General features: G+C 40.8%; 1 protein-coding gene across 2 annotated transcripts; it reads left to right on the top strand.

Moving 5' to 3' along the window:
• Window positions 1-2,742: 2,742 nt before the first annotated feature.
• HTR7 (5-hydroxytryptamine receptor 7) lies at window positions 2,743-120,966 on the top strand. Of its 2 annotated transcripts, XM_055353834.2 has the most exons (4): window positions 2,743-3,684; window positions 111,965-112,720; window positions 118,093-118,190; window positions 119,256-120,966. In XM_055353834.2, the coding sequence occupies exons 1-4, from the start codon at window positions 3,146-3,148 to the stop codon at window positions 119,339-119,341; spliced, it is 1,479 nt and encodes a 492-aa protein (XP_055209809.1). In that variant the 5' UTR covers window positions 2,743-3,145; the 3' UTR covers window positions 119,342-120,966. The 2 variants fall into 2 exon arrangements, with proteins under 2 accessions (XP_055209809.1, XP_018890791.3); XM_019035246.4 differs by lacking the exon at window positions 118,093-118,190 and having other exon boundaries at window positions 2,744-3,684.
• The last annotated feature ends 1,387 nt before the right edge of the window (window positions 120,967-122,353 follow it).

The raw sequence follows: 122,353 nt of genomic DNA, 5'->3' as shown, positions 1-122,353 counted from the left end.
CGTGAGGGCAGAACCCTCCTGAATGGGATTAGTACCCTCATAAAAGGGACCCCAGGCCAGGCTTGGTGGCTCATGCCTGTAATCTCATCACTTTGGGAGGCTGAGGCAGGCGGATCACTTGAGGTTAAGAGTTTGAGGCCAGCCTGGCCAACATGGTGAAACCGGGTCCCTACTAAAAACAACACAAAAATTAGGCAGGTGTGGTGGCATGTGCCTGTAATCCCAGCTACCTGGGAAGCTGAGGCAGAAGAATCGCTTGAACCTGGGAGGTTGAGGTTGCAGTGAGCTGAGATCATGCCACTGCACTCCAGCCTGGGTGACAGAGCAAGACCCTGTCTCAAAAAAAAAAAAAAAAAAAAAAAAAGAGACCCAGAGAGCTCTCCTACCTCCTTTGCCAGGTGAGGACACAGGAAGATGGCTAAATTTACTGTTGCCTTGTTCTTGGTAAATGTCTGTTGTTAAGCCACCCAGGCTATGATATTTTTGTTATGGCATCCCAAAGGGACTAAAACAAGACAAAAGCAAAAACTAGAAGCTGTTGTGAAATATAAATGGGCTACGTGAGGGCTGTAAGAGTGTAGGTGGTAAATCATATCGACTAGAGGTTTAAATACAAATAAAACGATTAATTTTCAAAATCTGTGTGTAATTACTCTGGAATATTATTTGACAGAGCCAAGACAGAATATATAAGCTGAACTGATTAGGGTATTCAAGGGGAAGACTACAAAAGTCAAAATAAGTTAAAATGAGTTGAAAAGTTAAAATGAAAAAAATATCAAAAGTATCTTGGGGAATATACTACATGAAGGAATTTTTAAAAGACCTTAAGACAATTCCAAACCTCAAAATAAAAAATGGAGACATTTCAATGCAGTCACATATGATCTTAGATAAGTTATAAAATTTCTCCCAGCCTCTATTTCCTCCTCTGCACTGAAGGGTGAACAAATGGTTTCTTAGATGCATTCCAGCAACAAACTATTTGTCTTTTGTCTGAGATTTCCTCAGGGGATATCTCCCAAGATCCCCAGTGGATGCCTAAAACCCCGGATAGTACCCAATCGTATATATACTATGTTTTTTTTTCGATCTGGTAAGAGAGAGGGCTACTAAGTGACTAATAGTGGGTGGCATATACAGTGTGGATATGTTGGACAAGGGATGATTCATATCCTGGGTAAGATAGAGATTTCATCACGCTACTCAGAATAGTGTGCAATTGACAACTTACACATTGTTTATTTCTGAAAATTTCCATTTAATATTTTCGGACCGTGGTTCACCACAGATAACAAACCAAGAAAAGCGAAACAGAGAATAACTAACATAAGTAAGGTTGAAGAAATTTCCTCATCCATCTTAACTGTTAGGTAATATTGCTTTGTGGCCTAGGTATTATATTCCACTCTTCCTCTGACTCAATAGATTGGTTTGCTTATCCTAGGCAGAGAGGAGCCTCTGAAATGTTGATCACAGCAAAAGAGCTGTGAACATTGGCCCACCATTAGGGCTTTTTTTTTTCATTAAAACTTTTTTTGAATGTGTACAGGGAAGAATATGGGCATAGTAATCAGATAAACTTGGGTTTGAAACATAACTATTCCTTACCAGCTGATTGCAAGAGCTAACAACCTTCCTTATCTGGAAAAACAGAGCTAATACCCACCTTGAAGAACGAAAGTACTATTCAGCACTCTGATCAATTTACTTTGAGGTTTTTATTCCTTTTCTTCTTATTTATAATCCGCTAGGGCCTAACAAGAAAAAACAGATTTGATTATTTTTAGTCTTAAACTAAAGAAATCACTGCTGGCTTCCAATGAAACCTTCAAACAAAATGGAATGAAGCAAGTCTCACAAATAATAAAAATCAGCCGCTCTGACAGGGTTTGGATACCAAGGGGAATTTTAGCCAATAGGTATTAAATCAACATACACCTCCAGGATTCCTTTATAGAAGAGTATAACCGGTCATTTCTTTGCTTATGTGTAAGACTTCCAGAATGCTACGGGAAAATTAACTCTCTTTTCAATATATTAGGCTTTGAAGTCTAAATATAAAGGCAATCAGGGTCTATTTTCAGAGCGGAGAGGACTGTTTCTAGACATCCAGGAAGGATTAGTCCAAATGGGTGTAACCCCCTTGGAGGCCTTGTCCCCAGAGCATCCTCATCTCCTGGGTGCCAGGGGCTTAAGGAATCCCCCTCACTCCTTTTTTTCTTTCTTCCTCTTCTCGGAGCTCCCACCCTCACCCCATTCGGCTGCTTCTTTTCCATCTTCGCTTCTTCCCATAAGCGGTCAAAATAGAAAACGGAAGTACCTATTTGTTGCTTAGTGTAGTGCTCAGAGAGGTTTTTTTGGTTGTTGTTTAATTAAGAAAAATAAAATCCCCCTCTAGGTTCTTCATTTCGCAATGAGCCCAAACATCCGCTGGCTCATTAGGCCTCTTAACAAAAGAAAAATGCCCCCACTGAACTGTGGCTGACTACTGTGCGGAGGCTGGGGTCGGCTGGAGGGGTTCTGAGTATCTATCACGCGGCAAGGACAGCTTCCCGGGCGAGGGGACCCGTGATCCCGGGAGGCGCGTGCAGCGCCGCCCCCTCACAGTAGGGAGGCGCGGGAGAGGCGGCCATGCCTGCCCAGTCCGGGTATCCCGTCCCAGGAGCGCGAGGGAGCGGGCAGCGGCCGGAGGCGGCGGCGGCGGCGGGGACGCGGCGCGGCTGCCGCAGGGGAGCGGCGGCGGCGGCGGCGGCGGCGGGCGCGAGGGGCGGGGCGCACTCCGCAACTTCTGCCGCTGCCGCCCGGGCGCTCTCGGCGCAGCCGAGCTGCTGCTGCGAACTGTGGAGCTGCCAGCGGAGCCCAGCCCGAGCTCCCTCGACTCCGCGCGTCCCAGGCGTCCGTCGGGGGCCGAGGCGCCTCCCTCAGGGAGTCCCCTTGAGGCCGCGCTGCCGCGTTACCCGCAGCGGCCGGGGGTCCGGGGAGTGCGGGGCTCCGAGACAGAGCCAGGCGCCCCCCAGCGGTCGGCGCGGGCCCCATGGCTGGGCCGGGCGGAGCGGAACCGGTGAGGTGAAGCCCTGGGGCCGGCAGCCGGAGGCGCGTGGCCGGGGCGCCGGCTCCATGGGCAGCGGCACACGGCGGCGCGATGATGGACGTTAACAGCAGCGGCCGCTCGGACCTCTACGGGCACCTCCGCTCTTTCCTTCTGCCAGAAGTGGGGCGCGGACTGCCCGACTTGAGCCCCGACGGTGGCGCCGACCCGGTCGCGGGCTCCTGGGCGCCGCACCTGCTGAGCGAGGTGACAGCCAGCCCGGCGCCCACCTGGGACGCGCCCCCGGACAATGCCTCCGGCTGTGGGGAACAGATCAACTATGGCAGAGTCGAGAAAGTTGTGATCGGCTCCATCCTGACGCTCATCACGCTGCTGACGATCGCGGGCAACTGCCTGGTGGTGATCTCCGTGTGCTTCGTCAAGAAGCTCCGCCAGCCCTCCAACTACCTGATCGTGTCCCTGGCGCTGGCCGACCTCTCGGTGGCTGTGGCGGTCATGCCCTTCGTCAGCGTCACCGACCTCATCGGGGGCAAGTGGATCTTTGGCCACTTTTTCTGTAATGTCTTCATCGCCATGGACGTCATGTGCTGCACGGCCTCGATCATGACCCTGTGCGTGATCAGCATTGACAGGTAAGGGCCGGACCGCCCCGTCCCAGGCTCCGGCTGGGGACCGGCTGGCAGCTCAGCCCCGCGCTCGGCTTTCCTGGGAGGATCAAGCCAGACTTCAAGGCGGGATGAAGGGCTGCGCTTAAAACACCGCTCTCCCCCAATCCACCCTACACCAACCAAACTTCGGTTACGGCATAGCCTATGTACATCTTTAAAAGAAAAACCCGAAATGTTCTGGTTAACTGTAGTGACGAATTTAAGACCAAAGTTAAGAGTATTTTAAGCCTTAGCATTTCCACCAGGGGGTCCCTTGCCTTGGTTTTTGGAAGGAAGGGATTTGGTGCTCCCTGACTTGATCAAGCCTTGCTGTGAGCCTTAAAGAGTCATTAAAAAAAATAATAATAAGTCGGAGAAAAGCCACCTTGCTTCCCCCATTGTGGGAGCTACTCCCTAGGCCAGTAAAAGGACCTTGGATGGTTCTAGAATTGGGGTCTGCATGTCTTACACATTGCATCTTTATGATGGTCAGTTCGGAATCGCATTGTTGCTTGTGGAAGTCTGGTTTTAATGTTTGGTAATGCTGTCTGTATCTTGCGAGCTTACTGACTGGAGCCTTCCTCCAGGTCTGAATGGCTGGTTCTAGCCTTTCATCATAGCCCTTGGGAACCTTCTCTTGAGAACTCCCCCACTGGAGTAATTGAAACAGAGGCTGACCATCTGTCAGGGATGCTAGGGGAAAAATTCCTGCCTTGGGTGTCATATTGAACTAGGAGACCCACAGGGTTTCTTCAGGCTGTAAGGTTACAGGCTTTTGAAATGGAGCTAGTCTTTGACCCTTGAAATATTATGCAGTTGACAACTTGAAGTATGGTCTCAATCCTCTTTGGCCTAAAACAACTCTATTTCACTTGAAACTGAAATATGAGACCTTAATATTCACACTCAGAATTTTGCCGGTGTTTCAAGACTAGTATCCTGTTGTGTTTAATGATACAGAGAAATGGTTGCTTATTTTCTTAGTGGATCTATAGAACCTTTATATGTGTAGATCTTTCAGCCTAGGGGAAATAATTGATGCCTCCACACTTAAAATGACAGTGCCTCAAAGGATGGTTTAGCATGAAACTGAGATTTTCCTTTTTTTCTTCTTGAAAACACTGCTGTTTGTGGTTTGCTGGTACTTAAAATGTTCTGCTGTATATATTTTTTGCTTGACCAGGGTTTATAATTACTAAATAAAGGAAATAATAGAAAAGGGAATATTTTCAAGAAGAAAAACACATTGTAGCTCCATTTAGCTAACAATTTAGGTTATTTTTCTTTAAATTGATTCTACCATTTTATATATCATGGTAGAAGCTGCTGACAGCAAACAAGGAATTACTTAAGAGCAGAGCATGAACTGCATATGTGAGAATATTAGCACCAAATTTGGCAGCTGAAGTTCTGAATTACAGTAGTTAAGAATGACAAAACATATGTATTTACAGTCTGACTGTGGCAACTGGAATTAGGAGAGTGCACTCAATACACATAGTAAGTATATACATGAATTATAAGCACAGAAATCTGACTGCTCAGCCAACCAAAACAGAGCATCCTGCATGAATGGAGTCCTTTTAAATGGAACTTAGTGTAATAAAACAAATAACGGTTTATGCTGCAAGTACTGTATTTATAACCATTTTTTAAAATTTCACAGTTGATAAATGATACATAAATAGTACCTTGTGCTAATTTGTCTCCCAAGACAGCCAGTGTTTCTCTTCTTCTGGGCTACATTGAGGTTTGGCTGAGATCACCTTGTGATTCGTATACATGAGCTAAAGGCATTCTTCACTCAGCGTGCATGTGTGACTTAGCATCGGCAGGCATGTCCTGAATACTGAGAAGAGATTAATCCTTCTTGGCAAGAGCTTAAGATTTTGTTGTTAACTGTATTCTTACGATTGTCACAAATTGTGGTAACATAGGCATATAGATTCTCCTTTTACCTATGAGAATTGCCCCATTGGTGAATTCTGCTTAAAAATTATTTTAGAAGATCAGCATATCATTTCTTTAGAGAAAATGAAGAATTGATAAAATTGGAAGACACAGACTGATTTTCTTCCAAGAACACTGAGAACTAAAAATGAGAAAAAAGGAAAATATATTATTTCTGAAAAGCATGTTTTCTGCAATTCCGTTGTAGAATATGACAGATGATATTAAATGTGCTGTGAAAATATGTAAAAAAAAATATCTTCATTCCCTTGTTCATTCCCTCTTGAGTACCTAATATAGGTTACACTGTGCTTTGTGCAGCATAATCAGAGATTAATTACAATATTGTTGCTTTTGTGCTCATTACAGGCTTTTGTGTATTTGGAGAGTTTGGATATCTATTGGGCATTTAGCCTGTCTAAAATGGAACCTTTCATTTGTCTTAACCACTCCCCATCACACCGGGATGCTTTTCTAATGTAATGCCATACTGTTTTTCACAGGCTTCAGAGCTCCCATCCCCTGTCTTTTTCAGAAAATGACTTGTATTCATTGAAAAAGTAGCAGCCATCAGATGAGAACTTTTATCTTTCCCCCACCAAACAATCTGTCCTGCATATGTACCCTTCTTTTTACTTCTTTCCAGTTAAAAAGCAAAAAGACATTGTGAGCCAGCAAATACCAAACTACTTGGACTTTATATTCCATCTCCCCACCTTCTCAAGGACTTTGTTCCTTTATTGTTTCTTCATGGATGGTCTTTTTTGTTGTTGTTGTTTTGTTATTTTTTTGGGGGGAGTGAGGTGGGGGGGGACAGAATCTCACTCTGTTACCCAGGCTGGAGTGCAGTGGTGCCATCTCTGCTCACTGCACCCTCAGCCTCCTGGGTTCAGGTGATTCTCGTGCCTGAGCCCCTGCAAATACCTAGGATTACAGGTGCATGCCACCACACCTGGCTAATTTTTGAATTTTAGTAGACACGGGGTTTTGCCATGTTGGCAAACTCGTGACATCAACTGATCCGCCCACCTCGGCCTCCCAAAATGCTGGGATTACAGGCGTGAGCCACCAGGCCCAGCTTATTGATGGTCTTTCTTCAGCTTTTCCTTTCTACTGTGTCAAGTTTGGTTTTCTATCTTTTAAAACCCTTCTTTGGCCTCTGGCCTCACTTCTTCCTCCAGCCACTGCTCTGCTTCACAGTTAAGCTGCTCAAAAAATTGTATCCATAAGTTGTCTTTTCTTCCTTGCGCTTTAGATAGATGACTTTGATGCTCATCAGGTTTACTGCAATATTCTAATTGGCTTTCCTGGTTCCACTTCTGTCCAGCCCCGAGCTATTCCCTAAGAAGAAGCAAGAATGGTCTATTTAGAAACTTTTTAAAGTGAGATAATTTACATATAATGACATGCACAGATCTTAAATATTCAATTTGTATGTTGACAAATATATATACCTATGTGACCAATGTTCTAATCAAGATATAGAATATCTTGTCGTCCAAGAAAGTTCCCTTGTGCTAATTTAAGAATGATCTTTTAAAAACAGAAATCAAATTACCAGCCAGATGTGGTGACTGACAACTGTAATCCCAGCACTTTGGGAGGCTGAGGCTGGAGGATTGCTGGAGCCCTGGAGTTCAAGACCAGCCTGGGCAACACAGGGAGACTCCCATCTCTACGGAAAAAAAAAAAAAAAAGAAAAAAAAAAAAAGAAAAGAAACAGAAAAGCCAGGCGTGGTGGCAAATGCCTGTGTTCTCAATTACTTGGGAAGCTGAGGTGGGAGGATCACTTTGGCCTAGGAGTTTGAGGCTGCAGTGAGCCATGATTACACCACTGCACTCTAGCCTGGGCAATAGAGTGAGGCACTGTCTTAAAAAAAAAAAAAAGAAAAAAAAAAAGAAATCAAATTACTTTTTATGTATAGTTTTAAAACATGAAAAATAGTTTTACGTATCATTTAGGGAAGCTTGTAGAAAGAGTAAAAGTATAAAATAGTGCAAGGGAGTGGTTGACACCAAATTCAGGACAGTGGTTTATCTCTGGTGGGGTGGGTGGAGGTGTAATCAGTGGTATATATATCACCTATATTGGTAATGTTTTGTTTCTTAATCTCGGTGGTGGATATAGACTTATTATCCTTTGTATAACTTTTTGTATGACTGAAATATTTGTTAAAACTTTTTGAAATTCATATAGAAAAGTATATGTATGTGCACAATTCTAAGTATGAAGCTTGATGAATTTCCACATCCATGTAAACAACTATATTAAGAAATAGAACACTGGCAACCTCCCAGAGGTCCCCTCCTCTCCTTTTCTAGTTTCTATTGCTTGCAAAGAGAACCATTGTCCTGACATTAGCATCATGCATTGGGGTTTTGCTTGGCTAGAACTTCATATAAATGGAATTGTATAGTATGTACTCTTTTGAATCTGGCTTCTATTTCTCAACATAATGTCTGTGAGAGTCATCTGTAGTTTTTAGCCTATCAGTGGTTCATTCATTTTTATTGATAAGTAGTATTCCGTTGTATAAATATACAATAATTTGCTTATCCATTCACCGTAGATGGACATTTGAGTTTTTTTCTAGTTTCTGGCTATCTCTAATAGTGCTGCTCTGAACATTTACTTATGTGCAAGTCATGTGTGGATATATTTAAATTTATTTTGGGGAAATACAATCCTAGGTAATAAGATACTTTGGAACATTTTAATTTTATCTATCCCCTCACACCTTTTGTGTTATTATTGTCATTCATTTTAGGTCTACAGATTATTAAAACCCATTAGATATTATTTTTATTGTTGTAACAGTCCATATTCATTCTTCTTTGCTTACATGTTTATCTTTTCCATTGTTCTTTGTTTTGTTCTGCATTACTACATTTTCATCTGAGATCATTTTCTTCTGCCCAGTTAGATGCCTGTTAGCATTATTTTTTTTTAAATTAAAAACTATTTTTTTTTTTTTTTTTACTTCACATAAAGAGACAGAGTCTCGCTATGTTGCCCAGGCTGGTCTTGAACTCCCGGCCTCAAGTAATTCTCCCACCCTGGCCTCCCAAAGTGCTGAGATTACAGACATGAGCCATCATGCCCGGCCCAGCATTATTTTTTTACTGAATGTATTAGTCTGTTCTCATGCTGCTAATAAAGACATACCCAAGACTGGGTAATTTATAAAGGAAAGAGGTTTAATTAACTCACAGTTCCACATGGCTGGAGAGGCCTCACAATCATGGTGGAAGGTGAAGGGGAAGCAAGACATGTCTTTCATGGCAGCAGGCAAGAGCTTGTGCACGGGAACTCCCATTTATAAAACCATCAGATCTTGTGAGACTTATTCACTACCAGGAGAACGGTATGGGGGAAACCACCCCCATGATTCAGTTATCTCCACCTGGCTCTGCCCTTGACATGTGGGGATTATTACAATTCAAGGTGAGATTTGGTTGGGGACACAGCCAAACCATATTACTGAGGGTTTGCTAGTGACAAATCCTCTCAATTCTTACTTGTCTGAAAATGTCTTTGTTTCAGCTTCCTTCTTTTTCTTTTTTTTTTGAGACGGAGTCTCACTCTGTTGCCCAGGCTGGAGTGCAGTGGTGTGATCTCAGCTCACTGCAAGCTCCGCCTCCTGGACTCACAGTATTCTCCTGCCTTAGCCTCCAGAGTAGCTGGGAGTACAGGTGTCTGCCCATGCCCTGCTAATTTTTGTATTTTTAGTAGAGATGTGGTTTCACCTTGTTAGCCAGGATGGTCTTGATCTCCTGACCTCATGATCCGCCCGCCTTGGCCTCCCAAAGTGCTGGGATTGCAGGTGTGAGCCAACGCACCCAGCCTCAGCTTCATTTTTGAATGATACTTTCACTGAGTATGGAATTTTATATTTCTAGTTTTTTCCCCCAGAACTTTAAAACATTGTTGCATTGTCTTCTGACTGCCATCATTTCTGTTGAAAAATCAGCCATTAGCCAACATTATTATGACTCCATGGAGGGTAATGTGTCTTTTTTACCCTGACTTTTAGGGTTTTGTCTTTGTCTTTAATTTTTATCAGTTTTTCTGTGATGTCTCTAGGTCTGGATTTATTGATTTTTTTGTTGTTATTGTCGTTTATTTACTGTTAACCCTGTTTGGGGTTCCTAATGATTTTTAAAATTTGTGTATTGATATCTTTAATCAGTTTGCTGTTATCTCGTCAAACACGACTACTGTTCCATTCTTTACTTCTCTATGTCTTCAAACATATGTATTGTAGACCTTTTTACTCTGTCACACATATTTCTTACTCTTTTCTATATTTTCCATTTTATGTTTTACGTCTGTGCTTGAGTTTTGAAAAAATTTTGACCAGCCTTCCAATTTGTTAATTGTCTCTTCTACTATGTCTAATCTGTTGTTCAACCTTATCTATTGAGTTAATTTCCATAATAGTATTTTACAATTCTAGAAATTCCATTTAAGCTTTTTAAACTGATTCTGATTTTTTTGGTGAAATTCTCTACCTTTTCATCTAATTTCTTCATCTTGTTATATTTTTTAGTGTATTAATCATAGTTTGACTCTTTGTTTCCTGACTCCAATATCTGAGTCACTTGTGGTTTCTTTGTGTGATCTGTTTTTTTCTCTGGGTTTTTGGTCTGTGTCTTGGCATGCCTAGCAAATGTTGATTGTATATTCATCATATTGCATGAAAAATTGTAGATGCTGTAGATGATGTTATTTTGTTCCAGAGAAAATGCTAGGCAGGCATATTGGACAACTGATTATTTTAATCCAATTAGGGACTGAGCTGAACATAGGCTGTATTTTAGTTCTGTTAGAGCTCTGCCACTGGCAGATGCCTCTTTCTAGGATGTAGCCTTCTTAGGATTTCAGCCCAATGACTTCCACCCCTGGCTAGTTCAGAACTTTAAATGTTCTTTCCTCAAAACCGTGAGACTATCAAGCATGGCTTCTTAGCCTCCTGCCTTATGCAGTCTCAGAATTCAGCAAATGTTTTGAGGGAACTAACAGGTGCTGGGCTTAGGTTTTACTGGCATCTTTGCCTTTTAGGCCTCTGACTTTTGCCTCTCTATCTCCAAGAGACTGCCAAGTGCTCTTCTGGTGTTTTTGCCCCTTATTAGCAACTCTCTGCTGAGGCTCTTTACCTGGATCCTTAGCCCCTTACCCTTCACCCAATTTTGGCAAGTGCCCCAAGGGAAAGAGCAGCTGCACAATATTGGCTTGCCTCCCTGTGCTTCTGTCTTCTCTAGGATTTTGTTCCCTGAAGTCCTGGTTGTCTCAACAACTGCTTGATGCTTTCGGGCATCATAGCATGCAGGCGTGTGTGAGTGTGTATGTATTTGTGCTTTATCCAGCTTTTAAAGTGGCTTTCAGCAGAAGCATTGGTCTGAAGTATCAAACAACCCCATCATGGCTAGAAGTGGCTATGTGCCTGAAATATTTTAAATGTATGCTAATATAGAAATATAATTATGTAAATTTCCTGCTTAAAATTTTTAATTTTCTTTTCATTTCACTTGGAATAAAATTCACTCTTTAGCACATGTAGGAGGTCCTTGGTTTGTCCCTGCCTCACTCCTCAACATCTTGAACTGCATTCTGTCTTGTTCGCCACATTCCAGTCACATTGACCTTTCTCAGTTTCTCTATTGTACCAGATTCTTTCCTGCATCGGGTTTACTCCATGAAAACTTACCAACTAATATATTTGTGAAACTGATTTTACATCTGAAGTTCTGTTCTCTAATATGTGTTTTTTTTTAATTCTAAGTTGGAAAGTTTAAGTGTTTAACCCTCTAGATTGACAACAATTAAAATGTCAAAAAACTACCAAGTGTTGGGGAGGATATAGAGCAAAGGGAATTTACATACATTACTAGTGGGATTATAAATTGGTGAACTACACTGCACATAGTTTAGTGTTATCATGTAATGTTAAAAATACATACACCCTAAGACCCTGTTATTTTATCACCAGGTACATATCAGAAAGATGCTTGTCCACCAAAAGTCTTCTACAAGAATATTTATAGAATCCACAAACTTGAAACCTTAAAACTTGAAATAATACACCTGTGTGTCAGTAGTAGAATGAATAAATAAATTGTGGTATATTCATACAACAGAATGCTATTTAGGAGTGTTTATCAGACTTGAATGTGCATCAGAACTACCTGGAGAGCTTATTAAAACACAGATTGTTGGGCCTAACCCCAGACCTTACCAAATCAGAAACCTTACCCCAAGAGTTTCTGATTTCAAAAGTCTGGGGTTGGGCTAAGAATTTACAGTTCACATAAATTCCCAGGTGATTCTGATGCTTCTGGTCTTGGGATCTTACTTAGAGAAGTATTGCTATACAGCAATGAAAATGAACAAATTCTAACTACACACAGCAACCAAGTGAATCTCATGAAGTAATTTAAATGATTTTTTGTTATATAAATTTTGAAACATATTTTAAAGTCAAGTATACTATAATGAGTCTGATGTATCCATCATCCATCTTCAACAGTGATCAACTTATGGTCAATTTATTCAAAATATACTTTGCAACTCTTCCTTCATCCAATTATTTTAAATCAGATTTCAGATGTCATATCATTTCACTGACAAATATTTTATGGTTACAAATGTAAGGCTGAGCAGAAGCAGCAAAGTATAAAGTATATACATATGTGATTCCATTCAAATAAAAATTTTAAATAGATAAAAATATTTTTAGGGATGTACATACGTGGTAATATTATAAAGAAAAGGAAGGAAATATATATCATAAGAACAAAGAGGCCAGGCACAGTGGCTTACACCTATAATGCCAGCACTTTGGAAGGCTGAGGCGGGCAGATCACCTGAGGTCTGGAGTTCGAGACCAGCCTGACCAACATGGAGAAACCCCGTCTCTACTAAAAATACAAAATTAGCTGGGTATGGTGGCGCATGCCTGTAATCCCAGTTACTCGGGAGGCAGGAGAATCGCTTGAACCCGGGAGGCCGAGGTTGCGGTGAGCCAAGATCGCGCCATTGCACTCCAGCTTGGGCAACAAGAGCAAACCCTGCCAAAAAAAAAAAAAAAAAAAAGAACAAAGAGAGAGTGATTGCTTTTAGATGGGATGGAGAAAACTGAGATCAGAGCGGCATGCTTCTAAGGTGGTGTAGTGTTTTCTTTCTTGACTGGAGTGGTAATTACACAAGGGTTAACTTAATTATTGTTAAAGTGTCCATGTATATTTTAGGCACTTTCCTGTATATGTATTTTATTTTATAATGAAAGGGGCAAAAGTATGTATCTGATACATCTCTTGAGGTATATTTGGATTAAGTCAGATATATGATTAATCTGAGCAGATACAGTTATTGTTTTAATGCTGTCAGCAACCATTAGTTTTTAGCTTTGTGTATGAGGGCAGGGGCCACCTTTGGGTTGTTCATGGTTACAGGAACTCATCTGCCTTATTTGCAAGAGCTGTAATATTTAGCTCTGATTGGTGTCTGGCTGAAGCCTTGCTTCCTCGCCAGGTACAATGACTCATTCCCTCTGATGATCTGAGTTCTGCTTTTGGCTTTAATTCTGCTTCAATCAGCAGGGCAGGGTGCATTCTGGCTTCTCCAGACTCTTCACTTCAAAGGAAGTTATCCTTGCTCATCTCTAAAATTAATTTTCTGCTTGTAGATACATTTTAAGAATTGATGGAATCCTCTTCTGGCTTTGCTATGGGAAAGTGAGAAGGAGATGAAATGGGTCTTGTGCCCTGTTCTTTTGTGTAGTAACACTTAGCCACCAACTGCTTTTTTTTTTTTTCCTCTCATGTTAACTAACAGGAAGTAATGCTTCAGGGTAGAAATGATAATAGCTAATAGATGTTTAATGATTTATTGCTTACAGATCACTCCCAAATACAGAAATCTCCACTGATCCCCTCTACAACATTGTGAGGTGGGCATCAGTATCCCCACTTGATGTAGGAGGAACTTGAGGCTCAGAGGGTAGAAGTGACTTGACAAGGACATACAGTTTGTATGGATGGAACTTGTGTTCAAAGTTTGTTCAAATATTGTGTATTTATATCTATGTGTGTAAATATATCTAAGGAAAATAATAAAAGTGGAGACATGGAACATTCCAGTCAAAGGAGCAGCAGATGCCAGGAACACAGAGGCAGTGAATCAGTGTTTGAATGAACTCACAGAGAGGGAGCAGGAAGGCATTCTGAGTGAGGGAATAGCATAGGAGAAGCACAAGTCAATAACCCTTCACCCCTTGCAGTAGATACTGCTGGTTGCCTACCCTGATCTCCATCCTCCCCTTCCCCCTTTAGTTATGGGAATTCCTGCTTTGACCTGGGAATATGGCTGCCCAGAATAAAGGGTGCATTTCTTAGCCTCCCTTACAGCTAGATGTGGCCATGTTACTAAATTTGGGCTTGAGAGATGTTAGTAGAAGTATTATGTTTCAGCTTCCCAGAAACTGCCTTCAAGAAAATTGGTGTGTGCCGTCTTCCTCTTTTCTGTCCTTTCCTCCATCTTCTTGCCTGGAATATGAAGATGGTGGCTAGAGCTCTGGCCATCTTAGTCAAGATGGACAAAAATGGCCATGCTTGTTAAAGAGGAACAGTATGCTGGAAGGGTAGCCTGGATCGTGGAGGACTGTCAACTCCACAGAATTGCTGGAACCTTGACTTCTTACTAACTGATGAACTAATACCATTATGTTGTTTATCAGATGCAGCTGAACTTAATCTCAACTGCTAAACCTAGTACAAATTGGGCATCCCTGATCTGAAAGTCTGAAACCCAAAACGCTCCAAGATTAGAATCTTTGAGTACTGACATGGTGCCACAGGTAGAAAATTTCACACCTGACCTCATGTGATGGGCACATAAAATTATTTAGAATATTATATAAGATTACTGTCATATCATTTCACTGATAAATATTTTGATTTTTGGGTACAAGGTAAATATAGAACATAAATGAATTTTGTGTTTAGACTTAGGTCCCATCCTCAAGATATTTTATTATGTATATGCACATATTTCAAAATATAAAAAAGATTCTAAGCATTTTGGATCAGGGATACTCAACCTGTACACATTTCTTCTCCCTGTCACCCATCCTTCCCACAGATGTTCATATACACTTTTTTTTTCCACCTTGGCATATGATTCTATTTTGAGAACAGGCAAAAGAGAACAATGTGTCTGAAGTGCTGGTCAGCCACAGCATCTTGGGTGGCATTGGAACAGAGGGTGAGGTACCATGGAAACAAAATTCTTGGGCAGAAGATCACGGAGTGAAGGGTCTAGGGGGAAAGCTCATGGCTTCTGGGCACCAAGGGTGGCCATCCCATGCAGGCGGTGGTCTTCTTGGAGGCCAGCCATCATGTGCGATGCCAGGAAGTCTCCAGATGCAGGGCGGTGACACTGGGGCACCACCTACACTTTCTAAAACTTCATTGTGAGAGTGTCACTGGGTCATGCTTCTTTGAAAACCCTTCAGGGATAACACTACCATTTTATGAATGCATTTTGTGCTACTTAAGTTTCTAGACACTTGATACATGGTATCTCATCGAATCTTTACAATATCCTTGTGAGGGTGTTTTTCGAGTGTCTGTCGTTGAGTGACTCTGCTGGTCAAAGATGAACAAGACATATATGAACACTTTTAATGCCATTCTATAGGTGAGGAAGCTGAGGAAGCTCACATACATTGTATGTGACTGGAACATTGTCTGAATCCAAAGGTCATACGTATTTCACTACGTCATTGTAGCCATGCCTGCTATATGAGGAGGATATTGTTAGGATAGCATTCAAGGCTCTTTATCATTTGATTGCAGTCCCTTACAGCTTTATTCTGGCCAACTCTCCGAAGACACCCTCCTTTTCAACACTACATCAGAACAGAAATAGTGCTCTTACTTCCGTACCTTGTTCCTCGTCCAAGTTTCCCATCCCAAAAAGTGCCATCAGTTTGCACCCAGTTGATCTGCTAGACATTTGAGTATCGTTTTTGAAACTTTCCACTTCAGCTTTCCACTGTCACTTACTGATCACCAAGTCCTCCTGATTGTGCCTACACAGCCCCCTACCCCCAACAACTCAACTTCAGCCCCTATCATCTTTCAGTTGGGCACTCACAGTAGCCTCTTGGGGGTCTCTGGGTCTTCATCCTTGGCCCCTGTTAATGCAGGGTGCACAACCCTGGCTGCATGTTAGAATCACCTGGGCAACTTTATACCAATGCTTGGGGAGACCCCCTATAGATTCTTATTTAATTGATGCCAGATGGGCCTGGGTGTCACATCAGTATATTTGAAAATATCCTCCAGATGATCCCAATGTGCAGCCAGAGTGAGAACCCCTGAGCCAGACTGATTTTTTTTTTATTTTTTTTGAGACGGAGTCTCGTTCTGTCACCCAGGCTGGAGTGCAGTGGCGCAATCTCGGCTCACTGCAAGCTACGCTTCCCGGGTTCATGCCATTCTCCTGCCTCAGCCTCCCAAGTAGCTGGGACTACAGGCTCCCACCACCACGCCTGGCTAATTTTTTTTGTATTTTTAGTAGAGGCGGGGTTTCACCCTGTTAGCCAGGATGGTCTCCATCTCCTGACCTCATGATCCGCCTGCCTCTGCCTCCCAAATTGCTGGGATTCCAGGCATGAGCCACAGCACCCGGCCAGACTGATCTTTAAAACATAAAAATGTGATTATATCCATGGTTCCCAAACTCATCTGCATATCAGAGTCACCTAGGAATCCCCTCAAAATTCCAAAGTACTGGCCATACCAAGACTAATTAATTCATAATATCTGGAAGTGGGACTCATGCATCCATATTTTTTGAAGCTCCCTAGTCTAATGTGCAGATAGGTTTGGGCACTACTGGGTCATGCTGTTCTCCTGTTCAAACTATTCATTGGGTTCTCCTGGTCTTGGGATAAGATAGTAAATCTTTAACGTGACCTAAAATATTATATGATCTGGCCTCTGCCAGTCTCACTTAATCAGGGGTTGGCAAACACTTTTTTTCTGTAAAGGTATAGACAGTAAATATTTTAAGCTTGTGGACTGTAAGGTCTCTGTTGCAACTCCTCAACTCTGCCACTGTAGCATGAAAGCAGCCATAGATAATATGTAAATGTGTGGGTGTGGCTGTGTTCCAATAAAGCTTTATTTATGGATACAGAAAATTGAATTTGATATAATTTTAACATATCATAAAATAGCATTCTTCTCTTTGATTTTTTTCAACTACTTAAAAATACAAAGACCATTCTTAGCTGGGGGCCATACAAAAACAGACTGGGACCAGATTTGGTCTTAACTGGAGCTTGCCAGCTTCTGCTCCAGATTTGATTTGGTCCCATTTAATTCTTTCCCTCCTTTCCTTCTTTCCCCCTTTCTTTTCTCCCACCTTTCCTTCCTTTCTTCCTACCTACCACCAACTAACCAGTCATGTACCGTACTGCCTCTCCTCCCCGTATTTTGGCAATTCTGGTCTTCTTTCAGTTCCTTGACACTGGGTCTTCACACGTCTATTCATGTCTCCCCTGGAATACTCTTCTAGCTCTTTAGCTGGGTAATTTTTATCACTCTTCAGGCACGTCCTTGATTAGATATTACTAGGTCATGACACATTTCTAGAATCTCCTGACTATCTTAAACAGTCTTTTAACACCTTGCACTTTTTCTTCCTAATTCTCACCTCAATTTGTAATTAATGGTTTGTAAAATTAACTGTAATAAAGTCATGATTTATGGGATCATCTATACACTCTGCATAGCATGACCCAGGCTTATCTTGAAGACTGTATTGCCAGCCCGTTGGTATAGTACTTTGTACTTGATAGGTGTTCAGTTAATCTTTGTGGATTGACTGCGGAAGGAAGGGAGGGAGGGAAGGAAGAAGGAACAAAAGAAAAAAAAAGGAGGGAAGGAAGTAGGAAGGAAGGAAAAAAAGGAGGGAAGGAGGGAAGAAAGGGAAGAAAAAAGGGAATGGTGCCTCTGATTCTCAAATCCACACATCTGGCCTTGACTTCTTATTCTGCAGCTTCCTATAAGACATTCCTCTTGGTGGCAGTGGAGAAGTTTACTTGAGAAACCAAGTTAGGATCAGGAGATGTCTGGTGAAAACAGAAGCAGTGTAGAGGCAGTGGGACAGTCCCAAGGGATGGCCTCATGAGAACATAGTAGGCTGGTGAGTTACTTCCTGTTCTGCAGAACACCGACATCAGCAAAGCTGCCAGTGATGTGAAGGTCTTAGCAGCTTAGATCCAGGAGTTAGCTTTTTAGTATCATCAGTGCTGTGCTATGGAGCAGTGTGAGAACATAGGCCAAATTAAATGAAAATCTCAGGGTCCTTTTTTTTTTTTCCACTAAATAAACACATTTTTGATGAAGGCCACACATCCCAGAAAGAAAGCCATGGGTGTCAGCCATGAAGGCAATACCCAAGTAGAGGAGCATAGGAACTGGCAGTAGCAATCCCATTGTTGGGTGCCAAGGGCTATGCATGATTCATCTCATTTAATCCCCATGACCACTCTGTGGGCACACTCACACCCCCACCCCTACTCCTGGGTGATGAGGACAGGGAGGCTGATAGAGGTTAGGAGTACACAGCAAGAAAGGAGTGGTATCAGGTTTGGCCATGAGGAATGTCTGACTCAAGATCTGTCTTACCCCTTCATGCTGCTATAAGAAAATACCCAAGACTGGGTAATTTATAAACAACAGAAATTTGTTTCTCACAGTTCTAGAGGCTGGGAAGTCCAAGATCAAGGCACAGTCAAGTTCCGTGTCTGGTAAAGACTGCTTGCAAGATGGTGCCTTGTTGCTGCATCCTCATGTGGCAAAAAGAACAGAGGGCAAAAGGGCCTAGCAAATTTACTCTAGCCCTTTTATGAGGTTGCTAATCCCATCCATGAGGGCTCTAACCTCATGACTTAATCACCTCCCAAAAGTCTGCCTCTTAATACTATCACATTGAGGTTCAAGTTCCAATATATGAATTTTTGAGGGACATATACATTCAAACCATAGCAGGATCTTTGTTGTTGTTGTTGTTGTTGTTGTTGTTGTTTTGAGACAGAGTCTTGCTCTATGCCCAGGCTGAAGTGAAGTGGCATGATCTCGGCTCACTGCAACCTCTGTCTCCTGGGTTCAAATGATTCTTCTGCCTCAGCCTTCCAAGTAGCTGGGATTACAGTCATGCACCATCACGCCTGGCTAATTTTTGTATTTTTGGTAGAGATGAGTTTTCACCATGATGGCCAGGCTGGTCTTGAGCTCCTAGCTTCAAGTGATCAGCCAACTTTGGCTTCCCGAATTTCTGAGATTACAGGTGTGAGCCATCACGCCCGGCCAGCAGGGTCTTCCAAGGCTCAAGGGGGCACTGGCTTTGTGAACATGATTTATGAACCATGTCGACCATGGACCATTTTCTCTTGCCTTTCAGAGAAGAAGATGATGTTAATAATAATTATTAGAATATAAATTTATAGTCTCATCTAAAACCCTTAGGATCAGAGGTATTTCAGAATTCAGAATTGTTTGGATTTTAGAAATGTAATTCAGCTAGTATACTGTATATTACATAGCACCACCATGGGATCTGGGGCTGCATCCTAAATCAAATGTATGAATATTTATATTTAGTGGAGAAAATTAAGACTATAGTCATATCAATTCAAGTTAGGTTTTGTTGCCAGATCTGTTTGCCACAAGTTTGACAGGGAAAATCATAGCTCCCCTAATTCCTAACTATGTCCTAATTCCTGGAACCTGTAAATGTGTTACCTTACATAGCAAATGGGGGGAATGAAGGTAGCAGGTGGAATTAAGGTTGTTAATCAGCTGACTTTAAAGTTGGAGAATTATCCTGGATTATCCAGATGTACACCATGTAATCACAAGGGTTCTTAAATGTGAAAGAATGAGGCAAGAGAGTCAGAGAAGGACATGTGACAAAGGGAGCAGAGGTTGGAGTGATGTGATGTGAGAGGGACCCAGTCCACCAATGGTGGCTTTGAAGATGGAAGGGGGCCATGAGCCAAAGAATGGGAGAAGCCTCTAAAAGACGGAAAAGGTGATGAAATGAATCCTCTCTAGAGTCTCCAGAAAGGAACACAGCCTGTAGACACCTTGATTTTAGTCCAGGGACCCACATTTGACTTCTGACCTACAGAACTGCGGGATAAAAAATTTTTGTTGTTTTAAGCCACTGAGTTTGTGGGAACTTGTTATAGTACCAATAGAAATTAATACAACCAGTTTTAAGAACAAGGTCTGATTTCAGAGCTTTTCAGGCTTTAGATTTATGGTTAAGAAATTGTGGACCTGTAAGTAGTCTTAACTGTGCATTACTCAAGATACTAAGTGTCCTATTGAAGGCACTTTTTTTTTTTTTTTTTTGAGACGGAGTCTGGCTCTGTCGCCCAGGCTGGAGTGCAGTGGCGCAATCTCAGCTCACTGCAAGCTCCGCCTCCCAGGTTCACGCCATTCTCCTGCCTCAGCCTCCCGAGTAGCTGGGACTACAGGCGCCTGCCACCACGCCCGGCTAATTTTTTGTATTTTTAGTAGAGACGGGGTTTCACCATGTTAGCCAGGATGGTCTCGATCTCCTGACCTCGTGATCCGCCCGCCTCGGCCTCCCAAAGTGTGAAGGCACTTTTATTATCGCTGTTTTACAGATGAGAAAGCTGAGGCTCCGAGAGGTTGATAAATATGCCTAAGGTTGCAGAACTAATAAGTGACCAGTCTGGGACTTCAAGCCATGGCTCTTTTTCTGTTTCATGGTCTGTGCTCTTAGACTGCTTGCTTCTAAGCAATTGTTGGTGCCTAGATTTGAGGCTTAAAGCTTTGACCAGTGTCAGGGACTGTACTTAATGCTGGGGATAAGGATGAACAAGTTAAAGATGAATACTGCCCAGGCCTTGGAGTCAACAGACCTGAGTTCAGGTCCCAAATTTGACATTTGTAGTTCTGTGGCCATGTAGACATTATTTAACTTCTTTGAGATTCAGGATAGTCATCTATGACATAGGTAATACTAATGCCTTCCTCATAGGTTTGTGATAGTTAATTGGGTTGGTGTAGGTGAAGTCTTTTGTTGCATGCCTGGCTAACACCAATTGTGCTGATAAATGTGAGCTGTTACACTTAGTAGTGTTGTTGTGTTAATATTATGCTTCTCTAGTAAGGAACATATTGTTGTGAATAGAGGAGTCAGGTCTCTAAGAAAAATTTGAACAGTTCTTAAAAGTTGAAGGAGTTGAAAGAATAAGACAAACTCCATGCCTGTGTCACACAGGATTCCCTTCTCTTGGTTGCAGTGGCTGCTGTAAGTGTTGGGTGTTGAGGACACTTGCATTGCATACTGCAGCTAAGTTTTCTGCATGTTTGGGGTGGGAGAATGAAGCAGCCTGTCTGATCACTTGGCTCTACTCCTTTCCAGTGTCATTCCAGGCACTTTTATTATCCCCATTTTACAGATGAGAAAGCTGCTGTCACTCCCTGCCATCAGTTAGATTTTGGGTTACGATGACAATTAAGGTATTATGGACTATCAGATCTAGTCCTTCACAGATTTAAGATAGAATCTAAGCAGTGAGCTCTAACAGAGAGGCCAGATGTGTGTTTGTGTGTGTGTGTGTGTGTGTGTGTGTGTGTGTGTGTATGTGAGAGAGAGAGACAGATGGAGAGACAGACAGATGGAGAGATGGAGAGGAGAGAGGAAAAGATGATTGCATGCAAACCAAGTTAGAGAAGATGGTGGTGGTGAGATTTATTTAATAAGCAAACTGTTACTGCTTGCCTACTAGATATTTAAGAACTATGAGGATACAAAAGTGGATAAAGACACATTCCCATCCTTAACATGTTATCTAGTTGAGGGTAAATTAAGACTATTTCATTCATGTCAGAAAATTTAGAGCTTTTGAAAGTTAGGTTATAGATACTGCTTTACAGTCAATTCCTGTGTGATAGGACCTTTCTTGAAAGAGATATGAGTCATTTAGCTTCTGGTTGCAAACAATTGTGTTGTTTTATTAGCACTTCTGTCAATAAAAACCCTGGTATTCTCTGGTCTGTTTTCCAACAGCCTTTTTGTGCCTGAAGACTTCTTAAGGACCCCTGCAAAATGATGGCTCCTAGATCAAACCTAAGTGCTCACTCTTCTGATGTTGTATGTTAAAGTAAATCTGGGATTGGGGACTATCTCTAGTGCGTCTGTTTGGGGAGCTTTATTTCACCCATTTATCCTGTTTGTATTATCACTTTCATCATGGCCTCTGTTCTGATTCAAATCCCTGAGTATTCTGTTTTTCTGGGCATGCTTATAACATATTCCATTCTCTAAAAGAGAGGCAGCTACATAGCTTTTTTCCTTTTAAATGGTTTTTTTTTCATCTGGAACATGAGGCAGAACCATCTACCAAAAAGGGGCTATCAATATTTATGGTCAAACATGGGGAGACTTAAAAGGCATGCTCCAATCCATCCATAATCAATCTGGTCCAGTTGCCTGAATATTTCAGAATTATATTCCGGGAAATGTATATTCTGTATGTTTGGATTGAAAAGTCTCTGCTATTTTCAGTAAAAGTCTTTGAAAATTCTTTCATACTGATGAAAGGATTGTCTTACAATTTTTCATTTGATAGTTTTCTGAGTTCCACAGGCCCCTACTAATTGAGCTTCTTTTCTGGGCCACAAAGGTGATAGCCCTTTATTAGCAACTCCTTAGCATAATAAAATTGCCTTTTCTTATTATGTGAGTTATACGGGATTTATCTTTTTGCTTTTTTAATATTTATTGACTACCTAATCTATGTTGGTTACTCTTCCTAAGTCATAAGCAAGGCAAATAACACCTTTGCTCTCTAGGATCTTATATTCTAGTAAGAATAAACAGATAAGAAACAGATAAGTTAAAATACACACACACACATTAATTTGTTAGTAATAAGTATCACGCACAATTAAAATAGGGCAATGTGTAAGAGTGGGTGATCATGGAGGGCCTTTCTGAGGAGGTGACATGTAACTGAGATGTAAATGACATGAAGGAGCCAGCTTTGTGAAGATCAGGAAAAAGAACTTTCTAGGCAAAGGCAGCAGCTGGCAGAAAGGCCCTGGGCCAGTGTGATTGGAGTAGAGAGACAAAAGGAAAACCTGGAAGGAGATGAGATTAGAGAAGTGTTGCAAATTATATTGGGATTCAGACCAGGTAAAGAGTTTGGACTTTATTCTAAGTGCGGCAGAACCACTGGAGACTTTGAAACATAGGGTGAAATGGTCTGGCTTTTAATTTTAATGGTTCATTGTGGTTACTTTGTGGAGAATGAAATGGAGGAGGGTGAGAATGAAAACTTAGAGACCAATGGGAAGGCTTCTACGTTAGTCAAGGCAAGAGGTAATCGTAGCTTGGACTGGGTTGGAGTAGTGGAGACAGAGACAACTGGAGAAATTCCGGATCTGTCTTGGAGGTGTATCGGCAGGCCTTGCTGATGGACTGGATGTAGGCGCTGAGGGAGACAGGCATGAAGGATGACTCTTGTGCTTTTGGCTCAAGCAATTCAGTAGATGGTGATACTGTTTACCAAGACATGATGGTAGTAGAATTGGTGGTAAAAATCAAGAGTTCTATTTTGATTGATAAATTTTATATCAATAGACATTTGAATATGAGTCTAGAATTCCAGAGAGAAGTCAGGACTAGGGGTAAAAAATTGGTTGTGATTGTAAATGATATTTCAGGCAATGGTGTGGGAGAGAGCAGATAGGAAAAGGGGTTTCAACACCAAGCTTTGAGGGATAAAATGTTTGGAGGTTAAGAGAAGGACCCAGCAATGCTTAAAAAGGGATGGTTAGTCAGTGCGATATGAGGAACACCTGTCATGGAAATTAAGGGGAAAGTGTTTTGACAAAGATGGAATATAATCACATTGGTGACCTTGAAGTCATTGGTGATCTTGAGTAGTTTCAGTGAAGCAGTCAGATGGAAGCCAGCAAGAGTTAGGTAAAGAGAAAATGAGAGGAAAGGAGAGATGGCAGCTAGAAGCAACTCTTCCAAGAAGTTTTGCTGATAGGCACTCACCTGGAAGTCAAAGGACCTGGATTCCAGCCCAGATGTGCCACACTGTACTCTGATGATAATTGTTTGTGTTAGTCATTTTCTGTTGTTATAACAGAATACCACAGATTGGGTAGCTTATGAAGAAAATAATTTTATTTAGCACAGTGTTATGGAAGCTGGGAAGTTCAAGAGCTTAGTGCCAACATCTGGTGACAGCCTTCTCGCTGCATCATAGCATGTTGAGAGGGCAAGAGCCAGAGAGCTAGAGAGAGAGTTCACTTTATAACAAAGCCACTCTGGAGATAACGAGCCCACTCCCATGGTAGTGACATTAATCCATTCATGAAGGCAGAGGGATTAAGTTTCCAACACATGAAATTTTAGGCAACACATTCAACCATATCATTGTTTATGTAAGTGTGGTATATTCCATTAGGATGCACAAAAACTTTGAGGTCCTTATTCACTTCAACTTCCTAATACTTAAAAAGTTCTTGGCACATGGTAAATACTTAAACACATTTTAGTTGAATGAATGGATGGATAAATTAATGAATATTCTACTAGAGTAGAAACACTTTAGGCTCAAGACCATGTCTGATTAATCTTCTACAGGCCGTGCAAACTAGTCAGGATGCAAAAATATTTCTAAATGAATAAATGACTCTAATGAACTGAGGGGTGTAGTAGGGAAGCTGGGGCCAGGAAAGTCCAGAGATGGGAGCTGTTTAGACCAAGGTTCTCATAGGACTGGGTAAGACCTGGGACTGAGGTTTAAGGGTATAGAAAGCTATTGAAGTAGAAGACAGGGGATAGGATATAGGTTCTTCTGGATTTGTCTCTGACTCCCTAACTATAACCTTACGTAAGTTGTTATGTCTTATCTCTAAACCGTATTCCTCATGATGATAGAAATATCTCTGTAGAGTTAATGTGAGGATTTAATGAGATTACATTCACAGCTGAACATGGTGGCTCATGCCTGTGATCCCAGCACTTTGGGAAGCCAAGGTGGGAGAATTAGTCGAGCTCAGGAGTTCAAGACCGGCCTGGGCAATATAGCAAGACACCATCTCTACAAAAAAAAAAAAAAAAAAATTCTGGTGTGGTGGTACACGCCTGTAAGTCCTAGCCACTCAGGAGGCTGAGGTGAAAGGATTGCTTGGGCCCCAGAGGTCGAGGCTACAGTGAGGTGTGTCATACCACTGTACTCCAGTGTGAGCAACAGAGCAAGACCCTGTCTCAAATTAAAAAAAAATTTTAATTAACAATATATATTCACAAAGAGTTTAGTCAATGGCTTGACTCATATAAACACCCACTGACAGGCAGCATTGTTATTAATACTATTGGTAATATTGTTCGATACTGACCTGTACCAGGGACTTAGGTTATACCACCAGTCAGGGCAGCTTTCTGGGATTAAGGAGTTATTTGAATGGGAGGGCTTGCTGATGTTCTTTCTGACTCTCCGTTTTCATCCTAAAAGGAATAAATAAATCAAGTTTACCTTTGGGAAAAACCTGTATTGGGGCTTGATGAGGCTTCAGGGAATGCCATCCTGCCCTCCAAAGCACCCTATGTGTTTATTGATGTCAGCAATGGGAGCCAAAGTGTATCCAATAATCGAGTTCAGATGCTGCTCAAGGTAAGTCAGTGGCTTGAATTCATTCATGCTGGGGTGGGATCAGTAGGTCAGTTGGGAAGGATACATAATTTGTGTCTTATATAATGTTTTAGCGAATGGCGAGGGCTTGGGTGCATCATCACACCTCAGATAGCATCCAAGTTGTTCTTGCCCTTTCCTTGTGTACTTCCTGTCATATGTTCTCCTATGCTTCCATACCCCAGTACAAGTTGTTTCCTCTGCTTGGAGTGCTCTACCCTTGTCTGCCTATTTCCTAAACATTCTTTGAGATTCAGCTAAAGTGCCACAGCCTTTGGAAAGCTGTCTCTGACACTGAGGTCTGGGTTAGGTGTCCCTCTCAAGCTCTCCCTTAGTCCCCTGAGCTTCCTTCTCTACTCTCATCATGCTGAATTGTAATTGTTTATATTTCTGGGTCCCTTGCACACCAAATGCTGAGGTCCTTCGGGACAGGGCATCTTATTTATCTGTGTTTTCTTCCAGCTCCTATTGGTATGTGGAAGGTGCTCAATAAATGTTTGGTGGATTAGTGGTTGAGTGAATGAATGAATGAAACAAGAAAACAAGCAATAGTTGACTGTTTAATCAGGTCTTGGTATAAAACAGGTAGGCAGAGGAATATGAAAGAGAGACATAGAAGCTGCACCACTGATGACCCAGTTCTGCCTTGGTGGGTTGTGTTTTTTTTCTTCCCTGAGTGGAGACCTCATCATAGCTGCCAGGACCATTTGTTCTGTGACTTTGAAGGCTTAGCCCTGCTTTATGTGATTTATGAGGACACTGCCAATTTCATTCCCAGGATGTTCTGTCATTAAGGTCTTCCTGTAAGGGTGGTCAGTACAATGGGATTTTACCTGCATAGCTCATTATATGAACATCTCCAGCATGGGGATGGTTTAGCTTATTGGGTTACTTTCCAAGCCCTAGAGGCAAGACTGGACACTAGAAATAGTATGATAGCTATAGTGATTTCAAATATACCTATACAGAATTGGAAATCATAAGATGAACTCTAACCTTATCTCCAGAACCTCCCAAAACATACACATTACTACATCTTGGGTGAGTCAGAAGCATTTTTACATTTCCACAGTGGTTCTTGTCTTGATTCTTCTTCCAGGGAATAGCAAATTTTTCCTGGAAAATTCCTAGGAGACTATAACATTCCCTGTCCCAAGATATCACTTGTATGCAGCCTTGTGATAGACTGTAAAAACTGCCCCCAATTCTTCCTGTTCCTACATGCACACCCCTCTGAAGGGTGACTTTGCACCCCTTCCTGCACAGAATTTAGAATTGGCCTTATAACTTGCTTTACCTAATGGGATCTTAGCAAACATGACACAAGCAGAGACGTGAAAAGGGGTGTTCATTGGAGTTGGCCTTCTTTTGCTTCTTTTGGGGACCCTGTGACTGCTAGCTACCATGTGAAGAAGGCCTCATTGGACAATGAGAGACCCATGGCCTACTCATTCTATTTCCTTGGCTGCCAGTCGCCAGTCAAGTGAATGAATGAAGTTATTATAGATTGTCCAGACATGAGCAGATCTATCACCTGGCCACAGACACAGAGAAAACCCAACTGAGATGATCTGAACCTGCCTGGACTGGAACAGCCCAGCTGACTCACAGAAGAGCAAGCTGAATAAAAGGCTGTGCTTTAAGCCGCAAGGTTTTGCAGTAGTTTGTTATACAGAAAAAGCTAACTGATGTAGCAGGCCTTTAGTGATTTCCCCCTACCCCCCGAATTTATGTTCCCATATTTGTGTATTCAGATTATAACACAATGTTCATCTCCATCATGTTCTTTGGATGGTTGTTCATGAGTCTGCCTCCCCAGTAGACTTTGGATACTCCAAGGGTAGGAGCACTATCTGGAGGACTAGTAGGATTTGCACACCTAAGGCCTAGCCCAGTGCCAGGGACTAAGAATGTGCTCTGGAAACGTGGATGGACTCCATGAATGTGTGTGTGCAGCTCAACTTTTGAATCTTGGCTTCTGTGTCACCAGTAGCTCCTTTATTTATTTCCCTCCTACTCCTCAGCTGGGTATATAAAACCTGATGTTTGCTATATTCTTGAAATTTTCTATTTTCACATTCTCTTTTGCAGTAAGCATGCCTTTTACCTATCCTTGTAATTTCTTACTGTACCTATAGATAGACAACAGCAAAGTGCCCCCAAGTTTTTTCAAAATAGGATTATGTAGTCATAAAAGACACTAGCCAAAATAAAGCCTTTTGATAATAATCCAAGTTTCCTTTTTCTAAATTACATCTTTCAAATAGCATTATGTGATGATTGATTTTTATTTCATTTAGATTTAATTTTATTTTCAATGTGTAAGTTTCATATTTTCAAAATGAACAGTCTTCCCAATGAAAGCTATTAATTTCATCTTGTCTAAGGTGATAAATCATTTACTGTGTCTCTTCACTAAAATCCCTGATTATTACTGGCATTTTGGGAACCCCAGGAAGTCATGTGAAGGAGGCCTCCAGACACAAAATGAAGGAAAAGGAAGGTAACTCAGATAAAAGCCATTAACAACTCCCCAAGAAATTTTTGTCAAATAAATCCTCAATGTAAGATTAACAATAAATCTTACTATTTATTAGTCAGACCCTGTGTTACATGCTGAATATCTCTTTTAATCTTTACAACAACCCCATGCGGTACGTTCTATTACCCTCCTTTTACAAATAAGGAAAGGCTTAGATAATTTAATCAGTTACCTAGAGTCAGAACCTGGAATCGAATGAGTATGGGTCTGCTTTCAGAGCTGGTGCCTTAACTCTTAAGCTTCACAGACAAGGGAATGTAAAGTATGGTCTATTCATGGTAAATCATATATCCTATTTTAAAAAGATAAAAATCAAATAACATATCTAGAGCTTGGAAGGTCCCCTAGAGGCATGATCTTGACACTCTGGAATATTCTCTACAGTGGTGGAGTAGGGGCTGACCTTGGTGTGTACTTTGGTTCATACCCATTTCTAATGGCCTAGGAGTTTCAGGCTTGGCATGCCCAAGGTCAGTTGAGGTCGAGCTATCCTCACAACTACCAGAGAATGTTAAAACTGGAAGGGACCTGTGCTAGTTCATGTCTCCAAGTCTACTCCACCCTCCTCCACCCCATCCTCTTCCCTGGGAAACTGACGTGCTGTTTGGCTTCAATGGGTTCAGCCAGTGGAGAGTCCAGGGAAGGATATCAGAGGGAGTGGGAAGGTGGAGAGTAGACTCCCTGCTTGTAGGCCCACCTTGCACTGGCTGTGCCCTTGTCTGAAAGTCACTGGTCTTTTTTAGAGGGCCTTTGCTGCGTGACTCCTTCCTTCTGGACCATGTTTTGTCCTCTTCCCTCCTCCCTGTGGGCCTGGGATGGCGAATGTTCTGTTGCTGAACTCTTATGGTTTTCCTACTGAGAGATGACAGCATGCTGGCAGCCCTCGCAGCCCTCGCTCACTCTCGGTGCCTCCTGGGCCTCGGTGCCCATTCTGGCCATGCTTGAGGAGCCCTTCAGCCCGCCGCTGCACTGTGGGAGCCCTTCTCTGGGCTGGCTGAGGCCGGAGCCGGCTCCCTCAGCTTGCGGGAAGGTGTGGAGAGAGAGGCACGAGCAGGAACCGGGGCTGCGCGCGGAGCTTGCGGGCCAGCTGGAGTTCCGGGTGTGCGTGGGCTTGGCGGGCCTGCACTCGGAGCGGCCGGCTGGCCCTGCCGCCCCGAGCAGTGAGGGGCTTAGCACCTGGGTCAGCAGCTGCAGAGGGTGTGCCGGGTCCCCCAGCAGTGCTGGCCCACCTGTGCTGTGCTCGATTTCTAGCCGGGCCTTAGCTGCCTCCCCTCGGGGCAGGGCTTGGGACCTGCATCCCGCCATGCCTGGGTCTCCCCTACACCCACCGTGGCCTCCTGCACTGCCTGAGCCTCCCTGACGAGCACCACCCCCTGCTCCACGGCGCCCGGTCCCATCCACCACCCAAGGGCTGAGGAGTGCGCCCGCATGGCGCGGGACTGGCAGGCAGCTCCACCTGCAGCCCCAGTGCCGGATCCACTGTGTGAAGCCAGCTGGGCTCCTGAGTCTGGTGGGGACTTGGAGAATCTTTATGTCTAGCTAAGGGATTGTAAATACACCAATCAACACTCGGTATCTAGCTCAAGGTTTGTAAACACACCAATCAGCACCCTATGTCTAGCTCAGGGTTTGTGTATGCGCCAATCGGCACTCTGTATGTAGTTAATCTGGTGGGGACTCGCAGAACCTTTATGTCTAGCTAAGGGATTGTGAATGCACCAAACAACACTCTGTACCTAACTCAAGGGATTGTAAATACACCAGTCAGCACTCTGTGCGTAGCTCAGGGTTTGTAAATACAGCAATCGACACTCTGTATCTAGCTAATCTAGTGGGGACGTGGAGAACTTTTGTGTCTAGCTCAGGGATTGTAAACGCACCAATCAGCACCCTGTCAAAACGGACCAATCAACTCTCTGTAAAACAGACCAATCGGCTGTCTGTAAAATGGACCAATCAGCAGGTTGTGGGTGGGGCCAGATAAGAGAATAAAAGTAGGCTGCCCGAGCCAGCAGTGGCAACCCACTGGGGTCCCTTTCCACAGTGTGGAAGCATTGTCTTTCGCTTTTTGCAATAGATCTTGCTACGCTCACTCTTTGGGTCCACACTACTTTTATGAGCTGTAACACTCACAGCGAAGATCTGCAGCTTCACTCCTGAAGTCAGCGAGACCATGAACCCACCGGGAGGAACGAACAATTCCAGACGTGCCAGCTTAAGAGCTGTAACATTAACCCCCAAGGTCTGCAGCTTCACTCCTGAGTCAGCGAGACCATAAACCCACCAGAAGGAAGAGACTCCGAACACATCCGAACATCAGAAGGAACAAACTCCGGACACGCTGCCTTTAAGAACTGTAACACTCACGGCGAGGGTCCGCGGCTTCATTCTTGAAGTCAGTGAGACCAAGAGCCTACCAATTCCGGACCCACTACTTCCAGCCCATGGCTCTGCAAATAGTCTTAATGAACTACCGTAATTGGAATGTGCAATCTATTTCTTGCTGAGACCCTGATTGATACAGAATTTTAGAGATTATGTAGTACAACCTTCACATTTTATGAAGAGAAAACCACAGTGTAGAGAGTAAGTGCCTGCTTGAAGCAACTGCTAAGTGGCAGAGCCTGAACTCTAAAGGTGCACCGGACTGACCTCTTGTCTGGAGATCCTCCAACATAACCCCAGTGTGGAAAGACCAGTGAGTGGCACAACATTAGTTGGAGTAGGCGTTTATTTTATTTTTAACTTTTTTTGTGGAGCATCGTAACTGGGCCAAAGGTTGTTTGCTTGCTTTTTTTTTTTTTTTTTTTTTTTTTCCGAGACAGGGTCTCACTTTGTCACCCAGGCTGGAGTGCAGTGACGCCATCTTGGCTTACTGCTGCCTCCATCTCCCGGGCTTAAGCGATCCTCCCACTTCAGCCCTCCAAGTACCTGGGACTACAGGCACGCACCACCACACCTGGTAAATATTTTTGTATTTTTTGTAGAGATGGGGTTTCATCATGTTGCTCAGGCTGGTCTCAAACTCCTGGGCACAAGCTATCTGCCTACATCGGCCTCCCAAAGTGCTGGAATTACAGGCGTGAGCCACTGCGCCTGGCTGGCCAAATCTTTCTATAGTGACTTTTGCCCACGTTATTGCTCAGCTGTACTTAGGCAACTTTTCAGCTATGACTTTTGCCTTTTCTTAGGTGTTCCAGAGTAAAAAATTCCATGAATGGGCTTCTGTGTTTTATCTGGTTACAAATTTAGAAGCTGTGTAAGCAAGTGGTTTGTGTGTGAGTGTAATTAATGCCTTCAGGTAAATGGTTTTTGTTCTTTAATAATTGCAGAGTATTCATCAGTTTAATAACACCCATGAACCAAAATGGCAGTGAATCAGGATCTTCTTCAAAGGAAGACTGTTGTTATAGTTTATTGGTAACAATTATTGAGTGGTATTCAAGTTTGGATTACTGAGGTTCGCTGTTGGTGGGTATACTGGCACAAGATAAACAGTCAATAAATATTTGTCAAATTTTAGGATTGTTTTCTCTATTACTGTGAGAAATGTCATTGGTGTTTTGATATGGATTGCATTGAATCTGTAGATTGCTTTGGTTAATATGGACATTTTAACAATATTGATTCTTCCAATCCATGAACATGAAACATTTTTCCTTTTTTTGTATGTGTTCTCTTCAATTTCTTTCACTTCTTTGGTTAATTCCTAGGTATTTAATTTTATTTGTAGCTATTGTAAATGGGATTACTTGATTTCTTTTTCAGGTTGTTTGCTGTTGGCATATAGAAATGCTACTGATTTCTGTATATTGATTTTGTATGTTGAAACATTACTGAGTTTATCAGTTCCGATAGTTTTTTGTTTTGCGTGTGGAGTTTTCAGGTTTTTCCAAATGTAAGTTCATATAATCTGCAAACAAGGACAGTTTGACTTCTTTCCAATTTGAATGCCTCTTATATCTTTCTCTTGTCTGATTGCTCTAGCTAGGACTTCCAGTACTGTGTTGAATAAAGTGGCAAAAAGTGGGGATCCTTCACAGGGAGGGGAACATCACACACCAGGGCCTGTCGGGGTGGGGGGCTAGGGGAGGGATAGCATTAGGAGACTAATGTAGGTGACAGGTTGAAGGGTGCAGCAAACCACCATGGCACGTGTATACCTATGTAACAAAACTGCATGTTTTTCACATGTATCCCAGAACTTAAAGTATAAAATAAAATGATTTGACAACCCCAAAAAAAGAAAAGTGGGGATCCTTATCGTGTTCTAGATCTTAGAGAAAAGGTTTTCACTTGTTCCCCATTCGGTATCATACTAGCTGTGGGTCTGTCGTATATTGTTTTTATTATATTTAGGAATGTTCCTTCTACACTCAGTTTTTTGAGGGTTTTTATCATGCTGAGGGATCCTGAATTTTATCAGATGTCTTTTTCAACATCAGCTGAAATGATATATGGGTTTTGTCCTTCATTCTGCTAATATAATGTATCACATTGGTTGATTTACATATGTTGAACTATGCTTGCATACCTGGGATAAATCCCACTTGGTCATGATGAATGATCTTTTTAGTATGTTGTTGAATTTGGTTTGCAAGATTTTTTTGAGGATTTTTGCTTCAATATTCATCGGGGATATTAGCCTGTACTTTTTTTTTCTTTCTTTCTGTTTTTTTTTAATTTTCAACCCCCTGAGACTTCTACATCCTATCTAGTTTTCTTATTTTTTGGATGCGTTTTCATCTGGTGTTGGCATCAGGGTAATACTGTCCTCATAAAATGAGTTTAGAAGTATTCTATTTTTCAGAATAGTTTTAGTAGGATTGATTTTTTAAAAAATGTTTTGTGAAATGAAGCAGTGAAGCCATTGGGTCCTGGGCTTTTCTTTGCTGGGAGATTCTTTATTACAGCTTCTATCTCATTACTTGTTATCGGTATGTTCAAATTTTGGATTTCTTTATGGTTCAATCTTGGTAAGTTGTATGTGTCTAAGAATTTATCCATTTCTTCTAGGTTTTCCAATTTAGTGGCATATTAAGCCTCTCATAATCCTTCGAGTGTCTGCAGTATCAGTTATAATGCCTTTCTTTTTCATCTCTGACTTTATTTATTTGGGTCTTCTCTATTTTTCCTTAGTTTGGCTAAAGGTTTGTCAAGTTTGTTTATGTTTTCAGAAAACCAAGATTTCATTTTGTTGGTCTTTTGCATGGTTTTCTTCATTTCAATTTCATTTATTTCTGCTCTGATATTTATTATTTGTCTACTGATTTTAGGTTCTGTTTGCTCTTGATTTTCCAGTTCTTTAAGATGTATTGTTAGGTTGATTACTTGATGTCTTTCTAGTTTTTTATGTAGGCACTTATAACTATAAACTTCTCTCTTATTACTGCTTTCACTATATCCCACAGGTTTTGATATGTTGTGTTTCCATTATCATTTGTTTCGATAAATTTTTTGATTCGCTTCTTAATTTCTTCATTGACAACTGGTCATTCAGGAGTGTATTATTTAATTTCCGTGTGTTTGTGTGGTTTCCAAGATTTCGCTTGTTGTTCATTTCTTGTTTTATTCCATTGTGGTCAGATAAGATACTTATTATTTCAGTTTTTTTGAATGTGTTAAGACTTGTTTTGTGTCCTAATATATGGTCTATCCTTGAGAATGATCCATGTGCTGAGAAGATTGTGTTCTCCAGCCATTGGATGAAATATTCTGTAAATATCTATTAGATCAATTTGGTCCATGGTGCAGATTAAGTTCTTTGTTGATTTTCTTTCTGGGTGATCTGTCCAATGCTGAAAGTGGGGTGTTGAGGTCTCCTGCTATCATTGTATTGGGGTTTATCTCTCTCTTTAGCTCTAACATTTTCTTTATATATCTGGGTACTCCGGTGTTGGGTAGATATGTATTTACAATTGTTATATCCTCTTGCAGAATTGACCCTTTTATCATTATACAATGACCTTGTCTCTTTCTATGATTTTTGTCTTGAATTCTATTTTGTCTGATAAAAGTATAGCTACTCATCCTCTTTTTGGTTTTCACTTGCTTAGAAAGTCTTTTTCCATTCTTTTTTTTCAGTTTATGTGTGTCTTTATAGGTGAAGTATGTTAGTGTGTTTTTAGTAGGCAACAGAACACTGGGTCTGTTTTTTAAAAATCCATTCAGCCACTCTGTCTTTTTTGACTAATTTTTGGTTTAATTTTTATTTTTAGTAGAGACATGGTCTCACTTTGTTGCCCAGGCTGGTCTCAAATTCCTGTGCTCTAGCAATCCTCCGCCCTTGGCCTCCCAAAGTGCTGAGATTACAAGTGTGAGCCAACATACCCAGCCTACTCTGTGTCTTTTCATTGGAGAGTTTAGTCCATTTACATTTATTGTTGTTATTAATAAGTAAGGACTTACTTCAGCCATTTTTTATTTATTTTCTGGTTGTTTTGTGTTCTTCTCTTCCTTCTTTCCTTCCTTTCTGTCTTCCTTTTAGTAAAGGTTATTTTCTCTAGTGGTATCGTTGAATTTCTTTCTTTTTATTTTTTGTGTATTTGTGGTATGTTTTGTTTTGTTTTGTTTTGTTTTGCAGTTACTATGAGGCTTGCAAATAATTTATAGCCCAGTATTTTATTCATTTATTTATTTTATTATTATTATTATTTTTATTTTTTGAGATGGAGTCTCGCTGTGTCACCCAGGCTGGAGTGCAGTGGCATGATCTTGGCTCACTGCAAGCTCCGCCTCCTGGGTTCATGCCATTCTCCTGCCTCAGCCTCCCGAGCAGCTGGGACCACAGGCGCCCGCCACCACACCCGGCTAATTTTTTGTATTTTTAGTAGAGATGGGGTTTCACCATGTTAGCCAGGATGGTCTCGATCTCCTGAGCTCGTGATCTGCCTGCCTCAGCCTCCCAAAGTGCTGGGATTACCCCAGTATTTTAAATTTATGACAACTTAACACTGATTGCATAAACAAGCAATAAGTAATAAAAACTCTACACTTCACCTTCATCCTCTTGCTTTTAAACTTTTTGTTGTTTCTATTTATATCTTATAGTACTGTCTGTGCCTTAAAAAGTTGTTATTTTTATCAGTTCATCTTTTAGTCTTTCCACTGAAGAGGTGAGTAGTTAACATACCACAATTACAGTGTTATTATATTCTATGTTTTTCTGTTTACTTATTATTATCAGTGAGTTTTATACCTTCAGATGATTTCTTATTGCTCATTTACTTCCTTTACTTTCAGACTGAAAAAATTCCATTTACTTGAAGGACAGGTCTGCTGTTGATAAAATACCTCAGCTTTTGTTTGTCTGGGCAAGTCTTTATTTCTCCTTCATGTTTGAAGGATATTTTCACCAGATATATTATTCTAGGGTAAAAGTTTTTTTTTCTTTAGTATTTTAAATATGTATGCCACTCTTTCCTGGCCTGTAAGGTTTCCACTGAAAAGTCTGCTGCCAGACATATTAGAGCTCATAGTATGTTGTTTCTTTTCTCTTGCTACTTTCAGGATCTTTTCTTTATCTTCGACCTTTGGGAGTTTATTAAATGCTTTGATGTAGTCTTCCTTGGGTTAAATCTGCTTGGCATTCTTTAATCTTCTTTTACTTGGATATTGATAGCTTTCTCTAGGTTTGTCAAGTTCTCTGTTATCCCTTTGAATAAACTTTCAATCCCTATCTCTCTCTCCACTTCCTCTTTAAGGCCAGTGACTCTTAAACTTGCCCCTTTCATGCTATTTTCTAGTCTTGTAGGTGTGCTTCATTTTTTAAATTCTTTTTTCATTTTGTCTTCTCTGACTGTGTATTTCCAAATAGCCTGTCTTCAAGCTCACTAATTCTTTCTGATACTTGGTCAGTTCTGCTATTAAGAGACTTTGATGCATTCTTCAGTATGTCAATTTCATTTTTCAACTCTAGAATTTGTTTGATTTTTTTCAAATTATGAATTCCTTTGTTATATTTATCTGATAAGATCCCAAATTCCTTCTCTGTGTTATCTTAAATTTCATTGAGTTTTCTCAAAACTGCTATTTTGAATTCTCTGTCTGAAAGGTCACATATCTCCATCTCTCTGGGATTGGCTCCTGGTGACTTATTTAGTTCATTTTTGAGATCATATTTTCCTGGGTGATCTTGATGCTTGTGGATATTTGTTGGTGTTTGTGCATTGAAGAGTTAGGTATTTATTGTAGTCTTCTCAGGCTGGGCTTGTTTGTACCCATCCTTCTTAGGAAGGTTTTTCAGGTAATTGGAGGGACTTGGATGTTGTGATCTAAGTTTTTGGTCACTGCCGCCATGTCTGCATTAGGTGGCAGCCTTATAGAGGTATAAGCCTGCAGACTCATACAGGTACTGCCTTGGTGGCTGTGGATGAGATCCTGAAGAATTCTCTGGATTGCCAGGCAGAGACTGTCATATTCTTGCCTTACTTTCTCCTAAACAAATGGAGCTTCTCTGTCTGTATTGAGTTGCCTGGAGCTGGGAAAGGGGTTATATAAGTACCCCTGTATTCACCACCACTGGGACTGCCCTGGGTCAAAACACTGAGTCTTGCCCAAGGCCCACTGTAACCACTACATGGCTACTGCCTGTATTCACTCAAGGCCCTAGGGCTCTACAGCCAGCAGGTGGTAAAGCCAGCCAGCCTTCCCCTTCAGGGAGTGGAGTTCCCCTGGGCCCCAGATGGGCCCAGAAAAGCCACCTAGGAGCCAGGACCTGAAGTCAGAAACCAAAGAAATCTGTGCTGGTGCCACAAGGCAATGTCTTTCCCGATAGTCCCTCCCCCTTCCACAAGAAGAGGGGTCTCTCCCCATAGCCACCATTACCCCAGGCCCATGGGGAATACTGCCAGGCTACCACTGATGTTCACTTAAGGCTCAGGAGCTTTTCAGTTAGCTTGTGGTGAATGTTTCCAGGATTGGGACTCACCCTTCAGGGAAATATGTTCCCCTCTGGCCCAGGACAGGTCCAGAAATCCAAGAGCCAAGGCCTGGAATTAGGGAACACCAAGGGCCTGCTTGGTGCTCTACCCAGCTGTGGCCAAACTGGTATCTAAGCTGCAAGACTAAGTCTCCTTTACTCTTTTTTCTGCTTTTCCCAAGAAGGAATCCCTCCCCTTGGCTACCACAGCTGGGAATGTGCTGGGTCACACCTGAAGCCAGTACATCTCAGAGTCTCATCCAAGGCTCACAGTGTGTACTACCTAGATACCACTGCTGATTATTCAGGGCTCAAAGGCTCTTTAGTCAGGAGGTTATTAATCCTGCAAGGACTACATCCTTTCCTTCAAGACAGTGTTTTCCCTTCTGACCCAATGTGTGTCTGGAAATGTCATCTGGGCACTAGGAAATGGAATGGGGACCTCAGAACTCTGTTTGGTATCCTATCCTGTTGTGGCTCAGCTGATATCCAAATTGCAAGACAACTCTTTGCTCTTCGCTCTCCTCTCCTTAAGTGGAAGGAAGGAATCTTGTTCAGAGCTGCAAGCTGCACTGCCTGGGATTGGGGGATGGTTAGTACAAGCCCTCCTGTGTTACTCTGTGATCACACTGCTATAAGGAACTACCTGAGACTCAGTAATTTATGAAGAAAAGGGGTTTAATTGACTCACAGTTCTGAAGGCTCTACAGGAGGCATGGCTTGGGAGACCTCAGGAAACTTAAAATCATGGCAGAAGACAAAGGGGAAGCAAGCACGTCTTCCCCATGGCCAGCAGGAAAAAGAGAGTGAAAGGGGAGGTGCTACACACTTTCAAACAACTGGATCTCATGAGAACTCTATCACAAGAACAGCAAGGGGGAATTTCACCCCCATAATTGAATCAACTCCCACCAGGCTTCTCTTCCAGCATTGAAGATTATAGGTCATTATGAGATTTGGGTGGGGACACAGAGCCAAACTCTATCATTCCGCTCCTGGCCCCTCCCAAATCTCATGTCCTTCTCACATTTCAAAACAATCATGCCTTCCCAACAGTCCCCCAGAGTCTTAACTCATTCCAGCATTAACTCAAAAGTCCAAGTCCAAAGTCTCATGTGAAACAAGGCAAGTCCCTTCCACTATGAGCCTGTAAAATTAAAAACAAATTAGTTACTTCTAAGATACTGTGATAGTACAGACAATGGGTAAATGCTCCCATTCCAAGCGGGAGAAATCAGCCGAAACAAATAGGCTCTATGCAAGTCTGAAACCCAGCAGGGCAGTCATTACATCTTAAAGCTCCAAAATAATATTCTTTGACTCCATGTCTCATTTGTAGGCCATACTGACACAAGGGATGGGCTCCCAAGGCCTTGGGCAGCTCCACCCCTTTGTATCTGCAGGGTATAGCCCCCTCGGCTGCTTTTATGGGCTGGTGTTGAGAGCCTGCGGCTTTTCCAGGTGCATGGTGCAAGGTGTTGGTAGATTCTGGGGTCTGGAGGACAGTGGCCCTCTTCTAATAGCTCCACGAGGCAGTGCCCCAGTGGGGATTCTGTGTAGGTACTCTAACTCCACATTTCCCCATACACACTGCCCTAGAAGGGGTTCTCCATGAGGGCTTTGCCCCTGCAGTAGACTTCTGCCTGCACATCCAGGCATTTCCATACATCATCTGAGATCTAGGTGGAGGCTCCCAAGCCTCATCTCTTACCTTCTGTGTACCCACAGGCTTAATACCACATGGAAGCCTTGGTGGCTTCTGGCTTGCACCCTCTGGAACAGTGGCCTGAACTGTACCTTGGCCTCTTTTAGATGTGGCTCCATGGCTGGAGCAGAGTAGCTAGGACACCGGGTGACATGTCTCGAGGCTGCACAGAGCAGCAGGTTCCTGGTCCTGGCCCATGAAACCATTCTTCCCTCCCAGCCTCCAGGCCTCTGATGGGAGGGGCTGCTGTTAAAGTCTCTGAAATGCCCTAGGGGCATATTCCCCATTTTCTTGGCTATTAACATCAGGCTCTTCTTTAGTTATGCAAATTGCTGCAACCAACTCAAATTCCTTCCCTGAAAATGGGCTTTTCTTTTCTGCCATATGGCCAGACTACAGATTTTCCAAACTTTTATGCTCTGCTTCCCTTTTAAACATAAGTTCCAGTTTCAGATCATCTCTTTGCTTATGAATACAAGCATATGCTGTTAGAAGCAGCCAGGCCATGTCTTGAATGCTTTGCTGCTTAGAAATTTCTTCTGCCAGATACCCTCAACCATCTTTCTAAAGCTCAAAGTTCCACAGATCTCTAGGGCAGGGGTAGGCACAATGCTGCCAGTCTCTTTTCTAAAGCATGGCAAGTGTGACCTTTACTTCAGTTCCTAATAAGTTCCTCATCTCCATCTGAGACCACTTCAGCCTGGACTTTATTGTTTATATCACTTTCAGCATTTTGGTCACAACAATTTAACAAGTCTCTAGGAAGTTCCAAACTTTCCTACCATCTTTCTGTCTTCTTCTGATCCCTTCAAACTGTTCTAAACTCTGCCTACTACCCAGTTCCAAAGCTGCTTCCACATTTTCAGGTATATTTATAGCAATGCCCCACTCCTGGTACCAATTTTATGTATTAGTTTGTGATTACACTGCTATAAAGAACTACCTGAGACTCGGTAATTTATGCAGAAAAGAGGTTTAATTGACTCACAGTTCCAAAGGCTGTACAGGAGGCATGGCTGGGGAGGCCTCAGGAAACTTAAAATCATGGCAGAAAGTAAAGGGAATCAAGCATGTCTTTCCCATTGCCAGCAGGAGAGAGAGAGAGAGTGAAGGGGGAGGTGCTATATACTTTCAAACAACCAGATCTCATGAGAACCCCACCACAAGAATAGCAATGGGGAAGTCCACCCTCATGATTCAGTCACCTCCCACCAGGCCCTTTCTCCAACACTGAAGATTACAATTCAACATGAGATTTGGGTGGGGACACCTAACATCAAACCATGTCAATTCCCTTGGCTGTACTGGTTAGTGTCTCACTAGGTCATGTGTACCCGAAGTCCACTGGCCTTGAACCCAGCACAGCACTAGGAGTTGCCTTGGAATTGCAGTCCTTGTGACCTAGACTGCCTTTCTAGTTTGTTTAAGACCCCAGAGCACCTTAGCCTGCAGTGGCAAGGCTTGCTGGAACTCAAGTTCTAACTGCTGGCAGGGACAATTCCCCTTTGGCTAGGGTTGGTTTAAATGCTCCCTCCATTTATTTCAGCTGAGTTCTGGCCAGGGTTGCTTTTCGCTGTGACAGACAGCACTGAGTTCCAATGCGAAGTCCCACAATCACTGTGCTCTTTCTCCCCCAAGTGCACGGATTCTCTATGCTTTGGGGCTGCTGCTGGGGGTTGGGGAAGGGATGGCATCAGCAATTCAAGATTGTCTTTCCTACCCTCTTCAGTGCCTCTTTCAGTGATATGAAGTTAAAATCAGGCACTGTGATTACTCACTTAATGTTTGGTTCTTATGAAGGTGCTTGTGTGTGTGTGTGTGTGTGCATGTGTGTGTGTGTTTGTGTGAGTGTGTAGATAGCTGTTAAACTTGATATTTCTTCAGGGAGGATGATTGGTGAAAGCTTGTATTCATCCATTTTGTTCCACCTCCTACTACTCTGTGACTTTCTTATGAGATATAACACATAATTTTATTCACATGAGCCTCAATTTCCACATTGTAAAACTGGGTTGATAATACCTTCCTCATAGGGTTTTTTGATGGTTAAGTTTTTAAAAATGTATATGCTAGAGAGCTTTTTAAAAATAAGTTGTAAAGAGATTATAGACAGTCCCCAACTTAGGATGGTTCCACTTACTATTTTTCAACTTTTTAGTGGTTCAAAAGCAATATACATTTAGTACCTCCTCATCTTATGATGGGGTTCTGTATGGGTAAATGCTTTGTAAGCCCATCATAAGCCAAGGAACATCTGTATTGCCTTTACTGTAGTGCTAGGATGTTACAATTGTCCTTTCAATTGACAGACTCAGTGGGACTGTCTTGTAGGACCTATGTTGAAATTTTGTTCTGTGTACAGTACTAGTTCAGCTGCTTGGGATCTTCTTCTGTATGTATAAAACTCATTTTTAGTTCTTTTGATTCCAAAGGGTTAACTCAAGAAAATTACTAGAAGGCACATTTCTTACAGCAGGTATCCCCCTTTGTAAGTCAGGATGTCTGGGAGTGTCCAGATCTTTGCACTAAGCACTAATGGTGGTCTGAAGTTATGTTCAACAACTCTTCCCATGAAAACTTTTCTCCCCAAAACTTTTGAACACTGTGTTCAGATTCTTCTTTCTCGTCCCTACTCCCCTGCCAACAACAACTAAATAAAAAGAAAATCAAAAAGCCATCACTCCTTTAAATTACCAGGGGACCACCTAAAAATCTTTATTATTTCATTATGCAGAACAGTTTATCTCTTTTCAGCCTGACTCACCCGTCAGACTAGCCTAGAGCCATCCCTTTCACAGCCTAAAGACTGTGCCATCCCAAACAAAAGACTGACTTATTCCCCCAGGGGTGAATTCTGTGCTTCCCCAGAATGCAGAAGCAGCTTGTGCAAGAATTTCTTTCTTTTCTTAAATAGATTTTCCTTCCTGATAAATGTAGATATGGTTATGATTAATAAAATGCAAATTTACTTAAGAGCATTTAAGCTATTATAGTAGCTTTTTGTCATTCTGTATTTTTTCAATCAACTGATACTAAAAGTAAAATCACTACTAAATGTGGGTTAAAAAAATGTTTTGACATTTAAAAGATGTTCTTTTTTTTTTTTTTTAAGACGGGAGTCTCTGGAATAAGCCTTTTAGTTTGTGAAACACTTCTTAAACTCCACCCTTCCTCAAAGCTAGTGGGAAGCTAGCTAATGCCAATCTGAATGATTCCTGGTCTGGGGTCTGTGATGGTATTTGGGTTTCTTATTGCAAGGTTTTGTACTACGGAATGAGGCTGAACTAAATCCAGTGTCAGAGAAAAAGTGATCTCAGAAACCAAGAGGACAATTAGAAGTGGGTTGGCCCCAGAAATAGAAACCAACTATCAGGCAAAGCCTTCGTGAGGCAATCTGGGGTTGTAACACTACATTACCTACAAACCAATGGATATTTTAGGAGAAATTAAAAAGGGATGACGTACTCTGTTCAAACAAAAGGTTTGAAACCCAGCAGATTCCTGTGGGCTTTGCATCCCCAGCCCTAGGCATCTCTGTTTAAAGAGGCAGCTTAGTGGTAAGGGAGGAGGAGAGAATTTCTAAGAAGGGGTAGAAGTGTAGACTTATATTTATATATTTTTTAAAAAAGTTTTTATTGTTTAGCAGCTTCAGTAAGGTATAATTTCAAGATCATAAAATTACCCAGGGTAAGCGGGTATAGATAAGTATATAGGTCGTTTATTTTGAGTGAATTTTTAGAGTTTTGTATCTATCAACACAATTCAGTTTTAGAACATTTTTTAATATCTCTTACTTCATTTTGGGTTGCTGTAACAGTACCTGAGACTGGGTAATTTATATGTATTAGTCTATTCTCATACTGCTATAAAGAATTACCTGAGGCTGGGTAATTTATAAAGAAAGCAAGTTTAATTGGCTCATGGGTCCACAGGCTGTACAGGATGCATGGCTGGGGAGGCCTCAGGAAACTTTCAATCATGGTAGAAGGTGAAGTAGGCATGTCTTAACACGGCTGGAGCAGGAGGAAGAGAGAGATGGGGGAAGTGCTGCATACCTTTAAACAACCAGATCTCATGAGAATTCACTGACTATCATGAGAACAGCAAGGGAGGAAGTCTGCCCCCATGATCCAGTTACCTTCCACCAGGCCTTTTCTCCAACACTGGGGATTATAATTCGACCCGAGATTTGGGTGGGAACACAAATACAATCTATACCTTCTAAACACTAGAAGTTTATTTAGTTCATGGTTCTGGAGGCTGGGAAGTTGAAGAACATGGTGCCAGCATCTAGTGGGGGCCTTTGTGCTGAATCATTCCATGGCAGATGGTGGAAGAATAAGAGAGTGTGAGGCCGAGAGAGTGTAAGAACATGAGAGGAAGCAGGGGCCAAACTCACTTTTTTTCTTTTTTTGAGATGGAGTCTCACTGTGTTGCTCAGGCTGGAGTGCAATGGTGTGATCTCGGCTCACTGCAACCTCCACCTCCTGGGTTCAAGCAATTCTTCTGCCTCAGCTTCCCAAGCAGCTGGCATTACAGGTGTGCGCTATCATGCCCAGCTAATTTTTGTGTTTTCGGTAGAGACAGGATTTCACCATGTTGGCCAGGCTGGTCTTGAACTCCTGACCTCAGCCTCAGCATCCCAAAGTGCTGGGATTACAGGCCTGAGCCACTGCACCAGTTGCAAACTCACTTTTATATCAAGACCACTCTTGCGATAACAGTGTTACATTAATGAGTGCAGAACAATGTTACGTTAATAAAGGCAGGGCCGTCAATGACCCAAACACCTCCCATTTGGCCCCATCTCCCACCATGGTTGCATTGGGGATTAAGATTCCAACATATGAACACATTTAAACCACAGCAACCCCCAAAAGTTCCCAGTGCTCTTTTATAGTCTATACCCACTTCTGTCCTCTAGTTCCAGGCAACCATTCACTTTCTGTCTATAGATATGCCTTTTCTGGAAATGTAATATAAATAGAATCATAAAATGTGTGTTCTTTTGTGTATGTTTTCTTTCACTTGACATAGTTTTGAGGTTCATGGATATTGCAGTGTGTATCAGTAGCTCATTTTGTTTTCTGAATAGATTGTTTTATGAGTATAGCATATTTTGTTTATTCTTTCAACAGTTGAAAGACATTTTGAAATGTTTCCACTTTCTTGCTATTATGACTAGTTATATTATGAACATTTATATACCAGTTTTTCTGTGGACTGACAACCGAAATGAGTGATTAAGGCACAAGTCTCAAATCATTGAGGTTTATTGAGCCACCTTAAGGGCTTGCCCAGGAAAATCTTGAGTCAGAGAAGCACCTATGACTTTTTCCAAAGAGGTTCTCAGGAAGTTTAGTGTTTTACATTTTCCTTAAAAAGGGTGGGGGATGGGGCAGCAGTGAGACAAATGATTACATACTTATGAGAGTTTAGTTAGTGCCCAGTAAATCTACATCTTACATAAGATAAGGTGAACATTTGAAGAAAATGGGAATAGAGGAAACATATGTCTCAGGGAAGGGTGAAGGAATGATTAATCTCATCTTACCTTAGGGAGGGGTGAAAGCATGTTTAATCTTGTCTTTGTTGTGTCCCTGTGAAGATAAGCTAGTAGTCTTTTGAAAGGACTAGTTTCTTTTTAGCTCTTAGGGAGGAAAGCCTGATGGCTCCCCTGAAGGTGGGGGTATCAGGAAGTGTGTCCAACTTCCCATTTCACCATGGCTGTGAACTCAGCTTTTCAGATTTCTCTGGGGTTTCCTTGGCCAAGAGGAGGTGTGTTCAGTCTGTTGGGTGTTTAGAATTGTTTTTATTTCTCATTTTTCCCCCTTTTGGCTAAGATTGGCCAGAGGCAGCATCAGTGGCCACACTTTTATTTTGTCCCATGTTGTTGCTGAGGTGGTATGGCTATCTGCTTCAGGTCCGTCCTGTCCCTTGGTGGGGCCCTTATGGCTAAGGGACATAGAGCCAAAAAACTTAACAGCCAATTTAAGTGTTCTAGGCCAGATGGCATAGAGGGCAGGCACTCATCAATGTTTAAAACCTTTTATGCAATATAAGAGCTAAAAACCAAAGCCAAAAGGCCAGGTTATTTGTAGGGTCTGAATTAATTATATCCCTCAAAACCAGACCTAACAGTTTCATGTGCCCACTTCTTCCATGATAGTCCCTGGGCTTAGAGGGAGGGTGCTTGTATAGTTTTAACAGCAGGGGATTGGCAAGGAGAAACAGATCAGGCCCGGTGGGATTTCAAATTAGGGAGATTCATAGGCTCTTGAATCATCTGTAGTTTTCAAAACACCGCAACTTCAGTTTTCTCAGACGAAGTGAAACAACGGGGAAATAAATAACATTAATCATTTGACAAAAGAGAATTTATATGTCAGAATGGAAGAGGAACCTATTCCATGACAGAGCTAACTAAAAACATCATGAAGAAAATTATAACTAGGTTCTTTTTTAGAGACCCACTGCAGAAAAATAATAATTCAAAACAAAAGTCACAGCTGGAATCCAATAATAATTGTGTTATAGTTTTCCTTTGAAATAGAATTTCTCTCTCTCTAATCCCTCCTTTTTTACTAAAAAGAAATGATAGTATGGCCAATGTATGTGCAAAATAAGTTTCAGGAATACTCACAAATAGTTTCCAAATTTTGGAGAACTCAGAGAGGTATATTCTGCTCACAAAGGTATGCTTTACAATCAGAGTAGCAGCCTTCCAAGCAGGACATTGTCCTTTCATCTTGGAGCTACCATCCACAAACCAAGCAGCTCTTTGTCAGTCAGGTGAGAGCTATTTATTGGGTAATGTAAAATCCAGAAGCTCCTCGCATAGCTTCAGACTCAGTCCTAGGGAGAAAGTAGCTCTTTGCTCATGAGTATCTCCTCGTTGTACACTCCAGATAGCATCATCCTATATAAACCATTTCCATTTTATTAGGGAACCCTGGGCACTTCAATGGGGCACTGCTATCCCTGTTAGCATAGGGGTAGCTTCAGTTAATGTCCCTGAGCAAGGCAGTAAATGCTCCTCAAGTGGAAATTCTCTTAAAGTCTCAGTAATCATCATTGGGAAGTGCTCACAGACTTTTGTCAAAACCTGCAATAAATGCTCTACAAAGGGCTATCAAAGTACAGAATTTGTTCCCACCAGCATTCTAGCTTTTACTCTCCACTCTGTGGGCTTGGGCAATCTTACTGGTTCTCATTTAGCATGTCCATTTTTTTTTTCTTCAACTTTTAAGTTCAGGAGTACATATGCAGGATGTGCAGGTTTGTTACGTAGGTAAATGTGTGCCATGATGGCCCGTTGCACATATCATCCCATCACCCAGGTGTCAAGCCCAGCGTTCATTAGCTATTCTTCCCGATGCTCTCCCTCAGGCCCCCCACAAAAGGCCCCAGCACGTGTTGTTCTCCTCCCCGCACATGTCCATTTAATATTGCCTGAGGGGCGCATTTACATCCTTTCTGTTTTATAGTACTAGGTAGGGGAAACCTCTCCCAGTCAGATACAAGATCCATTTTTATAAACATTTAGGTAAAGAAGACACAATCACTTTAGAAAATGCCTGTTTAAACATTCCAACTTTTGCCTGTAATCCAAGCACTTTGGGAGGCTGAGGCAGGTGGATCGCCTGAGGTCAGGAGTTCAAGACCAGCCTGGCCAACACAGTGAAACCCTGTCTCTACTAAAAATACAAAAATTAGCTAGGTGAGGTGGTGGGCGCCTGTAATCCCAGCTACTCATGAGGCTGAGGCAGGAGAATTGGTTGAACCTAAGAGGCAGAGGTTGCGGTGAGCCGAGATTGCACCACCGCACTTCAGCCTGGGCAACAGAGTGAGACTACATCTCAAACAAAACAAAACAAAACAAAACAAAACAAAACAAAACAAAAATCCCACTTTTGCAATCCTGCATTTTTACATTCTGGTCCCAGAAACTTCTTTTATGACCGTTTTACCCTTTCTTTTGAAAAGGACCTGGGTTCCCAGCAGGAGGTTGAGCCAAGGGACTTAGGCCCTTTTGTCAATCCATATCTTGGTTCACCTGCCTCACTATGCCCCAGGCAATTATTGGCCAGCTTTCTCATTGTAATCTTTGTCTTTTGACTTTTTAAAAAAATTTCTCCAATCTAGGGTAAAGAGAATAAATAGGTTTGGGGCACTTTAATGCTGGGGAACTAGCAAAGTCCCTTTGGTCCATCCAGCCGTTGGTAATGTTGTACTAAGACCTTTGTTTTAACCCCGTCAGTTTCTGTTTTATTCATTTAATTTCTTAATAACCATCTAAAGACTTCTACTACCCTGATGGGATGAATCCCATGTTTCTCTCTCATTTCTTCTCTGAGTTTCATTGTTTTTCTATCATTGTTTTCTTTCTTCACCTTATTTTTTAGAATAACCATTTAAAAATTTCCACCTTCCTGGAATGAGTCCTTTGACTCTCCCTTTTGCTTTTCCCCATGCTCTTCTTAATTACTTTAATGTTTTATTAGCATCTGTAAGACCCATGAGGAGAAGCTGAAACAGCCAATTTGCTATGGCTTCTCGTGTTGTTCTGGACAACAGTAGGAGTAGCATTACATGGGGTGCCCATTTGGAAGGAGCCCCTTTAGCCCCTATAACCACAGCATTTATCATGAACTAGGTAATGGGCATATTTAGTGGGTGAATATTCCCATCATCATAAAGTGAGTCCCACATGGCTTGTATATGAAGCACATCAGCAGCTTCATCTGGCGTGCTCCACTTGGCATTTACTAAGTAGAGTTGGACGGTTCCCTTCTTAGGGCTTTTATCCAGTCCACTAGGCTGGCTATGAAACAGCACCATTATCTGGAGTAAATACCTGAGGTTTGTCATCTCATGCCAAGGAAATCAATTAGGTGGTCACAAGAAGTGGGTTTAGGAGCGGAGGTTTAATAGGCTAAAGAAAGAGAAAGGAGAACAGCTCTCTCTCTTGCGAAAGAAAGGGGCACCTGAATGGTACTTCTGGCCCACTGTGGAGTGTACCGCATTTTATAGACAGGCTTGAGGAGGCTATGACTGATTTACATAGGGCCCATAGATTGGTTGGACCAGGCGCGATGTTTACATAGCTGGTGAGGAAGCTGGTCATCCCACCCTAATCTTATTAGGCAAATGGAGTCTTTGCCTGGCCAGCGCCATGCTGTCTTTTTCTTACCGTACATGTGGTTTGGCAAAGAGAAGGGAAGATGGAGCTGCCATTTTGAACCTGCCTAGCCCCAGGTAGCCATTTCCTATTGGCACAGCTGCCGGCATTCACCCTTGCAAGCTTCTAGCTTGCGTGTCTATGTCTGCAGCTTGATTTTACAGGTTGCTCTTTGTTAGAAAAGAAATGATTTTGGGGCTGCTTTTCATTGAAAGGAAAACCTTACCAAGGACTCCCGAACCCTCACTATCTAAATAATTTATTTATTTTTTTTGACACGGAGTCTCACTCCATCACCCAGGCTGGGGTGCAGTGGCATGATCTTGGCTCACTGCAACCTCCGCCGCCCGCGTTCAAGCGACCCTGCGGCCTCAGCCTCCCCAGTAGCTGGAACTACAGGCGTGTGCTACCATGCTCGGCTAATTTTTATATTTTTAGTAGAGATGGGGTTTCACCATGTTGGCCAGGCTGGTCTTGACTTCCTGACCTCAGGTGATCGGCCCGCCTTGGCCTCCCAAAGTGCTGGTATTATAGGTTTCATGCACGTCCGTGTGAAGAGACCACCAAACAGGCTTTGTGTGAGCAATAAAGCTTTTAATCACCTGGGTGCAGGCGGCCTAAGTCTGAAAAGAGAGTCAGCAAAGGGAGATAGGGGTGGGGCCGTTTTACAAGATTTGGGTAGGTAAAGGAAAATTACAGTCAAAGGGGGTTTGTTCTCTGGCGGGCAGGAGTTGGGGTTGCAAGGTGCTCAGTGGGGGAGGTTTTTGAGCCAGGATGAGCCAGGAAAAGGAATTTCACAAGACAATGTCATCAGTTAAGGCAGGAACAGGCCATTTTCACTTCTTTTGTGGTGGAATGTCATCAGTTAAGGCGGGGCAGGGCATATTCACTTCTTTTGTGATTCTTCAGTTACTTCAGGCCATCTGGGCGAATATGTGCAAGTCACAGGGGATGCGATGGCTTGGCTTGGGCTCAGAGGCCTGACATTCCTGTCTTCTTATATTAATAAGAAAAATAAAACAAAATAGTGTTGAAGTGTTGGGGCGGCGAAAATTTTTGGGGGGTGGTATGGAGAGAGAGAATGGGCGATGTTTCTCAGGGCTGCTTCAAGCGGGATTAGGGGTGGCTTGGGAACCTAGAGTGGGAGAGATTAAGCTGAAGGAAGATTTTGTGGTAAGGGGTGATATTGTGGGGTTGTTAGAAGAAACATTTGTCATGTAGAATTATTGGTGATGGCCTGGATACGGTTTTGTATGAATTGAAAAACTAAATGGAATAAGAGAAGGAGAAAAACAGGTATAAAAGGTCTAAGAATTGGGAGGACCCAGGACATCTGATTAGAGAGTGCTTAAGGAGATTCAGCATAGTCCTGCCAGTGAAGATTATTTATTTACTTCAAGAGTTAAGAGTGGCAGTTTGGGGATAGCACCAGGAGATATCAGCTGTGATGGCTTGGAGAAACAGTGTAAACCAGCAGTGTAAACAAGAGCAGGGCATGTATGAGTAGTTGAGAACGGTGAATAGGAGTATGACTAGACAGAAGATAGTAGGGATGACAAGTTTTTTTGGGGCACAGTCTAAGTTGGTCTGGTGTCTGGAATGAGACTGGGGCCTAATAAAAAGGAGCGTCTATACAGGAGCTCAAATGGGCTGTACCCTGTAGCATTCTGAGGACAGGTCTGACTTCTGAGAAGGGAAAGTGGTAAAAGTATTGTCCAGTCCTTTTTAAGTTGGTGGCTGAGCTTGGTGAGGTGTGTTTTTAAAAGACCTTTAGTCTGTTCTACTTTTCCTGAAGACAGAGGACTGTAAGGGATGTAAAGGTTTCACTGACTACTAAGAGCCTGAAAAACTGCTTGGCTGATTTGACTAATAAAGGCTGGTCTGTTATCAGACTGTATAGAGGTGGGAAGGCTAAACTAAGGAATTACGTCTGACAGAAGGGAGGAAATGACTACAGTGGCCTTCTCAGACCCTGTAGGAAAGGCCTTTACTTATTCAGTGAAAGTGTCTACTTAGAATAAGAGGTATTTTAGTTTCCTGACTCGGGCATGTTGTGTAAAGCTAATTTGCCAGTCCTGGGTGGGGGCAAATCCCTGAACTTGATGTGTAGGGAAGAGAGGGGGCCTGAATAATCCCTGAGGAGTAGTAGCATAGCAGATGGAACACTGAGAAGTTATTTCCTCGAGGATAGATTTCCACAATGGAAAGGAAATGAGAGGTTCTAAGAGGCGGGCTAGTGGCTTGTACTATAGCATAGCCTGCCTTTGCTGGTGTGTAGCGATTAGGCCTGGTGGAACTGCCATCAATAAACTAAGTGTGATCAGGGTGAGAAACGGGAGAAGGAAATGTGGGGAAATGGGGTGAACGTCAGGTGGATCAGAGAGATGAAGGAGCCGGGGAGCAGAAAGTATATGCATCAGGTGTGAGAAAGAAAATAGATTTTGGAAATTATGAGAGCTGTAGAGAGTGAGTTGAGCATAGTTTGTGATTTTAAGGGCCTCTGAAAGTATTGGGGCGGCAGCAGCCACTGCACGGAGACATGATGGCCAGCCTAAAACAATAAGGTCAAGTTGTTTGGACAAAAAGGCTACAGGACGCGATCCCGGTCCTTGTGTAAGAATTCCAACTGCACAGCCCTGCACTTCAGCTCTGCATAATGAAAAGGGTTGGGATGAGTCAGGGAGAGCTCGGGTGGGGCAGTCTCTAAAGCTGTCTTCAAGGAACGGAAAAAGGAGTGGGGAAAGGATTTAGGATCTATGGGGTCAGCTAGGTTTCTTTTTGTGAGTTTATATAATGGTTTTGTTAGGATGGCAAAACCAGGTATCTAAAGTCGAAAGTATCTAACCATGCCTAGGATGTAGAAGGTGTTGGGGTTTGAGAGATCAGTCAGACACGATCGGCAGAGAGAGCACGTGTGTGTTTATAAGAATTACGCCGAGACAGGTAACAGATGAGGAAGAAATTTGGGCTTGACTGAAGTAATGGGGGATGTCTGTTAAGCCTTGGGGCAGTACAGCCCAGGTAATTTGCTGAGCCTGATGGGTGTCAGGGTCAGTCCAAGAGAAAGCGAAGAGAGGCTGGGATGAAGGGTGCAAAGGAATAGTAAAGAAAGCGTGTTTGAGATCTAGAACAGAATAATGGGTTGTAGAGGGAGGTATTGAGGATAGGAGAGTATATGGGTTTGGAACCATGGGGTGGATAGGCAGAACAATTTGGTTGATAAGGCACAGATCCTGAACTAACTTGTAAGGCTTGTCTGGTTTTAGGACAGGTAAAATGGGGGAATTGTAAAGAGAGTTTATAGGCTTTAAAAGGCCATGCTGTAGCAGGCGAGTGATAACAGGCTTTAATCTTTTTAAAGCATGCTGTGGGATGGGATACTGGCGTTGAGTGGGGTAAGGGTGATTAGATTTTAATGAGATGGTAAGGGGTGCATGATCGGTTGCCAAGAAGGGAGTAGAAGTATCCTATACTTGTGGGTTAAGGTGGGGGGATACAAGAGGAGGATGTGAAGGAGGCCTTGAAGTGGGAGAAAAGGTGGCAATGAGATGCGGCTGTAGCCCAGGAATAGTCAGGGAAGCAGATAATTTAGTTAAAGTGTCTCGGCCTAATAAGGTAACTGGGCAGGTGGGGATAACTAAAAAGGAGTGCTTAAACGAGTATTGTCTAAGGTGGCACAAGAGGTGGGGAGTTTTAAGAGGTTTAGAAACCTGGCCGTCAATACCCACAACAGTTATGGAGGCAAGGGAAACAGGCCCTTGAAAAGGAGGTAATGTGGAGTGGGTAGCCTCCGTATTGATTAAGAAGGGGACGGACTTACCTTCCACTGTGAAGGTTACCCGAAGCTTGGAGTCTGTGATGGTCTAGGGGGCTTCCAAGGCGATCGGGCAGTGTCAGTCTTCAGCCGCTAAGCCAAGAAGATCTGGTAAGGAGTCAGAGAGCCTTGGGCCAGAGTTCCAGGGGCTCTGGGAGTAGCTGCCAGGTGAGTTGGACAGTCCGATTTCCAGTGGGGTCCCGCACAGATGGGACGCAACTTAGGAGGAATCCTGGGCTGCAGGCATTCCTTGGCCTGGTGGCCAGATTTCTGGCACTTGTAGCAAGTTCCTGGCAGAGGAGGTTCTGGAGGAACGCCTGGCCGCTGCGGTTCAGGCATTTGGAAGTTCTTGTGTGCTGGAGTTGTGGCTGGGGTTTGTCTCACAGTGGAGGCAAGGAATTGCAACTTTTTTCTATTATTGTACACCTTGAAGGCGAGGTTAATTAATCCCATTGTGGGGTTTGAGGGCCAGAATTTAATTTTTGGAGTTTTATTTAATGTCTGGAGCAGATTGGGTAATAAAATGTATTTTGAGAATAAGACAGCCTTTTGACGTTTTAGGGTCTAGGGCTGTAAAGAGTCTCAGGGTTGCTGCCAAACGAGTCATGAACTGGGCTGGATTTTTATATTTGATGAAAAAGAGCCTAAACGCTATCTGATTTGGGATAAAGAAAAAGGAGCATTAACCTTGACTATGTCTTTAGCGCCAGCCACCTTTTTAAGAGTAAATTGCTGGGCAGGTGGCAGAGGGCTAGTCACGGAACGAAACTGTAAGCCGGACCGGGTGTCAGGAGGGGAGGTGATAAAAGGATTATATGGTGGAGAAGAGGGGGCTGAGGAAGAATTGGGACTTAGCTTGGCCTGGCGAGGAGGGGAGAGGTCAGATAGGTCTGTAGAAAAGGAAGATTAGAGACTCAGCGATGCTTGGGGTTGGACTGAGGGGACAGGCGGGAGGGAAAGAAGGAAGATTTGGGACGAGTTCCATTGGGAACAGAGACTAGGAAGGGACCGATGTGTAAAAGAATGCCTGGACGTCAGGCACCTCAGACCGTTTGCCTATTTTACGACAAGAATTATTTACATCTTGTAGGATGGAAAAATTGAAAGTGCCATTTTCTGGCTATTTGGAACCACTGTCGAGTTTGTATTGGGGTCAAGTGGCATTGCAGAAGAAAGTAAGGCATTTAGGTTTTAGGTCAGTTGTGAGTTGAAGAGGTTTTAAGTTTTTGAGAACACAGGCCAAGGGAGTAGAAGGAGGAATGGAGGGTGGAAGATTGCCCATAGTGAAGGAAGCAAGCCCAGAGAAAAGATAGAGACATGGAGGGAAGGGGTTCGGGGGTTCTTACCCTCCAGAAAAGTGGGAAAGGGGTCGGGGTGCAGAGATACGAGGTCAGGGCATGGAAATAAGGGATCAGGGCGCAGAGATATAACAGGTTGGGGCACGGAAATAAGGGATCGGAGCACAGAGATATAAGAGGTTGGGGCATGGACATAAGGGATCGGGGCGCAGAGATACGAGGTTGGGGTACTTGCCCCTCCCCCAGAAAAGCAGGACTTGCCGCTAAGGGTGAAGGAGAAGGGGTTGGGAGTTTATTGCCCCCCAGAAAGGCGGAGAAGAGGTAGAGACATGGAGAGAAGGGGTTGGGGTACTTGCCCCTCCTCTAGAAAAGCAGGACTTGCCGCTAAGAGTGAAGGAGAAGGGTTGGGGGTTTCTTGCCCCCCAGAAAGGTGGAGATGGGGTAGAGACACAGAGAGAAGGGGTTGGGGTACTTGCCCCTCCCCCAGAAAAGTGGGACTTGCCGCTAAGGGTGAAGGACCAAGGCAGGCGTCCCTGCGTGGTCTGACACCTCTGAAACGTGGGTGAATAATCAGAGAGGCATACCTGCAATTATTAAACACCAAGGGAAGGCTGCCTTCCCAGTCCGTGACCGGTGCCGGGGTTTTGGGTCCACGGATAAAACATGTCTCCTTTGTCTCTACCAGAAAATGAAAGGAATTGAAATTAAAAGAAGGGAGAGATTGAAGACTGGAACGGAGAAAGTGCTTGAGGGACAGTGAGAGAGGTTGGAGAAGAGAGTAAGAGGCCACTTACTCGATTTAAAATTGGTGAGATGTTCCTTGGGCTGGTGGGTCTGAGGACCTGAGGTCGTAGGTGGATCTTTTTCATGGAGTAAAGAACAGGAGGACAGGGGATTGATCTCCCAAGGGAGGTCCCCCGATCTGAGTCACGGCACCAAATTTCATGCGCTTCCGTGTGAAGAGAACACCAAACAGGCTTTGTGTGAGGAATCAAGGGTTCCTCATTCCCTACCCTTTTATCCTTTCTCTTTCTATCCATTTAATTTTATCTGTCTCATTTTTTCTTCATTTTGAAGAAATCTTTATGTAGCCTCCAAACTAGACAAATTTACTTTTTCTTTAGCAAAAAACCACATCCTCATGTTATTTATAACCTTTACCAAAACGCATCTTAGTTTCTTTATGAACTCTGCATGTAGAATTCTCTTATATGTAGTAGTTTTAATTATATTTATTAACAACTATTCTAACTAAGTAACCCTAATTTACAGTGAAAAACCTGGGATTACCTAATATAACATGATCTCTAGATTTTAAATTACTAAAGAAATTTTACAACTAGTTTTACTTATCAATACAGCTTTTAATCACCTGGGTGCCTGCAGGCTGAGTCCGAAAAGAGAGTCAGCAAAAGGAGATGGGGTGGGGCCATTTTATAAGATTTGGGTAGGTAAAGGAAAATTACAGTCAAAGGGGTTTTGTTCTCTGGCAGGCAGGAGTAGGGGTTGCAAGGTGCTCAGTGGGGGAGGTTTTTGAGCCAGGATGAGCCAGGAAAAGGAATTTCACAAGGCAATATCATCAGTTAAGGCAGGGACAGGCCATTTTCACTTCTTTTGTGGTGGAGTGTCATCAGTTGAGGCAGGGCAGGGCATATTCACTTCTTTTGTGATTCTTCAGTTACTTCAGGCCTTCTGGGTGTGTACATGCAAGTCACAGGGGATGCGATGGCTTGGCTTGGGCTCAGAAGCCTGACAATAGGTGTGATCCACTGTGCCCAGCCCAATAATTTCTTTCTAACTTCTATCAGCTGTTCTCTAAGAATACCCTCCTGTCAGTCTGTATCACATTTGCCCATCTGTGATTTTTCAGTAGTGAGCTGTGTGTCCTGCATCAACCTACACATCTTTTTTCCACTCTGTCGTATTTAAAATGCAAGATACTACTCCAAAATCAGTCACTGTTACAATCCGTTTTAGTAAAGGTTTTTTAGGAAGCTGATGATACTGATGTGCAAAATGGAACAGTTCCTTTACATTATGCCCTCTGGTTTCAGTAGTTAATTGGTTTTGCCCTTCCCTCACATTAGCTACCTTCTTGGTAATCACAGGTCTCAGAGGTACTTTTTGTTGCCCCAGTCTATCTTTCCCCTTTGTGGGTGGCTTTGAGGCTGGTGATCTGAGATCAGACAGTCCCTCATCTGAACTTGGTTTGGCCAAGGCCCAGCCCAGCACGCTCTTTTACTTTTGTTTTAGCTATTATAGATAACAATAACCAAGGGATTGAATGTTTCTCTTTTTCCTTATTAGTTTGCATTTCCTCATGTATCTTGTGAACCAGTTCCCCAGGAGCTGGATCCATTGCTAAACTCCACTGGTAACTTTTACCTTTAGGAACTTTTTTTTAAATTTTTTTTTTTTATTTTGTTTTTTTTTGAGATGGAGTCTCACTCTGTTGCCCAGGCTGGAGTGCAGAGGCGCGATCTCGGCTCACTACAAGCTCAGCCTCCTGGGTTCACGCCATTCTCCTGCCTCAGCCTCCCGAGTAGCTGGGACTACAGGCGCCCGCCACCACGCCCGGCTAATTTTTTGTATTTTTTAGTAGAGACGGGGTTTCACCGTGTTGGCCAGGACGGTCTCGATCTCCTGACCTTGTGATCCGCCCACCTCGGCCTCCCAAAGTGCTGGGATTACAGGCATGAGCCACCGCGCCCAGCCTACCTTTAGGAACTTACTACAGCACAGCTGGAGCTCCATACCATGGATCACCCCGTGGCCACTTAGGAATCATTCCCTACCCTTTTATCCTTTCTCTTTCTATCCATTTAATTTTATCTGTCTCATTTTTTCTTCATTTTGAAGAAATCTTTATGTAGCCTCCAAACTAGACAAATTTACTTTTTCTTTAGCAAAAAACCACATCCTCATGTTATTTATAACCTTTACCAAAACGCATCTTAGTTTCTTTATGAACTCTGCGTGTAGAATTCTCTTATATGTAGTAGTTTTAATTATATTTATTAACAACTATTCTAACTAAGTAACCCTAATTTACAGTGAAAAACCTGGGATTACCTAATATAACATGATCTCTAGATTTTAAATTACTAAAGAAATTTTACAACTAGTTTTACTTATCAAAGATTCCTAAAGTCTCATGAGCTAACAGGCATTTGGGCTAGCATGTTGTTCTGATATTTGATTTAAGCACTTAATTTTCTTTAAGCCTATTGATTAGAGTGCTTTCATAAAATTTGGTAGTGAAACATCACATACACATGACACATAGAAACATATAGACACGTAGAAGCAGATCTTACAGAGTTATAAGATTTTTCATTTGTCAGGTTTTAAAAAATTTCTCTCCCCTAATTTAGAGTATCAATCTCTTTATTACCTGTTTCATACCTTAAACAATTATTAGCTAGGCAACTCTACATTTGCATCTCCAAACACATGACTCTTAGGGGAGGGAAAGTAGAAAATGCATACCTCAAAGGCACAGAACTTAGAACAAAACAAAGGCAAGCAAGGTTTGTTATGTTAACTTTAAGACACTGTCTTCCCTGTAGTTAAACTTCCTAGTGGTTTAGGTGCAGAGACAGAGGTGCTTTTACAAATGGTGATTTCCTTTAAAGATGTAAATTTCTTTCACAAAGAGATTCAAAGACTGATTTAATTTAATAGGTGTTCTTTTTCAACTTAGCTTGTGTGTTATTTAGATAACTGGCTTCAGGGTGGAGTCCTTTAAGGAACAGGGACAATAAAGCATGTGGTTTTTAGGGCCCAAACCATGCTTTTCTCATCCAAACATGCAAAGAAATGAGTAGCCCCCTATAGTAATGACCATTTCCTGTAAATAACTGTCTTCAGCCACCCCTAACATTGTAGCTATTGCCCAACTCACCAGCCAGTGCACACACCAATGTCAAGACCTTTCATAGTACAAAGTAATATCTGGTACCCCACAAAAGCTAGAGACCAGGTAATGCAATATAAAACAGTGCAGAGTTTTAGACCTGAGAGGCATCTGTCTGCTTACAACTTTTGGGTTTTCATAAGGAAAAACAAAATTTTCCTCCCAACAGAGGAGTCTTTGTCAACTTTTATGTTTTCCCCAAAGGATCTTAGATTGTCAGAAATTCCTCCCCTTCTTTTTGGTCCCTTCTATGGCATTGGAGGTTGCAAGAGGAAGGAGGAACAAACAGGATTCAGAAAAAGTAAATAAATAAAAATCCCCAAGACAGGATCCAAAAAGAGAAACAGCATAAATCTCTTTTAAAAAAAAATTGTAATTATAGCTTAGATATCAGCTTTTAATGAAGCCAACTGCTAACCATAGAAGTCTTTAAAAGAAAAGAATTCTTTCAGATCTCTTATTACCTGGGATAAACAGCTGATATTTCTGGCCTTTGAACTCCTTTACCAAACCTGAAGGAGTGGGAAGGGGTGGTGGCTCGTTTTGCTCAGCTGCTGAGCTCAAACCTCTTGTGGGAGGGGGAGCATGCAGGTGAGCAGGTGCAGGAACTGGGGCGAGTGCCTTTAGGTGCTGGCAGGAATGAACCCGTACCAGCCCATGGCACATTCTAGCAGTTGCCCACAACCTCTGGAACCCCAGAGGGCATGTGTTACAAACAATGCTCTTTTGGTATTTGCTGTCCAAAGATGGCTAAGTGTTAACTAGCTCAGTGGGGAGAAATATACCCTGCCCTCTTGGTACCCAGGTTCTTGTCTGGTGTCCAGGAAGAATCGTGTCACACAGACTCGAAGGATGGTGAACATGGAGGTTTTGTTGAGTGATGGAGGTGGCTCTGAGCTGAAGGGGAGCTGGAAAGGGGATGGTGCGGGAAGAAGGTGATCTTTCCCTGAAGCCCAGCCATCTGTGGCTGGGCTCCTCTCTGAAGTCTTGTCTTCTGAAGTTAAGCTGCATCTTTTCCTAGTCTTTGATGCTCAGTTGCTCCTTCTCGTCTCAACATTCAGTTGCTTGTTCTCTTTTCTCCTTCTCTGCCACACTGCTCTGCTCCTCTGCCAGTGGAGCTTGGGGTTTTTATGGGTATAGGTTGGGGGCATAGCAGGCCCAGGTGGTTTTGGAAAAAGCAACACTCGGTGGGAGAAACAGGGATGTGAAGTTCTCATTTAGGGCCACAGGCACAGGCTTGCAGGTGGAACCCTTGCCAGGGACTCCGCCCTCTCCTACCCAGTATTTTCCTGCCTCCTGTTCGTACCGTTATGGCTTAGCCAAGAACACACAAAGTATCTCCAAAGCAGTGCAAAGCAGTCCTCTTAAGATCCAGAATTGTTACAGTAGGTAGGTAGTCAAACATGACCAGGGCAGGATAGGGCTCCTCTCCCCCACACCAGGAATGTCAGGCAACCATCAGATGATGGTCAGGCGGTTGTTAACTCTCTCTCCAAAATAATAATTGGTCATAGCCAGACTCAGGAAAAGGCGGTCTCCTGATAAACAGAAACACCTGAAACTGGTGATCAGCAGCTTCCTGATAAGATCTCAGGAGTGGGGCGAGTGGGTTCAACCTTGTGCATCAAATGGCAAATAGTGGAGTTTAAGTGATATTTGACCTCCTAGGGATATTCAACTAGTAAGGGAAAAGCACCTCAAGTGAGATGTGTACAACTCCAGTAAACATACTGTGCATACACCCTTCCCAAGCGCTGGCAGGCTACTGCACATGTGAATACCCCACCCCAAGGGAAAGATCAGGGGAGAAGGGACACAAGACCTTCATATGCCAACATATCAAACCCCAAGTCAAAGGTCGAATGGCACACTTGATCTCTCAAGTCACCTGCTTGGCCCTCTTCCAAGTGTACTTTACTTCCTTTTATTCCTGCTCTAAAGCTTTTAAATAAACTTTTAGTCTTACTCTAAGACTTGCTTTGGTCTCTTCTTCTCCCTTATACCCCTCAGTCAAATTCTTTCTTCTGAGGAGGCAAGAACTGAGGTTGCTTTAGGCCCATATGGATCTGCTGCTGGTAACAGAATGACACCAAAGACAGCAAAAAAAAAAAAAAAAAAAAGGCCACAAATGGGGTACAACTCATTTTTGTCTGTCTGGTCATATACTCTATGGTCTCAGTTTCTCAGCTGGTCATCTACACACAAAGGCCCAAAACCACCATATGCCCCCGCAGATGGGAGACAGGAAATCAAAAGCTGTCCATGGAAGGGAAAAGGATCAATAAGTCGCAAAAGTCATACAAATATCAAACCAAAAGGACTGATTCCATGATCATGAATTTTAACTACCAAACTACAAAGTGGAGCAGCTTCCGTTGTTAATCCCACATGGAATCAAAAGCAGGCAGTTTGAGTGTACAAGGGATTTTAACTTTGTTTTAGGTCAGATTTTGCTCTTTAAAGAGAATTTTTAAGGCTAGCTATAATGCTATTATGGATTCTTTTAAAAATTTAACCTTTCCATCAATTGTTTAGAATAAGAGATCTCTAAAATCTTTTTTATTTCCAATAGTGTACTTAGTTTCAGTAGTGACTCAATTCAAAAGCCTCTTCATTTAAAGCCCAGGTGGTAATTTTCCAGGTTTTTACCATATATTCCTGGAGAGGGCATAGAGGAAGCAATCTCCGTGATCCTCCAAAATTCTCTCTCAGAAATAGACTTAAGCCAGCAAAAGACTGCAAAAGCCCCGGAGGGATGGAACTTTTAAGTCAAAACTCCTCTCAAGAGCTTGACACATTCAGAACAGTGTGTTACTTAAAATATTATGTGTCTTGGACTCCTAGTCTTTTCAGATTGGCTGGCTGGCCTGACCCTGAAAAATCATGCCCTCTGGATGGCAGAGACTAGAAAAGTAACCCAAGCACATAAAACAAGACAAGAGGGAAAACTCATCCAGTTTCCCTCTCAGGAGCCCACAGCGAAGTTTGTCTAAACAGACACCGGTCTAGTCAGAACCATAAAATGGACTCATCTGCAGGGCTGGCTTGAATAGCAGGCTTATAGGGATTCTAGGCCCATGTTCTCTACCCTATGACACTGCTCTTTATGAGAGAACAACACAGAAAGACAAAGGAAAATGGCAACAAAAAAGGATATTTCTGAGAGGCAAGGGGTCAAACAATATGAACATTCACACCATAAAGTACCAAAAATACACCAGAGTCAGTACACCCCAAGACTAGTCACACAAATCCCTTTTTTCCCAATAATCAAAACTTTGAGACAAAACGGTGATTTTAAACCATCTGTTCAATCGGATTGCACAAGGAGGCCAGGAGGCTCACTGATAAGAATTTCTTACCTATTTGCTGGCTTGTAAGTTTCCTGAGTTCTCTTCATTCTGACTTCCAAAAGAGAAGAGTGGTTTTGGGGATCCTACTGGCTATGCCAAATTGTGGGGGCCAAGGAGGAGCTTTTCCCTTGACCCTCTGAAGTTTTGCTGAAAAATTAACTCACAAAAGGCAGATTAATGGGAGAAAAAGTATACAATTTATTTAATCATGTTTACATGGGAACCTTCAGAATGAAGACTCTTAGCTAATCTTCCCTAGATCCAAATTAGGGAAGGTCTGGCTGGGCCACTTTGTAATATGTCAAATAAATATATTTTGGGGGGTAAAATATTGATTTCTTTTAACCAGCTGGTGTTTCTGGGGTTGGAGCTTGACTTTCTGCAACTATGGAGTTTTAGTCAACATTGTGGCTGGGAGGAAGAGTTGGTCAAATCTAATGGAAGATAGACTAAAACCAAAAAACAGAAAAAGTGATTTCACAATTTACATATAGTTGAGATCTCTGAGCTTAAGGAGAAATTACAGCCAGCTGGCAATAAACCTTGACCTTCAGCTACCAAATCCCAAAATAAAACCCCAAACCAGCTCCTTACCTGGAGATGGGGCCCACGCTGAAGACTGCTCTCCATTGGAAGTGAGCAAACTCCCTTTTTAGAGGAGTTCTGTGGCAAAATGAACCTTGGGATCTGAAATCAAAAATTTCAGATCAGGGAACCTCAGGAGAAGAGAGCAGCTTTTGAACATTGGTGATGTGCACAATCTGTCAGAGAGAATCTCTTGCCAGCACTGATAGGAGAATTGCTGCGGGTCAAAGGGGCTGATCTCTTCCCTGAGATCCCGTCAGAGTTAATGAAATGACTGCTAACATGAGTGTGAGGCATAAGTCTCAAATCATGGAGCTTTATTGAGCCACCCTGAGGGCATGCCCAGAAAAAACAGAAGCTTCTATGGTTGTTTTTTACAAAGAGGTTCTCAGGATATTTAGTATTTATATATTTTTCCTTAAAGGGGAAATGGTGGGACAGCAGTGAGACAAATGATTACATACTTGTGAGAGTTTAGTTAGTGCCCAGTAAATCTACATTTTACGTAAGATAAGGTGAACGTTTGAAGAAAAAGAGAATAGAGAAAACAGATGTCTCAAGGAGGAGTGAAGAAAGGGTTAATCTCATCTCGGGGGGTGAAGGAATGATTAATCTCATGTTGTTTTTGTTCTGTACATGTGAAGATAAGGTAGTAGTCTTTTGAAAGGACTAGTTTCTATTTAGCCCTTGGGGAAGAAAGCCTGATGGCTGTTAGGAGGGTGGGAGGGTGGGAGTATAGTAAGGCATGGCTAATCTCCTATCCCTTGTCACTGTGACTCAGCTTCCAAGGTTTCTCTAGGGTTCCTTTGGCCAAGAGGGGTTCTATTCAGTCAGTTGGGGGCTTAGAATTTTATTTTCATTTCTTAGGACATTGTTTTATTTTTCTTGGGTAGATTACCATGAGCAGAATTGCTAATAGATGTGTGTTTGACTTTCTAAGAAAATGGCCAAACTTTTGTAAGTGGTTGTACATTCTCAACATCAATGTATGGGAATTCCAGTTTTGTTTTCACATTCACACCACACTTTGTAATGTTAGATGTTTTGATTATAGCCACTCTAGTGAGTGTGTAGAATTTCTGTTGTCATTTAAATTTGTATTTTTCTTCTTATTAATGGTGTTATCTTAGCCAATTGTGTAATTTCTTTGATGAGATATCCATACACAGTTTACCTCCACTTTTTAATTGGATTGTTTGTGGCTCTATTATTGAATTGTAGCAGTTCTTTATATATTCTGGATACAACCTCTTTATCAGATATATGATTTGGAGGTATTTTTTCTCCCATCTGTTATTTTTTAAAAATCATTACTTAAAATACTTTCAACCTCTAAGTTTTAGTGTGGTGGGGCAAAGCACCAGGTCATCAAAGCTAGGGATAATACAATGTTTAACTATCACCACTGACCAGTCAGAATGGATTTGGGTCATAGGGTGGATGATGGAAAGGTGGGGGACCCTCAGGAGCTTGGAACAGCAGCTGTTTGCCAGCAAGTATGGAAATATTATATTTAAACAACTGGTACCATTATACCAGTGTATATACCTGGTATGAGATCAGACTTGTATCTTTGTCAAGCAATTTGAGGGGTACAGGAGTTGATTTGCGGGGAGTCCTAGAAGTATCAGTGTGGAAGCACAAAGAAGAAACCAGCCTAGAATCTCACCAGTGGACAGCTGGGGCTGTTAGGGGTTTTGATCTAATGCAGACAGATACCGACACCCAGCAGGCTCAATGTATTTCTCAGGAGCATTGGCTCTCAACCCAGGCTTTTATGAGAATCACCTGGGGATCTCATTCATTCATTCATTCATTCATTCATGCAGAGCCGGCTGTGCGGGAAACATGAGTTTTATTACTCAAATCAGTCTCCTGGAGCATTCAGGGATCAGAGTTTTTAAGGAAAATTTGGTGGGTGTCAGGGTGGGGAGCAGTGAGTTGAAGGAGGTCTGATTGGTTGGGCCAGAGATGAAATCACAGGGAGTTGAAGCCGTCTTCTTGCACTGTTAGTTCCTGGATAGGGGCTACAAGATCAGATGAGCCAGTTTATCAATCTATATGGTGCCAGCTGATCCATTAAATGCAGGGTTTGCAAAATATCTCAGGCACTAATCTTAGGTTTTGCAATAGTGATGTTATCCCCAGGAGCAATTTGGGGAGGGTCAGAATCTTGTAGCTTCCAGCTACATGACTCCTAAACCATAATTTCTAATCTTTTGACTAATTTGTTAGCTCTACAAAGGTGGTCTAGTTCTCGGGCAAGAAGACGGTTTGTTTTGGGAAAGGGCTGTTATTATCTTTGTTTCAAAGTATAAACTATAACTAAGTTCCTCCCAAAGTTGGTTCAGTCTACACCCAGGAATGAGCAAGGACAGCTTGGAGGTTAGAAGCAGGATGGAGTTGGTTAGGTCAGATCTCTGTCACTTTCTCAGTTATAATTTTGCACTGGTAGTTTCAGTCTTACTCTGTCACCCAGGCTGGAGTGCATGTATGATCACAGCTCACTACAGCCTCAACCTCCTGGGCTAAAGAGATCCTCCCACCTTGGTCCCTGAGTTGCTGGGACTCAGGCATGTGCCACCACACTTGGCTAATTTTTTTTTAGTTTTGTAGAGATAGGGATTTCAGTATGTTGCCCAGGTTGGCCTTGAACTCTTGGGCTCAAGTGATCCTCCCTCCTTGGCCTCCCAGCACCAGGCATGAGTCAGTGTGTCCAGCCTGGGGATATCTTAAAAAGTACCTATACCTGGGCCCCAACCCAGTCCAATTTAACCAGACTATCTGCAAGTGGGGCTTAGGCTATAGGAGTTTTTAAAGCTCCTAGGTGATTCTAATGACATCTACATTTGAGAATTCCTGTGGAAAACCCAATATTGCTTTGAGTAGGATTGTACCCAGTCCTGAATGAGCTACATAAAATGAAGACAGTATTAGCTTTTGCAAACATGGCTTCTTCTGCTGCTTGAGAAGTGGAGATAAAACAACAACTCCCATTTTTTTAGCCTTCTTTAAAGCATATGCTGTGGTTTGAATGTTCCCTCCAAAACTCTGTTGAAATTTATTTGCCATTTTGATGGTATTAAGAGGTGGGACCACTAAGAGGTGATTAGGCCATGAGGGATCTACCCTCATCAGTGAATTAATACCATCATAGTAAGAGTGGCCTCCTGATAAAAGTGAGTTCCACCCTGTCTTGCCCTCTTTTATCCTCTTATGCTCTCTTGCCCTTTTGTCTACTGCCATGAAATGGTGCAGCAGGAAGGCTCTTGCCAGATATGAGTCCCTCAGCCTTGGACTTCCTAGCCTCCAGAATTGTTAAGAAATAAATTTATTTTCTTTATAAATGATCCAGTCTGTGGTATTCTGTTATAGCAACACAAAATGAACAAAGACAGCATGTGACCTCATTGAATTAAACAGTTATCTACCCTGATAATTCATTTCTTTTTTACATGTGAGGAGACAGAGACTCAGAGCCATTGAACAGTTTACTCAAGATCACATAGTCCATAAGGGGAAGAGTTTCTTCTCAGAGAATTAGCATCATTTATGTGAAAGCCCTGGAAACCTTTAGTATTGTCTTGTAAACACCTTCCCAAAATGCAAAGAATGGAAAAGAGGCCTTCAAGTTACCACAACGTATGACCCTACAGAATAACATTGAAACTCTTACTTTTTGTTCTTAGAATAGTTTTTCATTTAGATTATGGCTATTTTTGATACAATTCTAACAAGTTTGCTTATCTGGTTTCCCAGTTGTCAGATTAGAAGCAGAAAATTAGAAAAGGGAGATGAGTTGCTCACAATAGACATATTAAAACAGCAATACATTGGAGCCAGAGCTTCATGGTGGAGGAAGAAAATAGTTTCCTTCTCTGTAAAATGTGTGGGTTGAACTGGTCTCTGAGGCCCCTTCCAGCTCTAAAACGCAATGTGTTTAAGATAAAAGCTATAAAAAGCTTCAGAAAAACACATAAAAATGAAAAAAACCTAGAAATTTAGATCCAGTGTTGGAGAAATAATCCTAGAAAATTTGGCTGCTTTTGAGGACATACCTTTATCATAGACAGTGCAGTACTTGATGTTTGTGATTATGGCACTGAATCATCAGGAGAAGATTAAAATTTGTCGGTTTTTTTTTTTTTGAGGTGGAGTCTTGCTTTGTCGCCCAGGCTGGAGTGCAGTGGCGCGATCTTGGCTCACTGCAAGCTCCGCCTTGCAGGTTTACGCCATTCTCCTGCCTCAGCCTCCCAAGTAACTGGGACTACAGGCGCCTGCCACCACATCCGGCTAATTTTATTTTTGTATTTTTAGTAGAGACGGGGTTTCACTGTGTTAGCCGGGATGGTCTCAATCTCCTGACCTTGTGATCTGCCTGCCTCGGCCTCCCATACTGATGGGATTACAGCCGTGAGCCTAGCCTTGTCTGTTTTTTAATCATTTTAGAGACAGGATCTTGCTCTGTCACACAGGCTGGACTCTAGTGGCACAATCATAGCTCACTGTAACCTCAAACTCCTGGGCTCAAGTGATCCTTCCACATTAGCCTCCCTAGTAGCTGGGACCTACAGGCACTTGTCACGACACCTGGCTTATTTAGAGACAGGGTCTGGCTATATTGCTCAGGGTGTTCTGGAACTCCTGGCCTCAAAGTGCTGAGATTACAGGTTTGAGCCACCACATCTGGTCTAAAATTTGTTTTGTAAGCGCTGTTTCAGAATGCAGGAAAGCACACAAATTACTTTTGAAAGATTTCACTCTTTTCAACCTTTTGTTATTTAAACATCCATAGGTTGGAACATTTGTGTTGTGGGACAGTTTCCCTGATATATTCCTCATTGTTTTGTGGGACTTCTGTTCCTTGATAGAATAATTCAGATAGTTGTGACAGTATCTTGCATCTATTTATTGCTTGTAAGCCAAAAATAAAATCCTGAGATTCCCCCAGCCATCTGAATGGAACCCTCCCTCCTTGGCCAAGTGCATCCAAAGTTAACCTGAAAAACCAGTTCAGGCCATGATAGGAAGGGGGAGGTTGGACATGCCTCATTATACCTTCCTCCCTTTTGGAATTCAGGAAAAGCTGACCAGCATTAACATCAACACAGATGATAAGTCTGATTAGAAACATTTATACAATCTATTGTCTCTGAAGCCTGCTACCTGGAGGCTTCATCTGCGTGATAAAACCTTGCTCTCTATAACTCCTTATGATAACCCAGACGTTCCTTTCTATTGATAATAACCCTTTCAACCAATTGCCAATCAGAACATGTTAAAATCTGTCTGTGACGTGGAAACACCCCCCAACCCCCACTGATCCCTGCAAGCTTCAAGTTGTCCCGCCCTTCCAATGTACCAATGTAAATCTTACATGTATTGATTGATGTGTTATGTCTTCCTAAATGTATAAAGGCAAGCTGTACCCCAAACACCCTGGGCACATGTCATTAGGACCTCCTGAGGCTGTGTCACGGATGTATTTTTAACCTTGGCAAAGCAAACCTTCTAAATTGATTGAGACCTGTTTCAGATAACTTTTGGGTTTACAACTTTATACTAATTCAGAGCATTTTTCTTTAAATCTTCCTCTTGCTTTTTTAGACTCCTATCTTGCCATCTCCTGTCTTCTTACTTCTAGTTTCACAGCTAAACTGATAATGTCTTCTACCTTTATCATTTGTTTCATTGTTATCATTCAGAGAGCCTCTAAATTTTTGTACTTCTGTCATTACTCTCCTTAGAAAGTGGTGGTGGACATGGTAGAAGGAGGTGCTAATTTTTTTCCTTACGTATAAATGTTTATGAAAAGTGAGTTTGTGCTGTAGTTATAGTTTCATATCTTGTTTTTTATTTAGGAGAAAAGAGAATCCTTGTGCATTGTTGTTGGTTTGTAAATTGGTACAGTTATTACGGAAAAAAGTATGGGGGTTTCTCAAAAAATTAAAAATAGAACTACCATATGATCCAGCAATCCTACTACTGGTATATACCCAAAGGAAAGTAAATCAGTATGTTGATGAGATATCTGCAATCTCATGCTCATTGCAGCATTATCCACAATAGCCAAGACATAGAAACAACCTAAGTGCCCCACAACAGATGAATGGATAAAGAAAATGTATATACTGTCATGCGCTGCTGAGTAATGCTTTTTCGGTCAATGACAGACCACATATATAACAGTGGTTCCATAAGATTATGATGGAGCTGAAAAGTTCCTAGTGCTTTCTGATGTTGTAGCCATCTTTACGTCATAGCACAATGCCTTACTCACGTGTTTGTGGTGATGCCGGTGTAAATTAACCTACTTCACTGCCAGTTGTGTAAAAGTATAACACATACAATTATGTATAGGCTGGGTGCAGTGGTTCATGCCTGTTCTCAGAACTTTGGGAGGCTGAGGTAGGAGGATTGCTTGAGCCCAGGAGTTTGAGATCAGCTTAGGCAACACAGGGAGACCCTATCCCTACAAATAATAATAAAAAATAGCCAGGTGTGGTGGTGTGCACCTTTAGTCCCAGTTACTTGGGAGGCTGAGGTGAGAGACTTGCTTGATTCTTGAGCCCAGAAGGTTGAGGCTGCAGTGAGCCATGACTGCACCACTGCACTCCAGCCTGTGTGACTGAGCAAGATCCTGTCTCAAAAAAATTAAAAAAAGCAGGAAACAAAAATAAAAATTATGTATAGTACATAGTACTTGATAATGATAATAAACAACTATGTTGCTGGTTTGTATGTTTACTGTACTATACTTCTAATTGTTATTTTAGAGTGTACTCCTTCTACTTATAGAAAACAAGTTAACTGTAAAATAATCTCAGGCAGGTCCTTCAGGAGGTATTCCAGAAGGAGCTATTTTTTATCACAAGAGATGACGGCTCCTTGTATGTTGGTGCCCCGAACACCTACCTTCCAGTGGGACAAGATATGGAAGTGGAAGACAGTGATATTGATGATCCTGACCCTGTGTAGGCCGAGGCTAATGTGTGTGTTTGTGTCTGTTAATATTGGTTATATGGTTTAAATATGGTTAATATTGAGTGTCAATTTGATTGGATTGAAGGATGCAAAGTATTTTTTCCTGGGTGTATCTGTGTTGCCAAAGGAGATTAACATTTGAGTCAGTGGACTGGGAGAGGCAGACCCACCCTCAACTGGCTGGGCACCATCTAATCAGCTGCCAGCATGGCTAGAATAAAGCAGGCAGAAGAAGTTGGAAGGACTAGACTTGCTGAGTCTTCCAGCCTTCATCTTTCTCCCATGCCTCATGCTTCTTGCCCTTGAACATCAGACTCCAAGTTCTTCAGCTTTTGGACACCAGTGATTTGTCAGGGGCTCTTGGGCCTTCAGCCACAGACTGAAAGCTGCACTGTTGAGCTTCCCTATTTTTGAGGTTTGGGAACTCAGACTGGCTTCCTTGCTCCTCACCTTGCAGATAGCCTATTGTGGGATTTCGCCTTGTGATCGTGTGTGTCGATACTCCTTAATAAACCCCCCTTCATATATACAGCCATCCTATTAGTTCTGCCCCTCTAGAGAACCCTGACTAATACAGTGTCTTAGTTGAGGTACATTGTACACTTGTCTGTAATTCCAAGGTGATCTTTGTTTTTTTTTTTTTGAGCTTTCTTAAAAATTGTTTTTTTAAAAATAATATTAAATTTATTTTCACTATCTATACTAAATATATATATATAAAATTAGAAATATTGATGTACTACTATAAGTAATTTCCCAATATTAAACTCTTCTTGCATTCCTGGAATTATCCTCTTCTATGGTTATTAATGATTCCTTTAGTTGATTTTCAAGTTCTGCCCGTATGTTATTGTGATTTTCACCTCTCTACCCTATCATAATTATGATTATTGGAGATTTGTGTATCTTCTTTTCAGAAATGTCTATGGTAAGCCCTTTGCCCATTTTTAAATTGGGTTATTTGCTTTTTTCTTGTTGAGTTGTAGAAGTTCTTATCCGGAATATATTCTGGATATTAATTCTATTGAATAAATGATTTGAAAATATTTTCTCTCATTCCATGGGTTGCCTTTGCACCCTCTTGATTGTTTTCTTTGATTCACAGATGTTTTAAAGTTCTGTTTCTTCACATTTGTTAATTTTTTTCTTTTGTTGCCTGTGCTTTGGTGTCATATCCAAGAAGTCATTGTCAAATCCAATGTTATGAAGCTTTTCTTTATGTTTTCTTTTGGGAGTTTTATAGTTTTAGGGCTTATATTTAGGTCTTCAGTTCATTTTTTTGTCGTTAATTTTCACATGTGGTATAAGGTAAGGATCCAACTGTATTCTTTTGCATGTGGATATATGGTTTTCTCAGCACCAGTTGTTGAAATACTGTTTTTTCTCCATTCTGATAAGTTCTGATAAATCCATTTTAAGGGTTTATCAGAACCCTTATTAGATAAGCCTTTCCATTTTAGATGTAAAAATGGAAAGCTGAAAGTATATTTTCAAAGTAATGATATTTTCAACTTATGATAGTTTTGTCCACATGTAACCCCATTGTAAGTTGAGAAGCATACCGAATGGTAAAGTTGAAAAATGGTAAGTCAAGCCGTAGTTAGTTAGGGACCATCCATAATCTCTTTACAACTTATAAAAAAGCTCTCTTGTGTATATATATAATGTACAGTTTAAATATATATATTTAAAAGTGTAACCATTGAAAAATCCTATGAAAAAGATATGTTTATAATATGCTATAAATCAAGAATTATGATTAATTCTCGCTGGTATAGCTGCAGCCAAAAAAACCAAACCAAAAACAAAACAAAAAAACCCCAACAAAACAATGAAAACCCACAAACAAACCCAAAAGAGTCCTATTACAGGCTCTATTCTTCATTTACCCAATTAGACGCTGAAGGCTTTAGAACTATAAACTTGTTGTTATCTTATTTTTAACTCGCACTGCTTTGCCTTATGCATGGGTGATGTTGGATTGGAAGGCAAGAAATTTGAATATTTGATTCATGGATTCATAATTATGTTTTTGTCATTCAGAGATGGTGTAATGAACTTGTGTGAACAGTTTTTAAAGTTTTTCATGTTTTTGATAAAGTGGCTTCATACTCTGTTTTATTTCATCCTTGCAACAGAGTCACCTAATCTTTCTGCATGGTAAATGCTTCTGAAAACGAGGAGTTTGAGCCGCAAGATTTTCTGCTCTTTTTACTGCTCTTTAATTTCCTGATGTCTTTTTGTAGTATACTGAAAACAGATTTGGAGATTTCCCAGGTAAATCCCAAAGAACTGTAAGAAACAGCTGTGCCTAGATATTTCATACTTGAGGAGCCAAAACCCCTGTCAAATAATGGAATAATTCTCATGTTTGTGAGAAATTGTTAAGAAAGATGATAGTGATAAAATGGAAAATTATTCAGCTTCAACTTACTAGAAATTGTAATCGTACCCAAGTGGAATAAAACACTTGGAGGGATCATAAACACAATTAACCTTAAAAATTCTTCTCTGGGCTCATTTGACATAGTATATGTGTTTATTCTAAGTGCAATTTTGGGGGCTATGACATTTTAATTTAGGCTAACCTTGCCATTGCCCGCTCCTCTTCCCCCTTCAATGCACACAAACTAAAATGCTTACATACACCTGGGGCACTCATCTTTTTTGAACATTTTCAATCTCCTACCTCTGAATCTTTCTGTGGTCTTTTACACTTAGTCCTCTTGTTGAATTCTGTTCAGTGTTCAATGTGCAACTTCAGTATTAGGTTATCCATATAACCTTTCTTTAACTTCCCAGTTGAAATTACTCACCCCCAATCTAACTCCCCCTCACTGCTTTAGGTATTGTGTATAATATACATTATTTTTGTGTACATACACACATACACTTTGATGGCACTTTCCACATTTGTCTCATTCTAAATATATATATATCTGTCTTCTCTAAATGCAAACCTTCTTGTGTTCAGGTATTTGATAATTTTTTTGAGTTTGTGTCCCACCTAGAAATTATAACAGTTACTGGCCCATGGTAATTTCTTACAATAGAGAAGGGCTTAGGACAAAGTTTTCTGAACCCTGCCCCTTTTCAAAATGAAATATATATGTAGGGTTGATAAAAATATATAGAAGAGATGAAGGGGAGTGTTTTATTTGTATGAATTTATTGGTTCAAATTTGTGAGATTTGATTCTTACTGTCATTCAAAAGAGCAATGAGGCTGATTTAACAAACTTCCCGTGAAATTGTTGTTTATGGAAGACAGTTGCAGTCACATCAGTCTAAGCATCCAATGTAATTTTCTCTCTCTCTTACTCTCTTTTTCTGTCTTTTCCTCTCCCTCAATCTCCCTTTCTCTCTCTCTCTCTGCATAATATCGAGAAAATCTAGATTTACATGGATGAGTAGTTACAAATGGCAGTATTTTTTAAAATAGCTTGCTCTTTAGTGTAACTGATACAGTATTTTTAAATAGCTTCTTCTTCAATTTAACTGAAACAGTAGCTCAAAAGGCTAGGAAATGCTTGTTTCAAATTAAAATCACAGCAAGTAACAAGTGCATGCAGTTATTGTTAAATGTTCAGTTTAAAGAGTCAATTAACGGATTCATCAGCTAGTTTAATTTGTCACCGTTTGGCAGAAAATACCATATGAATGTATCCTGTCACTTAATTGAGTGGAACACACAAATGCCAGAGGATTGTATTCACTTGTATGATTTTATGTGAATAGACATATACAGGTCCGAATTAAAAGAACAAATCAAAACAGAAAAAGACCTGCAGTCTTCTTAATCGGTGTCACATTTTTAAGGAGTTCAAATATATCCACTGCAAAGTTTTATTTTGAGGGCTCCAGAAAAAAGCAAAGTTAAGCAGGCAGCACAAATTAAGTCATTTGGGGTCTCCCTTGTATTAAAATTTGATAAAGAACTCAAGTGTGGGTGATACTTTTTATTCCAGTTTTAAAAATGATTAATATGTTTAGCAGTGAAACTTGAATCAAATGTTTGCTGAACCCTGGAAACACATTTTCATTCCACATGACTAGGATAAAAAGATGTTAGCACTGGGAAGGTACATTGTGTCTAACTCTTTCATTTTTCTAGATTTGAACTGCAATGATGTATATGAAAGTTTCCAGTACAATGTCTAGGGTGTGCACTAAATAGATATTTTCTTGAAATAATGAAATGAATGAATCTTTATGGAATGCTTTTTGCATGCCAGGCACTCTGCTAAGTGCTCATAACAAACCCAGGATGGTACTATTATTATTTCCATTTTACAGATAAGAAAACTGAGGCATAAAGAGATTACGTAATATGTTCAAGGTCACCCAGCTTATCCACTGCAGAACATGGATTTGAAATCTGGCGCTCTGGACCTCCCCAGATCCAAATGTTTAGCCACCACAGACAGTACACCATCATAATGCATTCAGCAAGTGCAGTGCTTTCCCTAGTGATTTTTTTTTTGTTTGATTGTGGCTGATTTTATGCAATCACGAAAGGCTGATCTTTCTGTTTTGTTTATCATTTTCATAGAACTATGATGATTCTTAATTGTCTGTTAACCTTCAGCAGTACATTTGCTAACAGCATTTAAAGAAACAGATCATGTCTCGGTACTTGGATTTATAAAGAACATTTGATTTTCCCAGTGAGCCTTTCCACATTCTTTTCAGTTCAGGCAGATGCACTGATGTGTGTGTGGCACATCCCTCCTGACACAGTTTTATTGTGGGTAGAAGAGAAAAAATAGCATTGAAAACCAGAGACCTTGTTATTTTTTCTTCTTTACACTTCAATGATTGTTGATTTTGTGACTTGAGAAGACTAGTTGTGAAGACCATGTAGGCAAAAAAAATCACAAAAGAGTCAAAGCAGAGGCCTTGAGAATTGCTTGGTCTTTATGCTACTTTCAGGAGCTTTTTGTGGTATAACAATGCAGAGCATAGAAGGAGGAAGGAAATGGTATTTGTTTCAAAGGATCATTATTTACTTCTGGTTTCAGTAGTCAGTTAGCCAGTAGATATGCTGAGAAACTTAAGAAAGTCCCCATCATCTCTGTTGAAGAAGGATAAGTCGGTGCATGATGACAATATAACATTATATTGCATCATAGTGTTATGGATCAAGTGCTAGGGGATCGCAATAATGGGAGTCAGTAGCTGGGGTGGGGTGCAGATAGGAAGGACCTTACAGTAGAGGTGACACCTGAGCAAGGTCTTAAGGGATAAATAGGAGTTTGCTAGGCTATGAAGTGGGGACTAGAAGTGCAGACACTTTCTGTCTTCTCCACTTTGGCCTGTTACTCTATTTCCCTGAATTTTTTCATCAACCTCCTCTCTTCTGTTTTTCTTTGCTTTTTGTCAAAGGGGAAAAGTAACTAAAAATGACTAACTGAAATAAAATGCTCCTTTATTTTTCTTGTTTTTCTAAGAGGTCTTATATGAAGTACATTCAAAATTTTTGTTTTGTTTTACTCTAAACAAAGTATAGGTAGAGCCATTGTTTAATCTTATGTCATACTGATACATTGATATCACAATTAGCTAATATTTAGTAAAAGAATGTGCAAAGAGAGTTGAGTTCCAGTAGCTGTAGGGATTAGGAATAACCATTTTCTTTTAAGCTTTATATCTGGATCCATTCTAATTCTTGGTCTCCGAATGATTGATCTTATTTGCTTTAACAAGTTTAGTGCAGTTATTTGTAGATGTATATACGTAGGCCTTTCCTGTAAGAAGTTGAGATCTTCCCTATTGTATTGTGACCATAATCATGGATTTTCCAGAAGAGCTCCGTTTAAAATGTTCTTTGGTGATTCCTTAAAAATACCAAAGCTGGATCTATTTTGGGTTTGGAATACTGTTTATGTACTAGGTGTTTAGTTTTTGGTAAATCTGGGGGGTTATCAGATCAGCTGTCAGAGGTCTGCAGAATGATGGCAAAGCACCTACATGAAGATGTTTACCTGAGTTACCCAGGTAATTGCTATAATCCCTTGCTGGCTGTCAACCATTCCATAATGGCAGTCTTCCTTGCCAGGCCTTTCTCCACTAGATGGTGCTAACGCCTGCTGTTGCAGCTCTGGCTCAGGGTAAGGGTAATTTAGTAATCAAAGGCAAATCATTTATTTAATATCTATTTAACACTTACGAACCTGACCCTACAGGGGTTGTGAGTAGTAGGTTACGAAGATAACTAGGCCTCAGACCCTGACTTTGGGAGAATATACTCTTATTGTTATACAGAAATAGCAAGGGAGCAAGTGGAAGAGGTCATAAGAGAGGCAGTCTAATAAAGTGGTTTAACATGCGCATTCTGGAGACAGAGTCCCTGGTTTCACATCCCAACTTGTTCATTTGCTAGTTTACTAGCTAAACTACTTCACTTCTTTGTGCCTCAGCTTTGTCATCTGTAAAATGTGAATAGTAATATTCATATTTCATTTACAATTCCTCATTCATTTACAATTTCTCATCTCTAAAATATGAATGATAATATTACCTCCTTCATATGGCTGGTGTGAGGATTACATGAGTTAAATATGTAAAGCACTTAGCACTATAGCTGACATAAATCCCCACCCACAGCTACCAGCATGTAAGTCCAGTGAAGGTAGTGAGCTTTGTCTTATTATTTTTTTTTTATTTTTATTTTTTTTGAGATGGAGTCTTGCTCCATAACCCAGGCTGGAGTGCAGTGGCATGATCCCATCTCACTCACTGCAACCTCTGCCTCCTGGGTTCAAGTGATTCTCCTGTCTCTGTCTCCCGAGTAGCTGGGACTACAGGTGCATGCCACCACACACAGCTAATTTTTGTATTTTTAGTAGAGACGGGGTTTCACCATATTGCCCAGGATGGTCTTGAACTCCTGCCCTTGTGATCCACCCACCTTGGCCTCCCAAAGTGGTGGGATTACAGGCGTGACCCACTTTGCCCAGCGGTTTGTCTTATTATTTACTCATGTATCCCCAGTGTGTCTGGCACATAGTAGGCCCTCCTCTTTAGTAAATATCTTGAATGAATAAGGCACGGTTAGAGGATGGCTTTGTGAATCTACCTGAGTGAGTGATGTGTGGAAGTAAGGGTCTAACAGGAGCTCAGAAGCTTTCTAGTTTACTCACTTTCTTCTAGATTTCTGTCCTACTCATTCTAAAGAGGTATCTTATTATTAAAGTATGCCATTTTCTTAAGAAGATCTTCCTGAGAAAATGCAGTAACACAGACGATGATTTTTTCCCACGTATTGTGCCAGAGAGGAAGGCTTCCATGAAGACCTTTCATGCCTTGGGCACCTCTTACATGGGGCTGGTCTCCTGGAGGTATCACCACTCATCCTGTCTGATTCTCCCTCTTGCCCTCATGCTTTCTCTCTACATTGAACAAACATCTTGAAGGCAAATGTCAAGACAAGGAATAGGAAGAGCTTAATTTGTCACGTTGAGTACTGCTGTGTGTAGAACTGCAATTTGCATTTTAATGTCCTGCTTATTCCCGAAAAGTGGCATTTTACAGATTTCCTGTATTATTCATGAATTTTAAGCTTTGTAGTTTAAAAATAAAAATTCAGGTAATAACCAAGAATAAGAGAAGTTAAACTCTGTCAGGTTTTCTTACTCTTCCCTGGTCTCATGACTTTTCCATCTATTTAAGCATTTCATAGCCTATTCTTATGTTGGTTCTTAGATATTAGGAACAAATACACGTGGAAGTGTTAGCTCAGGCACCACATCTGGCTTCCTCGTTAGCTTCAAATTCCCCAAAATACATATGTGGGAAAAAAAAATCAGTGGCCTGCATAGAGAAACATGAACACATACCTAGCAGCAGGCGAGAACCACAGCATTTTCCTGATAATGAAGTGGATGAACCGTCCTTAGCCAAGGCTTGCCGTGGGCCACTTGGCATTTACTGAGTGTTAAGGCACCCCGATGGTTATCCTCTGTGTTGGGATGTGTGAGGTTTATAATGTTGAGTAAAGGTCAGGTGTTAATCTGCCTGCTCTTCTAAATTATGTGTTTTTAATGAAAACACAGGTTGGCCCAGGTTAGAGATAAACCCGACATATGTGCTGAGGAAGTTCCATCCCAAGAAATGCTTGGAATGAGCAGTATTTAAGAAGGAAGCCAGGTGGTATGAAAGCACCTCGTAGAAAGGCCACATCCCAGTGGTCACATGAACACAGGTGAGAAATCACACTTCAGGGGCAGATACATCCCCAGGTCGGGTTGCTCAGCTGGCAGTATGATGGCTGCTTTCCAGCTCTCCCAAGAAGGGGCGTCAAGGCCAAAAGACTTTGTGGATTGCTGTATTCTTGGCTCAATTCTTGTCATCAGGTGTTATGGTGCGTTCTGAGAAGGAGTAAGAATTGTTGGGGAAAAAAATCAGCATAGTTTTGAGGACTAAAGTAAAGTATAAGAATGAACCATAGTATTTCTTAAAATACGTCAGAAAATCAAGGTTGGAGTTCTGGACGCTCAGTACTGGTTCTTGGCTGAAATGGCTATTGCCACAGGCAGTGTTAAGATTGGTGGGGGAATGCAGAAGTGCAGTCGGTTATTCATATGTATTTAGTGCCTGTGCACCAGGTACTGAGTCATGTGTTATATGGAGAAGTATGTGTGTCTGGGGGCAGTGGAGGTGAGGAGGCAGATAGACAGACATTACGAAGGTATCAAGGGGATTTACATACAGGGTTTGAAAATCCCCTAGACTCTACTTCGCTTTCACCGAGAAGACAGAGTTCAAAATACATGTCCCTGCCACTTCTTTAGATTGTCAATTAGATATTTAGGCCTTTCTGAGTGATCAAACACTTTTGATGTTTCTAGCCGCCTCTGATGTTTATGGGACAGGTACAGTTTTTGCTACAGTTTTCTGCATGTTTCATTCATTCATTTATTCATCCAACCAATATTTATTTAATGCTTATGTCATATCAACCATTGTACCAGGGTTTGGGTTTATTGCTGACCTGAACAATGAAAAACACAGTTCTTGTGCTAATGCGTCTTATATTACTGGGAATCCAGACAAATCAGCAGGTCACTTATAGCCTCCTGCAGCGGATGATGAGGTGATTCCCTGAGAACTCAGAGCAGGGAGCTCAGTGAGATCAGAGAGTCTTTCTGGAGGACATGGCATCCTAGCTGATATCTAAAAAATGAGAAAGTCTTAGCCTGAAGAAGTCTATGGAATGTTCTCAGCAGAGGAGCAGCCTGTGCCATGGTGGAAGCTGGAGCCTTTTCCAGAGTGGTTGACAACGTGAATAGGAGTTAAGAAAGTGGGAAGTAATATAGAACTGTACGTTCTGGAACTACTGAAGCCACGTCATGTGGTCAGCTATTACACATTGTTCTGGATCAAGGTGAGAATCATTAGGCTTTCTCCCGACTGCCTGTCTTAGAGAGTGTGTTGGCTCCACATAGGATAAAGTGAAAGAAGGTAGTAAAGTCAATTCACATTAATCCCCATTCCTTAAGCAAACCTCTTGGCTTCCTGACATTATACTGATATTGGCTCAGTTGTAATTCATTTATTATATATACTACTGCATTTATGATAATATTGGGTGAATGTTTTTAAAAAAACTAGATAGTAGTAGAATTTGTTTTTATGGCTTCCATTTATTGAGGATGACCTATGTGCTGGCATTGTACCAAGGGTTTTAAAAGTGTTCATATTTAAACCCTGACATAGTCCTGTAGGGGAGGAATTATTATATTTCCATTGTGCAGATGAGGGCCAGACAGTCCAAGAGATGAAGTGGCCTGCTCTGGGATGCTTGCCTAAGAAGGATTAGAGCAGGGTTCAAACCCAGGCTAAGAGGATAGGCACAGAACGCCAATACTTGAGCTTCAGAGAAAGAACACAGAGGTATTTAGCACATGATGAAAGGAGAGTTATTAATGGATCTTTTCAGAGTCCTATATAATTAATTTTAAGATAACGAAAGGATTTTAAGAGATAAATGGTTAAATCTCCTCAGCTGGCTGGCAGCTGGCTGGCATCATGATTAGAGAGTTTTGTATGTGGTGTATTTTGTGACAGATAATGTATAAAATGTTATACTATTCCACATCATCTATTTAATATGACTTGTTTTAGCAAGAATGTAATTAATCCCCATCTTTCTTTGTATAATTGTATTGTAGCTGTCAAGAACCAAATGTTCTAGAAATTTTGCTTGAAGTCATAGAATAAAAAGGATAATTATATAGTAACCTTTCCCCGGTGGACCAACCTAGTTGGAAAAAGTAATGGTGAAGAGCCATAGCTACACTATGAGTGGAGCATGAGAAAAGAAGACCCAGGCAGAGGTGAACTGTGTATTAGTGGGGACTCCAAAGTACAGCAGAAACATCACAGTAATTGAAGCAGGTGACAAGGAGAGGCAAACATAAACCATTCAAGTAATGGGGTGGAGAAAATACTGAGTAAAATTTTAACATGAAATTAAAATCCAGGTTATTTCTAGTAGCATTATGGATGGATCAAATATTCTAAAAAGCCTATCACTAAAAAGCAAAACACTAAAAAGCCTGGATAAAAATTTAAAAATACATACCATTTTAATTGCATGGCTGAGCTGGCAAGAAAGTAAGAGGAATCCTTAGAGATCTGAAATGGAGAGAAAGCAAGGGGCCCAAGAGGTAAACCAGTATAGAAGCTGTTAGCTTCCATTGGGGATAGGTGCTGATTTCTGGCGACCCAGAACTTTGAATATAAAGGCTGCATTCTGGAGGCAGGAAATAAACACAGGGCTTTTACAAAGTGGGGAGTAAGACTGAAGCTGCCACCAAATCTAGGGCTTTTAAAAACATGACCCAGGGGAGGAAAATTTGCCAGGGAAATTTGCCTTTTCAACTTGGGCACTGGTAGTGGGAAGTCTTTCCTGAGAATCTGTAATTATAGCAGGCACTCATGGGGCTAGGGGCTAAGCTCATCCTTCTCCTGAGGTCCAGAAAAAAATAGAGAAATAAAAACACTTCAAACTGGAATTTAATTTAAAGTGGTCCTGGACTGACAGCACTGCTGGCCTGACAGAAATAGATGCAAATGGTAATTGGAGAAACAGACCCTTATTACAGGCCTTAGAGAATTCCCACAGTTCCAGTCCCAGTAAGCTCCTAGTCACCAAATCATAAAACTTATCAGGAAACACGGCACTTCCACCAAAAACTACACACAGCACAATGGATCTGCAGATTTGACAGGTTAGAATTATCAAATACCAAACATAAAATAGCCATGTTCACTGTTTTAAATATATAAAAGATAGAATCAATGGTATGAGCAAGAAACAAGCAAACAAACAAAAAACACCTCAAAAATGAAGCGGATTTGTGGGAAAGGAGAAAAAGGCCCCAGAATGAGTGGCATTAGAAAATATTAGAAAATTGTACACGTCAATGAACACTTGGGGAGCCCCAGAAGCATCTCCATGGATCAGGGGTTTACCTTGTTTTGGAAGATCCTTGTTGAGTCTTTTGCACCATTTAAGAGCACAATTATTTATTTATTTATTTATTTATTTATTTATTTATTTATCAGAATGCCTTTCCTCTGGAAGAATCTAGGTGATCTCGTTCCTTGAAGTATAGGAAAGGTGATGGGGCATGATTCTAGCAGGTTGATTGCTCAAGGAAGTCAGGAATTCCAAAGATGTTTTGAAGAGATTTAGCTTCATCATTGCCATCATCATCATCATCATCATCATCCCCATTTATACTTATTAGGGGCATACTATGTATCATGCATTGTATTGAAAATATAATATGGATTATTTTACTTAAACTTATTATAATCTTATTATATAATTACTATTAGTAGCCCTATGTTACAAGTGCGATAATTAAGCCTTAGCGGGGGTCAATGGTTTGCTCAAGATTAAGCCTTTTGAGTACACATTTCTGAATTTTGTTGCCTCTGGAAGCTGCTCAGTGTCCTCTCTTTGAAGCAGAGCAGCTAGTGTGGTATCCTGAGGAGTCTGGGGCATTGAGTGCAGTCTCTCGCCCATGTCTGTGGAATTGGAGGTGCCATGAACTCTGCTAGGGTGGTATCAAGGAGTGGAGCTCTCTCACCTGTATTTGTGATGTCCCATTGATGACAGGCCTCCCAAGGCAGCAGCCAGCAGAGCCAGAGGCCAATGCTTGGTCCTGGAGTCCAGCCTGATCCAACCCAGGCAGAGAAATGAGAGAGTCAAGGTCTGCAGTCAAAGGAGAAAGTGCCCAAAGCAAGGAAGAAAGGCTGGGGGCTTGGAGAAAGCCTTGAGTAAGGTACCGATTGTGGTTTGACTGCTGCCTGTGCTTACTATGGCCACAGGCAGGGTTATGCCGTTAACTGAATTGTAATGGGCAAAGAACAGTGGCTAGAGGGCTTTTTCCAGCTAAATCTAGATTTTGATGTAGAAAATCTGAAGCATGAATATTTCTTTAAGTTGATGGGGAGGGACTTCAGTTCTGATTCTCTGCCTAAGATAAATAAACGAAGAAGCTTTATTATATAACAAGATAAAATGTTTGAAATGAGGACATTTGAAATCAGATTTTTTATTTCCTGGTAGAATAACACACAGTATTTTCTAGGAAAAGGATTTTTAAAAAAATAAGTTCTTATCTTCAATTAGAAGATAAATAATAGCATTGTGTTGACCATGTATTACCCTTCTGATGTCTTCTGGATCTTGTGTGGAATATGAAGTTAGTTTTCTAGTTGTTTCCAGAGGAGAATGTCTGAAAGACTTTTTTTCTCTTCGAAAGAGTTATTTAAAAGTAAAACTTTAAAAAGTTGTTGCTCGTTTGTTAGGGGTTCGGCTTAAATTCCTTATTCTCATAATTCAGCTTTAAAATCGATAGGATGTGTTTATATATACTAATAGGGAGATGCCATATATATATACTGTGAAGAGAAAAGAGCAAGTTTTAGAATATGCAGAATATGATCTCATTTTTAGGAAAAGATTACATATCAACATACATAAATAAATTATGCATAGAGAATTTCTGGAGGAATACACTTAACAATGATTACTTCTAAGAGCAGTATTGGGGATCTAGGGTAGAAATGGGGGAGAGGACTTCCACTTTTCAATTCATACTATTTTGCATTATTTGAAATTTTGCTGTGGTCATATATTGTTTTCTAATCTAAAAATTAAGAAAAGTTTCAGAATATTAAATTTCAAGCCATATCTGTCATAGATGTAAACTTTTATTCCTTGCATGGGAGTTTTGTATATGTTTTCTTCTTCAAACCAATGGAACTCTTAGGAAGGGTAGGAAACTAAAGCATGTGGTCCCACAACATTCCAGGCACTAGGGGTTATGTCTGTCTCTTTCTGGGGTAAAGAAACAGACCACTTCCAACAATCCCGTTGGATTTTACTTCTTAGCAGATTTATACATGTGGAGAGTTTGATTTTGTCATTCTTGATGATGTTGGTTGACCTTTGTGCTGAGCGTGTGTGAGTGTGGGTCTGTTCCACTGCCCTGTGGTGTTGTGCCTCTCACTGTTTCTTGGCACTCTCTGGGTTGCTATGTGTGTATTCATTTAATCATTTATCACTCATTTATGAATCACTTTCCATGTGGCACATACTGTGCTTCATTCCTGAATTTTCTTTCTTTCTTTCTTTTTTTTTTTTTTTGAGATGGAGTCTCACTCTGTCACCCAGGCTAGAGTGCAGTGCCACGATCTCGGCTCACTGCAACCTCCGTCTCCTGGGTTCAAGCAATTCTCCTACCTCAGCCTCCCGAGTAGCTGGGATTACAAGTGCCCGCCACCACGCCCAGCTAATTTTACGCATTTTTAGTAGAGATGGGGTTTCACCACATTGGCCAGGCTGGTCTTGAACTCCTGACCTCAGGTGATCCGCCTGCCTTGGCCTCCCAAAGTACTGGGATTACAGGCGTGAGCCACCGCGCCCGGCCGAATTTTATTTTCTTACTGTTTACTTATGTATTTTTGTAGAGACAGGGTCTTGCTATGTCACCCAGGCTCGTCTTGAACCCCTGACCTCAAGTGATCCTTTGGCCTCAGCCTCTCAATGTGCTGGGATTACAGGTGTGAGCCACGACACCTGGCCTCATACTTGAAATTTTAAAGGACAAGTGATACACTTATAGAAGCTTGTAATTTTGAGTAAGATAGACAATAACATGATGTGACCAGTGCAATGATATGGACAGAGTTCTAACCTAGCCAGCATGCAGGGCTGGAGGGTGAAGGATGACTGATGGGAATACAGATTAACCAAGAAAAGGGTTGGGGATGGGGTGTCCTAAGCACAGGGGCCACACTACCCTAAAGTATGGAGGTAAAAAATAACATGGAAAGTGTGTTAGGCATTTGTGTCGCTCACAAATATTTCCATTTGTCCTCCATCTGGACACGTGACAAATTGCACTTCCCTGCCTCCTTGTGGTTCATCAAGGTTGTGCAATGTGAGGAGAAATGACAAATGTTTTTTCTGGGTGAGATCATTTAACTATGGGTGTCAAGTTCTCCAGAGCACTCTTCCCCTGGCCTGGGCATTGTAGGAGTATCTTGACACAGAGAGGTACTACTTAGCCATAGTATGGAGGAGAGCTGGCCTAAAGAGTTGCCTGGACTCAGAGAAGAGGTGACGAGTGAAAAATGTACATTTTTTGTGATTTTGGAGTTGTTTGTGACCAGCCCATAACCTAGCTTCTTTGGACCAGTGCAGTATGTGAGAAACAAAAAGCAGGTGGAGGCAGGGAGTCAGCAATGAGGCTGGAGCAAAACGCAGGGTCAGAGCAGGGAAGGCCTTGTCTTCCTTCTTGGGACAGAACATTGCCCACTTCTCACAATCACATCAGGTTTTATTTCTTAGCAGATTTAGAAGTATAGAGAATTCTATTTTGTCATTCCTGGTGATGTTGGTCCCTCTTTCTCTATTTGTCCTAACTTTTCCTCTGTTCTAACATTCTCTGCTCCAAAGGGGGAGAAGGACAAACTGGAAAAATCTTGTAAAAAATCTTCAAGAGGCACTATGTTTCTTCAGGGATGGCTCCTGGGGGCTGTGCAAGGAAACAACACTATGAAGTGGCATGTTTAAAATCCTTCCTCCTGGCCCTTCATCAGTGAGAATCAGGGCAGCAGTTCTCTCCCTTCATGGTGGTTGACTCCCTCAATCTAGCACACTGTGCAGAAAGTTTGGAGTGCCTGATCTCTTCTCCTGATGGGGGTACACCAGCTGGGGGTTATGCAGGAACAAGGCAAAGGTCAGGGTGCCTGAGGCCAAGGAAGACTCTTTTGAAGTTGTATCTGGAGAGTGTTGGGATCAAAGCTAAAAAATTCAAGTTCAGACTTGAGTTGGGAAGAGTAGAGGTAGAAGCAGATCACATGGAAAATAGTATCCAGGAATGGAGACACATTTAGACAGTGGAAGAGACAGGAAAACAGTGAGTGTGGGCAAGTGGAAAGCCACCTAAATTAAGTACAGAGGTAGAGGGTGAGTATATAGTGTGTGTTTCTGTGGGAGACCCCACTTCATTTAAAGGAGCCACGTTTGAGCAGTCATAGCAGTGGGACTTTTCGTTTACTACAGTCTCTGTTTTAGGATGTCTTAGCTTATTTTCTGTTGTTTGTAACATAATACCTAAAACTGGGTAATTTATGAGGAAAAGGAATGTATTACCTACAATTATGGAGGCTGAGAAGTCCAGGGTTGAGGGGTCACATCTGGTGAAGGCCTTCTTGCTGGTAGGGACTCTGCAGAGTCCCCAGGTGGTGCAGAACATCACTTGGTGAGGGGCTGAGCATGCTAGCTCAAGTCTCTCTTCCTTTTCTTATAAAGCTACCACTTCCACTCCCATAATAATCTATGAATCCATTAACCCATTACCCCACTAATCCATTAATCCATGAATGGATTAATCCATTCATCAGGGCAGAGCCCTCCTGACCCAGTCATCTCTTAAAGGCCCGACCTCTCAATACTGCCACACTGGGGATGAGTTTCCGAAGGGACAGACATTCAAACCATAGCACGGAGGATAATCAAGAGCTCATTATGTCCAGTGGTCTACTCTGCTATGCTGAAATGGCTGGGTGGGTAGAGTAATGTCAACATCCTTGTCCTTTGGAATCCATGGTTCAGCTAGTTAGAATCAACTTTAGGGGAAATGGAAGATTGAAGAACTGTAGGAAATTGTAGCCTTGGAAGTGTTCATAGAGGAATTTTCAGCATGGACAGAAGAGGAAGAGATGAAGGGGTGTGTGGGATTTGGGGGTAGTGGATAAGGAAGTGGCATTGTTACATCTTGCTACAGATTTTGATCTCTCATACTGACCCTATGTGCTTTCAGTTCCCATCAGCTGTCACAGGACACAGCAATTCAGGACCCAACTTCTTGTTTCCCTGAATTGTGCAATAACCTCATTGTTCACAACTGCTGGTTATCTGGTTTTGTTTAGGATAGCAATGCTTTCAGTTGAGATAGTTGCCTCCCAGCCTCTCTTGGTGCTATGATGGTCAGGTTACACAGCCCTGGCCAGTGAGACCGAAATGAAATTTCTTGCAGGTGGCACCTGGAAAAGTTCTTAAAAATGGGCACACTTGGTTGGCATTATCTTTTGCCTTTTGGCCTTTTGCCTGTCTTCTTGCCTGGAACATGGATGGTGTACCTCTTTTTGTAGGAGGCATCTTCTTTTTTTTTTTTTTTTTGAGACGGAGTCTCGCTCTGTCACCCAGGCTGGAGCACAGTGGCGTCATCTTGGCTCACTACAACCTCCGCCTCCCAGGTTCAAGCAATTCTCCTGCCTCAGCCTCCTGAGTAGCTGGGATTGCAGGCGCCCACCACCACACCCAGCTAATTTTTGTATTTTTAGTAGAGACAGGGTTTCACCATGTTGGTCAGGCTGGTCTCAAACCCCTGACCTCGTGATCCACCAGCCTCGGCCTCCCAAAGTGCTGGGATTATAGGTGTGAGCCACCACGCCCGGCCTGTAGGAGGCATCTTAAGGCCACAGGTAAGTCTTTTAAAAATGGGAATTTAGAAGGATGTTGGGTCCTTTGGGTCCTTGACAGTATTGTAGAGTAAGTGACTATACCCATCCTGGCATGCTGACCTCCAGAGGAAAACCTTATTTATTTAAGCCAGTTAGTGAGGCTATTATATTCAGCCCAAAAACATTCCTATCTGATATATACTCACTTATTCTACAGAATTAATTGCTCTCATTTGCCATGCCATAATGAATTCTTGCCAGTCCTCAGCTAAGACCTTCAATTAATTAGATTTTCTTTCCTTTGCCTCTCTGTATGTGGACAGCTGTTATGGAATAACAACACTGAGACCGTGTAGCCTTTGTAATCAGCAAAGAAAATTCTATTATAGTCTGTATACCATACTTATCTAAGTGGAATTCTACCTAATATATTTTAGAAAGATTTTTCACATTAAGGAGCAAAACATGAATCTTAGGATTCAAAAAAGAAAATGATCTTACTCCCTAAGTATTACTCTTAATCTGATATTTTCCACTTAAATATTGGTTTTAAAATTTAAAAAACAGAACAAACTCATGTCCTTTCAACCTATGTGACATGTGAGGTATGAAGTTTAGGAAATTACCTGTATGACTAAATCAAATTTAAATTATAAACTTTAGAGAAAGAAGAAAAGGTTAGAAGCTTCGCATCTTGTCTAAGGTTTATAGAATTTATTCACTTATTAAAGGATATAAAGATTACCTACCTGCTGCTTTCTCAAATAAATATCTGTGAATTAGAGTTGGTCAGCATAAATATATATGAGGGTGTATCTGAATTAAAACATTTGAAAATGAAAAGTTAGAGACAGCAGAAGAAGGAAACAGTGTCCATCCAACAGACCTGAGTGATATTGGATATGGAAATTAGCCAGACCTTTCATGATTAAAGTATTTACGAAATTAAGTAGTCAACTATTACAGACATGAAATAGTACTGAGAACAGAATGGGGGAACAAAGAGCAGGTAGACCCTATTGTCTACACCTGCCATATCCTATATGGTAGGCAATAGCCATGTGGGGCTTTTAAAAATTGGAAATGTGGCCCATGAGATTATGATGTGCTGTCAGTGTAAAATATTCACTAGATTTAAAAGAATTTATGCAAGAAATAGAATGCAAACTATCTCTCTAATAATTTTATATTATATGTGGAAATTATATTTAGGATATGTTGTATGAAAAAATATATTATTAAAATTAATTTCACTTGTTTATTTTTACTTCTTTCTTTTACTAGAAACTTCAAAATACACATATGGCTCTCATTTGTGGTTTATGTTGTGTTTCTCTTGGGCAGTGCTGGTCTCAACCAAGTAATTGAAACATTCTCAGAGATACAGAAGAAAGTCAGTGAATAGAAAGCACTGTTCTTGTAACTGAAGAAAAATTGAACTGAGAAAAGCTGTCACAAATTCTTCAAGAATCTACTTTCTAGAATTTTGTCTCTATAGAGTCTGTTATCTACAGAACAGCCTGAGTGAGCACTAAAAAATATGTCAGGCCAAGTCTTCCCCTGCTCAACCCTCCAGGGCTTTCTTAGAATAAAACAAAAGGCCTCATAGTTGCCTGCTGGGCCCTGTGAGGTTTGGCTTCTGACCACTTTGGAATGTATCACTTCCCTTTCGTGTGTCATGCTGGCCACACTGGCACTTTTGCTGTTTCATGATCATGGCCACATGGTGTTCCCCGTGGGCCTTTGCATGTAGGATTCTCTTCCCCAACATCTTCACACAGCTCCCTCTCTCACCTCTTGCCAGGACTGTGCTGGGACAGAGACCTCTCAACTCGCCATCACACCTTGCCTCCTCCCTCTATCCCTGTAATTGTCTACACAGCACCGAGCACGGCCTGAAATCACCAAGGATGTTGATTTGTTTCCTTGCCTTTATCACCATCCTATCACTATTGCCTCGAAGAGCAGTGGAATGTAGTAGGCCCTCGACTTCAATAAACACATCAATGAATACATGGATGAAATAAGTTTAAGTGAAGCAAACAAAAAGGGAAAAATTATTAGAAGGATATACATCAAAATATTAGTAAGATCTATTTCTGAGTGATGAGAGTATGGGTAACTTTAATTTTCTTCTGTTTTCTACCCAACAGCATATCTCATCTTCTTCCTTATTTAGAGAGCTTTATTTTCTTCAGGCAGTCCCTCTGCTGCACGTGGTCGTGTTTCACTAAACCACTCAGGATTGTTTTATATTTTATATATTTTATATTTCTACCTGTGATTCGTTTAAGAATGGGTATGTGATGTATTTCTTACCACTGTGCTATGAGTGGAGGGCTAAAAAGCCATCTTGGAAAGGTTTCATTTCTTAAAAAGCGATGCTTATGAAGAAAGTTTGTCAGAGTTTTGCTGGTCTTGGTTTGTATGTGATGTTTGGAACTGCAGCAGCCATATTGTGGTCCTGGGGCCGTGGGGCCCATGCACTGAGGATGGCAGAGTAAAAAGATGGAAGGAAACCAAGTCCCTCAGCGTGTCATTGGGCTGCCAAATTAACTATTTCAGATCTGTCCTACTTAATAAATCATTCTTATTTGGGCCATTTTGAGTTGAGTTTTCTGAAAAATTTTTCCAGCCAAGTACTATATATCTGACTGATGCTATGTCATAACAAAATTCACATGAAGCAGCCTCCAAATTATAAACCTGTCAGATAAAACTGCAGAAGTCATAATAAGAGGTACTATTGTAGAATTTCTCCCCAAGGAACAAGCTGGTGACGTAATTAACACAAAATGAGTACTGAGTACTAAGGGAACTGACAACTCCAATAAAGAAGAAATACTTTGAATGATCAGTATATTTATATAAAACTTGATTGATTAACAGAAAAGTGGAAAAAGTAGAAAGATGCTCCCCTTTTTATGTAATCTGTGCTGATTCAGACACATTTGGAGTCTGGAGTTCAATTCTGTAAAAAATTGATGCCATCTTCTGTGGAAAATTCTGATGGTATCATTTGAGCTCCTGGATCAAGATGGGCCTGAAGATAACCTGAGCTTTTTTTTTTATTCATTGAGCCATTATGTTTGCCATCTTGTTTATTCCTGCTTGAGCTTAGGGTTATATCATCACTAATGGAAAGGACCTAACTGAACAGAGGATGTGAAAGGAATGTATCACAAATGTCTGCAGTCATATAGTTGGCAGATCGGAAAAAAAATAGCCTTATTTTCAATTGCTGTAAAAGAAGAACACCTCTGCACTCCCATGTTTGTTGCTGTTGTTATTCACAATAACCAAGATTTGGAAGCGACCTAAGGGTCTATCACCTGACAAATGGATAAAGGAAATGTGGTACGTATACGCAATGCAGTACTATTCAACCATAAAAAAAGAAGGAGATTCTGTCATTTGTAACAATATGAGTGGAGTTCGAGGTTATTATGTTAAGTGAAATAAGCCAGGCACAAAAAGGCAAACATCACATGTTTTCACTTGTGGGATCTAAAAATCAAAGCAATTGAACCCATGGACATAGAGAGTAGAAGGATGGTTACCAGCAGCTGGGAAGAGTAGTGGGGGTTGGAGAGCAGGTGAGGATGATTAATGGGTACAAAAAAAAGAATGAATAAGGCATCCTATTCGATAGTACAACAGGGTGACTATAGTCAATAGAAACTTAATTGTACATTTAAAAATAACTAAAAAAGTATAATTAGATTGTAACACAAAAGATAAATGCCTGAGAGGATGGACACTTCATTCTCCATGATGTGATTATTATACATTGCATGCCTGTATTAGAATATCCTATGTACCTCATAAATATATACACCTATTATGTACCCACAAAAATAAAAAAAAAGAATGAAACCTATAGAGGGAAATTCATTAAAAGGAGCATTTGTTCTTGACTTAATGTAGAACTTTTAGACACTTGTGACTATCCCACAGTGTAGCTGGTTGCTTCAAGCAGCTGCGACTTCTCTGTCAATGTATGAGTTTAACCGAAAGCAAGGGATGCTTTAAATGTGTATTTCTATATTGAGTTACTGTCAGCGTTTCTAAGTTTTTCCCAACTAGAAATTTCAGTTATTCTTCAACTGGAAATGGAAAATTGGGATTATATGAGAAGAGCATGTGCATGGATATACTTTGTAAATGATTATGTGTGTGTGTGTATTGGTTAAGAGGAAGCTCTGGAGTGAGAAAACTCATGTTGAAACCTAGTTTTGAGCTTTATTAATTATGTGATATTGGGAGAGTAAACCTTTCTGAGCCTCAGTTTCCTCATTTGTAAAATAGGGATGATAATAATATCTAGAGGGTTGTAAAGACTGAATCCAGTGCTGTAGATAAACTTTTATCCCAGACCCTGGCATGTTACATATGCTCAGTTAGCTAGTATTTAATAAAAACATGAGGCAGAATTAATTTTGTTCTTGTTCTGCTTTTAGTAATACTTATTCTGGGCATAAAAGGAAAATATATACCATGTTTCATTAAACTTAGACAAAGCAGTTGGGTTTCTGGGTAGATACATTTGTAAAAGAATATGACCCCCTCACCACACACACACACACTTAGAAATGGATGGTAAGTTTATTAGCTACAATTTTAAATTCTGGAAGATTTTTGCTTTATTTTAAAGATATGTCATGTGAAAAGGGACTACAAGGAAATAGGAGATAAATAGCAGCATCCTTTGAACTGAACTTGTGTGGTTTTTTAATGGCTAATATGTTAAATGGGAGAGGTAGAAGAGAAGAAAAATCTCCACTCTTATTGATAAATTTTTTATTTCCTAGAAGAAAAGTAAGACATTGAAATTATTAGACTATAACTAATGGCTCATATAGGCTACTACTATTGAATATTATTTACATCTATTAGAATGATTCCATTTTAAAAGAAAAACATCAAAAGGATATGAGGATAAAGGATTAGAATGAAAGATGATAATAAATAATAAACTCAATACCTAATGACTATTTGCTTTTTTGAAAGTATTAAGTGAGTAAGAATAAAAATTATGCTGCTATGACCTAGGGTTTTATTTTTAGAAATTTGACTACTGTCTGAATATAGTATGCTTAATAAATTTTATGGTAATTTTGTCATTGATTTTCTACTTCAACTAACTTCCTAAATACTTGTATACATAAATGGCTTATAGTTCCGACCAAAAGGGATTTGTTTTCTAAAAAAAAGTTATTGTAAAAAATTTACCTTGAAAGTTAGGTATCTTTTACTTTTTTCCCCCTCTATTTCCTTTCCCTTTTAATCTCTCATTTTGTTATAGCATTTTTGGGTTGTCATTTCTCTGGCTGGAAACCTCTGTCTGGTGGTGCCTTTGCCTGAGTTTTGCATGGGCCTGCTGTGCTTGTTCTGCCCACTCGGCCTGGCAGGCTGCACTTGGCTTGTGCTACCAGCCTGGATCCCACACCTTCAAGGGAGATTGTGAGTCAGGTGTGGAGTGGTGAGGGTTGTATGAGTGAATGTGGGGTCTGGCCACTGCACAGTCAAACATGCTGGCTGCTGCCATGGGGCAGGCAGCTCCGGGTGCTGGCATGGGCGTCAGCTCTCTGGGAGGCTGTGGCTGGACCAGGCACACTGCAAGCAGCTTCCCTGGCTGGCACTGGGGAATGTGGTGGCACCCAGAAGCTTGAGGACACCAGGAATCACAGGTTCTCAAAGAGGGAGTCACAGCCCTGGCTCAGGGAGCTCCTCAGGTCTGGTCTCCCCAAAGGGCCACAGCTCTTCTCTCCTTCTCTTTGCCTGCAACCTGGTGAGCAGTGGGTATGTTTCAGCCCTGTTTGTGTTATAGCAGCTCTTTTAGCCTCGCCATTTGGTGGGTCCTGAGTTATTGTTCTGTGAACAGGAAGAATGAGGTATGCGGACAAGTGAAGGGTGAGCAAGATGAAGAGGAGCTTTTCTGAGCAATAGAACAACCAGCAGAGACCCACAGGGGGCAGCTCCTTTCTAAGGCCAGGGTGTCCCATTGAGTGTTCAGCTCCTAGCAGAGAGGGTAGCTCCTCTTTGCAGGCAGGTCTTCCCAACAAGTGTTTGGCTCCCAGCAGAGAGGGTAGCTCCTGTCTGCAGCTGGTCATCCCGATGAGTGTTCAGTTCTCAGCTGAGAGGGTAGCTCCTTTCTGCAGCTTGTGGTCCTGCCATCCCTTCTGCTCTGGCTGAGCCTGGGGCTTTTATGGGCCTCAGATGGGAGGAAGTGTGTGCCCATTAGTCCATGGGTGGCCATGGGTGGGTCTGAAAAAGGCACCACAAGTTCCCATCTCAGTCCGTGTGGGACTGGCAGCGTGACCCCCAGTCTTCAGGCCCTCCCTGGCCTGAAGGTGGGGCCTCACTGGGAACCCACCACCTTCTGCCCAGGAGCCTTTCTGCCTCCTGCTAGGGTCCATGGCACCCAGGCTGCTTGGGCCAAGGGGCACCTGCAGGCCAGTGCCGAGCTGCCCTCAGCACCCACCTTGGCTTCCCTGCAGTGCTTGTTGGTGCCCAATGTCTAGAGGGGGCTAGGGCGACAGGGGGCTGGCATGTCAGTGCTGTCCCGAGTGTGAGCACACCTGGCTGGGCTGTGACAGTGCCCGGGCTCGGCCCCAATCCCGCTCTGAGATGGGAGCAGGCACTGGGAGTGGGGAGAGGCCAGGCAGCAGGAGCAGACAACCCAAGGGCTTGGTGGGCCTTCTGGGCCCCTGAGGATACAGAGTCAGAGACCCCAGGTCCTGTGCCTGGGAGGGCGGGAGCCCCGCCCTCTCCATGGAGCCTGCAGGCAGCCCAGACTATGCCTCCTTGCAGCCTGGGGTGGGGCCTCCAGGTCCTCTCTGGGCTCCCCTCTGCCTGCCCCTCTGTGCCCAGCTGTGCTGCTCCGGTGCTGGCAGGTAGCTCGGCTCAGCCCTGTTGCAGTGGCCCCCAGGGCAGCAGGCTCTCAGAGGGTCCGTCTTATCCCTGGCTCCCTCCAGCTCCATGGAGCGCAGCACCATCCTGGGCCCAGCTCTGCCTCCTTCCCATGCCCTCCCCGCAGGTGCAGTATGCCAGAATGGTCATGCTGGGCCAGGGTTCAGAGTCCCGGAGGCAGTGGGCCTGGGGGCAGGTCCCGCCTGGCTGCGCAAAGGTGGGTGCAGAGCAGTCAGCTGCCTTGGGGATGTGGGGCACAGGGGTCCAGCCACTGCCACTGCTGCTCCTGCAGCGGCTCCTGCTGCCACCACTCGCACCTCCTTGCTGCAGCCAGCGTAATGGCAGCGGCCGCTCTGGACTGCCTGCTGCTGCTGTCAATTTTGTTGCCTGTAAAAGGGATTTTCAGTTTTATTTATTTTTGTCAATAATTTAAATAATAATAGTTTTATTTTTGTCAATAATGTTTGTTATTTTGGCAACTGGTTTTGCTGTTAAAGTTTTTGCTTTGGATTTTGGAATCTAATTTTTTAAATTCCTTTTCTAGGTTGGAATATATAATTGATTTTCTAATTCTAAAAATTCTTTTGTTCATTTATCCTCATGGCTATTTTAAAGTGCATATTTGGTTATAGTTGTAAAGTCTAAAGCTTATTATTTAAACTTTAAACCAGAAAATAATTTTGATAAGTATATAAGGATTTGTATTTTACTCTATTTTAGTGGAAATATATGAACATTTGTGATAGGCCTCGATCAGATAAGCAATTTAATTCAGAAAGAAAACACATTGAAAATATGCATACATATGCACATATAACATGCATTTAAATATTAAACACGTTTGTTGATTGCTTTTGGGGAAGATTAATGGAAATGGGCAAATTAATTAACAATTATCAAAAGTAATGAATAGAAAAGAGAGTATAGAGTAAATTTAATCCCAAACTTTCCATACGACTTCCTTAAGAAAGAGAAATGGTCTTATCAAAGTATGAAATATGGAGACAAATGTCTTACTCAAAGCTTACCCAGGTGCCATAGTTTTATATGCTTTTAAAAACTTGAATATTGATGGATTTAGATTACTATGCATGGTATCCTTACAGTTAGAAGTAAAATGTTTACATTCAAATAATTCAGCAATTGAGGAAATTTGAGGAAGCTCTTCTTTTCTGCAAAGATGGCTCTGGGACACACACTCTTAGTAATTGCAGGATTTTTTTTGGAACGTAGTGCTGTGGGCTGTAGTAATCAAAGTGTTCTTGGCTAGTGGGAGGAATCATCAGTACCGTGCTGTTTCAGTGGTACCTTCTGTAACTGAACACCAGCCTTGGCCAACAACATTCTTCCTTTTCTTCAAAGGCCAACTGAAGGACTGAGAGCCACTAAGGTTTAGGGTTCACATTACCGAGGAAGAAGTTGGAGTTGTTTTATTCTTTATGTTTGATCTTTCTCATCTGAAGTGTGGATTTCATTTTGTCCTTGATTGGTGGACATGAGAATAAGAATGATGTGAATATCATTTGAATTCATTTATCCCATTGCTTATTTATTACTAGATAAATGAATGATGGCAAAGTCCCACAATTTAATACTTGCAGTTTTAAAAAAGCATGAGGGAGCTCTTGATGCACTAGTATGGAAGTATCTTGAGGATATATTAAGTGAAAAAAGCAACATGCAGAAGAGAGTATCCAGTATGCTATCTTACATTTAAGAAAGAGGGAGATAAGAACATATGTTTGTATTTGCTTGCATTTGGACAAAGAAAAGATGAAGGGCACACAAGATTTTAATAAAAGTGATACATATTGGAGGTGGGGGATGAAGAGGATGGAAACAGAATTTGAAGCAAGGTTTCTCAATATATGCCTTATATATCTTCAAAGTGTGTGAAAATGTTGCTTATTTGATGAAATAAATAACATTAAAAGAAAGATCACCCTGGATACGTGAGGATAATGGGTTAGGAAGGAGAATAGTAGTTGCGAGGGAACCAATTTAGAGGCTATTGCAATACTTGCGGAGAGAGAATGATTCTTAAGTGATAGCAATGGAGACAGAAAAGTAGATAGGTTTTAGAGATATTGAGGAGGTAACATAGGCAGAGCTGGGTTAAGATGGTGAATGAGAAGGACTCTTAGGTTTCTGGGACAGACTCACTAAGTTGGGGAAATGGAAGGATGTTCAGTTTTGTGGAGATGATATATTTGGACATGTGGAGATGGTGCCAGACTTATAGAAGTGTTTAATAAAAACTTGTTAGAGGAAGGAGTGAATAAGACACTTTAAAGATACCCAAGTAGAGATGTGAAGGAGGCAGTCGATTCATGGGTCTGGAGCTCCAAGGGGAAGTCTTGGCTGGGATCCAAATTTTGGGATAATCTAAGAAGCTTCCACCTTTACTGCTTGGAAAACTCCCCCTGGGAAGCCAGCTGATACATCATAAGTCTGTGATGCTCTGAGGAAGCCTAGGCTAACTATGCTAAGAAGGAAAGCATAATTGGGGAAGCACTGAGACTGTGAGTGAAGCATCCTACAGCCCAACCAAATACCAGCTAAATGCAGGGGGAATTTTCCAAGCAGTAAAGGTGGAAGCTGCACATCTCTTAAGGGTCAGCCTCAGAAGTCACATGGCATCACTTGCTGTACTCTCTGTTGGTAAAAACAAGTCACAAGGCCAGCCCAGAATAAAGAGAAGGAGAAAAATTTATCTATCAAAGAGGGATGGCAAAGAATATATGGCCATATTTAGTCTACCACAGCTCATTGGGAGATTATACCGTTAGGATGCATAGAACTTTCTCCCAACATTTACTTAATAAACTAAGAAGCTAAGGAGAATTCATAGTGCAAAGATAATTTGCAGAAATTTCAGAGAAATTGAATATGGTTGAATCAGCTGTTAATTCCAAACTTGCCAAGTTCATGAAGAGATTTATATGAAGAAGGACCAACTGGCAGACAAATGAAATTAATGGCTGAAATTATAATTTTAAAGAAGGTTTTACCCCTAGGCCCCACCTAACCAGGGAGCTCAGCCAAAAACCCCACCCATCTGTGGAACCCAGCCTATGACCCCACTGAGCAGAGAGCCAATCCAGTAGCCCTGTTCAATTGAGGAGCATAGCCCGTGACCTCATCCCACCCTGCCTGGCCATGGAGTCCAGCCTAAGGCTCTTCCCAATTGCTGAGCACAGTTTGTGGGTAGAGTCCAGCTAGTAGCCCCGCCAGACCAGGGAGCCCAGCCAGTGGCCCTGCTTGACCTCGGAGCCCAGGCAGGAAACCCAGCCAGCTTTAGAGTACCTGCAGTGGCCCTACTCAACTAGAGATCGCAACAGGAGGCTCTGTCTGTCTGTCAATGCTACCAGTTGGCCTGTCAAGAACCATAGGCTGGACTGAGTAGTGAAGTTCTTTCCCTGCCAAAGTGAACCTATAAAGGTTTGAAGAGATGACTGTAGAGTTTTATGTGCAGTGGAAGTTAAGTTGTTATCAGCTTAAATTAGGGTGATGCTATAACTATAAGATATTTTATGTAATCCTTATGGTAAACACAAAGGAAAGACCTGTAGTAGATACACACAAGATAAAGAGAAAAGAAAGTATACCACCACTACAAAAAATCTTCAGGTTACAAAGGAAGACAGCAAGAGAGGAAGAATGGAATAAAGGAACTACAAAACAGGCAGAAAACAGCGAACAAAATGGCAGTGGTGAGTGTTTACCTATCAATATGTAATTTCAATGTACATGGTTTAAATTCTCCACACACAAAAGACATAGAATGGCTGAATGGATAAAAAATAAGAGCCAATAACATGCTGCCTACAAGAGACTCACTTTAGCTTTAAGGAGACACATGGGCTGAAAGTGGGATGGAAAATGGGATGGAAAAAGATATTTCATGCAAGTGGTACCAAAAGAGAGTAGCAGTGGATACACTTATATCAAACAAAATAGACTTTATGCCAAAACAATCACAAGAGACAAAGAAGGTCATTATGCAATGATAAAGAGGTCAATTAATCAGGAAGATATAACAATTTAAATATTTATGCATTTAACATTGGAACACCTAAGTATATAAAGCAAATACTAATAGAATAGAAGGGAGAAATAAACAGCAATACAATAATAGTAGGGGACTTAAATATCCTACTCTCAACAATGAATAAATAATCCAAGCATAATATCAATAAGGAACCCCAGATATGAGCAGAGCTGTAGGCCAAGTGGACCTAACAGACATATACAGAACATTCCACCTGGCAGCAGCAGAATATACATTCTTCTCAAGCACACACAGAACATTTTCCAGGATAGATCATATGTTAGGCCACAAAATATGCTTCACAAATTCAAGAAGATTAATATCATATCAAGTATCTTTTCTGAACACAGTGGTATGAAACTGGAAATCAATCACAATAGTAAAAGTGGAAAATTCACAGCTATGTGGAAATTAAACAACATAGTTGTGAACAACCAATGGGTCAAAGAAGAAATGTAAAGAGTAATTAAAAATTCTGAAACAAACAAAAATGGAAACACAACATACCAAAACTAACAGGATGCCATGAAAGTATTTCTAAGAGCAAGGATAGGAATAAACACCTACATGTTGAGAAAAAAAGAAAGAACCTAAATGAACAATGTAACTTTATATGTCAAGAAATTAGAAATAGAAAAAGACCAAATTTAGCAGGAGGAAGGACATAATAAAGATCAGAGCAAAAAAAAAAAAAAATGAAATAGACTAGATGAACAGTAGTAAAGACTAACAAACCAGAGCTAGTTTTTTTTTGGAAAAGATAAACAAATCAACAAACCATTAACTAGACTAAGAATGAGAGAGAATAAATAAATCAGAAATGAAAGAGGATACATTAAAACTGATGTCACAGAAATACAAAGGATCATAATAGACTATGATGAATAATTATAAAGTAACTAATAGGGATACTTCTAGGGGTAGCCTAGAAGAAATGCGTAAATTGCTAGAAACATACAAGCTATCAAAACTGAATTAGGAAGAAAGAGAAAATCTGAACAGACCAATAACTAGTAAGTCAATTGAATCAATAATAAAAAAACCTCCCAACAAACTAAAGTCCAGAGCCAGATGACTTCACTGGGGAATCTACCCAACATTTAAGGAAGAGTTAATGTGAATTATTCTCAAACTCTTCCAAAAAGTTGAACAGGAACGAACACTTCCAAATCCATTTTATGAGGCTAACATTACCTTGATACCATAGTTGGACGAGGACTCTATGAGAAAATAAAATTGTAGGCCAATATCTCTGATGAACATAGATGCAAAAATCCTCAGCATAATATTAATACTAGCAAAATATGGTCCAGTATATGCAAATCAATGAATATGATACACCACATTAGCAGGAGGAAAGATAAAAATAATATAATTATGTCAGCAGATGAATAAAAAGCATTTGACACAATTCAACATCCTTTTAGTTAACATCATACTCAGTGGTGTAAAGCTGAAATTGTTTTCTTTAATATTGGGAATAAGACAGGGTTGTCCACTCGCACCACTTCTGTTCAACATAGTGCTGGAAGTCCTAGCCATACTAATTAGGCAAGAAAAAGAAATAAAAAGCATTCAAATTAGAAAGGAAGAAGTAAAATTGTTTCTGTTTTCAAGTGACATGATGATCTTATATGTAGAAAACTCTAAAGACTCCACTGGAAAAAAACTGTACCAAAACTCTGCCAAAAACTAAGAACTAATAAGTGAATTTAGTAAAGTTGTGAGATACAAAAGCAACACATACAAATTAGTTGCATTTCCATAGAGTAATAACAAACTATCTGAAAAAGAAAGCCACAGAGTGATCAGACAACTTACAGAATGGGAGAAAATTTTTGCAATCTACCCATCTGACAAAGGTCTAGTATCCAGAATCTACAAGGAACTTAAACAAATTTACAAGAAAAAAACAACCAACCCCATCAAAAAATGGGCAAAGGATATGAACAGATACTTCTCAAAAGAAGACATTATGTGGCCAACAAACAGGAAAAAAAGCTGAACATCATTGATCATTAGAGAAATGCAAATCAAAACCACAATGAGATACCATCTCTGGCCAGTCAGAATGGCAATTATTAAAAAGTCAAAAAACAATAGATTGTGGTGAGCCTGTGGAGAAATAGGAATGCTTTCACACTGTTGGTGGGAATGTAAATTAGTTCAACCATTGTGGAAGACAGTGTGGCGATTCCTCAAGGACCTAGAAGCAGAAATACCATTTGACCCAGCAATCCCATTACTGTGTATATACCCAAAGGAATATAAATTATTCTACTATAAAGACACATGCACACATATGTTTACTGCAACACTATTTACATTAGTAAAGACCAACCCAAATGCTCGTCAATGATAGACCGGATAAAGAAAACATGGTACATATACACCATAGAATACTATGCAGCCATAAAAAAGAATGAGATCATGTCCTTTGCAGGGACATGGGTGAAGCTGGAAGCCATCATCCTCAGCAAACTAACACAGGAAAGAAAACCAAACACTGCATGTTCTCACTCATAAGTAGGAGTTGAACAGTGAGAACTCATGGACACAGGGAAGGGAACAACACACACTGGAGCCTCTTGGGGGATGGGGGGCAAGAGGAGGGAGAGCATTAGGAGAAATACCTAATGCATGTGGGCCTTAAAACCTAGATGATGGGTTGATAGGTGGAGCAAACCACCATGGCACATGTATACGTATGTAACAGACCTGCATGTTCTGCACACGTATCCCAGAACTCAAAGTAAAATTTAAAAATGACTAAGTTTTATCTATGCATCCTATAAAAAAAGAAATAAAACAATTCCAATTATAGTAGCATCAAAACCAATAAAATCCTTAGGAATAAATTTAACCAAGAAGGTGAAAGATGTTATGTACTGAAATCTATAAGACATTGATGAAGGAAATTGAAGAAGGCACAAATAAATGTCTAGATACCCCATGTTCATGGAGTAGAAGAATTCATATTGTTAAAATGCCCATAAAACCCAGCACAATCTACAAATTCAATGCAACTCCTATCAAAATTCCAGTGGCATTTTTCACAGAAACAGAAAACAATCCTAAAATTCATATGGAATCAGAAAAGACCCCAGACAGACAAAGCAATCATGAGAAAGAAGAATAAAGCTCGAGGCATCACATTTCCTCATTTAAAACTATATTACAAAATAGTACTGAAAACAGTATGGTACTGGCATAAAAACAGACACATAGATCAATGTAACAGAATTGACAGCATGGAATCCATGGAAACCTCCACATACACGGTCAACTGATAATGGACAAGGATGCCAAGAGTGCACAATGGGGAAAAGAATAGTCTATTCAATAAATGATGCTGAAAAAACTATATCCACATGTAAGAGAATGAAATCCAACCCTTATCTTACACCACTCCCAAAAATTAACTTGAAATTGCTTAACGATTTAAATGTAGTATCTGACACCATAAAACTCCAAGAAGAAAACACCGGGTAAAAGCTCCTTTATATCGATATTGGCAGTGATATTTTTGAACATAACACCAAAGGACAAGCAACAAAAGCAAAAATAAACAAATGGGACTACATTAAAATAAAAAGCTTCTTCACATAAAAGGAAACAGTTAACAACATGAAAAGGCCACGTACAGCATGGGAGAAAATATTCAGAAACCATGTATCTTATGAGAGGTTAATACTCAAAATATTTAAAGAACCCATATCACTCAACAACAAAAACCCAAATAATTCCATTAAAAATGGGAAAAGGACCTGAATAGACATTTTTCCAAAGAAGACATACATGTGGACAACAGGTACATGAAAAGGTGCTCAACATCACTTATCATCAGGGAAACATAAACAGAACCACAATGAGCGATCACCTCACACTTTTTGGGATAGCTGTTATCAAAAAGACAAGAAATAACGAGTGTTCGTGAGGATGCGGAGAAAAGGGAACCCCTGTGTACTTGTTGGTGAGAATGTAAGTTAGTACAGCCTTTATGGAAAACAGTATGGAGGTTCCTTAAAAAATAAAAATACAACTAACTGCCATATGATCCAGTGCTTCTACTTCTGGGTGTATATCCAAAGGAAATGCAGCTAGTATGTTGAAGAGATATCTGCACTCCCATGTTAATTGCCCACTATTTACTATAGCCAAGCTATGGAAGCAATCTAAGTGTCTGTCAAGAGATGAGTGGATAAAGAAAATGTGGTATATATACACAATAGAATATTTTTCAGCTACAAAAGAAGGCAATCCTGCCATTTGCAATAACATAGATGAACCTTCAGGGCATTATGCTAAGTGAAATAAGTCAGATAGAGAAAGACAAATACTGCATAATCTCATTTGTTTGTGGAATCTAAAAAGTCAAACTCAGAAACAGAGAGTAGCATGGTTGTTGGCAGGGGGATGGGGATGTGGGAAATGGGGATATGTTGGTTCAAACTTTTAGTTGTAGGATGAATAAGGTATGGGAATCTAATGTACAGCATGGTGACCATAGTTAACAATAGTGTATTGTATACTTGAAATTTGCTAAGAGAGTAAACCTCACCACACACACACACACACACACACACACACATACACACAAAATGGTAACTATGTGAGGTAATAGATGTGTTACCTCACATAGTAACACATCTATGTGGCCCATAGATGGCCACACACTTGTGACGAGGAGGCCTGATTGCATCCTTAAAGACATCTACATGCTTGGAAAGATCCAGAAGCCTCCTTCACTAACTGAAACACTTGAGTTAAAATCCTGGAAGAGTCCATCAGAGTTCCATTCTGTACCTAACTTTACTGTGGTAATCATTTCACAATATATATGTATATTAAAAAATAGAAAGTGATAAAGTAGAAACAGTCCAAAAAGAAAAAATAAAGCTTTGCAGTATTTTAGAGTAATTCTTTAATTTTTTGAAAACTGTCTGTGCTCATTATGAAAATTCAATTATAAAAAATATGAAGAAGAAAACAAATCATCTAAACTCTTAGGCAGAAAAAGAAAATAACATGTAGTAAGTATCATTTTAGTTGTTTCTTTATGCTTATGTCCACTTAGGAGGATGGCTGGCTAGCTGGTTAGTTGATTCAATGACAGGTAGATAGAAAGTTGATTGATTAAAAAAATTATAAAAATGATATCACACTATACCTGTTATTTTAACAAAATATTAAAACTAAGTTTACTTGAATTTAAAACAAGAAAAATAAACTGAAGTAGAACTTTCAGTCAGAGCTACTATTTTTTCGTTTAATTTTTTTGACACATAATTGTACATATGTATAGGGTACATGTTTATTTTATTTTATTTTTTTGAGACAGAGTCTCACTCTGTTGCGCAGGCTGCAGTTCAATGGCGCAATCTCAGCACACTGCAACTTACACTTCCCGGGTTCAAGCAATTCTCCCTCCTCAGCCTCCCAAGTAGCTGGGATTACAGATGCCCACCAACACGCCTGGCTAATTTCCTGTATTTTTAGTACAGATGGGGTTTCACCGTGTTGGCCAGGTTGGTCTCAAACTCCTGACCTCAGCTGATCCACTTGCCTTGGCCTCCCAAATTGCTGGGATTACAGGTGTGAGCCAGTGCGTCCAGCCCATATTGATGTTTTGATACATATAATGTATAGTGATCAGATCAGGGTAATTAACATATCCATAATCTCAAACACTTATCATTTATTTGCATTGGGAATATTTTTGATATCCTCCTTCTAGCTATTTGAATCTATATATGCATTGTTAACTATAGTCATCCTACAGTGCTATACAACACTAGAACTTGTTCCTCTTATCTAGCTTTAACTTTGTATCCTTTAACAAATCTTTGTATATCCTTCTTTCCTCCTACCCTTCCCAGCCTCTGTTATCCTCTGTCCTCCTTTTTACTCCTATGAGATCAACTAATTTTAGAGTGAGAATATGTGGTGGTTAACTTTCTGTACCTGGCTTATTTCACTTAATGTCTTCAAGTTTCATTCATGTTTCTGTGAACAACAGGTTTTCCCTCTTTTTATGGCTGAATAGTATTTAATTGTGTATATACACCACACTTTCTGTCTCCATTAAACTGTTGTTGGACACCTAGGTTGATTCAATATCTTGGCTATTGTGAATAGTGCTACAATAAACGTGGGGATGCAGCTGTCCCTTTGATATACTGATTTCCTTTCCTTTGTACAGCACTAATTTTAAGAGGTATCTGTTCCTGAAAGATTGTGTAAAGATTATGGGAAAATATGAAAGCCATCAGGAGGTTGGTTTTGTATAAACTATATGTTACAATTTTAAAATGTTACAACTTTAGGCAGTATCAGTTGATCTCTACTTTGAAAGTTGAATTGATTAGTGCTCTAACACTGTATCCTACCTTGCTTCCCCCCAGCTCCTGATTCTTGTGGCTTATATTATTTTTACTTTGTAAAATTTACATTCTGTTATGCTAATATAATTCCCATAGGTGTTACTGTTGCATTTAAACAAGTTCAGTAATAGCCATTGTTTCCCTGGTTTTAAATTCTTCATTTTGATTCATTTTTAGTAGGATGGATTTTATTTCCTCCCCCAAAATAGGGTTTATGGGCACTTTACTCTTCAAATTCTTTCATGTTTGAGAATGTCTACTTCTTAGCTTTATAATGTTAGATAACAGGCATAATGCTATTTCACTTTTTTTTTTTTTTTTTGAGACAGAGTTTCACTCTTGTTGCCCAGGCTGGAGTGCAATGGCACGATCTCGGCTCACCGCAACCTCCACCTCCCGGGTTCAAGCAATTCTCCTGCCTCAACCTCCCGAGTAGCTGGGATGACAGGCATGCGCCACCACGCCCAGCTAATTTTGTATTTTTAGTAGAGACGGGGTTTCTCCATGTTGGTCAGGCTGGTCTCCAACTCCCGACCTCAGGTGATCCGCCCACCTCAGCCTCCCAAAGTGCTGGGATTACAGGCATGAGCCACTGCGCCCGGCTGCTATTTCACATTTTATACACTCTATCTTTCTAGACATTTTCTATTATATTTTGGCATGGAATTCTGCTGTTGAGAATCAGCCTGATTTTTTTTCTACCTTGCATATTTTCTGATTTTTTTTTCTTTCCCAAATGCCTGCAGTGGTCTTTCCATGTCTTGAAGTTCAATAACTTTACTAGGATAGGTATCATGGATAATAATTCTATATCACTTTTTCCCAACTATTTTATGTGTCCTTTTGCTGGTAAGATTCAGCTCTTTCATTGATTCAAGGAAAATGTCCTAAATTATATCACTGTATACTTTTTACATATTGCAGCTCTATTTACTTAAACAATTTCCCCCCTACTTGTTAGGTACTTTCTTTTCTTCAGGGAGATGTTATTATTATGTCTTATCTTTGTGTGTTCTCCTTACCTATCACCTTCTAATTGCTTGAATAAATTTTTCCATATGCATTGATATGATTACCTCACGCCTTTTTACTTCATGCCATTGATTTGCTTTTCAGGTGTGTCTGTTTCTTTTCTTTTCTTTCCTTTTTTTTTTTTTTTTTTTGAAACAGAGCCTTGCTCTGTCACCCAGGCTGGAGTGCAGTGGCACGATCTCTGCTCACTGCAACCTCCGCCTCCTGGGTTCGAGCGATTCTTCTGCCTCTGCCTCCTGAGTAGCTGGGACTACAGGCCAGCGCCACCACGCCCAGCTAATTTTTGTATTTTTAGTAGAGACAGGGTTTCACCGTATTGGCCAGGGTGGTTTCGAACTCCTAACCTTGTGATCCGCCCTCCTTGGCCTCCCAAAGTACTGGGATTACAGGTGTGAGCCACTGCACCTGGCCAGGTGTGTCTGTCTGTTTCTATTCTCAGCTCCTGCTCATTCATCCATTAGATCTGCCCTGATGATGTTCTGGCCTCAATTTATTTTCTTAACTTAGCAGTCTCTTTTTATCTCATTCTGCTGTTTTAACATCTTTGAGCCTCTACTTCCGTGATCACATATATTTATTAAGGTCTCTTACAGTGAAAAGTACTTTTAGGAAAACAACTTCTATTCTGAATGTTATGTTTGCCTTTTGACTTGGTTCTTCAAGTCTTAGCCATGTTCTCTTTCTTTCTTTTTTCCTTTCATTGTTGTTATTGTTGGAGCATGTTTCTGTAGTTGCTGTAACAGTTTAATCTTGCTCATTCTTAACATGAGTTGTTTATTTAAACCCTAATGTTTGTTCTCACATACTGTGGTTGAATTTTCATCGATATTCTGCCTTAATTGATATGCTATTTTTCTCTTTTTAGGCTAGTATTTAGTGCATCTACTTTTCAGTTGCCCGGAAGTGTAGGGTTGCGGGGAAAGGAAGGGAGTAGATTCTACCGCAGCTGAGTGAAGTTTGTTAAGGAGGATTACTCTTTACTCTGAATACTCATTAGATGTCCTGGACCAGACAACATCCCGCTAAGCTCAGGATTTACCAGTCTTCTAGAAGTTGGCATACTCCCCTGGTTGAGCTCAGTGTCCTGAAAGATGACAAGTTCTGTTGGCCCTTAACTCTGCTAAAATGGTATGTGGGGCTTCCGCTCTTCATGGCTTTTCAGTACTTTTCTTTAGGTTGTCTTCTCACCCTCTTGATTTGCTTCTCCCCAGCATGAAGGTGTTATTTGGAATTTTAAGGATTTACTCACCCCGTTTCTTGAGTACTGCTTCTATGGGATAGGGTTGAAAGCCACACAGAACCATCATAAAACAGAATATTTTCCTTTCTTTTCCTGCCTCTAACCTTTAAAAAGTTTTTAGCTAAGGTTTTATGCCATTCATTTCTTTTATTATTGCTGATAAATTTTGGTTCTTTCTTTGCTGCCATCCCTGCCCCCTTTTTCTGAGGAATAAAAGGCCAAATTCTTTGGAAAATTTAGTTTATTGTGAATCCATATACAACTGAAGCAATTAACAAGTATAATTGAGGGGTCATTACTATCTCTCACACTATTCATTTTCATGACTTTGTATAATTGTCTAAAAATCCTTTAATAGACATGTATTTTTCTTTTTCTTTTCTTTTTTTTTATGACAGAATTTTCCTTGGTGGTGTTTTAAGCCACTAAAGTGTGGGAATTAGTTATGTAGCAACAGTTAACAAATATAATATATGAATTTTTACATGCACTTTTAGAATTAAGTGATTTATTTTAATTAAATCTGATTTTCTCTCTTAAGGGAAACTCTCTTTTTTGTTTAATAATAATATCCTTTCTCAAAGAGGAGGCTTTGCTACTGTGTTTCCAAACTTAGTTGAATTTTGTTGCTTTCTTCCCCCCTCTCTCTTTTATCTACTTCTCTCCCTCAATGCTGAGGGCAGAATAAGGAATTTAAGTTGTTTATTGGTCCTAACTGTAAGTGTAGCTTAGAAACACTGATGGAAATGGTTTAAAAGTGTATTGGAACCCCACTGTAACATTGGTTTTAGAGAACAGGTTAGCATCTAGGTTAATGGCAAATGATAAGTTCAGTGTATTGTTAAAAATTTACTTTTAGTATTTAAAAAAACCTGATTTACATACATCCAGAACACTGCACAAATCATAACTGAATAGCTCACTTACTTTCTACAAGGTGAGCATACCTATGTAACACACCCAGAGGAAGAAAAAGAACATTTTCAGAACTCCAAGCTTTCCTCCTGCACCCTCATTGCTTAGGACTCCCTCTTCCCCGGAGGTAACTGCCATTCTGGCTTCTGTCACCAGCAGCTAGTTTTGCCTGGTTTTGAATAGTATGTTCTTTTTTGTTTTTTAGCTTCGTTAGCTCGAGCTTATGTTTGTGAAAATCATCCATGTTGACAAGCAGTAGTGGGTTCATTCTCATTGTTTTATAGAATTCCATTGCATAAATATGCCACAGTTTATGTACTTATTCTACTATTATAGAGTTATACTAATTTTACTTTTGTAGAGTGGATTAGTTTCATTTGGAGCTATTACCAACAGTGCTGCTATAAAGTTTTGTATGTGTATTTTGGTTAATGTTCATTATATACTTGGAATTGCTAGATCATAGAGTGTGTATTATTTAGCTTTAATAGATATTACAAAATAGTTTCCCAATGCATCAGTTTACACTCCCACCAGTAATGTGTGAGAATCACAATTGTTTCATATCTTCACAGAACACTTGGCATTATAGTTTTTATCATCATCATCATTAATTTTAACCACTCTGATGGCTGTTAGTGACATTTCATTGTGCTAATCTGCATTTTTGTCATGACTCGTGATGTTAAACACCTTTTCATATGTTTGGTGAAGGTGAGTAATTTTCAAACTTTAGGCCTTGATCCATTAATGGGTTATGAAATCAATTTAGTGAGTTAAGGCCAGCATTTAAAAAGTCTGAAATAGAATAGAAGAGAGTAGATAATGGTTTATAATGGTAAATACAGATTTGTGAAACTTTTGTTTAATTTCCTAAATATAAATATACACACATATCAGTTTATTATATAAAATGTTATATTTCTTTTTGTGAACCGTGGTCAAAAAGGTTTTAAAAAACCTTGTTGTGTATTATGCATTTAAGAAAAATCTACAACTTGATTAAAACATAAAGACCACACATATCTCATTTAGTACAGTACTGGGAAATAAATCTAATAGCTGAGATAATGGAAACATGATTCATAATGATTTTGTTAGGCTAAACTGGAAGCAAACTGTTCAGATGAAATATACAGTCAAGTAAAGCCCTTCATGTGGTAAGTATAAAGTCCTTGTAATTGAATGGGAGAAGGCTGCTTTGACAGCAGTGTGGGGGATAAAGACCCAGAACAGTCAATCCTAAACACAAAGTCCTAGGTCTCCAATCCTTGAATGAGAATAGTGGCTTGGGAATCTGCATGTTTCTAAAGCTCCTGAGTAATTCTGATAATCTGGCAGTTTCAGCAGCCACTGACATCAGCCGGAGATTCTAGTGGGTTTTGCCAACTGCAAGGGAGGAATCTCCTGGAGAAGGTGTTCTAAGTGTGTGAACGCTTTTTAAGCTGAACGCTCTAAAAAACCACCATATTTCAGAATAATTCTACCTAGTTTCTTTTACTCCCTAAATTATCATTCTATAGCAGTGAAACTCAGAAGAAGCCATTTAATTAAAGAACCATTATCTACCATTTCTATACAGTTAGAACGGAAGACAGGCAGCAGAGTTAATTTACTTCCGATCCCTCTCTATGCAGATTATAACTCCCTAATCCTCTTTTTCTCTGAACCTGTACTTCAATGGCACCCCTATTGTGAGTTGCATATATTCCTCAATTATATAATACTTTAGTGCTTTCGTCTCTGAGATTTACTGTACTTTAACATTCGTATGCATTTTACAGTAAAATTTTGAAGGCTTTATAAGCATCCTGCTTTCTAATAGGATAAAATGTTAGTGTGATTAAATATTAAACATGCATACTTAAGGAATATTAAAAATCAGTCTAGTTTTTTTTTTCTTTTTTTCTTTCTCACCCTTGAAGGTAAGATTTATCCTATACAAGGTTTGGAAGAATGAATGTATAATTTAGAGAAACACTTCCCTGAATACCAATATTACTTTATATAGTAATTATGGGATTTTAAATGCCAATGAGTTCTTTTTCTTTTGTATGAACTTATGAATGTATTATAATAAAGCACTTTTGACAGGCTAATCAAATAAAACAATGTAAGATTTAATTATCAGCTTTCTAAAGATTTTATGAACCAGATTGTTTCTATTGCCAGAATCATTTAATAATTTAGGAATCTCAGAATCCTCTTAAATCTTTTATTTTGTTCTTAAAATAGTGGTTTTTTTTACATGCTCACTACAGAAATATCAAGCATAGAAAATATAGAGGAAATTTAAAATCATTAAAATTTCTTCATTTCAGGTAAAACTACTATTGATATTTTAGTTGATATTCTTGTAGACATCTGAGCATACACAGACATGCTCACACTAGCATACACCCAGTTTTATATAGAAAGGTTAATAATATATGTTATACGATATTCTATTACTTATCTTTAAGAGCTATGTGTTTTTAATCCACTCTTCTGTTGTTTCTGTGTTAGTAAATACAGACGTACATCATCATTTTTAATGGTTGCATTATACATATTATATACAGTATATATATACCATATCTAATCTCCTATTGATAATACTTAAATTGCATTCTTTTTCCTCTGTTATGTGTTTAGTAACATCTCTGCACATTAGTCATTTTGCATTTGTACAATTATCTTCTTAAGACAAAATCCTAGATGTCTGATAATTGCCAAACTGTCTTCCAGAATTATTTCAGTTGACATTCCCAATAGCAACGTAATAGAATGATTGCTTTTTCAGTTTTCTAATACTGGATTTTGTCTTTCTTAAATATTTGCAAATGATAAAAATGTGTCATTTTAAAATTTGCATCTCTTTATTAATGAAGTTCTAAATATTTTTAAGTGCTTATTGGTCATTAGTTTCTCTCTCTCTCTCTCTCTCTTTAAGATAGAGATAGGGTCTTGCTATGTTGCTCAGGCTGGTCTGAAACTCCTGGCCTCAAGTGATCCTTCCACCTTGGCCTCCCAAAGTGCTGGGATTATAGGCATGAGCCACTGCGCCTGGCTTTGGCCATTAGTTTTTCTTCTTTGATCAATTGCTTAAATATTTTTATTGGGATGGTTGGCTTTTTGTTTTTTCTTTTACAAACTCTGGAGTTCTTACTATGGGATGGCTGTGTTTTGTATTGACCTGTAGGAAATCTGTGAATATTGTGATATTGCCATTTAGATTTCTAGTTTATGATTTGACTTTTAACTCTTCACAGAATGATTTTTGAATTAAACTAAGTGTTGCTTATAAATATCACTTATTTATTTTGTTTGTTACAAACATTTATTGATGTTTCATTTTATATTTTCAAGCTTTTGTATTATAGTTAAGAATGGCCTTTGTCATCTCAGGATTGTGGAAATACTTGCCAATATTTTCTTAGGGTTTAATTTTTTTACATGATAATCTTTGATCCATGTGAGATTTATATTTAATCAAAAGATAAGAAGCCAGTAATACTTTTACCTCAATTGCTGGCCAGTTGTGAGACTTCAAGAATATCCAATTTTTTACTAGTGATTTAAAGTGACTCCTTTTATATTGAATTCCCTTATATATTTGAATCAATTTGAACCTATCTTGTTTTATTGATATCTTTTTGAATAATTATTTTGGGGCTTTTATTTCTGTGGCTTTATACTTTTTTTTAATAGGATAAGTATCCCTTCATTATTCTTTTTCAGATTATCTGTACATTTTTGCATGTTGACTTGGTGAGCTTTAAAATCGTTAACAAAAGCCATGCCAGTTTATTCATTGGGGGTTATATGGTATTTATAGATTGAGGGGAAATAGGTACTTTTATAATACTAGAATTTCTTATTGAAAAAACAAGTTTTTTCCCCCATGGATTTAAGTATTTTTAAAAATGTACCTCAGTAGCATTTTGTATTTTCTTCATATAGGCTCTAGGTATTATTTTTAAAAAGCTTTTTCCTAGGTGTTTTTAGTTGTTGTTAATTGCATCATCTCCACACTATTTTCTGATTGTTAATGGTTAAAACAAAATATTAACTTTTGTTTATTTATTTTATATCCAGACACTTCAGTAAGCACTCATTTTTTTTCTAGTAATATTTCAGTTGATTTTAGCCTTATAATGTCTCACCAGGTGGAAGTGAGGAGCCTAAGAAGTAAATATAACTACCTTATTGTAGGATGTCTTGAAATCATTAGAGAATGGTGCCTAATGTAGAACAGAGTTTATGAAATATAATTTGTACATCCAGGGCCGACTGAATATGGACTAATCACCATGATTGAAATATAATGTGTCAGCCTAAGTGTACTAGAATGAATAAACATACCATTTAAATGAGATTATCTAATATTCTGAAATGTTCTTTGTACTCTATTAATCTCTCAGGATTAATCTTTGTGAATTCTGTATTATTTACTTAGCCAGGAAAAAGATGGGATTGTTATTTAAGTGGGAAGGCATAGTTCTAGTAAGGAAAGTGTGAAGAAATGGGAGAGAAAACAGATTTCCTCAAAATAGGAGTTTACTAGGTCGTGAGTTCCAGGCATGCTAATTTTTTAAATGCTCCACAAATAAAATATAACTTTTTTTGTTGTAATTTTTCCAACATAATACCTGTTACTTCAACCATCTACCCTATTGAAACACCCCCCTTCCCAGTAAGTGGGTGTAAAATGGTCTGACAATGCCATCTGGTGGCCTCCTGGGGAATTGTGTAAAGTAACCTCTACCTGCCGGACTTCACTCCTTGGTGAACCTGAGGCACCATCCTGGGCTCATGTCTTGGATGCCACATTCAGGCTTGAGAGCAGGCATTTATGCTGGGGCTGTAGACAAAGAAAGACGAGAAATCAAAATCCACGTCTGGGAAAGGCTGCTGGGGAAATAAGGAAGGTGCCCAAAAGGCCACATTCACAGGAGCTGGTTGAGAACAAGGACTAGATTTTTCTTTTCCCTCCCTCTTCCCTTTTCCCTCTTCCTTACTCCTTCACTCCCTCTCTTCTTCTGAGTTACTTTCCCCCACACTGCCCGCCTTTTTCTTAGCTCTTATTCTTGCATTCTCAGGAAAGCCTCCCTCTTTCTCTTCCCTCATTCTGTTTGGGAGCCACATCATAATCCTAACTACAGCTGATAAATCTAAGGGTAGTGCTTGTAGGTCAGCTTTATTAAGGAAAAGGGGAGGCAGAAGTTTGCAAATGAAGAACCAGCGTCATGAACGCCTGAGTCCTTGGAAGAGATCAGAAGTTCCCTTCAACATTACCATGGCCTCAGGTTTTCCCCTTCATCTGACATGATTTCCCCACTTGCCTGCACGCAGGATTTTCGTCTCTTCTACTCACTGTCCTATCCCCAACACCTGGAACAGAACCTGTCCAGTAAAATGAGCTCCATTAATACTTATTGAAGGAAAGAATTCTAGAGGAGTAAGAACATCTGGCTCATTATTTTTTACTATATTTCAGTGTTGTCTTCCTGTAAGTGTTACAGTGATGCTAATTTTCATTGTGAAAGTATGATTTTGGACTTTTGTGGGATAATTTAAGTATTAAAGGATATTTCTAGCAGAAATTGTTTTTTGAGTTCTAAGCTACTAACTGACTAACTTTCAGAAAATAACCTGTTGGTAAGTTAGGGACTCTCTGTATCTTTCCTTTTTATGTTTCAAGAATGTATCTTTTATACACATAAAGGAAGTAAAAACAACAACAACAAAATGACCAGCTTTTTTTCTGTCTTTGCTTCTCAAGTGCTCCTAGCTTTCCAAAAAAGACTCTAAGACTATTAAATATGAGGAAAACACAGGTTTGAAAAGCTGAAAAATATTAAGCATTTGGCAGAACATCTTTTCTGTATATGTTTTCTCTGTGTGCACAGACTTGTTTGCATTACAAATCCTTGATCACAGACTTGGAGTAATATTTATTCCCTCTATAGAACTAAGCACAGAGAAAATGTTGGATTTCCCTAACATTTTTCAGAATTGCACCCTTGTTTTGTGATTCTCCTAAGAACTGGCGAGAGAAGTCAGGCTGCTTTTATTTCTTAGATTGTTCCCCTGACATGGCTGTTGTGTGAGAATTTTCTGTGGGTAAAATAATAATAATAATAATAATAATAATAATAATAATAATAATAATAATGATCATTTTCTGCTAACCCTTTCAACACTCTAGGATTCCCAAATTATCTCACGAATCTGTGTGATCTTAAAGAAATGCTTTTGCTGTAATGCAGAGGGAAAGCTGAAATGAATGAAAAGCTGGCCTAAATTAAGACAGCTGGGGTGATCACTGGGTGTATAATACCAGAGTGTGGTAGACCTTGGTTAAGTTTTGAGAATGTGTCACAACATCCTACATCAGAGTTGATATGTTGTCCTGGTTGATGTTGGTGGCTGTGGTCATGGGGAGGGGGAGCTTTTTAAACTTTGTTGACTACGTGGATTGTGAAAAACTATAAGGCATGCACAAAGCATGGACTGACTTTAGAGTCAGAGGGCTCTCAGGCTACAATCTGGCAATGCCTCTGTGTGACCCGGAATAAAATAGGTAACATCTCAGAGCCTTAGTTTACCTTTCTGCAAAATGGGAGTAATGATGCCTACCTAGAAGGGCTGTTGCGAGGACTGGTGCTGGTACCTGGCTGGCAGGACTTGCTTGGTTGACCAGTTATGATCACGGTGTTCATCTGTTATCTTTCCATCTCACCACTAGGTACCTTGGGATCACAAGGCCCCTCACGTACCCTGTGAGGCAGAATGGGAAATGCATGGCGAAGATGATTCTCTCCGTCTGGCTTCTCTCCGCCTCCATCACCTTACCTCCACTCTTTGGATGGGCTCAGAATGTAAATGATGATAAGGTGTGCTTGATCAGCCAGGACTTTGGCTATACGATTTACTCTACCGCAGTGGCATTTTATATCCCCATGTCCGTCATGCTTTTCATGTACTACCAGATTTACAAGGCTGCCAGGAAGAGTGCTGCCAAACACAAGTTCCCTGGCTTCCCTCGAGTGGAGCCAGACAGCGTCAGCGCCCTGAATGGCATAGTGAAGCTCCAGAAGGAGGTGGAAGAGTGTGCAAACCTTTCGAGACTCCTCAAGCATGAAAGGAAAAACATCTCCATCTTTAAGCGGGAACAGAAAGCAGCCACGACCCTGGGGATCATCGTCGGGGCCTTTACCGTGTGCTGGCTGCCATTTTTCCTCCTCTCGACAGCCAGACCCTTCATCTGTGGCACTTCCTGCAGCTGCATCCCACTGTGGGTGGAGAGGACATTTCTGTGGCTAGGCTATGCAAACTCTCTCATTAACCCTTTTATATATGCCTTCTTCAACCGGGACCTGAGGACCACCTATCGCAGCCTGCTCCAGTGCCAGTACCGGAATATCAACCGGAAGCTCTCGGCTGCAGGCATGCATGAAGCCCTGAAGCTTGCTGAGAGGCCAGAGAGACCTGAGTTTGTGCTGTAAGGTCATTTATCACTATTTTCCTTTTATCCCCCAAACCCTTTTATGCAGCTTTTTGAACCACATCACAGAAAGCTTCCTGAACGAGTAGCTAGCTTAGTTTTTACTAAACATGCCAGATTTGAATTGACAACAGTATAGACTCCAGTCTTCCACCCAGTAAAATTCCAAAAGCCAAAAATAGGTACTTAGTTGGATTGGTAGATGAGACTGATTTGCTGATGAATTGCAATTGATGTGATTGGCAACAAGGCAGGTGATATTTTCCCTTCTTTCTCCATAAATGACATCCAAATGATATCCTTACATCTGAATTTGTGTAACATTATTATTTTAGTTGTTATTCTTCTGTCCAGTAAAACTTTTTTGATAACCTCATCCTTCACAGATAAATTCTTCTTTTGAAGTAGGAGGCACAATGATCTTTTTAGTATGCAGTTACGTTCACCTGGGCTGAAAGGAGGCAGCCCAGGAAAAAGAAGAGTGGTTAGTGTGGGGAGATGCCAGGATGAGGCAAGGTCTTAAAAGCTACAAGAGCCGGACATGGTGGAGCGCCTCTGTAATCCTAGCCACTTGGGAGGCTGAGGCAGGAGGATAGCTTGAGCCCAGGGGTTGGATTATGCAGTGAGCTATGATCATGCCACTCCAACCTGGTTGACAGAGCAAGACTCGCCTCTAAAAAATGAAAGAAAAAGAGCCACAGGAGCTTTTAGGAAATGTTCCTGCCCATCTTGGCAGGTGAGAACCAAGAATTGGTCTAAGAAGTCTTAGTGACTTTCAAGGAAGCAATTACAATAGGTTCTTGGGATCTGAAAAAGGATCTGATGGTGATAGAGAAATGGAAATTTCAGAAGTGACCCACATGTTAAAAATGTGGCATTGTAAAGAAGGAAAGAGATAGTATACTAGTTAGAGGTCTCAACATGTCTGATGAAGACTTTGTTTTAAATGTGAGGTAGAGGAGATTTCTTCACGTTTGAAAGTCCGGGGAAAAATAAACTTAGAATGAAAAATTGGAAGGTTCTGGTGAGAGAATGAGCAGATTAATGTTGGAGGTGTCCTTCTTCACTGAGCCTGGCAGGGAGGAGTAGACTAGAGAACCAGGGACCACTCTAGAGGAGTAGACTAGAGAACCAGGGACCACTCTAGAGGAGTAGACTAGAGAACCAGGGACCACTCTAGAGGAGTAGACTAGAGAACCAGGGACCACTCTAGAGGAGTAGACTAGAGAACCAGGGACCACTCTAGAGGAGTAGACTAGAGAACCAGGGACCACTCTAGAGGAGTAGACTAGAGAACCAGGGACCACTCTAGAGGAGTAGACTAGAGAACCAGGGACCACTCTAGCAGAGAGGGACCTTCCTGGTCATCTTGTCCACCCCTGTCTTTCAACAGAAGAGCTAACTGGGAGTTGAAAAGTGAGATGTCTCACACTTAGCTAGTGTCACAACTAAGTCTAGATTCCACATCATCTGAATCCCGGTGCTACTCATTTTTCTTATACTGGACTGCCTTTATCTTACAACTGAAAGTTGGAAGACTACAGCTATGCTAATTCTTAAGCTGAGTGTAGCTTCACAGGCATTCATGTTTACTTCTATATACTCTTTTGTACACGAGATTGTTCACAATATAAAAAATAGCATTAAAAAATAATGTAATTTTAGGTTCTAGAACATGTACTATAAGCAAACCCAGAGATCTTACTATGCCTATAAGAGTTCGTTGAATTGACCATTAGGATTTTCCCACCAGATTCTGAATTCCTTCAGAGGAGGAACAATGTCTTAATCAGATTTCTTTCTGCTGAATCTAGTACAGTGCTTGACACATAATAGATGATAAATAAAAGTAATAACTGCTAACCATTATTGAACACCCGCTACATGCTATGCAGCATGCTACCTGCAAAATAGGTGCTTCTAGCATCCCCACTTTTCAGAAGAACAACTTAAGGCTCAGGAACGTAAAGTAACTGACCTATGTTCACACAGTCCCTAAGGGGTAGCTGTGATATGAATCACCCCGATGCTCATATTGAATGTTATGCAATAATACTTGTCAAGTGACTTCAGTATATAGGCAGTGAAGAGTCTCAGAATATTTTTGAGCTAGAGACTAGCCATAAGCTCTCTAAGAAGACAATGAGAATGACTTGTTACTCTAAGTGAGTAAAGTTTATTAGACTTACTGCACTATGAGTGGTATCCACTCCTAGACAATCTCAGTAGTTTCTCAGATGAAGGAAATAAGGCAAGGATATTGATAGGGTTTTGGGGCTTGGGCTGGGTGATTTGAAGGTGGGGAACTGGTGAGGATTAGGCAGAGTTTATGACATAATAGCTTTAGACTGGTAAGTACAGCTATATGAGGGCTGTGAAGTGAGTGTTAATGAGCAAACTAGTCTTGATAAGTAGGCTATTTTTGTTGGCATATAGTCTTCTGAAAGTGACTATTTCCTAGAACAAATAGCTGGGTTATTTTGCCTGGCTCCAGCATTTTTTAGCACAGGAAAAGGAAAGCGTGTTGGTATTAGTTTTCAGGAGTAACATGGGAAGGTCTCTCTGGCAATAGTGAGGAGGGCAGACAAGGGAAAGATGGGTGGCAGGGGATCCAGTTAAGCAGCCAGTGTATAAAGTAGGAAAGAACAGATAAAGTCATGAGCAAGGAAACACTGCTATATTTGCATGCATCCATAGGGTCAAAAAACTTGAGAATCATTTTATTGATTATTTTAGTTAATGATTCATAGATAATTCAGATAGATCATAAAATGGTAATCTTTAAAATGTAGCACAAAAAGGTTTTCCAGTTTAAAATAATAACATGCGTTTGCTGAGGATTCACTCTCAGACACTTTGCTGAGCACTTTATGTGAATTTGATCAATTAATCCTCAAAAGTTTATGATAGGTTAGTTTTCTTCATTTCCATTCTGAAAATAACAAAACAAGGGCGTGGAGAAGTCAAATGATTTCCCCTACAGTCATACAGAGAGTGATAGAGCTGGATTTGAGCCCAGGACATCTGTGTTCAAAAGTGCTTTTAACTTCTATGCTACTGTGCCTTTTATAAAAATAAATCAGCTAACATAAAGTCTAAAGATATTTGCCTTTGTATCTTTAGCTAGTCTGGAGGCTTGGGTGTTGTTTTCCTGTAAGCTTAAGACAGAGGTCAGCAAACTTTAACTGTGAAGGGCAAAGTGGTAAATATTTTAAGCTTTGCCAACCATATGGTCTCTATTGAAACTACTCATCTCACTGATGAGTAATTTGTCACTGACATAAGTAAACAGATAGGCCCGTGTACCAATAAAACTTTATTTACAAAAAGGGGCTGCCAGTTGTATTTGGCCCACAGGCCATAGTCTGCTGTATCTTCTTTGCATTTCTCTCAGTTTGAATTTATAATTACAGAATATTATCCACTTCATTAAGGATGATTAGCCTAAAAATATCCATCAACTTTAGGAAATTTCTAATATGGCTGCCATGCATTGAGGAAGATACAGAAAACAGATGATATCTTTCATGTCCTTATGCACATAATTTTGTTGGATATACCTTACACAAACAGACATATGTTGCTATGGCCTGAGTGTTTGTTCTCCTGCAAAATTCATATTTTGAAACCAAATTCCCAATGCAATACTATGAAAATGTGGATTCTTTAGGAGGTAATTAGGTCATGAGGGCAGGGCCCTCATGAATGGGATTATTGCCCTTATAAAAGAGGCCTGAGGGAGCTTGTTCATACCTTCTGCCATGTGAGGAAGCAGCTAGAAGTTACCATCTATGAAGCAGACAGCGAGCCCTCACCAGACATGGAATCTATTGGTGGCTTAATCTTGGATTTCTCAGCCTCTCAAACTATAAGAAATAAATTTCTGTTGTTTATAAGCTACCAGTTTATGGGATTTTGTTATAGCAGCCTGGCTAGGCTAAGACATATGCACATGGCAACCTTTCTGTAATAAGGAAAGGTGGAGACAGGAAAAACTACTGGATTCAAAGGAAAGGAAAATAACTCAGAGCTTACACTAACCCTAATCAGAGAAGACTTCCTGAAGGATATCAACTCAAGCATGTCTATGAAGTTGGTCAAAGCATTTATAGTGAAGGAGAGCAGAAATGGTATTCTAGGTGAAGAGGACTTTTTTTGTAAAGGCACCAATGTGGGAGCTTATACAAAGGACCATCTGGCTGAAGCTAAGCATTTGGGTGCAGGAACTGTTAGAGATCAAAGCAGAAAAGTAGATTGAGATGAAATTATAAAGGATCTTCTATGCTAGCTCCAAGAATTTGGACTTTTAATATTGACAAATTGTTCTTAATCAGGAGTAATTTTGCCTCCCATCCCAACTCTCTGGAGACATTTGGCCATTTCTGGAGGGATTTTTGGTTGTCACAAGTCTGGGTGGCACACTACTGGCATCTACTGGGTAGAGGCCAGGGCTGCTCTTAAGGATTTTACAGTATACAGGCCAGCAACCCCCCGCCCACCCCCCAACAAAGAAGTACCTAGTCCTTAATGCTAAATTTGGGACACTCTGTAGTAGTAAGCCATTAGTGAATCTGCAAGTAGGGGAATGGAGTCATCAAAATGGTCAAGACTGATGCAGTAGCACTGTGTGGATAACTCCGAATGTAGAAAATGGATGTAAGGAGTCTCTTCATTGGCTTGTTTTTCCCAGAAACATTTGAGGGTCTGCTATGTACAAAGCATGGAACCAGGCATGGTAGGGTAGAAAGATGAGTAAGGGACAGTTGCAGTCTCTGGAAGCTTTTAATCTAGTGTGCTGGGGTGGCTGCAGAGGTGGTGGTGGCTAGTAGGAGACTTGTAATCAGAACCCTTTGCTCCCCCTGCCTCTCTCTAGCTCTCACTCAACTTGTGGCCACCCTGCAGATTCTGGGCTCCTCCAGACTCTGGGCTTTCTCCAGCTCTTTTCCTCCCGTCTAGCTTCTGGGCTTCTAGTCTCTCTTACCTTTTCACTTTGCTCTGCCTTCTTGGCTCTACGTATTCTCCTACATAATAGTTTCTTTCTTTCCTGTATAAACCTGTAAGACTGTTCCTACTCCCAAATATTTACCCATTTTTCCGCATTTTCTTGATCAGCATAACCAGAACCTCAGGAGTTCATCAGGCACTCGAAAATTTTCCCTGGGGTAATGAAGTGAATAGATGGAGGAAAAGCTGTGAATACTTTTGCACTGGTAATTTTAATTTACTGCTATCAATTTTAATCCTTTTCGCAAGTATTCACAGATTGGTAATATAAAACCAAATATGATAATGAAATATAATCAAGGATTCTTTTTTCTTTTTCAATTTGATTTACTTATGGATTTGCTTTGAATTGCCATAAATTGCAGGAGGGCCTGCACAAGGAGGGTGCTGTTGAGACCAGAAAAGAGGCCACAGGTGTCTGTGTGGGTGCTACAATCTCCAGACCATCACAATTGGTTAGCAGGTGGGTAGCAAGGAAAGGGAGACTTTGGAGATAGTGCTGTGGTCTGGAGGAATTCAGAACATGAACTATGTGACCAGAGCCGTGCTGAGCTGGAGAAAGCACTGTCTCTCCTGTGCTGAGAAGAGACAGTGGCCCTGGGCTAGGAACGTGTCTGTGGAGCACAGATGGTTGCCAGTCCCCTCTTCAGATACCTGGAGCGTAGAGTGCTGAGTCTGGGCTGAAGTGCAGTACTTGTCCTCAGGTGTTATTGTGTGAGGCTGAGGGGAAAAGCTAGAAACCATGTCTCCAGCAAAATCCATCTATTGATCACCCATCTGAAGGGCTGGGCTGAGAGGGGGACCTCAAAGAAGGAAGAGCAGGACTGCAGGCAAGACAGCCAAATGGCAGGGTAGGGGGTGCTTTAGATGGGGTGGGTAGGTGGAGATTAGGGGCACAGTCCCAGTCTCTGGGTCCTCATAGACCTAGCTCTTAGGCACATGATGTAGTGTGGTAAGTTGAGGCCTGTGGAGGTGCAGAGTCAGGGGAGTGGCTTTACACCAGGAGAAAGGGACTTTTTCTCAGCCGTTGGCTGACACTTCTCCATCACTAATGCCACTTCTGAGCATCTAGGAACGAGGGAGAGAAGTGAAGTTTCTTGGTCCCTGCACACATACCTTACAATAACACACCTTCCTAGGTTTGAGGGAGAGAGCACGTCTCATTGGTGATCATTATTTAGTCATTATTCTTTTCAAGTGGGGCAGGTGCAATAGTATTTTGCAAGGATTTTTGAGAGCAAAGTCATTTTTGGCTATAGCTGTATTAAAAAGGTGAATTTCTAAATGGGTTATTTGGGGCTGATTTGCAAATATATTAAAGCCTTGGCAACTTGTGGAAGTTATGAAATTTATGAAAAGAGTCACAACACTTTTTCTTTCCCTTGAAGGATACTCATAATCCCTTAAAAGCCACAAATGATTCAAATTACTGACTGCTGTAAAAATTAAGTCCACCCACCACAAAATGAAAACTCACATTTACAGTTCTGCTAAATTATTTTCTATTTTTCTCTCTCTTTTTTTTTAGACAAAATGCTGACTACTGTAGAAAAAAAGGTCATGATTCATGATCGAAAGCAGAACAATGGAGATGAAATAAACAAGGCAAAATAGAGGTGGAAACAGAAAGAAGTCATTTGCTGAGTCTGCAGAATGGAATGCAGCTTCTGTCCTTTCTTGGGATGTCTAAAACGTGACAAACAGGGTGATCTGTTGTACACACTATCTTATGAGGGAGATGGTAACCTCTCCTTTTTTCTGTGGATCAGTGCTATTGTGTGTTCTCAGTTTAAGATAGCAGATCATCTCAGCAGTAAGCACACCAACAGAACTGAGTTCCAGAAAGGAAGCAGTTTCTGGTGCTTTGCATATGTCCAAATCCATGCAAGTGGGAGAAAGTTCCAGTGCACACTTCCCATGCTTCTGAGTCTAGGCGTTGTGGTGAATATGCAGGAATCATTCATGAGACAGAATGTATTTTGTTGTATGACAGAAGGCTTTTCCAAGCAAACTGCGGTGAGCGTAGTGTTGAATATGTTGCATGTCCATCTTAGAAAACAGAATCCAGTCATCAGCTAATACAAATGATTTCCCAGAGCAGTGTTTGTTTCAAGCTTCTGTCAAATAGTTTGGCTTTTCTGCAGGGTCTCTGTGATTTCCCCACCAATGTACTTTTCTTTGTTAACTCACTTATTATGGTATAACTCAGGAACAGGTCTCAGGATGAAGAGAAGCATACAACATGAGCAGAGCTTTTTCTCGTGCTCTGAAGGGTCTTGAGAGGGGAGCGGGATGCCTTCTGTGAGGATTTTTATCGCAGTGAAGCTCAAGTGGTACCCAACTGCGTTGTAATTAACATGATTATTGGCATGTTTTTGACTCTCATTTTCTACAAGGCTGCTGTGGGCCCACCCATGGGCTGGCCCATAACTGTATGTTATGTGGGAGAAGTATGGGAATGATAGGTTTTCCATGAAATGTGATGCTTCTGGAGATGGGGCATAAACATGTTCATTCTTGTTGAGCTGCACTGTATTAAACCAAATTGTGTGAAGCGAGGTCACCTGGACCACTCTTGGGAAATGCTTCAGAACACCAGTCTGTTCCTTCTAGAGAATTTGTTTTTGTGTTCTATGTATCTTAAATCAAATGTGTGCCTAAGCATTTCTGTCCTTTGATTCCCACCCCTACCCACCAAAAAATGGTAGACATGAAAGGCAGGTGAGGAAACAGAAAAGGTCTCTTTGCAGATATATATTTTTTAAATGGCACTATGTAGTAATTAAGAGCTAAGGAGACAGAAAGACAGTAGATGAGAATAGAAGAGTACCTGTACCTACAAGGGGAAAAATGAATGCAATTCTTTATTTGATAAGAGTGAACTGAAAGAGAGTATTATTTTCCTACAATAAAGCAAGCTGTCCTCTCACAGGATAAAGTGGAATTCTGACATGGATTATGGACTTCTTCTAACTCCCATTGACATTGCTTCTTACCAGACATGGGGAAAAGCTGCCTTTCCTGAAAGGGGAGGAGGGCACTGTCCTTTCAGACAAAGCTTGTACAAATTCCTGAACCGCAAATTTGCTAAAGTGACCGTATATATTATATTCATAATTTAAATGATTATTTATGGTCAGATACATATTGTTAAACTTGAAAATGTTTTATTACATTACATCAAATAAAGTTTATTTGTAGCTGAAATAAAGCAACGTAAGTAAAAATTTTTAATTAAAGGTCTTATGTCATACATGTTGCTCTCTGTAGAATGGCTGAAGGGCAGACATTTTACATGTTTGCTAAAATCCTAACAGGTAGCTAAGACAGCTCTGGTGTCAATTACGTTTCACTGTGGATTCGTTCACTTAGTGACTTTATTTTTATAAAACAATGACTGTTCATTACTTGATCTGATTAATGAGCATTGTTTGGGCTCCTGGCACATTAGCATTGCTGGCATCAAGGGGACAAAGATGGGTATGGCACAGTCCTTGCTTTTAAGAGTTTGCCATCAGGTAGAAGGCAAACATGTCTCGATTTGTCACAATATAGTATAGTAAGTGCTGTAACAGGTTTTAGGGAGTGACTTTTTCTTTCCTGTAGTGTAAGACAGGGCACTATGGTTAGTTGGATTGATTCAGGTTTTCAAATGTGTTGTTTAATTTTTTATTAAGACCTTCATGATTCATATTGGCTCCTTATCCTGCCTGACTTGAATGCCCGACTATTGACCTCTCTGCTTCATTCTGGCTATAGAGGCTGAGCTTCATGTGTAGACTATACTTTAAATATACGGCAGCAAATAAAAGGAAAAGGTAGAAATGGAAAGGGGATGAGAAAAATAAATCATTAATACAGTTTCACATATGCCATAATTTGTGCCAAAGACACAGCTTTTGTTTTAACTAAGAATTGGGAAAATCATTGAAATGAACATTTTATATATAATGACTGTTCAAGCAAGAAGGACTATTCCTCTTCTCACTCTATGGTATCAGCTGTCATTTTCTGGCAAGGCTGAGTACTGGGAAACCATGCTTGAGAAGTAAAGCACTTACTTGTAAGAGATAACTGAATCACTGTTGCCTTAGCTTTTAGTTTTATTCTGTAAATATTAAACAGGAGGCACTCAGAGTTCCTAGATTTTCTAGCAACTGTTTCATAACTGAAAGCATTGATGATGTTGTCATGGGCTTGATATGCTTGTGCATGTATTTGATGATCATATTTTCATATAGTTTTATTAGGTTCATTGATTGCAGGCAGTGGGTCAAAAATATGAATGGAAAATGCAGGTAATTTTTTCAAATAGTTTATGCTAATATAATAATTGAATTACCATCTGGAGATAGTGGGAATTTCCCTTTCAGCATTTTCATTGTCAATTTAGTTTTCAATTTAATGGCTATAAATGTTTCTAAATATTGGAGTCTTGAAAAATTGTTCATGCTCCTTCTGATCTCAGGACCTTCACACATGCTTTCCCTCTTGGTTTGTGATATTCCTCCTGATCTCATTTATTTGATGTATGCCTTCATTATTGTCCAGTAAATCTTCAAGGGTAGGGACCATGTCTGTTTTTCTCAACAATATGCCCATTACCTAGCACCATGCTGGGAACAT

Source organism: Gorilla gorilla, chromosome 8, assembly GCF_029281585.2.
Source record: "Gorilla gorilla gorilla isolate KB3781 chromosome 8, NHGRI_mGorGor1-v2.1_pri, whole genome shotgun sequence".
NCBI classification, from domain to species: Eukaryota; Metazoa; Chordata; class Mammalia; order Primates; family Hominidae; genus Gorilla; species Gorilla gorilla.
The sequence above is the reverse complement of the archived record's forward strand: the minus strand, read 5'-3'. Positions and strand labels throughout refer to the sequence as shown.

Excerpts from the sequence above, each read along its gene's own strand:
- HTR7 (XM_055353834.2), top strand. The coding sequence starts at position 3,146 with ATGATGGACGTTAACAGCAGCGGCCGCTCGGACCTCTACGGGCACCTC. Across the intron at positions 3,685-111,964 it reads TGCGTGATCAGCATTGACAG|GTACCTTGGGATCACAAGGC; the intron begins GTAAGGGCCGGA and ends TCTCACCACTAG. Across the intron at positions 118,191-119,255 it reads CCATCACAATTGGTTAGCAG|ACAAAATGCTGACTACTGTA; the intron begins GTGGGTAGCAAG and ends CTTTTTTTTTAG.